Genomic DNA, 144179 nt, shown 5'->3' with positions numbered 1-144179 from the left:
AGCAGTTATAAGTCCAGACGAACCAAGCAAACAACAAACACCAAGTGCGTTTGTGTTAACGACTGAACGATGCGGACCCGAGAATGCAAACTTGTTGCGAAATTTGAGCAAAGAGAGAAAGAAAGATAAATGAGGTGCGAAAGGTAGGGAGGTTAACCGGAAGATAGATATCCAGTTTGAAAAAAAAGGCAGTGGTGAGCGAGAAATGTGATTTTAATATTCGTGAATTTAAAAAGCAAGTCACTGTGTACCGTGTACATTTACTAGCGAACAACGGGACGGGCGATTTTTATTATTTTTTTTGCGTCTTACCATTAGGTGAATCACCCTGAATAATAACGAAACAAAGATGGCGGTGTGGCCCAACATGTGAAGCAACGACAGCGATATCTATACAGCCAGTATTGCCAGCTGTAAAACACGTGCTGCTTCGAGCGCTATCACTGGCAGTAAAAAAATTCGAGCCGGAGGCGAAGCAACCTTCGCTTCCCTGTCCATCTCAAACCGCGCACAGCTCGAGCAGGAAATCGCTTCACGACTAGTTCGGGTCATATTCATGGGCAAAAATTGAATTCTGGTAGTTTTTTTTTTTTTTGTGCCGAAATAACACTCTTATTATGAGGTACGCCGTAGTTGGGGACTCCGGAATAATTAGGACCACCCGGGGTTCTTTAACGTGCACCCACTGCATGGCACCCGGGCGTTCTTGCATTTCGCCTACATCGAAATGCGGCCGTCGCGGCCGGGATTCGATCCCGCGACCTCGTGCTTAGCAGCGCAACGCCGAAGCGAATATATATATATATATATATATATATATATATATATAAGAAGCCACGATGCATTTGTATGGGGCAAGCTTCGCTCGTGTAGCTTAGAGTACGTGCCGGTAGAAGGTGTCCTCGTTGGAGAAGTGTTGAAAGTTAAAATTGCGCTGTTGATGGGGGTTCGTTTCTGGTCTAATGGCACCGCATGATGTTAACGAAGACGTGCGTTAAAGTGTGGCAAAAGAAAGAATAGAGGAAAGAAGTAGACATAGAGGAAAATGGAGTAATATGTTTAAATAATGGGTCTAGGCTTATTAGGGAAGGGGGGAAGGTAAGGACGCCAAGTATGACTCACTAAGCAGGCTTCGCAAGCGAAGCTCCATATTGAGTTGAGTGTCTCTTACGTAAGCCCGTGGTCGGACCCACTCCTCAAACGGTGTCACCTCCTGTGGGAATGGGAAGGACTCTCAATACATTCCGGGATGTGTACCGGCCCAAAGAGACGACATCGTTTGAGGACACATTGGACGCAAGCTTTTGCCATTAGACCAGAAATGTCCCCCTAGCAAGCACCTGCTTGATGTTATACCAGTTTTGGAGGCTGTCCGATCACCGAGCCAACGAACGCGGATAATTTTGGACGTTTCGTGGTCAGACAAGTTAGATGGTGGCTCAGAATGTTTCCGAATTGAAAGCCAAGTGGCCTGCATATCAGTTCGGCCATCGGTTGTCTGGAGTTTATCAGTTATACCGCACCAACGTGAAGCCACAGTCATTAAACCTGGTATACCAATACAACTTTTTACCTTTACTGATCCGTCTTTACTATACTAGAGTGTAAACGGAAACGATTTTTTGTACCTTGTTCTTTTCGTGTTGTAATGCCAGTACGTTTTCTTGCCTACGATTACTCTCTTCGTGTGCGTTGATAATAGTTATCTGGTCAAGGTTCAAAGGTGCCGAGATAATGTTAAATATGTTCGATGAAGACCGAATACTGTCTAAAGAACGTCGTTCGCAAACCTAAGTGCTGTCGGTTGGTAAATATGATGTGGTATCTTCAAAAACATTCGCCATATAGTTTTTATCTATAGTGCTTTCTCTTGTGTATAATCATACAGTGCCAGTATATTTTGCTGTATTGCGCCACGTTGTATGTTTTCCTTGTTACAAACTTCAAACGCTGAATACGTTTCGCACAGGTGAGATTGCTTGCACGGTCTGTATATATCTGTATATAGAACACAAACTTGTTTTGTATAGTGTGGAATGCGTGCTTTATTGATTACGCGGCTGCCTAAGTTCGCGCCTGGACCTTGTTTCGAAGTATCGGCAGTGATTGAAACGAGCGGGTTCTTATTGATTTAAATGACCGGAAATCCTTGGAAGGTGTGGAAGATTGAACTGGTCGAACTGAACATGCGTGGTTTGTTTGTTACAATAAAAGCGTATTTGTGTTTCGAACGTGTTTGTTTCTTCTGCCTATACTTAGCCAAACTGAGTTCATGGAACTCGTAAACAATTGAGAAATAAATGCTCTTGAAGTTGGTCCCTATCTCCGATTGGTATGTCACGAAAGTGAAAACACAGTTTTTGATTGGAGAGACGCTAAAAAGAAGCGCTGCATTTGTTTAGACTGGATAAAGTATACTTTGAAAACTCTATTTCTGGTAATTTGGCGGTAATGGGCAGATTAATAAAAGAGAAAATAAAGGTAAAAGCTCAATTTTTCGAAATTCGCGCTAAAATCACAGTGCCGGTTCGTCAGGGCGACGGCACGGATTTTAAGGGTTTTCTTTTTTTCAGGCGAAAGCATTATATATGTCTCATTTTGAGGTGACCTTGAAAAGTGGGGCCAAAACTCGGACATAAAATTGGTAAAAAGTATGTCAAAAAATCGATAACTCCATGAGATCCTTACGAACCCCATAACATTATATATCAATCGATAGGTAATTACATGAGATATGTAAATATCGATAAATGAACGTGATAGTCAATGAATTAGTTATCATAATTACCACGAGAAAGCGGAAAAATCGGACGAAAACCCCGAAAAGTTGCCACATACCGAGAATAAATTATAGTAGTGGGTAATGAAGGTAATGATAGTTATAATAATTGGTATACAGAGGTGAATATGGTGAATTAAGAGTGAATTGATGGTGAATTAAAGGGGTTTAGTTGGGTAATAGGAGTCAAACGAAAGGTAAGGATGACATAGAGTGAGGTAAGATAATGAAGAGTAATTGAGAGTGAATTAAGAGTGAATGAAGGTGAATCGAGTGGTGATAGGGTGAATCAAGAGTGATGAAAATTGGAAATTTGCAGTGATAGAGCAAACCAAGTGTGATGGAAGTAAAACCGAGATAGAGTGAACGAAGCTGAACCAAACAGTGATAGGGTGAAACAAGCGTGAATTAAGAGCGACTCAAGGGGTTCTGCAGTGGGGGAGTGACTTGCCAAAAAGTGTATGTGAGATTTGAGGGTCCAAGTGAGAGTGACACAGCAAAAAAATATGCTGAGTCACGGTTCGAGTTTGTGAATCATAGGAAGGGTGAATTGTAAAAAAAAAAAAAAACGTGATGACTTGCGAATATGACTGTAAATTGTAGTTTCAGAGTGATTATGACTCAGCAAAAAGTGCTGAGTCACGGACCGAATTTTGTGAATAAAGGATGACTTGCAAAAATTACTGCGTAATGCGGGTTCAGAGTGACGATGACTCAGCAAAAATAGGTGCCGAGTCACGGCCCGAGTGTGGTGAAATAAAGATGACTTGCACAATTGACTTTTCAAAATATGGGTTCGGAGTGAAGACGCCTCAGCAAAAAAGTGGTCACCATGTCATTGAGTTAGCGGTGCTCGGGCTTTCACCTTCAAGTTCGGAAGTTCAAGTTTCGCCTTTCACCCGGGGTGAAGGCCTCGTTAGGAGCCATAGAGTCTCCCTTTGCCTTACCCCGTGGACATATTTAACATTGTGTATTTACGTCCGAAATAAATTTAAATTGAAATATATTAAAATTGAAATTGAAGTCGTCTTAGTTGTAGCATAAGAAACCCCTAGTAATCTTTTTTTTTTTTTTTTTGTAAGGGCTGGTCGAATATACGAAGTTTAGAATATAAGTACCAAATACTACACACTAAATATTCGTATTCCAACGGAAACTAATAATATTTTTTGAGTATTCGAAACGAACCAAGTATTACGCAACAACCAACCGTTGAAGTATGAATACTGTCATCTGTCGGTTAAAGAAGCGTCCCAAACTACCAGCAGTGAACCACGACGAATGTTTTTGCAACAATGCAGAAACAAAACTAGTAATCTAAGTATTGTTTTTGGTTTCGCAGCGGAAGCTTACATGACAACACGTGACTTTTGCTTGTATAGTGTGCCATTTAGTGTTTTTGGCAGTCTAGGTATGTGGTAGTTTTATCTATTACGCTACAATCTGTGATGTTTTCCTTGAAACCTTCCCTTTCATCCGATTATTAAATTTTGATATTTTTCTCGCCTACAAAAGCTCTAGGTGTTCTCGCTATGGATAACGAATTTGTTATTACGAATTTGTCAATCTGGTTCGAGTGAATAACTTTCTTTGAGTGCCCCTTTACATATCGCAGTTGGATACTGAACGCGTCATCTCAACGTTCATGGAGAAAGTAAACGAATTCTCGTGTTTGTTGTCGTAAAGGCCGCCTTTAGTTGCCTAAACACCGAGATGAAGACGTTCCATCGTGCAGTGGGTTGGCATGCTGATGCTACATTCGGGAATTTCATGTGATACCGGTATTCGAAACACACTTCACGGGCGCTTTTCGTAGCCTAGCTACGATGTGTTTCACGTAACTAGAACCAAAGTTTAAAAATAAACTGGCACACCTTAAACGAACGAGGCGGAAGGTGTATCGCTCGCAATCACCTTGAGTTACTCAGACTACTTCTCGAAGTGCATTTAGTTTGCTAATTAGCCTAGTTTAATTATAAAAATTTTTCAAACGTTCGTTTTAGGCCATAGATCACCCGCCGCAATGGTTGTTTAGTGGCTATGGTGTGGCGCTGGCAAAGCACGAGGCAGCGGGATCAAATCCAGACCACGGCGGCCGCATCCCGGTGGGGCCGAAATGCAAGAACACCCGTGTACTTACATTCAGGTGCACGTCAAAGAACCCCAGGTGGTCCACATTATTCCGGAGTTCCTCATTACGGCGTGCCCCGTAATCAGATCGTGGTTTTCAAATGAAATCAATTTATTCTCCCGTTTACATGCTGGACGGTCATTTTGGGCTAAAAGCTACATACGTATAGCTTGACGTGACCCAAACACTCTGGCACGTAAAACCCCATAATTAAATTCTTAAGGCATAAATCGTATTTGAAATGTTTCAGCGCCTGCTCAGACAGAGAGAGGGATAAAAGGAAGGCAGGGATGTTAACCAGTCAAGAGGCCGGTTGGCTACTCTACGCTGGGGAAGGGAGAAGAGGAATACAAAGAGAGAGAGGGGGTAGAGAGACGTGCACAGACAGAACTACAGAGTCAAAGGCGCTTGCACAAGCCAGACGTTCTCAGAAAGCGCAAGAGTGACCTCACTGCCTTCTGGGCCAATGATCGGTGGGGACGGTGTTCTAGTATATATAACCTATTCACTCAGAGGACGATCATCCAGTTTCCTGAATGCGTTGAACCTAGATTGTGCTTCAAATTGAGGACAGCGGCACAATAAGTAGTCAATGTTCTCCTCGCATCCGCAGACATCAGAAGCAAGACTGTAAGCCATTTCAATTAATGCTGAATAAGCTTTCGTAAAGGCCACTCCCAACCACAACCGACACAGAAGAGACGCTTCGCGTCAGCGTGGTACTGCCGGAGGTCCGAGTTGCAGCAAAGGGTTTTAGTCTGTGCAGTCTGGTGCGCCTTGTATGTGCAGTATTCCACTCAGCTAACGAGAGTTGGCGTGCTAGAATACCAAGCTGTCTCGCAGCGTCGGTCCTTGAGAGAGGAAGCATGAAATGAAGTTACTTCCTTGACGTTATCTTTTACGAGGTCCTCTTACTTTTCGGGCTCTGCAGAAAAGCCCGAGAACTATAAAAAGATGACTGCAACTGCTCTTGCACACTCTCAATCGTGTTTCGAAAGAACAAAGCCCGCATGCGAATCGTAAAAAGAAAAAAAAAAGGGGGGGGGGCCGCCAAGTTCGTTTGCATTCGTCTTCAGCGACCGCCTTTCTCGTATCCTCTAGGACCGTGGCGGATGTTAAAATTCAAAACGAAGGTGCTTATGTAAGCTGAACGTCGAGACCGCTTTCGCGTTTTCTTTCTTTTGCAATCTGCATGCGCGCTTGGCTCTTTCGAAACACGATTGAAAGTGGTAGTAGCCAGACGTGCCAGAGCGCAGTTACGTCATTTTTAGAGCAAAGTTATTAGTGCGACTATATAGAAGCTGTCTACACTTTACATGTCTGTTTTCCCGGATTTCTTACTTTTAAAAAAGCCGGCAAATCCCACGCCCTGTGGGAATCGATGATGTGCGAAGCAGTGTTCGGGGAGCCTACCTGGTTAACGAAACGACCATGAGTGCTCCAAGACGTAGGCGGCTGTTTCATAACCTACATGGCACGCATGTCATGAGCCATGACATTCATGTCATTACCTATCATTTATGTTCGTCATACACTCTTGTCATACTATGCCAATTTTGGTACATACCAAGTTAACGAAACGACCATGAGAGCACCAAGACGTAGGTGGCTAGATAGATAGATAGATAGATAGATAGATAGATAGATAGATAGATAGATAGATAGATAGATAGATAGATAGATAGATAGATAGATAGATAGATAGATAGATAGATAGATAGATAGATAGATAGATAGATAGATAGATAGTCTCAGAGTGGCAAATGTTCGCTAAGAAATGCTTCAAATTTAAAAGAAGAAAAGCTTGATCATTCACGGAATTCACATTATGAGCAAATGCGGGAAATGTTAAGAGTTAAGATGTAGGCTGATTGTGAAGTGTGTGGGTTAATTAGGGGCGAAATGGAAAATGCCGAACCCTCGTTTCTGGCCTGTTAAGACGCGTTATATACGAAACTCTCACAAAGTTTCCGCGCTGCCCCTGAGAGTGGCTTCAAACACACCGATAACGCTCCGGAGAGCTCGCATGCGTAGTTTATTGCAAAAGCCGCTCTCAATTAATCCATACACTTCGAACTTTGGCTACACATAATCTAAAACGCTTCTCTTATTTGCGCCAAGTATGAAGTTGGTGTAAATTATATATAGAGAGTTCGCTCATTACTCTGGGAAGCGTAAAATTGGCACAGAGTCCGCTTTGGAGCGCCTGCTAAATGTTTTTTTTTCTTTTTTTACGAAATATGTACCTGATAGACACGCATTTCAAATGCTTCATTTCTGCCTTGTACAGATACAGACAGCGGACGCGCAGAAAAAGCTGTCAGAAACAGCTTGACAAAGCCGCAGCCCCCTTTCGCTTGGTAGCGGCTTCACAGCAAGGCTTTTAAAACAAAGGTAATTGCGGTGTAATAATAATGTGTTATACAATAATGAACATGTACAAAAGAAACCATAGCAAAATTATACAATATTTAGACAATATTCACCACAAAGGAAAACAGAACCTACATGGTAACATACATAGCACGCAAAGCACTGTTTGAAGCACTGAAGAGATCAAAATTATTATATACATAATCATTTAAGAGGGGAGGAAAAGTGAATTGCAGGCGTTCTCTGCCGGAATTAATTCGAGGGGTCCGCACTACCCAATTGTCCGCGTACCTTGTCTTGTAGGTTGCTTCTCGGGCACGCAAATCAGCAAGGTAACGTATATGTGATTTACGTTTCTCCGTGTTTCCAGTTTAAACCGGACATTCAAGCGGTATTTGTACAAGTTGTGGGTCTTCAGCACACTACTTTGCAGAAAGATATCCGCGTTCGGTGAGCCGCAGGGGACATTGTGAACATGACGAAGGTACTTCTTCTGCAAAATGTAGATGCGCTGAAGACAGCTAATTGTGGCTGTGCCCCACACTAAATGACAATAGTTTGAATAGGAGTAAAAAGGGGAATTATAAAGGAGTAATTTTACTGGCCTTGAAAGAACGTATCTGAGCCAACCTACGTACCCAGTTATTTATTACGACCCAGTTATTTGAGCCAGTTTCGTTGTGATATTGTCCACGTGATATTCTCAAGACATACAGGAGGAAAAAAACTACCACGAGACATTTAAATTGGTCAATCACATCTATACGTCGTGAATTTAGCTTAATCTCGAGGGAGGAGGGAACGGGCTTATTTTTAGGGCGGAATATGACAGCTTGTGTCTTCTTTTCATTTATACGCATGCACTTGGGTTCGGACCATTTTTGTAACTCGTTCATAGTGTCAGTGCATTCCCGAACAAGGAGATCAAAATCATTTCCAGCAAAAAAGATGCTGGTATCATCAGCGTAGATAATAGATTTAGCAGTGGAGTTAATGTTGGAGATCTCAATAAGGTACATATTGAATAGTAATGGTCCCAATATACTGCCCTGTGGAATGCCAGAAATAACATATTTTAGTTCAGATTTCATATTGCCTATGGAGACAGCCTGTTTTCTATGCGATAGATATGATTTAAGAAGCATTCGAGCCTGTAACCGAAAACCATAACACTCTAAGTTATTTAGGAGTATAGTGTGGTTCACTAAGTCGAATGCCTTCGAGAAGTCCACGAAGACACCAATAACGAAGGCTTTCTTTTCAAATTGTGTTAGCATGTATTCCTTTTGTTCGAGTAGTGCTAATTCGGCAGATTTATTTTTACAAAACCCAAATTGATTCGGTGGCAGAAGATCATGCTTATTAATAAAATTAGACAGCCTAGTATACAGAACTTTCTCAAAAGCTTTTGACAAGATTGGGAGTATAGATACTGGTCTATAATTTCCTAAATCATTGCGGTCTCCTTTCTTATACAGAACAGTTTACTTTGGCTATTTGCATTTTATTAGGAAATGTGCTGGTAGCTGAGCATAAGTTAAATATATCTGCAATAACAGGCGCAATGACTCCTATAACATTCTTCACAGGCCTTACTTGAATGCCTTCAATGTCGTGGCTACGGCTGTTATTAAGGTTTTGTATTACTGATATAACTTCTTCTGTTGTAGCCAGGTTCAGAAATATCGTGTCATTATTGTAGGAATTAATGTATTTATTAGAATCATGTGGCGGGTTGTTATGAACTAGGTTTGTAAAAAAGTTGTTAAAGGCATCTGCTAGCTCTTCACCAGATATATCTTTATTATCTAGCTTTAGCGTACTTGGAGCAGCTTGTCGTTGTTCACTTCTCAGTAGGAAAGTTATTCTTGACCACGGCAAATCGTGTCGACCATGTTTAACTTCAAGTAGTGTAGAGTAGTATTCCACACGTGCCTGGCGTAGTGTTTATGGTAACCTATTCCTGTATTTCCTAAACATCCGCAGGTAATCTGCTGAACGTGAATTTAAAAGATTTTGTAAAGCTTGTTTTTCATTTTAATTTCTTGGAGTAACTCAGAAGTTACCCAAGGTTTGCGAGTTTTACGTTTTGATCCACGCACTTTTAATGGCAAGCAGGAATGGTAGCGCTGTTTGAATGCTTGGAGAAACTCACTGTAAGTCTCGTTTGCGTCACTAGCAATGCCAATGTTATCCCACTTAACTTCAACTTCGCATACTGATTTGCCATGGCTTAGTCCCCCAATTCCACTAAGCTTGATTTCGGTGGCGTTTGTATAGTTATGCCAGGTCAGCGGGCTAAATTTTTCGCCGCTTGTGAAACGCACTTGCAACGCTCTTGAGCACCTGCATGCGTAATTTATTGCAAATGCCGCAATAAACGCACAGTCCGGGACCTTAGCCTGACATCCATAACATGGGCCTTATTTTCAATGAAGTAAGAATTAAGAAAGTGTTACACGTTTTTAAAACGTGAAGGCGAGATCCTGCCAGCTGTGGAAGACGGCGACAAACGCGCGAGCAGTGGAACGAGCGCGAGGGGCAGTATGGGAACGCTGGCATGATCAGCGGCAGCTGTGGAAGAAGACGACGACGAACGTGCGGGCATTGGCACGAGCGCGTCTCTGTGACCACGTGACTTGTGCAATCAGGCACGCCATAGAGTTTCATGTTTTTTATTTAGAAACTCTATGAGGCACGCACTAGGCACGTCTTTAGTAAGCCACAGCCGTGCTCGTCTCGCACTGAGGAAGCCCTGCTTCGGCTCCCACCCAGACCGAAATTTACCAAATTTTATCGACTTTGTTTACAGGAACCACCCTGAGAAATGTGACGTCAATCCGAGCATTACCAGACATGTTATTACTATTTGCGTCGTCGGCCATTTTCTTCACGGCACAGTTTCGCCAAGGTAACCGCGAGGCCACCGCCAACATGGCCACCCAAGTCTTTCGCCTTAATATAAACAAGATGTCTTGTTTAGTTCACCAAGGAGACAGGGAAAATCAACTACGGCCCTTGTATAGCGATAGCAATTATAGGGACACTTCAAGCGAATTTTGCCATCAGCGTCGACATCGCCCTGAGGTTCCGTATATATATATATATATATATATATGCCATACGTGCCTCGCCATGCTATATTACATGTGGTATATGTCAGTTATATTGGCACACCATTCTATCACTAAAGTTGCTCATACCATGTCTTACATTCTTGATAACATTATTCCTCAGAATTTTGAGAATGGCAGCCCACAACAAATGACGTGAAGCAGAACACCGACAGCGCATGCATTTCCTTAAATCTTCCCAGACTTAAGTATGAAAAGTGCGAAACAATAACAGAGCTCGAATCTTAAAATGACGTAATTTTATTGGCGTGGCGGTGCACTACCTCCGGGATCAGCCCTGGAAAGAGGGTTGAAACGTACCCGATACGGAAAAGTGGTGGTGAGGTTGCTCAGAAAGACATTGACTTGAGTGAGTGAGTGAGTGAGTGAGTGAGTGAGTGAGTGAGTGAGTGAGTGAGTGAGTGAGTGAGTGAGTGAGTGAGTGAGTGAGTGAGTGAGTGAGTGAGTGAGTGAGTGAGTGAAATAACTTTATTTCGACCCAGAGAAGACTTGAAGGAGATGGCTTGAATTAATAAGCATAAATGAAATTGTCTGACGGCGCGATTGACACGCAGGACCCCTAGCACAACAGCTCGTTTTCATTGAGTCAGCTTACGTTTACTTCAATTCATACTGCCACTACAGCTACGAGTTTTACACTCGGTGCAATAATCTAACATTGTGCTATCACATTCATTGCTTCGCCCTATGTACGAAACTGGTATTTTTTTTCAGCGCACCAATTAGGTGAGAAAAATTAACGTTTCGCCACACGTTAAACTTAATATGTCCCTAATTTACATCGAAGTTGAACTCGATATCATGTACAGTTATTTTAATACTCTGGGAAACATTGAGGTTAATGGCGTCATGACACTATGCAACGCTTGAATTACTATACAGAGTAAACAACGCAGACTAAACATTTATCCCACATCACCAACACCATGCTTCTTCCTTCAACGAAACACACACAACGTGCCTTGCATAGCTCCCCTGAGAGACCGGGAAAACTAACTATACATGCCTCGTGTAACGCACAAAAATTGCGATTCAGTAATTATTTTAAAAGCACACATTTGGCCTACACGTTTGAAACGTTCGGTACATGTCACCCGTGTCATGGCCCTCATTTTCTATAGACATGAAATTGCTGCCGCGTTTGGTCCTCCCAGCACAGCGGGACAAGCGACGTGTATATGTGTCCATGTGCCTTCTTGCATCCTCGTCCGTATGCGCTACCATACCAACAAGCCCTCATTGCAACACAAGTGTTTTCCATAGCACCTCTAAAGGGCCGAAGACCAGCTAGGGCTTAGCAATTTAGTATAACCTCTAATTAAAACACACACACTTCAAAGTTAGCCTGTATCAGCCCCTAACTTTCCCCACATTTCCTCAAAACAGAAAACTCCAGAGTGATCTAGTTTTTTTTTTGTTTCTTATTCCAGGAAATCCTAAAAGCAGGCATATAACGTTTTTGACCGCTTCTAGTCAGACTAACAGCTTCGCTGTAAATATAGTTTGTGTAAGTCGAGACGACTGCGAACTATATATATACCGTTGGTCTCGTTGGTCTAAGTTGTAACACTCTGTTTTTAACAGTTTCGTTCTAGTTATGTGAGACACCCGTTATAACGACGTACAATAGTCTAGATCAAATTAGCCTCAAATTTTCGGGTAACGCTGACGGCGTGAGTACGATGCAGCCCCTGTCATGCACAGTTCCCCACATGCCCCCGGATTCATACCCTGAACGAATGTTCGACATAGTCATTTTCTAGTTCCTTTTGAAATGTAAAATTTGAAAGCAGTGTACAATATTATGTACAAGGGGTCTCAGGAGCATAAGCTATTGAGACCCCTGAGTTAATCCTGAGATATTCCTGAGATAATCATTGACGGAACGCTGAAGGGAGATGTTATCCCGAAGTTTAACGCCAAATAAAGAAACAGCTAGGTAATAGATAAAAAATAATATTCTGCAGTTCCCATTCTAAATTGGATTCAAATAGTTGGCCGATGAACTGTCAATGAGCAAGAAGCTTCGCTGTGACAGTCCTGAATATGATGACGTTCAGACGAGCTGCGTTTATACTCGACCGGCTGATAATACGCTATCAGTGACCTCTGCTTATCGCCCTGCGCACGTTCTGTACACTCTGCGGAAAACTAAATCCCCGTCCCTCGGACGATAGCTCGGGAATTGATGCGCGCGCAGATCGCCTTACTAACGCAATACCCCTGGAGCAGCGGTACCAAGCTTTTTTGCACTTGGTACCAAGCGGTACTTTTTCGGCCCATATGAATTGGAAAATGAAACAAGTTCCTAGATTGAGTAAGAAGTCTTTGATCTATCAGTAAGTGTTCGATCCATTATTTCAATCTGATAGCGCAGCAAATAAATCGCGATATTCTGGTTCTTTTTCTTCTTCTGCAGTTACCTGTACTTGGTGAAATGATCAGCGCGCACTATCGTGTCTGCTGCGATGAGAAAACGGGTGTGACGTATGAGGACTATGAGGCTAACATGTTTTGTACTTGCAATCCCGTAATGGTCCTTTCGGAGGCTCAAGCCTAGCACACAATGAAATAAAGAAAAAGTTAGTTGGGGTACATTTCAATGTCGAATAAAATGCAGTTCCGCAAATTTTAATGCATTTTCCAACATAACTCACTGGTCTGATGATGATGACGACGACGATGACCGCAATGGCGACCCCCTTTAATCGGGGTAGTGGCAATAGTCACCAAACCTGCACGAACTATTTATGTGTTACTACATCTGTTGTAATTTGCCATTCTCTCATCTATCAGCTTTATCCTGTAAACTTACCAATGCCTCGGACGATCCCGTTCTCACCTCCGACTTATAATGCGTTAGCAGTCTTCGGCTACTTCCCGCACTTTACGGGGGCTATCTATGTATTTAGCTTTGCATCTATGTACATATCTATGTATGTTTGTATCTAACCGTTTTCCCGCTTTCCTGAGTACTGTGTAGCCCGTGGGCGAACGGGTAGCGCATAGGGCTGCTGGGCTGAGGGAACAGGGTTCGGAACCAACCGTTGGACCTACTTGAGTCAGTGAGTATGTAGCGCCCACCAACGCCGCAGCGCGAAGCGCTTTGGTCGGCGCTCTCAGCCGGTGCCTTGGCGCCGGCTGTCGAAGTGAAAAATAAAGAAGCGCAGCGAGTGCTCGGGACGCAAGCTCGGCACGCGCAAGGTCGTTCCAAAAGCCAGCCACGCTGGTCGTCGCAGCCCCGTCGCTCGGCTCGCCGCCTTCGCCCTTCTGATCAGGGACGACGGCACGGCTCGTACACCCGCCGTCACGTCCCTCCTACAAGTATGTGGCAACGTGTACATAGGTGGCACTGCTCTACGAACCTCTTTCACGCCGACATGGGTCACTGTACATGGGGGTCTGGGTAGGTACCGCTGTTCGAAGGAACTCTTTGATGCCAACTTGGAGCACTGGGTATGGGCCAGTAGGGCTTTGCTGGTCTTCAATGAGCATCTCTGATGCCAACTTTGGCCACTGGGTATAGGCCAGTAGGTGTGCGACGTTCTTCAATGAACGTCTTTGACGCCAACTTGGGTAACTAGGTATGTCCCACTGGGAATGCGCCGCTGTACAATGACGGAAGAGATCCCTTAAATTTCTCCGATGCTGAGCGGAATCGAGGCCACGTCAAAAGGGTTCCTCAAGGACAGCAACCCGACGCTTCTTTTAGCGGGCTGCGCCGCAAATGCATCGGGTAAATATGTGCCGCTTTTGGTGAACGCCTTTCACGCCAACGCTTTAGCGAGCTGCGCCATGATTGCACTGGGTATGTGCCGCTATTCGGTGAACTTGGTTCAATGAGCATGTGCCACTGGATGTGCGGCAGGCGAGGGAACAATTCTCAGCGTTCGCAGGCACCGGCGCGCCACGCTTCTGGTCTCGGAGGCCACGGGCGGACTTCTGGGCCGCGCCACTAGATGGCGCTGGCATCGCGCCACCATCTTGCGTGGGCGCCAGATGGACCACGAAGGATGAGAGAGCGAACGCGGAGCGCAGCGGGGAGTGACAGAGGTGATAGCAAGGAAAGCGCGAGGAGTGAAGCGGAGAAGGAGGGCGCCGCGGAACCGTGAGGCGGTAAGCGGTAGAGGAGGGTATGGCGAAAGCGTGAGAAGAGAAGCGTAGTGCCGTGACGATGGCTACGTGATGGCGCCAGAGTAGCGCGCGTCGTCTGTTCACTGATGACGCCACCAATACCATATGTGGAAACAAAGCGCTGCATGAGCCGAGGTCTGTCTGCAGCGGCTGCTGTGAATCGCGCCCACAACCACGCGCTGCCTGCCTCTCGCGATCCCCCGATTAGCGAGGCAGTCGCACCACACTTAGCTCCATTTGCAACGTGCCGCGCGAGGCAGATTGTCCGCACCAACCAATATATCCCGAAATGAAAACACGTATAGAGCCGCGCTCTCATTTCGCTTTAGGGAGTATCGTAATCGTCGGTGCAAATTTTCCTATCCATATTGCATCCAATCATATCTTGCTGATTTCCACCGCCGCCAGTTAATGTTCTCATCAGCTTTAATCGCGTTGCTTTAGTAAGGTGGACGTTCCCTAAAGTTCTGGTTGGTTGAATGCCCTTTTCACAATCGTAAAGCTAGCTTTCTTGCGAAGCAGATTGCACAAGCAATTTTTGCCAACAGAATGTACAAGCACTGCTAGCTTCTGTTATGACACGAGAAATGTAGACGTGGCTCTCGCGATGAAACCATGCGCAAGGAACAAGTTCCAGCAAGTCCAGACAGCACCTTGCTTTCCTTTTTACGATGACCAATGCCGCCACTAGTGCGCAAATGTGTAGTGCAGACGCGCGCACTTGCGAACAATGAAAGGGTCTATCACAATGTACTGAGTCGTCTCCGGTTTTTTTGTTTCCAGTATGACACAGGTCTCAACGTGTTGCGAATATTTGCTACTGTAAGTTGACATCCTCGGGCGGCCAGCTCGGACCTCAAAAAGCAACACATTATCGTGTGCGTTGTATTTTAAATTTCCTTCTTCGATTTTTTGTTTGACATCCTCGTAAACCTTCATGGATTTTTTTTTTCATCTTTTACATCCAATTCACCGTCCCTCTTGCACTCAATTTCTTTTTTATGACTCGGGCTTCTCTATAGTAAGTTATAAAACTTTATTCTCGGTACTGCGAGTGATGGGCTCTGCGACTCCACCAGATGGTCCTCAGTATGTGCTGAAGGTGGCCTATTGGGCTCGCGCTGTGACCCGGACTTGTACTTCCGGATCAGAGCTATCTATACTTGTATACTTCCGTGTATTTGGTCGCCATCTTTCTAGATTTCTTTCTACATTCCTTGTCCACGCCTCTGAGGTATACGGAAGATTTGGTGCTGTGGGGCAGCTCTATCAGCTGTGGCGCCCTCTCGGTGTGGACCTATGGCTCAAAGCGGGCCCCGGCAATGCATAGCCTCTGAAACTGCCTGAGCAACTGCGGATATCTGTACGTACGCATCGTTGCTTTGTGTGGCCTCTTCTGTCCGATATCTTCTGCAACTTAAAACTCTCAAACAGATAAGGTTGCAAGGTTTCTGAATTGACAGTCAGTCTATTACATTATATGTAATGCATGTCGTTTTAAAGGCATATCTTTCTTCAACTTATTTATTTATTTATTTATTTATTTATTTATTTATTTATTTATTTATTTATTTATTTATTTATTTATTTATTTATTTATTTATTTATTTATTTATTTCAGTACTCTGAGGCATTACAGAAAGGAGGGGGCATACAAAATCGGTGGCAGTTTCCTTAAATTTGTTGACGTCGGTGATGGCAGCGATGAAGGCAGGGAGATGGTTCCAGTCATTTCCAGTTCGAGGAATGAATGAATTTGTGCAAAGCCTAGTTCGGCGTTCCGGTATTCCTACCTTGAAGTGGTGGTCAGTGCGTGAAGATATATAAGATGGAGAGAGGAGTAACTTATCTATGAGATATAATAAATTCTTTGAAAGGACATTTCAATCTTTTTTCCGCAACCTGGACCGAGCGCGCTGTTTGTAGACTATCTTTGCGGAATGCCATTACGTTTAAGTTATACAGTAAAAATAGGCTGTCAAATAAAACAGAGCTTGCCTTCTCTCTGTGTACTAATACAATCATCATAACGACTTTGTTTATTCGCCATGCCGACGAAACACGTTTTATTTCCCCACTTTTGTTATTGGTCGCTTACCGGGCAATAAATAAATTAATGACTTACCGGGAAACATTCAGAGCGAGTACAATTACTACTGTGGGAAACGCACGATCGAAGATCTCGAAAATTACATCCCCAAAAACAGTTGGCATTCACGTTAAACTTGAATGCCAAAGTCAAGGACCAATTGTGTTTAACGTCTCAGAGCAGCACAGCTGCAGCAGAAGGGACGCTGTAGTGGAAGGTATCGCACTATTTTTGACCGCCTTGGGTTCTTAAACGTGTACACAAAGATCAGTACACCCCTACAAGCGAATGCGGCCGCCGTAGCCGCGAGTCGAACCCGCTTCCTTGCGATGTTTTATGACTGCGTCACGAGTTTTATGTCTGTCCCGGCCGGCGAGGGCTGTGATTATATGAAAGAATTCTTTTTTCATAAAAAAACTAAACTCCGAGATTTTGGGTTGCGAAATCACCATTTCATTAATTGGCACGCCGTAGGGGAAGAGTGCGGATAATTTTGACCACCTGGGTTTCTTTAACGTGCACCTAAACCTCACTATACACGAGCATTCTAGCATTTCGCCCTCATTGAAATGCGGCTGGTGTAGAGTGAGTGAGTGACAACTTTATTATTCGAAGGGGTGAGTGGTAAGGGAGGCTAAGCTACGTAGGGCTGTGCTTCACGATGGCGTCTTGAGCTCATGCCAGGACCCGTGTCTGGAAGTATCAGTCGGTGCTGGAGAGAAGGGCCTCCCAATGTCCCTCGGTGGGGGGTGCAGAGACAAGGTCGGCGGGCGGGGCATCCTCCGGGCAGTCCCGGAGGATGTGGTTCAGCGAGGCAACGTCACCGCATTAGAATCAGTGACGTCGAACTTGGCAGCTCAACGAACCATTGAGCTAACACATCTGGTGTCTACATAAAAGATGCATTGAATATATAACGTTTGTTGTACTCATAATGCTAGCATTTATAAATCTAACACTAGCAAAAAAAATACAGATAGTATTTGGAGAGTGCCGTGAGCGAGCACGCAGTCAGAGCGCGAGCAAGCGTGTAAAAATGAAGCTATTTTAGCGGGAGCGTTGCAGACGACAAATGCGAGTCCCTAAACTGACGTCACCGGAGCGCCGTTCGAAGCGCCGCCATTGGACGCTCACGAGGCTAATAGCCACTGAGCCACCACGACAGTACTCATTTCGCAAGTATGCGCATAGGATTGCAATAATTATTGTGCAGGTTCTTCTGAAACAAAAAAACAGCTCACACGTCACCGTGCTAAGCCAAAGCCAATATTGTGCGAAAGCGTTATCGGGATCGGACCAAACATCTTTGATTATACTTTGCCACACGGATGCCTATCCCGCTTTATTTTGCTTCAACATCAAGAAGTTAAAAAAAAAATCACCTACGATTACGACACTCCCTAATGCGAAATTTGAGCGCAGCTCTATACGTGTTCTCGTTTGGCGATATATGGGCTGGCGCGGACAATCTGTCTCGTGCGCCACGTTGCAAACAGAGAGAAGTGTGGCGCGACTGCCTCACTAATCTGGAGATCACAAAAGCCAGCGCGTGGGTGCCGCGTGGGCGCGATTCACAGCAGCCGCCGCCGACAGACCTCCCAGACGACACGCGCTACTCTGACGCCATCTCGTAGCCACCGTCGCCGCACTGCGCTTGTCTTCTCACGCTGTCGCCATAACCTCCTCCGCTTTCCACCCGCTGCACCCTCCTCTCCGCTTTCCTCCTCGCGTCTTTCATCTAGCTACCGCGGCCCCCCGCCTTCGCTCTCACCTTTCGCTGCGCTCGTTCGCTTGCCATGGTTACGCCGATGCTGGTCTTTTACGTGCCAAAAGGGTTTGGGTGCGAGCTAGTTGATACGGTTCATTCATATTTAAAACAGCGCCAAAAGCACGGACAAGGGAGAACACGCGGCAGTGCTCGTCCCGTGTTCTCTCTTGTCCGTGTTTTTTGGCGCTGGTTTAAATATGAGAGAGAGAGAGAATTAACTTTATTAAAGGTCCTGAAGGGGCCTGGGCACCCCTTACGGGGGCCGGCCCGCAGGCTCCGCCCATGTGGGGACTGGGAGTCGGAGCTCGCCAGCCACCTGTTGGGCCTTCTGGACGGCCTGGTGTTGAAGGGCCCTGTCGGGGCTCCTGAGGTGGTTGATCCAGTAGTACTCGGTGGCAGGAGACCCGAAGCAAGCGTTTAGCGCGGGACACTGCCACAGCATGTGATCTAAGTCGCACTTTGGATTTTGGCATTTAGGGCATTCTGGCCTTATATCTGGGAGGTATTTGCTGCATATATAGAGTTTGGGGTAACTGTGCGTTTGCAGCAATCTAAGCGTTAATTGTTGTGCTTTATTTAGTGCTGGGTGAGGTGAGCGGAATTCCTTTCTCGATAACTTATAGTGCGAGCAAATCTCGTGATAGGAGAGGAGTGGCTCCGGGTGCGTGTTGGGGCTCCCGGTCGGTGAGCCGGCCCGCGTCCCCGCGCGGCACGTAAGATCTCGCGCGAGGTTATGGGCCAGCTCATTACCGTTGGGGACCCCTGGTTGAACGTTGAGGCCTTCATGCCCCGGGAACCAGTGGATGTGCTTGTCTTCGTTTATTTGAGCGGATGCTAGAATGCTTAAGGCCGCCTGGCATAGTGTACCGTGGCGGTATGCCAGTGCAGCGGGTTTGGAGTCGGTAAATATTGCGTCGCGCTGAGGGAGGGCTAGAGCAAGGGCAATGGCCACTTGTTCGGCCTCGCAGGCTTTCTTTGTTTGTATGGTAAGAGCATTGAGGGCTGTCCCGTCTGGGGCGACCGCCGCAGCCGCAAAGTAGGGTTTGTCTGCGTATTTAGCGGCATCTACGAAAGCCATGACTCGCGTGTAGGGTGGCCGCCTTTGGTAAGGGTTGAGCGCGTGCCCTTCTTGGAGTCTGATTATGCACCGGGTGCATATTCCTGGGGAAGGGTAGTACTGTGATTTTAGCACGAAGGTGTTGCGTTAATGGTGTTGGATCATTGACTTGAGTTGGGATAGGAAGACTTATGTGTGAGAGGAGTTCCCGGCCCGCAGCTGTCGAGGACAGGCGTATGAGCTGGGACATTCTTTGTGCTTCTGTGATTTCTTTGAACGTATTGTGTACCCCAAGGCCTAGTAGGCGCTGCGTGCTTGCCGTCATGGGTAGACCAAGTATTCGTTTCGTGCATTTTCGGATGAGGTTGTCCACTTTAGTTTCATCACCTTTGCTCCACGGGCGAGCGCAGGCAACGTAGTGAACGTGGCACATTAAGAACGCGTGAAAGATGCGTATAGTAAGCTCTCTCCTGGGAGTCCCGCGTGTCTATTAGCGACGCGTCGGGCGAGGTGAATGACTTTTGGTGAGATGTGTGACTGTTAAGTCGTTTTTGCCATTCTACTGCAGGGTAACGCCTAGAATTCGAACGGACGACACTATCGGGATATCCGAGCCGTCCGTTGTGGAGAGGTGTATAGTTGGTTCGCCGTTGTTGCGGCCGTGTTGCGGTGGCAGAAGCAGCAACTCGGACTTAGCTGCCGAGAGTCTGAGGCCCGTGGGCTTTAAAAAGTTTTGTACTGTATTAATTGCTTCCTGAAGGCTTGCTTCGATTTGTCCGTCACTGCCTGCATTGCGCCAAATAGTAATATCGTCGGCGTAGAACGCGATGCTCTACGCCTTCGATATGTTTCAGCTTTTGCGAAAGTTGTCTGAGGGCTAAATTGAAAAGAAACGGTGAGAGCACCGACCCTTGCGGGGTGCCGCGCGGGCCTAGGTTGTAGGTGTGTGAGTTGAGATCTCCAACTTTAAGTGTAGCCGTTCTGGCTCTTAGGAAAGAGCGGACGTATTCGTAGAAGCGGCGACCTAAGCCTGCCTCCTGAATCTCGTGTATATAGTATATGAGCTTGGCTTACGGTATCGAAAGCTTTCTCCAAGTCGAGAGCTAGAATTGCTTTGAGGTCTTTGCTCCTTACTCTAAGTAACGTCTCCTGCAGCATGAGGAGTACGTCCTGCGTGGCCATAGCCGGCCTGAACCCGACTTGATTGAATGGGAAGAGGTGCTCTTGCTCTGCATGTTTTGTGACTCGGCGGAGAATGACGTGCTCCATGACCGTTTACCCACACAAGATGTGAGGGAAATGGGTCGTAGAGAGTCAAGCGACAGGGGTTTGTTCGGTTTGGGAATGAGAATGACGGTCGCGGCCCTCCATTCTGGCGGGACGCTCCCTTGCTTCCAAACCTCATTCATGTGGGTTTAATATGAACGTGCCAAAACCCCGATCGGACTATAAGGCAGGCCTACTGGGAACAGGGGGGAGGGGGGTGGGACCCCGAATAATCTTGACCACCCGGGGTTCTGTATGTGCACCTAAATATAAGTACACGAGCATTTCTGCTGGTCGTCCCACCCAAATGCGGTCGCCGTGGATAGGATCGAACCCAGGGTCTCGAGCTCGCCAGCGTAAATCCATACTAACTGTCCTACGGAGGCGGGTACCAAGAAAAGAAGGGTGGCGACTATCATATACGTATATAATGCTATTGCAATAATAGATGGCTCAGAGTAATAACGTGAACAGTTGTACTCGCTCGCAAGAGCTGCTAGCGCGCCCACTGGCGGTGACCGCTGCTGGAGTTCTGGCCTGAGGAGTCTACTCGCCATCGGGTATATATAGAAGCAACACCAAGTTTCTTCACTCGATCCCTTACCCCTTAAGGTAAAACCTTAAGAGAGAGAGAGAGATAAATCGTAAGGGAAATAGGTTAACCAGGCCGAGCCTTGTTGGCTACCCTGCAAAGGGGGAAAGGGAACTGACTGAAAATTGAGAAGGAGAGGAGAAGTTCACACTTTGCACTGACACACACACACACGTGCACACACAATGAAGCGTTCAGAGGCCACGATATAATATTTCAGTTACTACCGGGGCACTGCAACGTCGTTGGCAATGGCGACAAAGCTGCGTTCGTGAAGCACGTATGAGAAAGTGAAAGCACCTCGATTATGCACTGTCGAGCATGGATGCAGCACGGCACCTCAGCGGTTTTGCGCATACCACCACTTCAAGAAAATGCAATGCATGTGCACCAGAGTTCACCAACTGGCGCCTCTATGCCATGGACCTAGATATGAAGTTACAACTTTTATACCAGGTTTTAATCGAAGGGCAGAAACGTTATGATCGCCTATACGACAATAGAGTTTCCAAGGTCGACCTTGGAGTTTCTTTTACAAACGCCTACTCATTCTTAATTAGAATGGCGCACAATGCCAATTACAACACTTGGGGGGTAAAAGAAATTGTTGAACATCTCTCGCAGGACTAACCAGCATACGAAGATTAGAAGCTTGCCCTTTCGGACAGCTTTAGGGCACTTAGATGATAGGCCTTTTACAGAAGGAAATATCTTGGCACCGTGGCCCCGTGCGTGTGCAAAGCCACAAAAGGGCCTGCTGAGCTCTAAATGCAAAAGCCTGCATGACAGCATGGAGTTAACATTCTAATAAAGTCACAACTAGGTGCAACTTGGTAACCTCAATGCGTTTACTTTTCTTTCTGTTTCTGTCTTTATACTACTTCTACTACTACTACTACTACTACTACTACTACTACTACTACTACTACTACTACTACTACTACTACTACTTACTACTACTACTACTACTTCTACTACTACTACTACTACTACTACTACTACTTCTGCTGCAGCTGCTATACTACTACTACTACTTCTGCTGCAGCTGCTATACTACTACTACTACTTCTGCTGCTGCTATACTACTACTACTACTGCTGCTGTTGCTGCTATACTACTACTACTGCTGCTGCTACTATACTACTACTAGTGCTGCTGCTGCTATACTACTACTACTACTGCTGTTGCTACTATACTACTGCTACTACTGCTGTTGCTACTATACTACTGCTACTACTGCTGTTGCTACTATACTACTGCTACTACTGCTGTTGCTACTATGCTACTGCTACTACTGCTGTTGCTACTATGCTGCTGCGCGGCCGAAGTAACTATGGCACGCATGGTGAGCAAAGTGAGCAGTTTCACAGCCTTGAAAACAGGAACTGTCCTTCACAAAATGGAAAAATTGAAGTGCTATATAGCACGAGGCAGCGTAAACACCCCACAGCATGTGCTCATTATTTTCACTTTGAAAATGGGTCATGGCCTTCACAGCGGGACGACGCGGTGCGCACGACTTTAGCACCCAGCAGTGCTCCCTAGAAATGCAGCTGTGGGACAACTATACTGCGAGTAAATAAAGAGTTTTAGATTAGGGGACGCTAGGCGGCTTGCGTACGCAAGAACATGGGGGCCACGGTACTGCGCTAATCTAAAGCTCTCTATTGAGTCTATAGAGAGTGTTGCAGCAACGATCGACTGTCTGCATTATCGAAAACGGGGAAATTTGCGACAAAATGACGATTTTTTGCCGGCTGAGGTTGCCAGTATAGTGGTTGGGAGACACGCGCGCAATCGGTGCGATAATTACCGTGGTGTAAGAGCATTAATTAACGAACATTCAATAATTAAATTATCGAGTATAATAACGAATATCGCATACTGAAAGCGTGCGATTCTTGCTCAGTATTTCTTCTTAAATTATACTTAGAAGCTAAGTCATGGTGTATAGAGATGTTGCATGGAATACGCGTGAACAAATGTTCGTCTGTTAATCTTAAATATATAAAGAAATTGATAAATATATCCTGTTTGTGCTCGTATCCACTGGGTAGATTTAGCACAACTTTCGGCCTGTATTTCCTCAAACATGCGAGCGAACCGCATTGGCGCGGTAGATATTTTAATGCGATTTGCCTTCTTTCGGAACTTACGGCTCGTTTAGTGAACACATAGGGCGCGTTTCGGCGGTGTCAATACAGTGTGTCGCTACATCTCTTCAACGCTAATTGTATTAACGTCCACATTCATCGTCAGATGGGTTCTGTATCCCCACCACGGCGGTCGCATTTCGATGGGGGCGAAATGCAAAAACGCCCGCACATTGGGTGCACGTTAAAGAACCTCAAGGGGCCGAAGACTATAGTTCGGAGATTAGTCCAGTACACTGCACGCCTCATAATCATGTTGTGGTTCTGGCACGTAAAACCCTAGAATATAATTCAGCTTCATGACATATATATATATATATATATATATATATATATATATATATATATATATATATATATATATATATATACAGCAATTCTGGGAGGCAAAAGTGGAGCTGAATTCACGAAGCTTTTCATTCATGTCCAAAGTCAGGGTTGGCTGATATCTTGCACGAGCGTCACAGGTTTTTTTGCTGAATATGGGCCCTGGTTCATGGAAAGCTATTGTAGTAAGTAACCTAACAAGTGCACTCTGAGACTTGCCAATATTATACAGCGAAGCCATTTGCGACTATAGGATGCGCCCGAAAACCTTATATGGGTGTTTTCACGATGTCCGGGGAAAACTAGGCAATTCACGTAGCTTATATTTACAGATTACCTAGAACCTGTTAGGATTGATGTCGACGAAATATTTGAAGTGCGTTGGTTAATTAGGGGCTAAATTATAACTGCCACCATCCCGTTTTTTTCTTTCTTTTTGCCTGTTTAGAGGCGTACTATGAAACGCTTACAGCAGTCAAGAGGAAAGTTTCCCCAGGCTGCCCTGAAGAACCAAAAACAAGAAATTCAATATTTGCGTAAAAGTGGGGAAATGTTATCGTTTATGAGTAAAAAGTAAAAAAGAAGATTTTTTAAAATTAATTTAGAGTGTCGCAAATAATAACTGAGCCCACGTTTTTTTTTTTTTTTTTCTCCATATTTAATGGGTAACACGAGGTTCGTATAGTAGCTTCTGCAGGTGCCATCGGTGAACTAAACCAGGCACCGTGTTTATACATGGGGAAAATAAGGGACATGTTATGCGTTAAGGTTATATGTTATGTGCAGGCAAAGTACAAAGTGCGTGGGTCCATTGCGGCCTTTGGAGTAAATTAGGTATGCAGCTGCTTCGGAACGTTATATGTGTGTTTTACGTACGGCGTCGGATTGAGCCCGCCGTTGTCAAATTTGCTGAAAATGGCGAGAGCATTATAGCCAGTGCACATGCGCAGTTAAATGTTAGCGCATGAATCACAGCCTTTATAGAGAATGCCTTTATCAAGCTTTCGAAAGCGTTATACGGCCGTTATCCGCTGTATGTTTCCTAATGTCCCAAGGAAACTCTATACGTCACACAAAGTTTTTGCTTGTTGAAAATAGGGAGCATGTTATGTGTGGAAATAAATTAACATTTCCCGATAAATCAGAAATTGCAAATGTTTACTGAACCATCGATTTTTCCCTATTCTCATGCGCTGTACACAGCGTCCGCTTGTCCTCTGTGAACTAAACGAGTCACGTTATTCATATTTCGTACATGTAGGGGGCAGGTAATGGGTGATGTGTAGACAAAGTTTAAATGAGCGGGTTATTTACGGCCTTTGCAGTAAATCACTTCTAAGAACGGCATATAATTTACCCAACTGTACTCAGTGTACTGGAAGAGGTATAACAGCCACCGAGATCAAATTTGGCGAAAATGGGTGGAACGTTATAAGTCCTTCAGTTTCGTTTTTTTTTTGCGCTATATGAAGGTCCTAGGTGCCTAAACATTAAAAAAATTATTGGCAAGCCTCAGAAGGCCCTAAACAATTTAATATAATAGCTCTTCAACAGCCACTATCGGTATCGCTTCCCACGAGGCGACTGTGTCGTGAAGTCATGACGCAGAAGGTTATCGCCTTTGAACAAAAAAATATCATCGTCAGCATTGGCTCGAGCATCGTCGTCGTCTTCCGCAGCTGGCTCGTTGGCGCTCATATTTCGAGCGTAGAATAGAAGCAACCGCAGCGGGTAACTCTTCTGTTGTCGTAATGGGGAGGCCGTGTTTGCGAGGTTATGAGCCTAAGCTTAAGGGGGTGTGAGCCATTAATTGTCCTACGTGACGGACAGATTTAATTTTGAAGCAGTTTAATTTCCAAGAATCGCAAGCGGCAATGGTGGGCGAATGTAGGGTGCCTCGATGCGTGCGCCCCCCTCCGCCGCCGTGGAGGGTGGAGTCATTCTGTGAAGGGGTGAATGCTGCCTTTCGAGTGGCGGCCGCCATTGCGCTCCCCACGCATCGTCGCGGCTGGTTGAGTGAGACACGTGTGCGGCGTCTTCTAGCGCAAAATGCTCGGGTGTTGCGTGCCACAGTGCACAAACCATTCGTGAAATGGCTGGAAGATGTTCCGAAAGATCCGAAGAGGCGACTCCTGTGGCTGTTAAAGATCAGGCGCGACAAGTGGCAACCCACGGACCGTTCCTGTTTGTGCAGCGTATGCGTTATTGCCTTTCTGTGTTTGGGGAGTTAAAGCTGTGTGACACTGGCACTTTTGATCGCGATCGAGCCTTATCCGGATCGAATTTCTCGATCGTGATCAGTTCCCTTGCGCAAGCTGCAGAAGGAACCCAATCATTGTTGAGAAATCAGATCCCGATCGGGCTTAATCGTAATCACCAGTGCACCGTGTGCAATAGTTCATTTGCACGCTATTTCCCGTAGCGTTTGTCCGTCTTGTAGTTTTGATATCTGGCATGTAAACGTGCGTGTTTAACTCGTTCGTTTCTGGATAGCACAAAATGCGTTGTTCTTAAACGCTTGTTGTGCATGAGCTGCAAGTGCGTAAAGTTCTGCGCCTACGTTGTGCGCTTTTAAATGCGAAGCATTTCTTAGCGCACTTCGGCGACTTTGAGCATATATCTATCTATCTATCTATCTATCTATCTATCTATCTATCTATCTATCTATCTATCTATCTATCTATCTATCTATCTATCTATCTATCTATCTATCTATCTATCTATCTATCTATCTATCTATCTATCTATCTATCTATCTATCTATCTATCTATCTATCTATCTAGCCGCCTATGACTTTGTGCTCTCCTGGCCGTTTGGTTAATGGGATGAATACGAAAATTGGTAGGCCACAACATGACTGCATGACGAACATAAATGACAGGTCATAAGATAAAATCAAAGCATGAATGTCATGAGCGGCATGATTTACGTGCCACGGTCTTGGTACTCTTGCGGACGTTTCGCTAACTTGATATATACCAAAATTGGTATGGCGAGACAACAATGTCTGACGACCATGGGTGACATGTTCTAAGAACATGAAAATCGTGACATGCATTTCGCGCCAGCTCGAAGCCGCGAGAATCAGTGGGAGTGGAAGCAAGACATGCGCTGCAGTTAATTTGCAGTGAGTTGTAGCGCTTGTTCTTGAAAAAGTTCTCAACCAAATAAACAATCTACGGCATGAGAAATCGCTATGTATTGAATGCATTTTGTTTCCTCTACGTTGAGAAGCCGTGTGGCCGCTTTATTTTAAAGATATCGATGACCGGCCGCTTTATAACAATCACCGGTTTACGCAATATTGCTGCGGAAAACATGTTCAAGAAGGTTTCATAGTCAATGTCTGCATGAGAGTCATGATTTAGTGCCACAAAAGCCATATGTAGAGCACCAAATCATCTGACATGTATTCAACAATTTTTACCCATCTGCACATTTACAGGACGGTAAACGAAATAAAAAAATTCAGAATACCCTGCGTTGCAGTATGCAGACCGTAAATGGGGTAGCTGATGACTGATTCGAAAACACGAATGTTTTTTTACAATTTTGTTGAAGGCAGAAAACACAGACACAACGAAATGCGATGGGACTCGTGTGTGTGTGTGTGTGTGTGTGTGTGTGCGTGCGTGCGTGTGTGTGTGTGTGTGTGTGTGTTTCGCACGTTTAACCAATATATAGCCCAACAAGACGCTATCTTAAGGTGTTTATGCAGCTGGCTTGGATGGTAGCCTTCCGCTGCCAGCGAGACCGGCTGCACATTCCGCTCTAAAAATAAAGATTACAAAACGTAAATCGGGGACCTTCACGCTGCCGATGCGAAAACTTTGTGTTCTCGTCATATCGTTAAGGTACCACACGTTTTACATAACGAACTCTACGTGCAGCTGCACAAAGTACCGCTTTCTGCCTATTCTGGCTATAGGCTGCCTGCGGAGAGGGCATCGTAATGGCGGACGCCGTAGCAGACGACGCGGTTGTCTCCACCCTCCACGGCGGCGCAGGGGGCGCACGCATCGAGGAACCCTAGGCGAATGCTGCTAACCACGCCACCGAGCAAACTCGAGACATCGAACGCAAGCGACAACGGCGGACTGCGGGCATACCATCAGTGACGTCGTTCTCTTCGTCGCAGCCGAACGCGTGTGTAACCTCATATTTGAGAAATACTTTAATGAACTCTTGGGATTAACCCAGTGATAAACACCGGGGCCACACGTTTCAGCTTCGCTGGTTAACCATCTTCACGGAGTGGAAAGGCCGATGAATTTTTTACGGTCGCTCGGTCGTCTGCTACGCAGCTACACGGGGCACCGTGATCGGGCTTCACTAATATTAGCAGCATTGGAGGCAATCGGGCAAGCCGGAGCGAGCTCCAAACATCATGCTCCTACGTAATAAAACCTTTTGCGCCATGACAGCATCCTCCTGAAAAGCGAAACCGCTTTTCTAGAACCAGTTTCGGTTTCGTTTTTTACATCAATTCTCACCCCCACTAGCAGCATCCTCCTGGAAAACAAAAACGTAACTGCCTTTGGAAAATCTACTGTAATAAATTATTTACAGCGCCCTGAGGCTTGTTGCTATTTTTTCTAGGGCGTAGAGTTCTAAGATATTCATTTAACACAAAAAGTGAATAGTCGAAAATCGACGAAAATATCCTGTTAGTGTTCCTTCGGGGTTTCTCAACGTTTACCGAATCCTCGGCAGAGACGCTTATTGAGCGATCCTACTCCGTCGGATTGCGGCTGCCGTGGCTAAATAATGAACCCACGATGAACGTTTGAAAGAGCACCTACACGTTCCCTTCCTCCGTGAACTTCCAACAATTAAATCTACTCATCTGTCCAGTTTAACGGCTTTTGTATTCATTTCTCCACATGTTTCCTAGCAACACTTCGGCCCCCTGGCGGCGCGTCTTGGAAACGCTACTCCATCCATCCGCATCAAATCCAAGATGTCGCTGTCGTGAAGGCTTGGTTCGCGAAGGAATCTCACTGATTATTCACCATGAAGAACGTTCTCATGGTCGCGGAGAAGCCAGCGCTGGCTCAGTCGCTGGCTGCCATCCTATCCAACGGCAACATGAAACCGAGAAAAGGCATAAGCAGCGCCTGCACCGTCTACGAGTACGTCGGCAAGTTCTACAGCGAGCCGGCACGTTTCAAGATGACATCGGTCTGCGGTCATGTAATGACTACGGACTTCCACAGCAAGTACAACAGTTGGGATCGAGTGGACCCTGTGAGTCGATTTTATTATTATTCCCTTGCTCTTCCTATACCAGGGGAGGATATGAGACCGCTACTAACTTGTCACACGTTGCCAGGTAATGAATGAGTCGTACCTGTTGCGATTTAACGATGTGATGCCTGGTTTGAACGAAGTCGAGAATGAATGAATGAATTAATTAATTAACATATAAATATGAGAGGCGTTTGGAGGCACGTTTGTTTGACTTCGTCCTTGTAAGCAGCATATCACCGAAAATTGTGAACACACTACCCAGAGGTGAAAATAAGATGCCGCGCTGTCACAGGGGCACTTTCGATCGCGATCGTGCCCGATCGGGATCGAATTTTTCGATCGTGATTGTATCCTATGCTCAAGCTCGCAGAAGGAAGCCAGTGGGTCTCGTAGATTTCAATTGTTTTCGCTTTGAGCGCTCTTTTACAGCGTGCGGGTCACAGGAGTATTATTATGTGTTGTCTGAGGAAGATCGGCAGCCAGAAGTTGACTTTGTGAACCCGTTTAATCTTCGTGCAAATGGGAATGCGCCGTCAACCCTGTAATGCGCAAAAACAGTTCCACGTCAGGGAAAATTTAAACATATTGTTAAAATTTGTAGAAAACAACAACAAAGAAATATTTTTCTCAGTTCTAACTCACTTACTGTTCTAATTAAGTAATTAGTGATTGATTTGTTATACTATCCACAGCTGAAACTTCATTCTAGCTTATCAGAAACGCAACTATGGTCTTTGTATCAAGTTTCAGCATTTTTAGCATCAAACTCAGCATGGCACGTATGATACATTGGACATTAAAGGGATAATGTAGTTATGATTACTGACCACATTTGAAAAAAAAAAAAGTTGACGTGGGCTTATGTCTTCCGCTTTGTGCGATCATGAGATAAAAATGGGGATAAGTGAAGTTACTAGTTAGAAACATTCACTTCGACGTAGGTAGCTCTTAATCAAAGGAACTGTCACTGCAAGTCATGAGCGATTGCTGTGGTCGGCAACATTTAAATACAGAGAAATGTGGCTAGTGATGTTGGTGCGTCCTTTTTGTTCTATACGACAGACTGCAGTTTTACTTGGTTCATTGCATACCTTACTTGCGTGCTGTGTTCCTTTGTAGGCCGAACTCTTCAGCGCGCCCACAGAGAAAAAAGAAGCGAACCCAAAACTGCAGCTGCCGAGATTTCTTGAAAAAGAAGTAAGTTGGAAATCAATTCCTCTAAGAGGGCCCCGCCGTTAGCTTGCTGAAGAGGAGGATGATTCAGGTGCTTGTTGCTTTAATTCGTGTTTTAGGCTCAGGGCTGCGACTATTTGGTGCTGTGGCTCGATTGTGACAAGGAAGGCGAGAACATCTGCTTCGAAGTCATCAACATCGTCAAGCCATTTCTGAGAAAGCCGGCATCATACAATCAACAGGTACGCCTCAGTTCTGTAAAACGGCGCGATGGATCGTCAGGGATTTGTATAGGAATCTTAATATGCAGGCACTTATTAATGTTTAAGAAAGAGGAAGGGGCGCGTGAAAATTTTCTTTTTTCTTTTTACAGTAGCATGAAAAGATCTCTGAAAGATATTTTTGGCTATGAACAGCTGGAGCTAGCCTTTGCTGAACATGCAAGAAAGATATTTTTTTTGTTTTTTGTTGTTTGAACAACTGCATTCTTTCGACAATGAAGGTAACCAAGAACTGTTGTACATAATCAGGTCTGGCTTTTGAAAACCTTGAAGTTGGGTTGTTTGTGCCGTTAACGGAGTTTATTGAATTAGTGATTGTTGGGCACGTTGCAGAAAATTGTTGGCAGCATTTTGAACAGAGTCATGCAAAGTTGCCCATGTTCTCAACTGCCTGGCATCTGAGTTAATCTTCCATAAGGAAAAACTCAAGTCTTCGCTTGTGCTTAGTTTCTGAAAAGAACATTTGTGGTTGAGGTGTCACTCAATGCTGCGGAGGCTGTTGGGTGTGTAAAACGCTTTAATTTTTGGTACTGCTGATATAAAACAAAATACCAGCATCTGATTGGGTCAAACTGAAATGAGGGTCACCAAGGTTGGGTTAACTAAGTGTTCCACTGAGTGGAATCTCGGATGGGTGTTGAATAGATCTTCAATCGCACAGGATGGCTCGAGGCCTTAGTTGGGTGAAGGGTAGGAAGGGAAGGGTACATGAATAATAATATTGGCCACGCATGCTAGTTTCTTCGACAAAGTTCCACAGCATGATTGGAGCACCGCGTGTGTTGCCTGCAGGGTATAGCCATTCGTTGAGGATCTGCACCGTCTTGGGCTTGCATTGAATCTGAATTATGTCGAGGCCTGAACACCCTCAGAGCAAGGGTCCAATATCCGGGCGGCTGTCCGTAGAACAGTACCCACACACAGTGCGAGCATTACCGTCTGTACGAACACTGTCGGAGGAGCCCATCCGAAAGTGCTTCCATTTTTCGAGTGCGTCTGCATTGTAGGCCGTATAAAGCTTGTGCCCGGTGAACGAGGATTTGCGCTTGCCGTGGGAGTATAATCTGTGTGTGCGCTCGCTTTGCAGTATATTTTCCGAGCTCGGTTCAGTGCCATTACCGAGAAGGACATCAAAGCAGCCATGAACCAGCTGGTGGAACCCAATGAGAATGAAGCCAGGTCCGTGGATGCTCGACAGGAGCTGGATCTTCGCATTGGCTGTGCATTCACTCGTTTCCAAACCAAATACTTCCAGGTAAGCGCCATACTATACTCATTGTGTGAAAGGACTGCAGAAAATTATTTTAGTGTTAGTGCTTCATGTGCATATTATGTGCGGTAACATCTATTCTTCATTCTGTCAGATGGATTATTAACTAAGCTTGATCCAGGAACTATGAATTGTAATAACTATGTTTATTGTTTTTATATTTGTGTTAAGGTGCATACAGTGGTTGTCAGTGCCACATACTAATGCTGCAGCACTTTATTGTTATTACTATTATTTTATAGCCAAAGATTTCCATCTTGTGTCAGATGTCAAGGAATTTATTATAATGCACCCTATTAGATTGGGCTTAACATTATAAACACACAAATAGGAACAAGTGCCTCTGTCATCTACTATGGCATCAAAGCACCAACTCATCCAACAAAATTTTGCTGTTATAATATATAGTCTATTGCAGTCCAGTGTAAAATTTAGATTTCGAACTCCTAAGCACTTTTGGAAATTTCCATTTTTGTAGCTGGCAGTTGTCAAGAGAACAGCTGACCGCTTCATTTATTCGGTGTGGTACAGGATACCTCTTGGTGTTGGTTCGCCTTGTTGGCACTTTGGAGCTCCCACAAATTTTAGGTAGCCTGTTTCGGTTCCACATGATTTCTTGTCAATTTCATGATTGCTGTTAGACAATCTTAGAGTTAAGGTACACCAAAGGCATATGTTAAGTTGAGCTGAAATGATTGATTAGTGCTGTGGAGCTGTTCAAAGCCATAGGTTTAGCGAGCGGAGAGCTTTCTTGTAAACTTGGGTCAGGACTGATGCTGCTGCTGTGGAAATACAGCACCGGCTACCCCGACGTAATGTGCCCAGTATGTAATTGGTACATTTAGTCAGCCACGGACAATGACAAACATTAGTTACATTGAATTGTTTCATGAAAGAGAATGCTGTTTGATCGATTTTATTGGATATTTGTATTGATTCTCAGGTGCTATCTGTTCCACCACTCTACTAGTCCTACTTATGGGATTGTGGCACCATCTCTGTTCAGGCTTCTGAATTAAACAGGCTGTAGTACCTGGCAATGCAGGACATCCAGGATTGCTGTCAGTTGCATTTGCTGCGAACAAAAAAAGAAAATGCACGCAAAGCAATAATTGTAAACATACTTGTGCTGCCCCCTTGTGGCAGCTCAAGAAAGCGTGTATCAGTGAGGTGCTTGCTTTGAGCATGTTTATTGAGACAAGCTCCTGAAGCTGGAGAAATAGGCAACAGATAAGTCACTGGAAAGTCACTGTTATCTAAAAACAATGTGCTGCTTGTCGGTCTCTACTGTACTAAGTTTTCTGCTGCTTGTGGGCGGCATCTAAAGGTAAATCATCATACATAAAGTGCTTACGTATCCCACAAAAGGAGCTCGCTCAAATCTTCGCAATTTTATCAATTTTTATGTTCACAGGTTGGCAGGCATAAATCTAACTGCGCAGAGCGATTCATAGTTTGCCTTTTACGTTCATTCAATATACAGTCGAGCGGCTGTACAACGAAGTGTTTGGGGCCTCTGAAGTCATTTGTTATACATGCTGCTTCATTGTAAAGGTTGTGCACCGTGAAGCTCACAGTAGAACCGGGACATAATTATTCCTTCATTATGCAGGTCATTTCATTGTACAGCCGTTCGTTGTAGAGACACTTGACTGTACTATTATTCCTAATTGCAGGGGAAGTATGGAAACCTGGACAGCGCCTGTGTGTCCTTTGGCCCGTGCCAGACACCGACACTGGGCTTTTGTGTGGACCGGCACGACAAGATACAGTCGTTCAAGCCCGAGCCCTACTGGTTTCTCAATGTGCAGGTGAGCAGTGCTTGCTCACTTTTCCCAACAGCTCATGCAGCTCTTTAAAGAAAAAAGCTTCAGAAACATAGAGAATCCTTCACAGAAGTACGCCAATCTGAGCAAGTGACACATCAAAGCGAAGCTGTTTGATCAAGTTATCATACCGTTTGTCGGAAGTATTGGGGGCCTGTTTGCTGGCTGTTGTTAGCGTGGCTGTTGTTAGTGACGGTTCATCAATGACGACACCTGCTCGTTCTCACCGAAGCCCTGGTTCATGGCTGCTCCCACGGAGACTGCGTTGGTGGCTGCTCTTTACCGGCATAGTCGTACAAGCTGCTAGCTAACACCCAATGTGGAGTCACTAAAGCAAGATGTGAGAAAGAAAGATTACGGGTTACTGGCTGAAGAAAACCACACAAATGAGGTGTTGTCATTCATGGGAGGTGTATGCAAGGTAACTTTTACATTGTAATCATTCATAATTGTGTCTTACTGCGAAAGTTTGGGACTCTGAGGCAGGTTGCGTTGCTGATTGATACCGAGCGCGCCGCTGCATGCTGGCCTTAGGCGCTGCACTAAGGTGGTGGTGAAACTCCCCTTGAAAGCTTCACTGCGATATTTTGAAGTGAGACTGAGACAGCAGAAAATTGTGAATTCAAATAATAGGTTATCCATACCTTCCAAGTTTCCCGGATTACCCGGGAGACTCCCGCATTTGGACCATTTCTTCCGGATGTACGGTTGACAGGAAAATCTCCTGGAAATTGCTGTTGTGTCCTGTTCCCTCATCTAGTGCTTTGTCAGGCCGCATTGACAAAAAAAAAAAAAAATCCAGCCCAATCTAATCCAGTTAGAGGTTCATCGCACAAAATTAAGAAAGTAGTAGGGAAACCCTATACAGTGTAGACCCCTTATCACATAAGGCGCCGGAGTCGTGAATCTGCACTATAAGCGGTGCCACACTATAACCAAAACAACGATTTTCAAGCCCTACACTTATGCAAAATATGTAGACCAAGCAGCCGCGCGTATCCGAGAATCGAAGACTGGGAGTTTTGCATCCGTTTAAATTGACGAATGTTGAAAGGTTAATGTCTAAGTACCCACGATCTTCGCATGAAGCAGACAAAGTAATAATTTAAAAAAAAAATTTCGCAGTTTTGCCCGAAAGGCGAAGCATCAGTTGTGATAGCAAATTAGTAGAGAGCTATAAGGAGTAGGGATAGTAGTTTTATCGGCTGCTTAAACTTGACACATTCGCTTACTAACTGAATTAACAAATGTGGTGTCAACACGCACAAGCAAACATGAATAGACTCGATGACTGCAAACAACCACTGTCAAATCGCGGGCATGGGGAAGCGCGGCCGCCGCAGCGAGCGAAGGGTCGTGCGGTCTATCGCTTCAACGGAAACTGAGCAGCGTTAGCACAGCGCATACAAAGGTCAGAGCCGTGTGGAGATCGCTTTCAAGATGCGGTGCGCGCGACAACACTGACAGCTGGCACAGGCGCAAAGTACAAGAACGCATTTGTTGGCAGAGTAGAAGCCGCAATCAATCATTATCTGAATAATTTTTGAACACCTGCCGTGGTTGCTTAGTGGCTTTGGCATTGCGCTGCTAAGCACGAGCTTGCGGGATCAAATCTCGGCCGCAGCGGCCGCATTTCGTTGGCGGTGAAATGCAAAAGCACCCGTGTGCCGTCCATTGGGTGCACGTTAAAGAACCCCAGGTGGTCCAAATTAATCTGGAATCCCCGACTACGGCGTGCCTCATAATCAGATGGTGGTTGCGGGAGGTAAGACCTGAGAATTGAAATTTTAAAGAATTTTTGCAGGCAAAATTAGGGCAACGACGAAATGCTTGCAAAAGTGAGACCTTGATGTTCATGTGGTCATTTGTATATCTGTAAATAAAATTGTACCGAAGTTAATCTGGGAGTGCTTGAACATATCAACATTGGGGATGGGTGTTACCGCCTGAACGCCCCCCCCCCCCTCAGTCGGACGACCTCCTAGATTTAGTTTCTCTGAACTTGGAAGGTATGGTTATCTTGCTATGGCATTCCTGTGGTGACGTGTTTTCCGTAATACCGTATTTATTCGAATCTAGGCCGATAGTTTTTTTCAAATAATCACATACGAAACTCTAGGGTCGGCTTCGATTCGAGGATTTTAAAAAACGCGCCAGTTTTTAACTGAAACTGATAAATATGGTGCATAGTTAGCGCCATCTAGAAAAGTCAGTACCGCAGCCGCTACTAGCCGCGCCAGTAGCCAGCTGAAGTACATGAGCGACGTCGCCATTTTGACCTGCATTGTATCGGTAGTATGGTATGGTGCAGCATCGGCGCGCGGTGTGGCGTTATCGTAATGGCACCAAATGGGCGATGCCACTATAGTGCCGCTTTCTAAACGAATACTGTATTTACTCGAATCTAACGCGCACTTTCAACACGACCCTAATTCTGCGTCGGCATTTCAAAATGGCCGCCTCGCACGCGCGTCGTGCCTAGCTACCGTAGCATGCGGAAGCTTCCTCCGTGTGCTGCAGTACAAGTGCTTAGGCAACAGTCTACCGTCTGTCTTCACGTTCTCAGCGTCTGCTCTATCTATCAGCATGAAGTACCGAGTTCATCATGATGCCGCATTTAAAAGGAAAGTGATCATCTGTGCGGAGACGGACGGAAATCGGGCCGCATCACGGGCGTTCGGGGAATCCGAAACTTGCGAGCGGGACTGGCGCAAACAGAAGGAGAGGATTTTCGCCAGCAAAGCAATGCGGAACGGTTTCAGGGGACCGAAACAGGACATAATCTGCGACGATCCACTCCGGCGATACGATCAGGCTTGGCCCTATCTTGAAAGCAATCTGCGACTGGTAAAGTCCTCCACGCGCCGTGTTTTCGCCGCGTCGAAGCGAGAGGCATGCTAGCACGAAGGCGCGCTTCGTCTCCAGCATTTTGACAGTTCGTTTCCGCGGTCAACGAGCGAGGTGTGTTCATGTTTGCTTGAGCGCGCGTGACACCGTGCTTGTTAATAGCGGTCTACTAATTTGCTACCGCATTCGATGCATCGCCTTTCGGGCGAAACTGCGACTTTTTTTATTCATCGCAACATCAGTGCATCGGGAGGAAATCTATTTTTCCAAATTTTTCTTCACGGAAAACGGGTGCGCGTTACAATCGAGGAAGCGTGAGAATCGAGTAAATACGGTAGTTGAGCTAGCCGTAGAGGCATCGTCAAACGTTCAAACCGGGCGGAACTTCGGCATCGGTCTGTCGTTGGAGGGATGGTTTTTGCGTGCGCCGCAACGTGCGCTCCTTCCAAAAATGCAGCATCTCTAATGCGCTGGATGGTACTGAATATAGCGCACTGTTTGAAGATGTCAGCAGTAAGGAAGATAGCGACGAGGCTAGCAGCGATGGTGACATAGAATGAGCTCGGCATGTTCAAATTTAATAAACGCTGTTTCATTTTGCGAATGCTGTCCTCGCTTTTTCGTTCGGCCTACATTCGAGGTAAGTTTTTTTTTTTTTTTTTTCGGACTTCGAACTTTTGGGGGGTCGGCTTAGAATCGGAGTCGGCCTAGATTCGAGTAAATACGGTATTTTGACACACTAAAGTCTGGAACATACCTAAAACATGGTGCCGTGTTATGCTGATACATTCTCATCAAAGCAAGATGACAAGCCAAAAACCGTTCTTTGCATTCTGTGCATGTGCAGTATGATTGTGCTGCTTTTTCCACATACGGTCAAATTGTGTTACTGTAAAGCCTCGTTAATTCAACCCTCGTTAATTCGGAAAATCGGTTAATTCGGACACATCCTTTAGTCCCGGCAGGCGTATGCATTATGTAATGCAATGAAACTCTCGTTAATTCGGACGTATTTGGCCACACATCGGGTCATTCGGACAACTCTCGGAGCTCGGCGAGCACGGAGCGCCGCAAATGTGCGACGCAAACGAGCCATAACGGAGTTAGCGTCCACCGAAACGAAGCGACGGAGTTCGCATTGCCATAGCGATCAGCAGCAACGCCATAACGTTCCGTGCCTATTTGAGCCTTTAATGCTTTTATTCATAGAGTTAGTATACTGACTCTTTTATTCTTGCGTTTGCCAGTGCGCATAGCACCGCATTGGCTGCGTGCCCTCATGACTGCGTAGTCGCCGTCCTTGATCGCGTCGATAGCGGTTGCGGTTGCGGCAAAAAGTAGTTTCGTTTTGACTGAGCATGCATGCGTCGGCTGCGCACCTTCAGAACCGCAAGGTCGCCGTGCATGATCGCGTTGACAGCAGCCGCGGTTGCGGCAAACAAGGGTTTCGTTTTTACTCAGTGCAGAACTGTCGAGGATGAAGAGCACCGTCGACATCGTAATCGGCGGCGACCCGGCGACATTGCCAAAAAATAATCGGGATGTGCGCGCGCTAGTGAAAATCATGTCTCAGATGAAGATGCGCGCTGTGGCCGCGCTGTGAAGGAAGTCGCGAGACCTTCGCTGCTGCGAGTGCTAATCAGTCACGAGATGACGAGAATTGCAGCTTCTGCATTGCGTTTGTGCAAAATAGAAACAGAGTTTGCTTATTCATTCAGTAAATAAGAGCGTGTTGACGTAGTGAGCATTTGTTTATTGTTTTCTTGATACCCTCGATAATTCGACATTCGGTTAATTCGGATATTTTTTTCGGTCCCATGAAATCTGAATTAACGAGGTTTTACTCTATAATGGAATGGGATATAACAAAGTAAGTGAAATTCCTGAATTCCCTATAAAGATTCATGGTGTAGTAAGTGCAATAATGGATATAACGAAGTAATTCTGGCTCCCGCTTGAGCTTCGTTACAAGGTTTTGCTGTATTCCAGAGTTTCCCAATTTATTTGTGCAAGACTGCCAGCCTTTGGCTTACCCAGACTCAAGAGATGATATATTGTTAAATGAAAGCGGTATGCCTTGATAATGAAGTTTCTAAGAAAGTCACTTGTGCAGAATTTCTGAAGGAGTGCTGCCAAAAAAAATTCAAACTTGAAATAACTCGTAGATTGAATTGCTAAAAGCTCACAGGTATCATCCGCAAAGTGTCAATAACAAATGCAGCTGAGAATTAATTTTAATTTAATTTTGAAGTTCAGGCAAGTGACGAATTTGAAAGTGCAGCAGCTATCGATGCAGTCATCAGCATATGTTCTATTTGTAAACAGTTTTACGTCGCAAGTATCAGTCATTGATTTCGGTCACTTGCCACGCCATTGGCTTGTCTTGCCATTTGGAAGAGGTTTCAGCACTGTTCATTGGGTGCCTTGCACTGACCGTACACCACGTATACGTAAAAACTTCTTACCATTTACGTATTACCAGGTTACCGGTGCCATGGCTGGCAATAACATGTGACGATTTGTCCCTGCACAATGCATTCAAAATTTTTTTACTTACGTAGTCAGAATTATTATTCGAGGGCATTATGGTAGGTTAGCGATTATTTCACCATGAATGATTTACACTAGCAGTTAAGTAGAATATGTAAGTTGCAGTATTAGTTTTGCGTGCGGTCTGGTTAGACACTACGCCACAAGATGCTGTTACCAGCGTTGTTCTTGTCATACACCTCTTCAGTTACCCAGTAAACCGCAAATGATGCGAAGTTTGTGGATGCACTAAAACCCTCAAATGGGGCCGGGATCGCACTGCATAGTGGACTTCTGCCCAACGAAGCATTACAATGGTGTAGCAATTGGCACAGGTTTCCCACCAAACTAGCACCAATATAGTAGACGAAATAGGAGCACAGATGGCATGGTAGATGGGGCATCAGCGAGTGCCACAGGCCTGCGCACTCACGTGATCGTCGCTGTTTCTAAGCATGCCTCTTACGTCATGGGGCATGAAGTGGTTTTCGAAAGTGAAACCGTGACTGGTCGTAATATACGAGCATATAACTAAGCAATCGTCGCATGCTGGAGCCAACAAGTATTTTTACCATAATAATTGGGTCAATAGCTACTGATTAAGCACAAAAACAGAGCCCAAAAGATTTTGTGTCAGTACTCCTCTAAAGGATCAATTCAACACCCTTTTGCTGTGGCACCTTTACCACAACTATATGTTACACTGAAGCTATCGTAGACTAAGTGCGGGCATCAATATGCATTTACGCATTTATTTTCATTGAAATGAAAGTAAAAGAAAGAGTCCCCTATATCGGTGACAGCAACTTCTTTTTGTGTTATAAGAACAAAAATATTGTAAAATAAGAAGTGTCATCACAGGTCAAACAAGTAGAGTGGAGTTAAATAGGAGAGTAAATCAGGTCCTCATATACTAGCGCTAGGCCCACTGGAACATACATAGACAAAAGGGGATGACAAGTTGCGCTGCACACTATAGAGAGTGATGACCCAAAGGCTTATAATGAGTTCCGAACATACACACAAGACCATGTTGTGGTCCAAGATGAGCCAGTGCACAGAGAAAGAAAATACACAGATGACATAATATACGCTGAGAGACACAGTGGCCAAAATCGGGCTTCATCACACAAGTGCACAAAGACGATCATTGCACACATATTGGACTGCAAGTGTAAATGAATACAAATGGAGTTATTGCATGCCATATTAACATTATTGAAAGCCTACTGAAAGTGATCATCTGTGCCTAATCTTGCCTGCAGGTCAAACTGACTAACGAGCAAACCATGACCCTGGACTGGGAACGGGGCAGGATATTTGACCGAGAGGTGGCCATGGTGTTCCTGTCCCAGACGTCCAACATCAAGGAAGCGGAGTAAGGCATGCACTTGTTCCTAGCTTTGACAACGTGCACCAGGATGACGGCGGTGTAGATTAGAGAGTGAATAGGGGTAGCTGATAATCTAGGTGAGATAAAGAGGAAGAGATGAAATTGGGCAGGGCATGTGATAGGTAGGTGGTCTATTATAGACCAGATACCCATCACTAGGGGTCTATTAACTATTACAACTGGTGGTCTATTAACTATTATTACTGGTGGTCTATTATAGTTAACAGAATGGGGTTCCGAGGAAAGGGAAATGCACTTGAGGATGGCGGAAAACTAGTTAGTGTGATAAAATTAGGAAATTTGCAGGCTTAAGTTGGAGTCGGATATTGTCCAATGTTTGAAGAAAACTCGTCAGATGGGAGTGGTGAGTGGTCAAAATAAAACAAAAAAAACAACAACACATTATTGACGTTTCGGGACCACTATGGGTTCCTTTTACACACTGAAGAGGAGCATGACAGCGTCTGATTATTTACTAACGCTAAAGCTTTCACGTGACCCAATGCACAGTTATGCAGGAGAGACTCTGTACGTTAGAAGTAAAGACATCTCTGGACGTTTTCACTGTAACTTCAGTTTAGTCGTGGATGTCCTATAAACGTGGTCTTTCTTACACATCCTTGTCGGTTTGCTTGAAGCGTGACATACGCACAAGTGCCAATTGCAAGTCGAAAAGGTAGAATCGGCTTTATACCACGATATGCACACAAGGAAAGACATTCTAATAAAAATTAATAAAACTAGTTTGCTAATTTTTATCCCGAATGCCACATTGTTACATATAAGGCAGCTCTGAGCCGGTATTTTGTAGCGATGCGTTACGCTTTATTCTATACTAGTCTTATCATCCACCGCTCACGGCCGGCTGATCCCGTTGATAACGTGAGCGGACCGTCGCTCTGACCACTGACCAAGCGCGAAAAGGCATCGGAAAGGCATCGCTATGAAATACCGGCCCTGGTATACTTGCTGACTATTGCACTTAAAATCGAGACCGTATCGTGTATACATTTCCATTTGACATGATGCCAAAAGTACTTATCGCTGCACCAAATCAGCCTTTTGCCTGCATCGAGATTTGCACCGGAGGGTCGAATGGCTGTTCCACCACTGAACTTAGTTTCCAATGAACATTTTGCTTTTATCGTTTGAGGCCAGAATTGGACAAAAAAGTGTCCGAATAAAAAATTGTTTTAAGGCTTGCTCAGACAGCATGAAAAGTAAGGAATGAAGCTTTGCAAGCATTCTTTTTCATTTGACTGTTAATAGCTGTCTTACATCCCATTAAATATAAGCCTTCAAATTGTGGCAACCATGTGGCAGAAAATGTAGTGAGATAAATAATTTATGAAATGAAAAGAAAAAACCTGATTGCAATACATCATAGAGTATGCAATAAGCCTCTTGCTGCACTCCATGAGCGCTTGTGCTGTGCAGTTTTGTCCCAGTCTTTTTTGCACTCTTTTAAGATTATGTGAAAAAGTTGTGTTTAGAGAAAAGTGCAAGAAACGAACAGTGCTAAATTTAATAGACATTAAAAATGTTATGCACGTATTTACAAAGTTATATTTTTAAAACTACCAGGAATATAGTCCAACTGCCTGCTGGTGTTCAATTGCTAGTTTAGTGAATCGAGTTGATGAGCGTGAAGCAGGTCTTGTCAAGCGGGCATCAAAGCAATTTGGGCCGCGATTTTGCAGCGATGCCTTTTCCGATCCTATTCCTCCTCACACATAGCCAGTGGTCAGAGTGATACCAACGCCGATCCGTATAGGTCGTGAAGCTTCAGGTGAAAAGCGGTTCGGACAGTTGTCACCGACATCAGTAAGGATGGTTATGAAAGCGATGATTGTAGAGCGACTGTGAAGAGTGAACAAACGTTGAGAAAGAAAACGGGTTTTTAAATTTAAACGAAAAACAGTTTGATTCATTCAACAAAAATAACATTCCTAAACAACTTTGTACACATGTGGTGAGGAAAGAAGAGACAACCCAGCACAGGGGGGCATACTTAACAGGTGAACTTTACGAGCATGCCTTTCTGCACACTTCAAGAGCTGCATTACATTGTAAGTGATAGCGGCGTCAATGTCCCATGTGCTGAAAAAGAGGTACAATAAGTACCTATTTTCAGCACATGAAAGACAAAAGAAGTACACGCCCCATGTACTGAAAAAGAGATACATTAAGTACCTCTCTTTCAGCACATGGGGCGTTGACCCCGCTATCACTTACAATGTAATGCAGCTCTTAAAGTGTGCAGAAAGATGTGCTCGTAAAGTTCACCTGTTATAGTACACCCCGCTTACAAGTTGCGTTGTTTTGCTTGTCAATGATTGTCTGAATTCTGGTGGCACGGGTGGTTTCATCGTTACTTGGTGAGCGTGCGGTAACTTTGATGAAGCTTGCACTAAAAGTACAGTAACGTGACCAAGTGCACGCTAAAAATGGGGAGGGAGGGGACATTGGTGAGCGCACGGGCATACGCGCGGTAACATGATCAAGTGTGCGCTGAAAGCGCAGTAACATGCTTGAGCGCACACAAGCAGTGGGTTGGCGAGCGTACAGTAGTGTGATCAAGCTCATGCTAGGGGCCTCTTTCCTGCTCCTTTTAATTCAGATGGGAAAGGAGGGTGCATGCCGCTCTGCTTGCTTCGGTTCGGTCCTGGCTCGCCACTCATCCTTCCTAGTCATTTTCACGGCACGCGACATTCCGGTAGCTAGCGACGCATCATTGAACTTTCGTCTGTGGCTCAGGTTTCTCTCAAGAGAGGTCCATGGGAGCGATAACTGTTTTGCCAATTTTGGAGTTCAAATTTGCAACAGTTTTTCTCAATTCAAGTACATAGGACTTCGTGGGGCCAACAGAGCAGTTCGAGTTATCCGTCAATTCTAATTAAGAGATTTCAAATTATCGAGATTTCACTGTAGCTTTAGATTTCGTAAATAGCACTTCCAAAGAAAAATTTTTTTTCATGATTTTACGGTCACTGAGACCCGTGTCCCTTTATGAATTTAGACCTCTGGGGGAAGCTAGATTCACTTCTTCATTTCTGCATATGTCACAGTGTCTAGGAATTCACTGGATTATGGCAGTGTGGCCAGCAATAGTTATACATCACAGCACTCACACGCTTCATAGCGTTAACCAAAAGTGTTAACCAATAAACAACCCCGCAGCATATCTCAGCAGGTCTACAGGGAAGCTATTGTTCGACTTTGACAATCATTCTCCAATGGTTTCTGCTCGATGTTTTTTTTTTTATTTTCCTGCAGGTTAACAGATGTCACCCAAAAAGAGAAGAGCAAACCTCGCCCTGTGGCCCTCAACACGGTGGAGCTGATGCGTATCGCGAGTTCCGGTCTGGGCATGGGACCGCACCATGCCATGCAGATTGCGGAGCGTCTCTACACCCAAGGTTACATCAGCTATCCGCGAACGGAGACCACCTCATACCCGGAAAACTTCGACCTGAGGTAGGCTCCTGTTGAAGTTGTCTTGGGATATCCTAAAGACCAGGGGATTGCAGACTTTTGGCCTCAAGAAGACTGAAAATTTCTAATGATACATTTGACTGGTTACTTTCAAGCTCTTTATGTTCTCATAAGGCAGTTTACATTCGGCTGATTGAAATTGAGCATTTCGAACATATTCGCTTGGTTCATTCAGAACGTCACGCTCCAGCTCAGAGTACTTAGAAATGCTCTCACCTTCGAGCTAGGAGCACGACTGAGATCCGACAGAATTCCGATCACGCGGCACCTCAAATTCTTCTTGGAGCAGCTGTACGTACGGCTCGGGCATGGTTTCTTTGGCTGCAGTGCCGAGAGTCGTAGCGTGGCAAGAACAAGCGTAATGTACCATAGAAAATAAAAATGATTGATTCATTAATTGATTGATTGACTGACTTATTGATCGCCGCAGGCTTAACGTCTCAAAGCATAACACAGGCTATACAAGATGACGTACTGGGGTGCTCCGGATTAAGTTTATACAGCTGGTAACTTGGTACACAATTCTCGGTACCCAGTAAAACTTTGTGAGTCAGTTTCTGTGTTGTACCACATGTTGTTTCTAGAAGTCAAGCCTTCTCAGTGCCCTTCAGGGTAACACAAGTAAGCAAATAATTGAATAAATAATATGTTATAGATAAATAAAAAGTCCTGTAGAGGCCTCGCAATCCTGTTCATTTTCCAGTTTACTGCAGCACAGGCTGTGGAACAAAGCAAGAAAGTTGGCGCCAGAAGTTAGTGATTTTTAGCTATATTGTCTGACTCTTTCTTTGCGCCAGGGGCACACTGCAACAGCTCCAGAGGGTGCCAGATCTCAGCGCAGATGTGCAGGACCTTCTCTCCAAGGGGATTAACAAACCAAAGTGAGAACTTGTATGTTGTGTGTATGTGTGCTTCTGTGTGTGTTGGCAGATTGGTTGTCTCCTAGTCCTTGCTGTGGCTCCTGATTCGTCATACTTGTGACTCCCTAGGGATCCCAGTGACTTTTCAGAATAGGCCAAGGGACCCTGTGCTCTTCATTTAGAAATATGTACTAATATGTAATATGCAGTACAGTAGAACCCCGCTGTGACGTTCCTGGCTGCTGCGTTTTCCTGGCTGTTGCATCGTTTTCGGCCGGTCCCGGCATAGCTCCCATAGGACCCAATGCATTGGTAACCCCGCTGTTACGTCCTAACTGTGGGACCGTTCCCGCATCATGTGTTGTGAACTGTCACCCCGCGCTGGCCCGAGCGGCCATGTTGACTTTTCATGTCACTTGGCTTGGTAGCTTGACGATGGTTGGCCGCCCAAAGTGCCGAAGGTGACACCTATGACTTGTTTTCGGTTTCCGCCTGCAAAAGCATGGCCTTTGAGATCTGTATTCGCTATCTGAAGGTGGTGTCTACGATGCGTTGGGGCCTTAAAATTGGTTTTGGCGTATAGATGTTTCATATAAAGTCCAAGGGTGATAACGCCGTCACCGCGCGCCTTATGCTGTATATGCGAGTGAAACCGGGCAAGGGGAGTCGATGACCACGGCTAAATCTTGCGTTTGCAAGAAAGGAAAGCGGGGAGGAAGCGCGCCTTCTGTCACGCTCGAGGCACCGGGGGTGGGGGAGAGGGATAGGGGGCGGCGTTGTACTCTGGCATCAACTGTGTAATGCGCGGTCGTGCGGGTCGTATCTTTAAAGGTGTTCTGCGTTGGGGGCTGAGTCTAGTCAGTGTAGGTGTGTTGGCGACTTGTAGCTTTGTGTGTGCTGTGTGTTCTCGGCGCTCAGTTTGTGTTGAAGCGATAGACAACAGCACGAAGGTCACTTCGCTCGCTTCTGCAGCAGTGCTTAAATTCCTCACGCCAGCGTTTGACAGCGCGTGTCCGCGCTCATCGAGTGTGATGTGTTCATTTTTGCTTGTGGGCGTTGACACAATGCTTGTTAATATAGTTAATAAGCGAATCTTTAAAAGTTTATACAGACGAAAAACTACTATCCTTACTTTGTATAGCTGTCTACTTATTTGCTATCGCAATAGATGCTTCGGCTTTTGGGTGAAACTACGACTTTTTTTCACACTTAAGGATTAAACTAATATTGTATGCAGTTCAACACTACTCTAATTTCTAAATTTTTCCTGTTTCTCGGCTCTTGCGTTTCCCGGCTCTTACGTTTTTTTTTACGGTCTCGTGAAAAACGTATCAGCGGGGTTCTATTTCTCATTCTTTAATAGTTCAAATAACCAATTACGCCATCACATCTTAATAGTCATAATTGGAAATACATAATTCCCACCATAGTACAGCTTCGCTGGTCTTCCATCTCCAGCCCAGTGGAAGGGCTGGCAGTTTTTTTTTTACGGTCCCATGAAAAACATATTTATTTATTTATTTATTTATACATACTGTCAATCCCAATAGGGATTATAACAGGAGGGCAAAAGGAGACAGGGATTTAGTACAAGGCAAAAAGAAAAAAAAAAGAACAACAAGCAAACATGGTGCAACTAGACGTCGTCCAGTCTACAGGTGCAAGTTATACCGCAAGTTCTACAAAGGTAAATTGTACAGACAAAATGACAAAAAGACACTGGCACTTGAGGTAAATGAGAACAAAGGCAAAACTATAAAACTGTTTTAAAATTGTGACGCTAGCAAATCGCTTTCGATTAGTTTAGAAAAATGGGCTAAGGATGTGCTACTGGTAATGGAGGGGGTCAGGTTATTCCATTCTCTGATCGCCAGGGGAAAAAACGAGAATTTGAGGGCATCTGTGTGGAATCTGTAAGGAGCAAGTGTATGAAAGTGTTTCTGGCGGGTAGCTCTTGCTTCGGATTGCTTAATATAACGGGACTTGTCTATATTTAGGTGGTTGTGTAAGAGTTGGTACATTACCTTTAAGCGGGCCAATTTCGCCCGGTTTTTTATGGTTAGCAATCCGGCCTTCTTAAAAGTAGTTCTGTAGGCGAATCTGTTCGGTTAAATTTGTTAAAGATGACCCTAAGTGCTTTTCTTTGAACTCCTTCGAGCTTGTTGGTTAGTTTTTTTGTGTACGGAAACCAAGCAGTGTTTGCGTATTCCAGGATGGGTCTGATAAGTGTATTGTAGGCCAGTAACTTTGTGTCGGGTGGTGCTAGCTGCAATCGTCTTTTTAGAAAAAGCAGTCTTTTTAGAGCAGATGATGTGATGTATTGAATATGAGAATCCCATCGTAGGTCTTGTGACAATATGACACCTAGGTATCAGTGGGGTTCTACTGTATTTAGTTTTATTTTACAGCGCAGAACTTGTTATAACGCGGCCTCTTTTGAATCCCGTTTACCCGTCCATGGAAGTCCATGTATACGCATACCTCTGACAGTGGAGCCGCACAAGACAAAGTAGTGGTAATACAGTAAAACCTCGTTAATTCGGATTTCACGGGACTGAAGAAAATGTCTGAATTAAATTAATGTCGAATTATCCAGGGGTATCCAGAAAACAATAAGCAAACACTTACTACGTCAACATGCGTTAATTTAGCGAAGGAATGAGCAAATCCTGCTGCTATTTTGCACAAGAGCAGTGCGGAAACTGAAATTCTCATTGTCTCGTGACTCATTGGCTCTTGCAGTGGCAATCAAGGCCTCGCAACTTCCTTCACAGCATGGCCACGGCGTGCGCCTTCATTTGCGACACTCTTTGCACTATTGCGCACACATCCCAATTATTTTTTCGCCAGTTAGCTGATCACCAACAGATTGTGCGTTCATCGCGATGTCGCCAGTGCTCTTCATTCTCGACAGCTTTGCACTGAGTCAGAACGATACAAGTTTTTGCCGCAGCCGCTGCTGAGGAAACCGCGGCCACCATCGACGCGAATATAAACAAGGACTTTGTGGTGCTAAAGGCACGCGGCCGACGCATGCACCGACTCAGAACGAAACTACCGTTCGCTGCAACAACTGCAGATGAAACCGCAGTCACTATCGATGCGATCATCGATGGCGACTACGCAGTTTTTCAGGCATGCGACCAGCACACGTGCCATGTGAAAACGAAACTACTGTTTGCCGCAACTGCTGCAGAAGAAACCTCGGTCGCTGTCGACGTGATCATGGATGGCGACTACTCAATTATGAAAGCATGCGGCTAGCGCGGTGTTATGTGCAGTGGTAAACACAAGCAAAGGCTTAAAGGCACAAATAGGCACGAATCGTTCTGGCATTGCTGTCATTCACGTATGATTTCTGCTGATAACTATGGTGATGTGGACTCCGCCGCTTTCAGTTAGACGCTAGTGTCGTTTTTGCTCTTTTGCGTTGCACATCTGCGGCGCTCCTCGTTCACCGAACTCTGAAAGTTGTCCGAATTAACCGATGTGCGGCCAAATATGTCCAAATTAACGAGAGTTTGGTTGTACTGAATAATGCATACGCCTGCCGGGACCAGAGGATGAGTCTGAATTATCCGATTTTCTGAATTAACGAGGTTTTACTGTAATGCGGTTTCTAAGGGAAAGTCCCGCAGACAAGCGCAGTAACGAGCTTGCTGCTCAGTAAGGTGCGCCCGCCGATGGGAGACGAGCAACAAGAATGATGCGGAGGAGGATGAACAGGAGATTCTAAAAAAATTGATACAAAGAAACAAGGAAAGTGGCGGCAGCGTGTTGAAGACGAGCAGTAATTGCCTAGGCGACAGAGACGCCTTTGATTGGCTGCAGAATGACGAGATTCTTTGGTCGTCATAAATTTTTGCTCTGTTTTTAAAGTCTCAGACTTATCCTGAATCCCGAGTGTAACGTGTCCTCCAATCAAACGTGCACGCACTTTCTATGCATCCAAAGCGCAAAACGAATGTAGATATGACATCAAAGCTCTTTAAGTAGAAATCTAATGCACACCCAATATTATAACAAAAAAAGGGGGGGGGGGGGCAAGGGTCTAATAGGTGTTTCGTGATGGTGGCTGGTTTCCCTAAACTGAGCTTTGCTGCATGGTTTATTTTAATGTCAGCTTCACCGCAGTACACTTATGTTATCTGATAAAGCATACAAATGCCACGAAGGTGGTTTTGGTTTTGTATCCGATTAAACTGCATAATTGTCGGAGTCATGAGGGAGGTAGTGGCCGAATACTGCACCAGGGAGGCCAATTCCTGTTCTGGTGAGGGAGTGACTTTAATGAAGCTTAGTGGGCCTTCCTAGTTTGGTTGCACCTGAACTAGTGTAGCCCCACTAACTCTCGGCAATATATTTTTTTTCTTGCCGGTGTCAGGCACCACTCCATGCCTGAAAAATGTGGTGGACTGGAGTAGGATTCGAACTTACGACCTTCAGATTTGAAGCCGGGTATTCTACCTCTGCTCCACGCCAGCACCGACTGGGAGAGGCCTTCGTCCTGCAGTGGACATAAAATAGAGGCTGATGATGATGATGAAACCGTGTAAAAATCTCGTCCTAATTTTTTTGAAGAAAAAAAAAGGTGCATTTTAGAATCGGGCAAATATCGTAATCAGACATTGCAAGCTTCGATTATTCCTTGAAAACCTTCCTTGGGGAGGCCAAAAATAGGCATTTTCGATGGGAGATTGACATGAGCTGAACGCATTCACTATCCGCTAAGCTCTGCCGAGACAGACGTTGCCACTAAAGAGATCACTATTGGGGTCATCACAGGGGCAGATGCGTGCATACTAACTAGTCAAGTTTGGATTATCCGCTGAAGGCCAATTTTACAATCGACATGATGAAAGTTTGGACCCATAGAATTGCATGGGCGCCCATCGGGACCGGAAGTCTAGCGTACAGTCGAGCCCGACTATATCGAACCCGTTTATATCAAATTATCCCATATATTGAACAATTTCTAAACACGGTAAATTTACATTGAGAATACAGTAAAAGCTCGATGATACGATCACGGCTAATACGAATTTCCGGATGATACGAATTTTTCTGTGGTCCCGGCCGAGCCCCATTACTTTGCAACGTGCTAGAGAACGGTTGTTACGAATCGATTTTCAGCCTGCGTCGGTTGATACGAATAAACGCCGCCCCACCGATGGCCGGGAAAGAGAACAGCGCGCAGTCACGCGCTTTCTCTCCTCTTTTGGTGCGTAGGCGTGGCGCCGGACAGCGCGGACTCTGCGACTGGGCGCGAAGAGTTTGAAGCGGTGGCGCTTCAAGAAATAAATGCTTTTTACGTACATGTGTCTGAGTGAGTTCACCTCTGACTCTTTAATTTAGCTACAGTCGATAAGTGGTTCTTGAGGGAAAGGGAAAGGTTTGGCGCTATCTTCTGCAGCCCTTGAGGGAGCACGGCTCAGCGCCAATAGCTACAGTCGAATCTCGTTAATTCGAACACGCTTATTTCGAACATACCGCGCACCGACAATGCTATTAGCAGCGCGCCAAATAACGCGGCGGCGCCTCTGACCGGCATTGCTCCGACACCGCCGTAGAGCAAAAGCTCAGGAGAGACCCCTCAATGCCGCGTGCGAAGGAACGGGAAAAAAAAAAGAACCCGCGGCGGAAATTTCCCCCTCTCTCAAATTGCAAGGTCGCCGTTTCTGCATCGCGCCGGAACAAGCGTGTACGTGCCGACTAGAGTGATGGCAGTGAACCCTTCTCCTCTATTTTCTAGTCACATGTTGACCTTGCACGCTGCGGCAGCAGCGCAGAGGGAAGCAGCGGTGGAGGCACAGTCGGGCCAACGAAACTGCCACGCCCACAAACGCCCGCTTCCCGATAACGGCAGAAAACGAAACTTCAGGGAGCGGCTAAAATAAGCTGGCGCCAGCACGGCGGCGGGCGCGCACGGAGATGTGCGCACGGAGTCGAAGGTGAGAGAGCTACGAGGGAGTTGAGAGGGAGGGCGAGGGGAGCCACCGAAGCGGCGGAGTTGACGCGGCCAAATCCGCTTCCCAGCCGCCCTCCTCCCTCACCTTCGACGGTCTCCGCGTGCACCCGCGTGCCGGCGCCGCCCGCTCTCTCCCTGAAGCTTCGTTTTCTGTCGTTATCGGGAAGCGACCTTTAGCCGGCGTGGGCAGTTTCGTGGCCCGCGCTTGCTATGCGCTTGCGCGCCACGATATTTCACGACTCGCACCGTTCGTGCATCGTGCTATGGTGCACGAATACTTCAAAAATACGTCCTTTTAATTCGAACAAATTTTCGGGCCCCTTCGAGTTCGAATTATCGAGATTCGACAGTAGTTTTAATTGTGTTTCGATGATACAAATTTCGGCTAATACGAATATTTTTCGTGACCCCGTGAGATTCGTATCATCGAGCTTTTACTGTATATAGCAAAAGTTACTGTTACATCGAACGAAAGTAGCAACGACAACCAATATATCAAACTCCAAGTGCCTCAAAAGTGCCCCAGCAAGTTAGCTTTTCCTCGCGGTGGCGGGGAAAACTGTCGGTGCCACCCTAGAAAAAGTGGTTTAGACCCGGCTGTGCACGGGCGAACACCCCCCCTGCAAAAAATGATCCTGGCCTGCTCGCAGCGCTTACAGCCAATCAGAGGCCGCCGTACTTTCTCCGAGGCGCGGAGGCGGTACAAGTGAGCGCCATTTTTTCTTTCTTTATGCTTGTGTGCCTGCTGCTGCCTCTTTTCCTCGAGTCCTCATTGAGCGTGGTCCGTGCTGGTGGTGTTGCCTGTTGGCGCTCTGTGAACTTTCTTGGCGCGCTGTCGTCATGGCTTGTGCAAAGAGGCAGAATTTGCCGTTTGCCCGATGACAGCACTGAAGACACCGCAGGTGTTTCCGCCGAAGTTTGGAGCGAGCTGGCAGAGTTCCCGGGTGCTATCGACGGATCGACATTCGACGAGTTCGTCAGTGCAGACAATGATGTCGCCATCATGGGCCAGCTACAAGATGAAGACTACGTTGCAGACGTCGTGCCACCCACGAGCCAAAGCGACAGCAATAAGGAAATTGACGATGGCCCGTTGCCTACATCTTCCGAAGTGATTAGTGCACTTGCGTTGGTCCGGCGCTATTGCGTGAATATAGAAGGTTGCGGCCTCAGCTGCTCCGACTCGTTGGACAACGTGGAGGTGTGCGTGCTGTCGCAGGCAGCGAAGTTGTTGAAACAGAAGAAAATCCAGGACTATTTTGTTCCAAAGTAGGGCACACATGTAAGCCACCATATTAATAAAGTACTTTTCTTATTGGTATGTGCCTTTGTGTCATCAAATCCTATAGCGGGCCTATATCGAATTATGCCATATATCAAACTAATAAACGTTTTTTGGCGAGTTCGATATACCCGGGTTCAACTGTATAACGAATGACATGTGTAATAACGAAAGTTCTGATATCATGCCAGTTGGTACAAAATTTCTAAGTGCTAACTGTGTGAAAGCTGTGCGAAAAGACGAACACAGAGCAATAGCAGACTCACTGGCACTGTGTCTTTAATTTGTATCTCATGCTTGGTCCTTGTCCCTTCACATAGTGAACTTCTTGAAGTCACTTTTTTTTTTCTTTTGCAAGTTTTATCCGGGTGTGTGATGGTACTTAAATTCTCTTTCTGTGTCACGTGTGCTACAGAAAGGGCCACGACGCCGGCGACCACCCTCCGATTACGCCAACCAGGGATGCGTCGCGGAGTGAATTGGACGGAGATGCGTGGAAGCTGTACGACTACATCGCGAGGCACTTTGTAGCTACGGTCAGTACCGTTGCTTCCTTTGTTGAGTGCGTGCTGAAAACTACACTTGAGGTAGTAAAAAAGTTCATCTGATTTCGGTGCTGTGCCATTTTCAAACCCTTTTTAGTGCACCATGGCATATGAATGACAATACTTGGCTGCTTTGTGTGTCTGCTGTGATAATTGTGCGTTCCATGTGCAGCGCAAATCAAACGTAACGAGCATAGAGAGGGCACAAATTAGCTACTAAACATTTTGGGGGGTGGGTTAGTGTGTACAAGAAGAAGAAAAAAGATAATCATAAGAAATAACCACATAAATCTTTACAGCTAGCAGTGCGTATGGCTGTGCTAGTTAGTATTGCATTGCTGAACTTATGGCACACGCAAAAAAAAAAAAAAATAAATAAATAAACAACCAAGGTATTACATGCAGACTGCAGAAAATTAGCTGCATCATTTTTTATGCAGTTGTCATGGTCTGTTTGTTCTGTCTCTTGTGTTGTTTATCAATATGGTATCTATGCTTTAATATCAGATATTGATTGTCGACACAGCACAAAACTGTATCTATCGTTGCTGGCTCTCAAATTCGACAAAATATATTTCTTTGTAATTCAAATTTGCTTTTTCCTTGCTTGATGATTCTGAAAGTATTGCTGCCGCTACCATGCAAGAAAAGTCTATCGGCAGCTGTACCTATTTCATAAAAGGTCTAATTTCAATAGAACGAAATTGAAGATTTTAGCGACTTCATTACGTTGACATTTAACTGTATAAATTTATATTTATCTTTTAATGGCCGACACTCCTTCTGCCCGTGGAGCAATCCGTTGCTCTTTGTTTTGTGTCGTGTTACGCTGAGCCAGTGTTTGAACACGGGGTGCATAGCAACCTGAAAAAAAAAAAAAAGGAAATTCTGAGCACCTGGAATAGTCATGGAATTGTCAGGGAATTTTTTATATTAGTGAGTAAAGTCATGGATAATGACTGATTAAACTGCCCAGGTTGCAAATTCGTGCAGGTTAATTCCTTGCGGAGTTATTAACCTCTTTGCAGCGCTGCAAGTTGGCTTTCCTGCACAGTAATTTCGTTTTCGATCATCGTAATGAAAGAATTTATTCATAAATTGCATGCAGCACTGGCTTCTGGCTCAACACAAGTGCATGCTTAGCCTCTGCATGCGCTTGCACGACAGCACAATCTTCAACTGCAGCACAGTTGTTTATATGCATGGCTTGCCGTCCCAGAAGCATATCATATGTTGCGGGGAAGAATGTTACCATATTTTTGTGTGTATAACCTGCACCAAAACTTTTTTTGCCTAACAGTAAAGTCGGGGGTCTGGGTTATATGGGAATTTCGCCTGGAAGTGTGGCATCACGGCAGCGCAGCGCAGGCTGCCGTGAAGCCACACCTCGAGGCAATGTTTTCCGCCATTCAAAGTTTTGTTATCATCTAGGGAACCCCCACCCTTTCCCCACCCCTGTGTGTTTGAGCTCCTTTCTACCCTCCATGGTTGCCCATTCTCCTCCTCTTTACGGCTCGTCATTTTGTGTCTAGTAGTTAGTGAATAGTGCATGCGGTGCCAGCAAACTTACGTCACCCATTCTCATGGCGCTCACTTGGTCCGCATGAAGTACACAATGCGGCAGAAAGCCAAATCGCCGTTGGGATTTTCGGCTCGGTTGCATGTGATCGGTCACTGTTGCTCATGTGAGTGCTCCTCTGTCGTGTGAATGCTAGCTTCGATGTGATCCAATTCATGTCACATGTCACGTGACTGATTAGTCTGCGATCACATCCTTCGTGTGACTCCAGCTTTATTATTGCGATAACAATTATATGGACACTCCAAGCGCATTCCTGCAGTCGTCGTTGCCGTGAGGTTCCGTATAAAGTCCAACAGCAATAAACTCGTTGCTGCGCGCCGTATGCTGTATATGCGAGTAAAAGCGCGCGAGGGACGCATGCTTTCACGGAGAGCGAACGCATAGCGGATAGCAAACACAATGTCTCTGGTCGTACAAAAGGCCGGGTGGGGATGGGAGGGAGGGAGGCGAGGCGACGTTTAGCTGCGGCGCTAAATGCGTATCTTGCGACCGGGCGCAAGGGGTACTGGCGACTCAATCTCCCATGCGAAAGGAGGAAAGCTCAAAGGCAGCGTGGGAGGGAGGGTGCGGCTTCTACTCTGCCAGGAACTGCATACCTTGCGTGGCTGAGGGCTGTCGCGCGCACCGTATCTTGAAAGCGATCTACACACAGCTCTGACCTTTGTATGCGCTGTGCATTCACCGCTCAGTTTCCGTTGAAGCGACAGACCACACGAACATTCGCTCACTGCTCTTGCCGTGCTTGCTCATGCCAACGTTTTGACGGTGATTGTCGGCGGTCCTCGAGTGTGATCTATTAATGTTTGCTTGAGCGCGCTGATACCATGCGTTAATTCAGTTAGTAAGCGAATGTGTCCAAGTTTATGCAGCCCATAAAACTACTATCCTTACTCCGTATACTCTACTAATCAATTTGCTATCGCAATTGATGCTTTGCCTTTCGGGCGAAACTGCGACTTTTTAGCATCGCTAAAGAGGGGGGGAGGGGGGAAGAGCCACTGACCGTAGATACGACATGGATGCAATGTGCATCCGCGAATGGAGGCTGCTTTTGCAAAGATTTGAGCATTCTTCTGAAGTTCGTAGTAGTGAAATATTTGTGCATTGAAGCTATAGGCATTCAGCAGGGAATTTCTGAAAAGTTTGCTAATGTGGTGTTCGTAGTAGCGAGGCTTCACTGCATTTGGAAGCTATGTGGTGGAAACCAAATCTGCAGCAATGAAGTAGGCTTCTGCCACCCAGCTGAAAAAGGTCTATTCTCTTGAAGAAATGCCCGTATACAGTATAAGCTTCTACTCCAAGTGTGCAGCGCTTAGTTGAAAAATGCAATAGAAAGAACTACAAGGTAGTGCAGTGAAAGCCACATGTGTAGCACTCCTCCAGCGCTTTCGTATAGGGAAAAAAACTGCTTTCCATACTAAGGCGTGCATTTCAGTGAGGATGCTCTGCGGATCGATGACTGCTAGAGGGGAAAGCAGTGACCCAACTCCAATCACTGAACTCCCTTAAACAAGGTGTCTTTCTATTTATCATTGTTGGGCTGTCTTGTCATTGTTTTTTAAGGTGTCTGTCTTTTATCATCAATATTTTTAAGTGGCCCACAGCAATGTGCCACAGCAGAACACATGGCAAAAGTCCCGGTTTCTCAACTTCAGGACCATTTTTTTTCCTTCTTATTGTTTGTTGCATAACAGCTTTTTTTACAGAATTATCTATGTTGAAGACTGCTAATATCAGATAATGAAATGCAGTGAACAAAGATAAAGATCCTACTAACTTCATGCCTGTCCCAAGTTGTGCTTCTTGATTCAATAATAAATACAGCAGAAATAAAATTATGGCCAATATCCCCACAAATCAAAGTGCAATTTCTCTAAATTAGCCACAATTTGTTTCTGACTCATGACATAAGGCATAATATAAAAACATTTTCTTTTACTCCATCTCTCGCCTTTCATTGTGAAGTTTTAATGGTACTGAGGTAGACAAACGCTTCATTTCTTTCTATCAGAAATATTCTCAGAATGCACTTCATTAACTGTAGCAGTTAGCCACAATATTTTAAGTATAAATTGGAGGGGGTTGACTTCATGGCTGGTGCATATGGTTTTAAATAACCCTTTTGCACTGATATTCACAAATAACTAGCAGGGTGTCTACCAACCGGGAAAACCGGGAAAACAGGGAATTCTCAGGGATTTTGAATATTCTGGAAAAACTCAGGGAAAACTCAGGGAATTTGTGCCTCTATCAGGGAAAATTACTGTAGGGATGGGCGAATATACCGTATTGTCGAATATTCGATCGAATAATTCTATATTCGTTATTCGCTTCGATTCTAATTCAGGTATTCGATATTTTCGAATTATTCGGCGCTCCCGAATAGGCAGCCAGAAGCCACGAACGGCCGGTACACATCTTGGAGGCTATGCTTTACGTCACGGCTGCCATACATCAACCATAAATCTTGAAGGCTATTCGTTTTTGCATTAAAGAGCCTGAAATGTGCGTGCGGCGCAGAAGAGCACAAACGGCGCTAGTGCACAGCCGAAACGAAGCGACGGAGTCTGCATGGCCATAGTCAGCAGCGGAAATCGTACGTGAATAACAGCAACGACGGAACGCTTCGTGCCTATTTGTGCATAGAGTTTCACACTATAAAGTGTTATAGTGAGAAACTCTATGTATTTGTGCCTTTATTGCGTTTACCGCCGCACATAACAACGTGTTGGCCGCGGGATTTCATAGTCGCCACCCATCATCGCGTTGATAGCTGTTTAGTTTCGTTTTGACTCAATACGCACGTAGGCCGTGTGCCTAAAGAGCTACGTAGTGGTCATCCATGATCGCATAGAGAGCGACTGTGATTTCATCTGAAGTTGTTGCAGCGAACGGTAGTTTAGTTCAGACTCGGTGCGTGTGTCGGCTGGGTACGGCCACGCTAGCGGCAAGTTACCGCGCGTCAGCGCCTTGCCGCGAAGTCCACCGGGGCAGTCGCGTCTCGCCGCGCGGCAGCGCGATATGATCTCGCGCGCTCTCGGAACGCGGAATCACCGTGAGCGAAAAGGGTGCAATCGGACAGCGTCCAGAAATCCCTCTATAGAACCGCGAGAGATAACCGCAACGAGAGACGACGATTATATCTTTATATAATCGTCGAATGATAACCCGGCGCGGAGCGGCGGAGGTCCGGTTGCCATTGGCTCCGTGACGTCACCCTCGTCGCTCTCGGCACCCTCGGCAAGCCGTAAAACCCCCCGATTCTTGCCGCTTTTGCCGCGCGCGTCATGATGCGTGGCCGCTCACGGCATGACGCGGGCGTTCTTGCTGCTAGCGTGGCCGTACCCTTAAGCACTGCAAAGTTGCCGTTTATAATCGCGTCGATAGCGGCCGCGGTTGCGACAAACAGTTGTTTCGGTTTGACTCGGTGCAAAGCTGTCAAGGATGAAGCGCACCGGCTGCATCGCGATGGACGTGTGATCCATTGGCGTTCAGCTTACTGGCGAAAAAATAATCGGGATGTGCGCGCGGTAGTGCAAAGCGTGTCAAAAATGATGGCGCGCACCGCGGCCGGGCTGTGAAGGAAGTCGCGAAGCCTCGATCGCCGCTGCGAGAGCCAATCAGTCACGAGATAACGAGAATTGCAGCTTCCGCACTGCCTTTGTGCTAAATAGCGAAAGGATTTGCTCATCCATTACACTAATAAAATCGTGCTGACGTAGTATGCATTTGCTTATTGTTTTCTGGACACCCTGATAATTCGGACATTCTTTTTTTCAATCCCGTGAAATTCGAAATTATTTGACCAAATCACTGTTCGCTTAAATTTGAATTCACTTCGAACCTCAAATCCACTATTCGCCCATCCCTAAAAATTAGCTGTAATTTTATTGAAAGGGAACGAAAGTTGCGGTAATAGAGGGAGGGAGGGAGGGAGGGAGGGGAGGCGACATTTAGCTGCGGCACCAAATGCGTATTTATATAAAAATGTGGTGAGGCGAGAAGGTGGTAAAGACTTCGGACGGGCGCTGCTCGACAAGTGTCCCGTTCTGATCTCGTCGAAAACTTCCGAGCCGCCCCCAGAGGCACAGGCAACAGTCACCAACGCCGTGTGCGTTCGGTGTGAATGCGGGCAAAACGCCGACGGCGTCGACAACAGTCGGGTGCATTGCTGGGGCTGCTGCATGTCCAAGTTTATACAGCTGATAAAACTACTATCCTTACTCCGTATAGCTCACTACTAATTTGCTCTCGCAATTGATGCTTCGCCTTTCGGGTGAAACTGCGACATTTTTTTTAACATGCTTACTAAAGAGTGAAACCATCAGGCAACATGGTGTCAGCCCATCTTGATGTAAAAGAAAGTTCCGTTTCACTCAGGGAATTTAGCAAAATCACTCAGGGAAAACTTGGAAAACTCAGGGAATCTGAAAATGTCAGCTTGGTAGACACCCTGACTAGGAATATTCAGTCTGGGGCCGACAGTCGTGTTCTTATCGGTTAGTGCTATGGTTACTGGTTGCTGACTTTTTTTTGAAGCCCTTTTTCACAATTGCAATGATATTACTGCTTGATGAGTGGTGTTTGTTTACAGTCGTACAAATATATGAATGTTATCACGGTATGATTACGCGCCCCGTAGAGCCTGACCATAACAGTGGTCGAAATTTCGGATACCCTTCGAGGTTTCACTTGAATCTCGCTGGATTCCATCTGTTCCTATGGCATGTGATAATCTAGCCACATAATATTAAGCGCATTAGCCCAGAGAAGTTTCAGAATTTTGAAAAGAAACTCGTGTTTCGTGGTCTTGGTGCCTGGCACAGGTACACGGGTCGAAAATAAGAGTTTTCAGCGGGAGTTGGCGGTCTGTTTGACGAATTTACTGTATCCTGAATGCCACCAAGACAGATGCTGCTGCTAGACAGATACTTGACAGATGCGCAGTCAGGTGCATGCGTGCTTACAAGCTAAGTTGGAATTATCCGTCAAAAGCCAATTTTAGGATCGAAGGAACAAATGTTTTGGCCAATAAAAAATGTATGGGCGCCGGCCAGGACCTTCACTTGTGATCAAATTAACCAAAAAAATTGAATTAACCAGAGTCAAATTACTGGAAGTCTACTGTACTCAGATTTTCTCTGCTGCCAGTGTAAGCTGAGACATTTCGCCCAAGTTTTGTTTCTTCTGGATTGCCCGATTTTTCGGACGATGTGAGAAAAATTGTGTTGAGGAACTGGTCACTGCCTTCTTATGTTTTTCTTTAGGCATCAAATTTTTACTGCAAAAGTAATGGAAAACCTGGAAAAGTCGGGGAATTTCGAAAAAGAAATTTGCTAGACACCCTGAAACATGTCGGGCACTCTTCGCCACATGCTGGTTGAGTACGTCCTGCTTCAAGAGCAAGAAACAAAACATTACAAACTACTTTGAGCATTTAAAAAATTTTTGGAACTTGTTAATTTCGCTGCCGTTTGTTATTTCGACCTTTCAGATAATTTGACCTAATCTTGCGGTCATGCAAGGGCTGAATTAATGAGAGTCGACTGTACACCGAAATTTGCAATTTGGTTCTCTCTTGTTTTGACTTCAGGTGAGCGAGGACATGAAGTACCTGCAGACCACAGCGTCGTTCACGGTTGGCGAGGAACGCTTCAGCCTGACGGGCAAAAGTGTCATCAACCCGGGCTTTACCAAGTTCATGTTGTGGCAGGCGGTTGCTCCCGAGGAGGCCCTGCCGCAGTTGAGGGCCGGCACCACTGTCCCCATTGTACAGGTAACGCACAGAATGAACGCAAACGCGGCTACATTTACTTAAATTTCTGGAAATAGAGACTAACTACAGTTAAGCTTGACATAACGAAGTCACATCCCCAATGAGAATACCTCTGCTGTATCTGATTTTCGTTAAAGTATACGAGTAGAACCTCGTTCATACGTTCTGGAAAGAAACGTTAGAAAAGATAAGACACGAGAAACCAAAATGAAATTGAGCTGGTGGGCATGCCTTGATACACAATTCAGGGATGGGAGTGCAGTGCCAATTCTGCCATCTTGCACCAAACCATCAAGAGTCTCCAACCTCTGCCAACCTGCGTCAAAATGCTAATTTTGAATGAAATGCATTTCATAGCACATTCAAGATGGATATCTCGAAAGTGGTGCTACTCTTCTCATTTCCATTAGGCAAACACGTAGTGTCTTGTCATTTGTGCTTAGCCAATGCACATGGGGTAGCGTGTGCCACAGTTGACTAAACCACCTGCTGCACTGATCGCCAGGGGGCGCCGAAACCCTTTACAGAATCTCAGCCCGAGAACCAGTGTGTCGGAACGGAACGAAAACAAAAAACGAAATAAGACGATATTTTTGACCGGAACGAAAACATAACCGAAGCGTTATTTATTATTTTGTTTCGGAGTGAAACCGAAATATTTTTGATCGGTTTTCTGTTTTCGGGAAAGTCAGCAATCCGAAGCAACCGACGTCAGGCAACATCATAATTAGCGCGTATCTCAGGGGTCTACATAAGTGCATATCTCAGGCAGGCATAGTGCGAGCGATAGCCGGTCGAGCGCTCCACTAATCTAAGCCTGGCGCTCAGTGCACTAGCAGGTCGGCATCGTAGCAAAGCCTAGGGCTTGCATGCTAAGTGCTTATAGTTTCATTTTCTACGGGTACAACACTTTATAACTAAAGCTGTATCCTTCGTTTGTGTTCATTTAATTAAGGGGGGACGCGGCCCTTGAAAACCGAAAAATCGCGAGAAAGTAGATTTTTGAAAAACTATATTTTTGGGTTGTATGTCTCATAAACTACCTGTTGTATAATTATCGGCACCGAATTCAACCGCAAAGTAAAAAAGAAAAACACTATTTTTGAGGCCGCCGCGGCTCGCGAAACACACGCAAATGCCGAAATCAAACCAACGAGCATCGAACGTCCGATCTTCTGCTGCCAGTGCCGACTACAGTCGCCGACCGTTTATTCGGACGCTGAAAATTCGGACATGCTTGTTTATTCGGACACCTTCGCGGCACCGCCACTCGTCCCATTGAAGTAATGTATAACCACGACCGATAGTTCGGACGCTCTACAGCGCGCCGTTCGATTTTTCGGACTCCGGCGGCCTGGTCAGATGCGACGTCGAACGCCACGATACAGTCACGACAAGCTGGCCGCGATGTTTACATTTTGCTAGGTTGCCAGCACTGAAAAGGCGCGCTTGCTATGGTTGGATTGCTGGTGTCTAAATCCACGCAGCACCTACAAGTGTCACTTGCCGATCTCGAAGGCTATACTTTTAGCTGCACCTATTGGTTGTCGTGTTTCGGATTTAGCCAGTCCAGTATCCATTGACTGTATACCGCGGCCAAACAGCAGGCCAGGCCAAGCCAAGCCAGTGTGCTTGAAAGTCGGTGCTCGGCCTTTGCGATGTCAGTTGTTACGTGACCTAGGCCTTGTCAACAGCTACCTTTCAAGTCTCGCTCTTTTGCTTAGTGCAGGGGTTCTCAAGTACGTTCATCCCAGGGAACCCTGCTAAGCTCCTCCCCCCCCCTGAATTAACCGAATGTCGAATTATCGAGGGTATCAAGAAAACAAACAAATGCTTCACTACGTCAACACGATTTTATTTACTCAATGAATCGTCAAATCTTGTTTCTATTTAGCACAAGACCAGTGCGGAAGCTGAAATTCTCTTCGTCTCATGACTGATTAGCGCTAGCAGCGGCGAAGGCTTCGCGACATCCTTCGCGGCGCGCGTTTTCATCTGAGACGCGCTTTGCAACAACGGGCGCACATCCCGATTATTTTTCGCCACTCAGCTGCTCGCCAACAAATTGTCCGTCCATCGCGATGTAGCCGGTGCTTTTTATCTTCGACAGCTTTGCACTGAGTCAAAGCGAAACTACTGCTTGCCGCAACCGTTGCGGACGAAACCGCGGGCGCTATCGACGCGATCATGGACGGCGGCCTTGCGGTTCAGAAGGCAGGCGGCTGACGCACGCACCAGTCAAAACGAAACTACCTTTCGCTGCAAGAAGTGCGGACGAAACTGCGGTCGCTATCGACGCTGCCATGGGAGGCGACTACGCAGTTGTGAAGGCACGCAGCCGATGCACGCATCGAGTGAAAACGAAACTACTATTTGCCGCAACCGCTGCGGACGAAACAGCGGTGGTTATCGACGCGATCAGAGATAGCGACTACGCACTTACAGAGGCACGCGGCTAGCCGCCAACGCGGTGTTACTCGCGGCGATAAACGCAAGAATAAAGGCTTTAAAGGCACAATTAGGCACGAAGCGCTTCGGCGTTGCTGTCAGTCACGTGCCGCGTACGATTGCCGCTGAGGACCACGGCGATGCGGACTGCGCCGCTTCGTTTCGGTTGGACGCTATGCCGTTCTTGCTCTTCTGCGGCGCGCATTTGCGGTGCTCCGCGGGTTTTTTTTTTTTTTTTCCTCCAACGTATAGGTCAGTGCGCACGCTATCGGCACCTACCCTATCTACAAATACGTGAAAGGCGCATGGTGGTAAGCTACGGCCTCCGAGATTCAAGTGCGAAAGCTTAGGCGCGCTGCCCGTTCTGCGAGGTTGGGTGGCTACAAGCTGCTTGCGTATTTATTGCGCAGTTCGCGCGTTGCTGTTACGCACTGTGATGTGCTTTTTGACACTCGGGCATGGGTAATGGAGGTTCTTTGGATCAAGCGCACCTCGTGTTTGCCGTTTTAGACACTTGTCGAGAGCGGGACCAGGGAAAATTTATCAGTGGCTCGCTAAACCCCGAGCAGGGGCCTGCGGAACCCGTACCCGCAGAACCCACTTTGAGAACCCATGGCTTAGTGTGTTAGGCCTGATTTGCTTGTTCGATCTCATCCAGTCGTCGCGTAGTGCGAAATGGCTCCAACGCCTCCCGCGCCATCTGCGCCGACGAGACGCGACACAAGACTCTGTCTATAGCGATAGCCATACACTGTAGGAAATAAAGCTGACCTGATCGCGTGTAAGCGTGCATCTGTACAGTCGCACATTGACAATTTTTTCCGTCCACTGGGACCATAAAGGTACTTTTTTCTGGCGAATCCTTTTTTTCGGACTCTCGATTATTCGGATTTTTTCACGGTTCCCGTCGAGTCCGAATAAACGGTCGGCGACTGTACGTAGAAGCGACGGAACTGTGCTGTCGGCTGTCGCCAGTTGAGAATCCGACTCATTGAGTGTGCCTGGTACGGCAAGCACACCGAGTGTTTCAGAGATCGCCGGACCTAGCTCGTGTTCTGAACCGGTGCCATCGAGCATGAGTGGATCGTCGACCATTCATCTGCGGACGCGTTTTCTGAATAAGAGATTGACGCGAATGCGAAAGTCGTGATGCCGTTCGCGCTGAACTCGGCTCTATGCCAGCGACTCGGAGGAAGTTTGAACTAATGGAGCCGGCTCTTACAACTGCAGTTACACCTACAAGTGAGGGCGCACATTTTTCTCTCGTTCAGATGGATGTTTTTAGCAGCTTGCTCGGCTGCACAGTGTCCTCTCTGTCCTCTGGTCCTTGATGCCAAAAGATCAGCACGCATCCTCGATTGCCATAGGAACAGCACTGCATGACGCGGTGCTGCGCTACAATGCCGGCTGCTGCAAAGCGACTTAAGTGATTTCAGTCTCGTTGGACTCCAGCCAGGACACCTAGCCATCCAGCGAGCACTTGAAAAAGATGCTCAACGCCTTAAAAAAAACACCAAACGACACCAAGAGACGATGGAAGCAAGGCGGAACAGGAAAAGAGTGCACAAGGACACTTCAAGCTACTCTGCAGGAGCTTTCTAATAAAAACACATGTGTTCAACTTTCAAAGCCTGTTTTCTCAGAATAGATTTTTTCGCTAGTAGTGGTGCTGAGGAAGGCGATATCTCATGAACCGCTCTTCAGATTTGTCTGCCGTCTTCTTTATTCTGTTCCTGAATGACTTTGCCAGGGGGTAACAAGCTTCTTTTTTTGAAAGCTGGTGCAGTTAATTTATAATAAGCCATTAATTTTTGATGAATGTGGTCATTACTGGCTTCCATCAAATTCACAGTTGTGTTAAAATTTTTTGGAGAGGAAATTAAGAGAAAGGGCTTTGTAGCCCCCTAGGATATCTATCAAGGGATCATCACAGTGAATTTCAGCTTCCTACTATGTCCTGGGATTTCTCCAGGCTCTTCCTCAGGCATACACATGAACCACCTAGTTAGACCTCAATAACTCTGGAACTAATCAACACAGCTTCATGAAACTTTGCAGTTCTTATTAGTTTGGTGTTGTGAACATACCCGGAAAGTTTCATCCAGATATCTTAAAAAATAAAAAAGTTCGGTCTCCAGGGTAGCCTCCCCCCTTAAGTTCGTTTTATAGGAACAGTGGTCTCAAATTACGGCGAGTACACTTGATGACGTGCTGCTTCTGAGATCATGCTCAGTGCCTTGACTCAAGGCAATGAGCATGATCTCAGAATTTCTTATTGGGAAAAATTAATACTACTATGTTTTTATCGTTACATTGCTTCGGAAGTTTTTGCATGTGAATCAAAACTGTTATGAATTGTTACGGATAATTTCTTTTTTTGTTTCGGAGCAGAACCGGGACAGAACTTTTTTTAGTGGAACGAAACTAAAGCCAGAACAATTAACATTTTGTTTCAACACCCTGCCGAAAACGCTCGAGAAGTTGGCAAAGAAATGCTGTCATATTTGAAAGCGTTTCATGATTTATCTCTAACCGCTTCTTCTTGTGCTTTTGCCCTATTTTTCTTATAATTCAGACAAAGTTGGCCGAGCTGAAGACAAACCCCCCGGATTATCTGACCGAATCTGAGCTCATTTCGTTGATGGACAAGCACGGCATTGGAACCGATGCGTCCATTCCGGTTCACATCAACAACATCTGCCAGAGGAACTATGTGACTGTCGGCTCGGGCCGGCGCCTCATACCCACCAACTTGGGCATCGTGCTTGTGCACGGATACCAAAAGGTTTGTTTGTGCCAATAATAAGCCATAGATTCCGCAGAGTGAGTGCATCTGTGCTACAAGCGCAACTGTGCTTTGACTTACACAAAATAGTTTCACATATGCTGAACTGAATGTTGCATCACGTAGAAGATGACTTTATGGGAAATGCTTCCTCATTAACTGCATAAAATGTCATTGTTTACTTTGGTATCTTTGTGCATTCAAAAGCCATTTCTTTCATTGCTCCTCTGACATGCTAGTTCGAAGCAAAGCACTAACAGGTGTGTTCATTCCTGGTGTGTGTCATTAACCTAACTTACGAGAAGAATTGAGGGGCCCGGTTTTTGTTAATCACAACCATATGAAGCCAACATATGGTGAAGCCAAGGAAAGCATAGGGGAAGTTATGTGTCGTTTTTAATTGAAGTGTAGAAATGATAAGCTAAAGGGAAATGAAAGTGGGCGACAAAATGGCTTGCCGTAACGTCTTCATGGTGACATTGACTAATACTCCGAGGGTTGTCTAGTACACATACATAAGTACCCAAAGAGGTGGACGGGAGAACGACGCCGCAGTAGCGAAATTGGTGAGAACATGGCACAGGGTACAATGCAAGGACAGGGACTTGGATCCTACTTGCGGCTTGTCGGTTTTCTGTTCACTTTCATTTCCCTTTAATATTTCTATATTTCAATTAAATGAAAAAGAAGTAATTCACCTTATGCTTTCCTTGGTGTTCATTGTCTGCAGGCTTCATATGATTCTAATGTATCAAACAATTTTTTTTAACTGGGCTTAAATGTACAGAGACCTATGCTCTGCCGCTGATTTCATACGTGATATGTTGAAGTCTCTTGGGTCATGCGCATCCTTTCCAGATTGACCAAGATCTGATCCTGCCGACAATGCGAGCAGCCGTGGAGCAGCAACTCAACCTGATTGCCGCGGGCAAGGCTGACTACGATGCCATCCTGAGCCACACCCTGACGGTGTTCCAGCTCAAGTTCTGCTACTTTGTCACCAGCATTATGCAGATGGACGAGCTGTTCGAGGTCACCTTCACTCCACTCTCGGACAGTGGGAAGCCCCTGTCAAGGTTAGCTTCACTGCGCAATTTCCAGCATGGTCAGGGCGGTCAGTGCACGCTATTTTTGTGCATGTATAGCCCACACCATCAATTGCAACCCGGAAGAGAGAAATAGAGAACTGAAGGAATGTGTGCATATACAGTAAAACCTCGATAATTCGAACTCGGTTAATTCGAAATTTCGGTTAATTCGAAGAATTTGAGCGGTCCCGTCATTCTCAATGCAAATTCTACCGGATAATTTGAATGGCCCGCGCGGCTCTATTCGGATAATTCGAAGTTGCCGGCTAGTAGCAACGTGCGGCGGTTAGGTTAGGGCGCTCCGTACAGTCGCCAACCGATTTTCCGAGCTCGTGGGGACTGAAAAATAGTCCGGAAAACTCGTTCGGCCGAAAAAAAAAAAGTCATTAGTGCGGCTTTAAAAAAAAATCTTTAATAATGCCCTGCCTCATACTACGCTTGGAGAGGATCGACTTGCTTGGATTTGCGCAGCAATGACGTCGTCTCCGTGTACAGTCGACACGAACGCCACCGCGTTGGCGATCTCCGCCAACGGAGTTCGCCATGGAGATCCAAGAAACGAGCTTCGCACCGCTTAGCTCTCGCGAAGGTACAGGAGGTAGCGCCGATCACTGAGACATGGGTCTCCGAGACACCTGCTCGGTGTACACGCCACGTTCAAAATAGCAACCGAAACTTGAGAGAAAAAAACAAAAAACTCACTGAAATAACACGCGTGGTGTCAGCGCGCACGAGCGAGCGCGGCCGCCGCAGCCCACAGTGAGCGAAGGTTCGTGCGGTCTATCGCTGCGAGCGGCGAGAGCACAGCCCATACGAAAGGTCAGAGCCGTCTGGAGATCGCTTTCAAGATACGCTGCGCGCGAGAAACCGCTCCGGCGCTAAGTACGCAGTTGTTAGAAAAGTAGAAGTCGCCTCCCCCCCCCCCCCCCCCCCACGGCCTTTCGCACGACCGTGCGTTCGCTCTCCATGAAAGCGCGCGTCCCCCGCGCGCTGTCACTCGCACATACGGCGGGCGCGCGGCGATGATTTTATCGCCCTTGGACTTTGTATGGATCCTCAGGGTGGCGACGCCGACGGCGAAAATCCGCTTGAAGTGTCCATATAATTGCTGTCGCAATAAAAAAAAAAAAAAAATCCCACAATAAATGGTTACAACGATGGCATGGCCTCCGAGACTGGAGGATTGCGCGAGCTCTCTATTGATAGCGCGCGTTCTAATCTTGGAGGCTATACAGCGAGTCACTGGAATTCAAGCCAGTGCAAAATCCAACATGGCGGCCTCCAAGATTGGGTAGCGCGGCTAGGAAAGAGCGATTTAGTCCGCAAAATCGAACTTTCGGGTCTCAATTCGTCCGAAAAATTGGGTGCGAAAATGCATGAACTCAATGGGAACCCTGATGGCGCATTTTTGAAGTCCGGAATATCCAGCAAGTCCAAATTTTTGGAGTCAAGCACCACCACGCCCGCTTTCGCGGCAGTTATCGATTCCGTGAACATCGTCCGCAACTTTGTTGAGTGCAGTGCGGGTGATATTTGTATGCTACGTTTTTTGAGCCAGCTGGAGAGCATGGCACTAGGGGCGGCGAACCAGCGCGCCAAGTAATCCCGCATCGGTGATTACTTTGAGTAATTTTTTGACATGGAAAATAAAGGTGATTTCTTTTTGCGGCAAGTTCTTGCTTGTTTTCTTTTTTTTTTATTCATTTCGGTTAATTCGAAAATCCGCTTAATTCGAAGAATTTTCGCGGTCCGGCGACCTTCGAATTATCGAGGTTTTACTGTAGCCTAACCTGCACAAATGACTACGGTCAAACCTCGTTATAACAAAAGGGGGTATAATGAAATTATGGATATAACAAAGTAAGTTAAATTTCCCTCAAAATCTCCTCGGGGATTTAGCGTGCAGTAAATGCAATAACAGATATAACAAAATAATAGATATGACGAAGTAATTATGGCTCACCCTTCAAATTCGTTATAACGAGGTTTTACTGTACATCCAGCAATGTTCAGATCTCCGTAAACGCAACTTAAGCGCGGAAGTGTGCATGAATGAAACACTGTGTGCATACTCTTTGCAAAACCAAAAAACCAAGCCAAACAGACCTTTCGCTCCTGATAACTAGGTTTATAAGAGTTAAACCTCAGCCAATTTTTTCGCATGTGGAGTCGTCATCGCATTTTTTGCTCCGTCTGTCAAAGTGGGGCACCACTTTGTCACGGCAGTGCATAGTGCAGTTTATGAGTGAATGTTTTCCCCGACTATGGCTTTATGGCAATGTGCAGGATGTTACAGCTTTTAAAATCTTGCACAATGTTACAGTGAGGTATCAAGCTTCTTTTGTATTCCTAGAACTTGATATCGGAGAAACACGGAAATTTTTTTGTGGTGCTCTTAAATTGCGAGACGAAAGTATGAGATTTTGTACAAAGCACAGCAGACAGCCTATTGTAAACCTGTTGTCACTTCCCCTCACTTAGGCAGCATTTGTATATCTATCACAGCTAGTTGGTGAAAGACTCGTGTCTCAGGTTACCATTTTTTTTTCTTGAACAAGGACACGAGCCTTGTGCTTCCATGCACTGTATGAATGAACCATCTGCCACTAACTTCGCCAAATGCATGCGGAAATCCTGATGTTGGTTATTGAGCGCAAAATTTTACTGTTGTTCTAGGTTTTTACCAAGCGTAGCAACTGGCAGTTTAGCTATTTCTGGAGAAAATATAGTTTGGCTATTTTTTCGACAGTGATAACCATTTTCCTCCTTCCCTTAGTTACATAACTAGGGTATCTTGTTAGCCTGATAGTTGCTGGCTTTAACTGCACTGTGTTTCTCTATCATTTTGTGCCTGCACTGCATGTCTCGAACAAGTTCTGCGATCACAAGTGAGCACTATGCATGAGTGACTCCGCCAAACTAGAATTTCGTAGTGCAAAAAAAAAAAAAAAGTGAATGCAGGAAAGAAGCTTAGAGGACAACCAGGCATTGATTTCAGTCCATTTCCTGTATGCATTTCTTTTTGTGCTGTGAAATGTCACTGCACTACCTTTTCACTGCACTACCCAACTTGTCATGCTTTTCCACCCGCATTTCCTTTGCCTCTCTGCAGCTTCTGCTTCCTCTGCTGTGAATCTGTAAGTTCTGTGTTTGTGTTCAACTGGCTTGTGCAACTTTAAAAACTCTCAGGTTCTCGTGTTGCGCCTGCGTGACCGTAATATGATAGCATTGCGGCGTCATTTCATTCAATGATTATCCATTAACCTACGCATGAACTTCCTTTTCCTCCCATGGTCATATGGCTAGTTTTGCAGCATTATGATCTACATATGCTGCCTACCTGTGTGTTAGGGCCTTGATCTACTGATCCCGCCTATCTGCTCCTCACTACCTTATTGACACGCGTGCATTGTTCATCTTTTTCCAGTGATTGTATTTCGATGGCTAGCCGCTGTTAAAAGTTATCACTTGGCGCAAGGCACAAAGTGATACATGTATCGGAACTTTCTTGAATGTTGTCGCTGATTTTATTGCGAAAGAATCCTGCTTACTCTGATTGCGGTCACGATGCGAATAGTGGTGTACATTTTGGCACAAGTGATTACACTGTAATGTACGATGAGTTATGTATAAGTAGCCGATCCACTAGACCTGTAGATGAAATTTGGATGACCGACTGTGCTCGCTTCTATCGATCACACCAGTTTTTCTGGGCAGAAGTTTGCCTGATTGAGAGTTAGATTCGTGACTGACAGCTGTGGCAATGGCCTTGTTCTTCACTGTCACCACAACATCACAACATGATCTACTGTTTCTGTCTACCTATGATGTGTCATCTAGATATGTCAACACCATGTTCGTTATTATTCACTACTGTCAGTAGACCACCAGTAAGACAACATTTTAACAACTGAAGTTCATTGCACAAAGCATGTGATTGAATGCCACGTGACTTACTTTCTCATTCTTATCGTCACTATCACATTGCAACCATTGGACATGTATTGCGCAGGATCCCCCCTTTGATTACACGCCTCTTACTACCTACGCCTTTGATTACATTGCCTCTGGGATCAGCCCACTGGGCGTTTTGTGTTGACATCACAAGCAAAGGGCCAGTGACTGCCCTGCACAACACCATTACATTAAAAGAACTACAGATCTGTGCATGTGTTAGTGCTTACAGAGGCATACACAGTAGGTAGTTAACGTACAATACAGTTAATGTCCGATTTTTCAAACTCTCTAGGGACCGCTAAAATGTTTGAAAAATTGGGCAGTCCAAAAAAAATGCATGCGCAGGGGTGGAACAGCTGTGCCATTTGTGCCAAATTGCGCCAAAAGCAGTCCTCTACGCCATCCTGTTCCAAAACGACATTTTAGCGTAAAATTGCAGCGAGCCTGTGCCAAAGAAAGCATAAGAAAGAAGGCCTCGTTCCGTTGATGCTACCTGACTGGTAAAACTGAAACTAAAACCTAAAGTGCGCTACCTGGAATGGCCATAGTTGAAGGATATAGCCGATATTGTCCTTATTCCATTCGCGGTTTTCGCCAGTTTTCGCTATTTTGTTGCATTTCACTTAAGCGTAGGTTGCAATATACTGCTGCTGTGTAGTTACAGTCAACAACCGGTTTTCTGGACGGCCGATTTTTCGGACATGCCAATAATTCGGACGCCTTCGTGGCACCGCGTGTGTACCCCATAGAGTCAATGTAAAAGAACGTCTGAAATTTTGGACGCAAAAATCTTTTGCCGTCCGATTATCTAAACTTTTTGCCATGACTGCAAGTCCGAGACAGCTTTATCGAAGCCACCGCCGCCGCCATTTTGAATATCCCGCCGCCTTGAACAGGCGCTTGCGCACGCAAATCCGCTGGCAGCCGTAGCTACCACCGTGACCACGCTAGGCCTACTTGCTTCGACGTTCACTACCAAGCTTCTTGCTGTTCGGTGCCATGTTTTTCATTTAAAGAATTCGCCACAGTCAGCAATGGCACTGACTCCGCCTTTGTGATCCTTGTCAATGGCTTCGAAGCTCGGAAAGCACGATGCGTTGCCTAATGCCGGTTCCAAAAAGTCAGCTTCGCCTCAATACAGCAGTATTACGCGGTGAAGCATAGGCAAAGTATTGCAGTGAAGCATACCATGAGTAAGAAGGGGCAATTGTCACGAGACACTGTCTGTATTCCTTAATTAAACACGCATGCACCCGCCAACTCCTGTCACAGTACGAGCACCGATATGCCTAATAAGTGTACTGTCAGGCCTTCAGAGCTATTTCAGACGTGCCTGTGGCGATTTGAGCCCTTGGGGGCAGGTAAAGGCATGCAATCATTTTTTCGCACTGCCCGAATTTTCGGACATTCTCGCGCGGCCCCTAGGTAGTCCAGAAAAATCTGACGTTGACTGTATTTATGCTGTTTGTGCTGCATTTGGGTGCTCATCGTACTAATGTGGCACGGACCTCATGGATATCCGTTTGTGCATTGTTTAGCATTGTTACAGTGTCACTTTATAAATACCTCCTAATACGCGCACTGCACTGCTGACAAATAATTTGCATATTAGGGGAAGTTTTCTTGCAACCATGCACAATCGGAAAAGCAGATGACACGGTTGTAACTTAAACAGTTTTCACGTGATCCAAGTCGCACTTATGCAGGGGAGATTTTGCATGTTAGCTTTAAAGAAAACCGTCTTGACTGTAACTTAGGTTTAGTAGTGCACATCCGAGGGCGTCACCTTCTTTACCTGCCCTCATTCTATAATCCTTTTTTCTTTCGTTTTTTTCTATTGCCCACTTGAAGCACCGTGAATGCGCAAACGCTTGCTGCAAGTTGAAATTGTAGAAGCAGCTTTCTAGCGCAGTATGCACACAGGGTATGCCATTCAATTACATATTATGGAAACTAAGACGCAAATTTTTATTTCAAATGCCTCATTCATGTGCATAACGCCGGCTCCGGTAGATTTATTGACTATTTCAGTTAAAATTGAGACCATCTCGTGCATAGAGGTACGTTTGTCGCTGCACCAAAAATGCTTTTCTCCTCCAAATCAGTGTCTTGCCTGTGCCAGGATGTGCGCCAAAAGGTAAAATGATTGGTCCATGGCTGCATGCGTTTAACTGCCCTCAAGGGCTCAAATTGCCACAGCTAGGGCCGGAGTCACTTTAAAGGCTGGCCAGTACACTTATTAGGCATCTCGGTCCTCTTACTGTGACAAGAGATGGCAGGTGCGCACATGTATAATTAAATAGCACATTTTATCTCATGTGACAGTAGCCCTTTTGCACTCTCGGTATGCTTCACTGCAATACATTGCACATCCTTGACAGCGTAACATAGCCTAATTGCAGCAAAGCTGACTTTTGGGTACCACCATTATGCGTTGCTTTAGACCCTTACCGTGCTTTTCATGCTTTGACGCCATCGGTGAGGGTGACGATGACAGACTTGATGCCATTGCTGATAGCATTGAATCCTTTAAATGAAAAACATGGCACTGAACAGTAGGAAGTCTGATAGCGAACGTCGAAGTAACTAAGCCTAATGACAACACAGAACTACTACTTTGGCTGCCGGCGGATCGGCGCGGGTGAGTGCTGGTTCGAGGCTGCAAGATTATCAAAATGGCGGTGGTGGTGACTTCACTTAATGCCGTTTCAGACTTGCGGTCTCGTCGAAAATTTCGAAAAATCGGACGGCGGAGGGTTTCAGCATCCAAAATTTCCAATTTTGGATGCTGAAAGGTGGGTGCGGAGGGTTTCAGCATCCAATTTTACGGCAGTGCCGTAAAGGCGTCCGAGTTATCAGTCATGTCCTAAAGAGTGGTTGTTAACTGTAGTGCTGAAAATGAATGTAATGCAAAGTCGAATACATTTCAAATTGTTTTGGAATGAGGAACAGCTGTTTTCACCATTAATATAAAACGATGTTCATGTCAAGGTATTCCCAATGTCAAAAAGTTCATGTCATACTATGGGATTTATGGTGTCGACCAGAGATGCACATGTGTAATTTTTTTGTTTGCTGACTCAGGATTTTTCAGTGAGTGTGAATGATCGCAGTTTAGAACAAAAAGACTGGTGCCCCGAGTGATGTAGCTTGCTCCACTACATAGCTTCTCACGTAGTATGATGTCTACTATGGCCACCGGGATGAAATTGATAGCATTTATGTTCTCATGTTATGTTTTACCGTGTGCACTTGAGGATTGTAAATACAGTAGAACCTCGTTCATAAGTTTGAGGAAAGAGAACACCAGGAAAAAAAGTTTACAGAGGATTATGATACTCCATAATGCGACTTTTGAGTGCAGCTGTTTAGTGTTTTGAATTCGCGATATATTGCGGCAAAGAAATTCATTCTGGATGACAGGGTCCTCTGGGCGGCGGCAAAGAGCCTCTGCACGGGCAGCTCGTTTAGCAGCACCGGCAGACAAACCATTTCTACCGGTTACGTCGCTCATTGTTCAGAAAGACAGTGTGAACGCGTGGCTCACGCGGAGCGCATTCTCTAGTGGCGGCGGCGCAGGTGAAGTAGTGCATGCGCAGTGGGTCCGACGCCCACGCCAGCGCTTTGTTTTCATAGCGCTCGCCACATGCCTGGTTGCCATCTTTTAGCGTGTCTTGCGTGGCACTTCATTTTCCTCCTGACCTTTTTGCCATACTCTCCTCCTCCACTTTCCTCCTCATGCTTCCGCTGCCTGTCCTCCGCTTCTTTCCTCCTCGCGCTCTCGTCGTCTTTCATCTCCTGCTGCGCTCCACATTAGCTCTTACATCCTTCACTGTGCGCTCTGTTATGAGGGACGCCGAGGCACGCCAAGGGACGCCGACGATCAACGCAGGAACAGGCTCCTAAGAGCTGCATTCTAAAACTTGCTAACCAGGAGAATGTACGACTAGAACTGACTAAAAAAATGTGGTTGATCCCTCTTATATAGGAATCGGTATAGAACACGAAAGTGAAACGTGTCTTCACAGAAGTAGTGTAATGTTTATTGCACATTGATATATAATGTCTATTGGTGTTTTGTGGCTAAAGCGCCCTTAGGCGTTGATGCACCCACGCTGACGCCTGGTGGCACGTCTCCTCCATCACGACTACCAACGTCGATGACCATGAGCAACCGTCGTGCATATGGAAGCTGCACTACGCTGCACACGCTAGCACAACGCGAAAGACGAAGCACATAACTGACACACTAATACAACGCGCAAGACAAAGCACGTAACTGAATCGTCACCGAGTCAAATCAGCGCGTACAGCGCGTCGTAATTGCAGCCTCCGCGATCAACTTCAGAAACATTTTCAGAGCTAATTGCGGAGGCCACGCTCCGCTGTGCTGAGTACGGTGAACGCCACCTAGTAGTGCTTCTGCGAGAACGCGTTGGTAGTGCTTCTTGATGCCAGCGTCCCTTCGAATGCTGGCATCGAGGCGTCGTAGTGCTGAGACCACCGAAGCGTTCACTGTCGGTGCGCGTTAGTGTCATAATGCAGTACTTCTCTTTTCTGCTCGTAGGCGGCGGCACCGCCCCGAGCAAGAGCGCGGGTACACGGAGGAGTGTTAGATATATAAGGCGCGTCTGTGTAGCTCTCTGCAAATGCGTTTGTGGCGCAATGGGTTAAACACTCGGCGATCTATCGTCGCGGACCGAGAGGTCGTGGGTTCGATTTCCAAATTTTGCATGTTTGTGGAACTTTTTCTTCTGGTTTCTTTCTTTGTATTATGTTCGTGTATGTTCGTGTGACGTATTTCCGTGACGGAAATACGTCAGTGAAGTCTTGGTGGACCCCGGCATAAAACACTTTCGTGTTAAAAATCTGGCAGACTCGACTGTAGTTGACATCTACGTTATGTGAAGCATTGCAGCACGAGACATCGACACGCGTCTGGCGACGCGAGCTGGTGGCGCTGGAGAGGTGCATTGTCCTTTTTGTGGTTTCGGCCAGCTTAAATTTGTGCTCCTCAAGTTTGACCTGGCTTCTTCAGGCAGAGCATTTTAGTGGGAAGTTTTGACGTGCCCACTCAGCGAAAATTGTTTCGGAATAAGAGGCCAACACGTCAACCTGGTGGGGCCCGAGTGACCTGAGACGAGCATTGTCATTTTCTTATTGCGTAATGTTTTTAAGGCCAACTACAATGACATTCTGGACCGCATAAAAAGCCCCGTTTCAGATGATTTTCAGCAGCATGCGAGCCTATATACAGTTCGGGTTCATTGATGCAAGCGTGTTAAGTTTGCGCCTTGGACAAACAACAGAGCGCTCGCTCGCCGCACACTTGTGTGCTTGCACTGCGGCAAAAACTGATTGTCACGCTGCTGCGGATCACTGTTAAAGTACCAGGTAAAATGTTAGCAACTCCAGGATGAAGGGTAAAATGTTAGCGTTTCCAGGATGATGTATCCGACTTCACCGGCTGCTGCCTGGCACACTGTAAACACTGGACTCATCGACCGATCGGACAACTGCTGTCATCTGTAGCAAAAGATGACAAGTAGCTGAGGCTCGGCACGGCGGGGCCCCTCTAGCCCGGCCCGGTCTACTCGTGGGCTTGGTGGAAAGTGCATGTAAACTTATGGCCAGACAGACCGGACTCCCGCCGTGGTAAACTTTCTCCCATTTTGTTCTGGAAGCATTGCATTCCTGCATAGCTTGCTGCCACATCGCGTTCTCCTTCGGGACAAATGCAGAATGCAATTCCTGCTGACAGTTTCTGGCACTGTGTCAGGAAGGCTTTCGTTCGTCTACTTCGCACGTCGATGTAGAGATGCATGAAATATCTTGAGGATAATGCACTACCGGAAATGATCGCTCGAGAATATCGCCCCTGAATACAACCTACCTATGCTTTTCATATGCCATCGTGGCTTATAGTATGACGCTCACAGTCATCCCGAGAAAGCACATCCCAAGCAGATGTTGTATGATTAAGTGACTGTGCTCGTGAAATGTAGCTTGTGCAGCTTTACGAAGTGCAGTTTACACGCTTTGAGCACGTTGGCTGTTCCGCATATCAATTTCCTGCTGTGGCGTATGGCACGCTTGGGCTCTCAAAGCTGGAACAGAAAAAATGTGTTGGGGCTTCCACTACACAGTGTTATGTACTGCAGAGCCATCTCTGGTGTTCGAGTACGTGGGTTCAAGCACCCGACAGACACTGGGCATTCTTGCAACAGCTCAAACCACGTGCACATTGAGAAAGCACGCCAAGAGAGATACCTATCAACTTGCAAATGTTGAGCGAGTGATGAACCTGGGTGCCTAGACACAACTGAGAGATCAGCAGTCATGTATGGTTCTGAAACTTTTGCCACATCTGCATCGCTACTGCGCACCGTCAGGTGCACGCGTCATCTGCTGAGGCGCTATTTAGAGGCTGCTAATAAGAAAATTGGACAATTACCAGCCCTGCGACTTTGCCAAGATTACATTGATAGTATTTGCTAAGCATTTACAGGCAATTTACCCGAAGTGAAATTTCATTGTAGTTGGTCTTTAAGGCAGCAACGGGAAACTGAAATGAAATCGAGCTGTTGGGCGATGCCAGCATACGATGCCACCAGAGCAAAACATACGACGCTCACGTTGCGCTGCCTGCAGTGGGGAATAGCGGGGCTCTTGGGTTATCGTATATTAAAAGCGTGCAGTACACTTCCAACAGCGCTACGCCACACACGCTATGAGAGACAGGTGAAGATGCTTATTGCAGTATGGTTCGTAGTGGTAGCTGCGAATGCCGCATGTGACGACCCGCTAAAGGATTTTATTGCTACAGGAAGAGGAAACTGAGTGCGTGCCGCCACTTTCACGTGACATGGCCGAGCAATCACTGCAGGAAAGCTACGCTGCCGGGCTCCTATACTGCTCTCGATCGCATGTGCCTGGCACCTTTTCTTGTTCACATGAGATCTAGCAGCCATAAAACGTATCACACAATCGCGGTTTGGCCATGTACTGAATGTACCTCGTACTACTGTTAAGTGGTAGCAACTGGTGCTGGCTGACAGGCAGGGAGGTAAACAACAAACTTGGAATGAAACATTATTTGGATGATCTGGCGGCCAGAAAGGCAAGCAGCACTCCAATTTCAATGATAGCGGCGAACACAGTCGTTGGTTGTATCTAAATTTATGGCTCAAGTCGATCTGGCATTTATACACGTGTTGCTGAACACTCCAGAGCAATCACTTGTGCTGACGTAGATTCGAGAATGGTATAGACCATTCATATGTGCAATCTGACTGAACACGCCTTCTTTTAGTCGAATTCATGACGTTCAAAAAGTTTTGGATACAGAAACCTCATCTTGTGTGAGAGCGATCAGCCCATAACAAGTTTAGTAAAATCAGTTGCCGACAACAAGTAAAACCATGATATGTGGTAATAAAAGCCCTGCACTGCTTAGCTCATCGGTTATTAAACCCGACTTTTAACAGCCCATTGCTGCAGTGTAATGACTTCGATTTCCAGTGGTGGTGGTGGTGGTGGTAGCACCCCCACGTGGCAGCCAGGTGAAGCTCTATCGTGTCGCGGTCACCCTACCTTTCTGAACGCTCGTTCTGAAGTCTCTATAGCTGGTTGTCACTAGTAAACAAACATTTGCTTCCCTTGCGTTGTTTCACCATAGATGCGGCAAGTGCCGGCGGTACCTAAAGCTGGTGGCCAGTAAGCCAAGCCGGCTGCACTGTGTGCAGTGCAATGACACTCACAGCATACCGCAGAACGGCAGTGTGCGCACGTTCCGCGAGCTCAAGTGCCCCCTCGATGACTTTGAGCTGCTGCAGTGGTACGGGGGCACGAAAGGAAAGGTTGGTGGGATTCATTGCCATTGGTGCACGCTATTTCCAAATTATTTCTCACTTTCCATGTACCTGTATTTTATTTAGTGCAGCGGTTAATGAAGTAAACTTGCTTTAATAAAAGACCAGCGTGTAAGGACTTTGGATATGTGTTGGGCAAGTGAAAAGTTCAGCTTGGAAGACGTGTACAAGATATCGAGCTCAGACAAAAGGCTAGAAAACTAAATTAAAGGGACACTAAAAAAAAGCATATATCGCATGTAACAAAGGTATTTTGTGTCGTGTGCTTTTCTGTAACGAGGTTCAACTGTACATATGCGGACAAGTTAAACCTCTCTTCTTTGCACGAATGTAGCAGCACATTACTTTGCAAAATCATCACGCATTTGCTTCCTTGGCTGCTCCTGCTTTCACTATCTCCCCCTGCAGAGCTTCATCTTCTGCCCCTACTGCTACAACCACCCACCATTCCGAGACACTGGCCGCCAGATCGGCTGCAACTCCTGCACGCACCCCACCTGCCCGCACTCCATGATGGCTAACGGCATCTCAGTATGTCCCGAATGCACGTCTGGCGTGTTGGTGCTTGACCCAGCGTCGGCTCCCAAGTGGAAGATTGGCTGCAACAGGTGGGTCGTCTGCTGCTGCGGTACCTCTTTGGCTGTGTGTGTATGCAAACTCACCATTAACTTTGCGGAATATGCTTTTGTTAAAGCAGACAAAGAGGGTAATGTCATCAGCGCTATGGCATAGAGAAATGAGAGAGAGAATAAACAGTGAGGGGGATAGACGAGGAGGTAGCGAGTGTAATGTCCAGCTGGTGACCCTGTACAAGAGTAAAGGAACTGCTAGATCTGCGTGCCATCTGCTGACTGTGCTTTTAGTGAAAGTGCATGAAGCAATTATGATATAGTTTCCATAAACTTATTGTGTGGGAAAGAGACGTGGAATGGGAAAGCAAAGAGTATCGAAAGAATATAAGGACAGCCATTTTATGAAGCACTAATCGCTTACAGCAGTCTTTAACAGTGATGTATCAGCTCTAGTGGCAGTAGGTGCTAGCAGTGGCTCTTATTACCTTTCATATACTGTATTCCTGCTGGCTGCAGATCTAGATAAACTCATTGGTTCTTTTGTTAGTTTAGCTAATAATCGACGACGTGCAATATCCACAGATGTACTTCCCCAAACATCGCGTCTGACTTAACAAAGATGGTGGACTTCAGGGTATTGAATTTGTTATATTAAGTAGGGGTGTGCAAATATTCAAAAAGCTCTAAATATTTATCGAATATTATATTTTCAATATTCATATTCGATTCGAAAAATAGATATTTGAAGATGGGGGGGGGTTGAATATTTGGTTTGATACGATACGAATGTTTGAATGAAATCGAATGTGTTGCTGGATGTGTGGGAGCAAACGCAGTTCTTAGCATTTCTTTCTAACTAATCTAAAAATATTGGGCGATCTTGTGCTGAACTGTGACGATTTCTTGCTGCTAGCGAAATTCTGCCTGTAAAGCACACTTAGCCACTGAATGTCAGAATTTTGCAGGACAGACAGCCTCTCAGTAGGAAGGGGCACGGGTTTGCAGACAGCGAGAGAGCAATTTTTTTCACAGTGGAGCTGTTTAAGCTGGCTGTAATGTGTGCCGCCTGCCACTGTGTTGCCTAGCAACCACCTCGCGAAGCGTCGTGCACTATGCTCGGGAGAGAGAAAGCGAAAATGAGAGCGAGAGAGAGTGCGCAGGTCATGCGCTATGCTCGGGAGAGAGAAAGAGAAAATGAGAGAGAGAGAAACAAATTGGAGCAGCGCCAATGAGGCAATGTGCAGAGGTTCTGCCAACGCCACCCGCACTTCTCCGCTTCCTCGCATTAGTGCTGAATGCTCGCGGTGTCCGTGACTGCAGCAGGCACCTCTGGCGGCGGCTCGGCCGAGCTCCCACCAGCGCGCTACTGCGCATGTGTCATGACGTCATCCCGGCATGTCGTATGCTGCAGGCCGCCCGTACACTGTGCATAGCTTTCACCCCACTTCTCGTGCGTGTGCTCGGACAGCGAGTGCTTCGCGCGGCGTTCCCTGATGCCACAGACCACGAGGAAATGCTTATACACTTCGTATAACTTAGCATCACTTGGCATTACTTCGTATAACTTAGCATCACTTCGTATAGCCAGGACCAGCTAGGAACCGATTATCTCAGCTGTGTCTTTAGCCTTGAGTCACTAGTGCAAGCTACTGTGTTTTTTTTTGCTTTTCTTTTTTTGCAGCGCCACCCCCTATTCTGAGCTTATTGCTTGATAGCAAGTGAGATGAGTGACGACTGGCACAGTGTCAAACGCTTCCGAGTTTACAGGCATTTGATGCGGTTTAATAAGGCACAGGCTGGCGAGGACAGCTAGTGGGAATTACTAAATTTTCCAAGTTATCTTGCGCCAAATGCACAATGTTTTAGTACAACAGCTTACTAGTCTAGTTTTTAACATTAACTATGTAATTGCAATGTTCCAACTATACAAAGTAACCAAACTTGCTAATAAATGCATATGTAAATTATTATTTGATATATTTATTTATTTATTTAGAAAACACCTTACAGGCCCTGTCGGGCATTGAGTAAGGGGGGCAATGTAACAATGAGCTGTTGAGTACAATGGAAACAACTCAAAAATAAATCTAACACAACTGTACAGTGGCTGAACTAAAAAACAAAAAGCACAGAATGCCCAAGCATAACAGAAAATAAGAGGAAGGAGATTAAGCAAAAAGCATGCACAGATGTTCACGGAATATTTTACGATCGGTTATCGAGACGATTTCATCGGGAAGACCATTCCAGTAAGATATGGCATGAGGTACAGCAGATAAATTGAAAGCAGCAGTTTTACCAAAAATGCGCTTGAAGGTAAGATGATTATGTAATCTTGAGGACGTACGGGCGTGGGTTTCGAGGGGTAATATGCATGGCTTATCAGAATGAACCTATTTGTGAAGTAGACAGTGGTCTATTCTATTCGATATTTGAATCTAAGTATTCCTATTCGATTCATATTCGAAAATTTTTATATTTGCACACCCCTAATATTAAGGTGTCAGAGTGTGGACTGGTGCCACCATGCCTGCTGCCCTCTGTTCCTCACACTATTAAATCTTACAGAATGCATCTCTCAACTGCTACGTTACTAATAGAAGCTCAGCCATCTTGTTTGGGGCAAGTCTGATGTGTGGTAAAGCCTGCCTATAGAATTCCTCATATCTTTTGTAGCTTGGTTTTGGGGTTCTGTCTCTTCTTTCCAATCGTATCATAACTGTCTGATATAGAATTGAAAAGTATGTGCCAGACAAAGCTGGGTAAAAAATTTACATTCTATTCTAATTTAGGTTACATTTGGGATGGCACTGTGCTGCCGCTCAGCACTGCGATTTTAAGACCTTCGTTACAGACCATCTTTGCATTTCTCTGTCTACCTTGACCTTGTGAAAGGGTAGACACCCTGTACCTTGACACCATATATCTGGACCTTGACACATGATTTCTTTTTTTTTTCACTGCCCAGGTGTGATGTGATTGTCCAGCTTTGTGAAGATGCCCGGAAAGTGTGCGTGGAAGACGAGCAGTGTGATGAATGTGGCAGCCAGTTGGTCAGCGTAGAGTACAAGCTTGTAAGTAAAAAACTCTGGTGGGAAGAATGAGTGTTTGCTGCACCTTAACCAGGGCCGCTTTAATGTATTAATTCAAGTTACGTGGTATATCACAGCTGTTAATTGTTAATCAGATCAAAGTATTACCGACATCTGATCACAATAACAAACTTATGTTGCATGACCCTTTTGAGGCGGGAAAAGTGATAGTTCTTGCACCTCTCGTCAGCCTAACAATCTTAGAACGCTGTGCCAAGACCCACAAAATTTTCAGTTGCGTGTTTTTGGCACTAAAGTTTGCCAAACACAAATTATTTTGTTCAATAGTCAACTACTGGTACATGTTTTCAATGCGTTGATATAGAAGAAATACACCACATCTATGAACTTGTGTACATAGCTTTCTTGTGCATTTTGGAGTAAATTTTAGTTATCAAACACCGTTTTAACTGCGTAACAAAATCAGTGCCATCTGGAGGGCCCTATATATATATATACACACACACACACAGTCAACAACCGATTTTTTTGAATGCGCCTACTATTTCAGACGCTTTCGTGGCACCACCCGTACCCCATAGAGTCAATGTATAAGGATGTATGAAATTGCAGATGCTGAAAGCCTTCGCCGTCCTATTTTTATGACTTTTTGCAGTGACTGCAGGTCTGAAACGGCATTAATTGAAGCCGCCGTCATCATTTTAATTATCTCACAACCTTGAAACAGCGCTCTCACATGCCGAACTGCTGGCAGCCATAGTAGTCATTTTGCGTTATCCTTAGGCCTAGCTGCTTTCACATTTGTTATCAAGCTTCCTGCTGTTCGGTGCCGTGTTTTTCATTTAAATAATTTGCTGCTGTGTGCAATGGTGCCGACTCCGTCCTCGTGATCGTTGCCAATTTCGTTGAAGCACGGAAAGCACAGCAAGGGTATAAGGCGTTGCATAAGCCGGTTCCTGGAAGCCACTTTGCCACAATACAGTGGGGTTATGTGGTCAAGCATACGTAATGTATTGCAGTGAAGCATACCAAGAGTGCAAAGGGGCTACTGTCATGGCACATAGCACTCACCTGCCTTCTCCTGCCATAGTACGAGCACAGAGATGCCCAAAGCATTGCATAATACTAGTCCCTGAATGCCAGCTTTGCCGCAGTACAGTTGTGTTCGCTGTCAAGCATATGCAATGTATTGCGGTGACGCATACCAAGAGTGCAATGGAGCCACTTTCACTGGGCATAGAATGCGTTCTTTAATTTGACATGGGTGCACCCCCCGTTTTATGTCCAGTATGAGCACCGAGATGCCCAATAAATTTACTGGAAAGCCTTCAAGCTATTTAAATTGTGGCTGTGGCGATTAGTGCCCTTGAGGGCAGTTAAAGACGCATTCGTTTTTTCAGACTGCCTGATTTTTCGGATGTTGTCGCTGTGCCTGGCGAGTCTGAAAAACTGGTCGTTGACTGCATAACAGGTCGTTAGAACTCATACTCTCCTAGTTACCCACTAAATTTAGCGGCTGACCCCAGCGAGTGAAAACACAAGTTTATTTGGGCCTTGGTGTGCAAACATTAAAAATTTATATGTTGCAATAACTTGATTTGTGCTGGACAAAGGAATCCATTTTCGCTGTTAGTGTAGTTTTCATTGCATTGCTTCCCTCGCTTGCAGGAGAAGACGAAGCTCCCGGGTGCGCAGACGGAGGCGGTAGGCTGTATCTTCTGCGATGTGACCTTGTCTGGCCTCGTGGAGCGACACCAAGCACTCAAGCCAAGGAACAACTACCGCCGGGCAGCGGGTGCCGCTGCCGGTGGTGGTAGAGGCAGAGGCCGCGGTCGGCGTAGAGGCAAGCCTAAGGACAAGATGGCACAGCTGGCTGCATACTTCGTCTGATCGCTGGAACTGTCTGCTCAAAGGAAAAGTGTTTGTTATTTAGAAGAGAGCTGATGTAGTTATCTATGGGCCTTTCCCAATAAACATGCGCTTTTTGTACATACAGACAAATATGTGAAAGAATGAAATTTTTTTTATTTAAGGAACCTTTCAAGACCCGGTCAAACTGTAGTGGTATAGTTGTATTGGAATGGGGGAGGCGTCGGTACAGACCTAAATATTTCTTTTATTTATTCACAGTATGCTTAAAGGCCTTCAGTTGAGGCTACAGTTGACTAATAATAATTAGACCCTCATGGGACCGACAAAATTGTTGCAATTATCCGGTGGTTCGAATTGGACAAGATTAAGAAAAATGCCAAAACACACTGCTGATTCATTTGGCAGTATTTACCCAATTCTAACACGCCTCCGAATTAAATGTGCGCCCGCTTTGTATGTGTCCAAAATCGTAAACTAATGGAGAAAGCTCCTAAACAGAGTAGAAATTTAATGTGCACCCTATTATTTAGCAAGAGAAATTGTTGCCCAATTGCAGCCGCTTTCTCAGTCAGCTTCGCGACACGGTATTTTAAAGTCAGCTTTGCCGCAATGCATTGGCGTGATGTGGTAAAGCCTACAAACTTTGCAAAGGCGATTTTGGTTTTGTGTCGGATTGAGCCGTGCAGGCAGTTTTCAGCCCAATTCTTATGAAGAAGAAAAATAAGGCACGTGTTAGAATTGGGTAAATGCCATAATGCAACATTGGGAGCTTCGGTTAGGCTTGAAAGTCTTCCTGGTGTTGGCCGAAAATAGATATTTTCGGCAAGAAATGACGTCTGTTCAGCACGTTCACTGACCCCTAAGCTCCACCAAGACAGACACTGCTACTAAAGGGGTCGCTATCGCGGTTGCCAGAGATATCAGGTGCATGTGTGCAGACTCGTCAAGTTCGAATTATTCGGCGAAGGCAAGTTTTGGGAACGAAATAATGAAAGATTGGGCCTATAGACATGCATGGGCACTGGCCAGCACCTTTGACTGGGATCAAATTAACCAAAAAATCAACATAAAAAGAGCCAAATTAATCGGAAGTTGCTGTAATACATAGGGGGGCCAGCAGAAACATATGCGCTCACAAACTATGAGTCGCAACAACAATAAGGTCAAATACAGAACAAAAGTATGTTGAGAGAGTTTAGCTAGTAAGAAAAAATAATTGTAAAAACAAAAAAAGCATAATGCACAGAACACAATTGTAGAATTAAAAAATTGTGGCAGAATTCATCTCACAGTGACTCATTGGTAGTGTGAGTAGCATCTAAGCACCATATTGGAGAAGTCATGTTTATTTAAAATCTGTAGTGGTCATTTTAGCACTTTCACTGCTTCAGCTATATGCAACATACACAGACTCCGGTGTCGGCCAACTTTGGTATGGCACTTGCTTGCCAAGGGGGCTCACGAGCATGATGGCTTGACCATGACGCAGTGAGAATGATAGAATGAAGGAATAGTGTCGATGGAATGACAAAGGTGGTATAACGACGTTTGAGATGATGATTCTGAAATGATGATGGTATAACGAAAACAGTGTGACAACGAAAGGCACGAAAGCAGTGGGAGGGCAACAATTGTGTAACAACAACCAGATGACGAAGCTGGAATGAAGGAGCCATTACAATGGCGGCATAATCACGATTGAGTGACGAGAGCATGATTATGCTAGAACGATAGAAGGAATGATCTCAGTGGGACGATGAAGGCAGTATGACGACGGCATGACGAGAGTAGTATGACAAAGATAGAATGATGAGGATGGAACGACCACAATGGCATGCCATCGACGCTATGACAACAAATGCATAATGACAACTCAATAATGAAGATGGCATGACACGTTGGCACGCATGCTTCTCTTGTGCCAAAATTGCTCTTTGAAACGTCTAGCGCGCGTGTCACGTGCCAGTTTCCCACATTCTTCTCCCGTGACAGCTGGCGCTTTGAGACACTGTGCTAGAGTGCACTGCCTTCGAGATTGGCCCATATTTTTCTTCGTACGGATGCCTACAAAGTGGGTGCAGTCTGCATACAATGCTATCGCATTAACGCACAACCACAAACAGGTGCATTGGCAAGATGAGCGCAAGTTGCCAATAGAGCTTAATGCCTGCTTGGTGTCAGAATACATCCATCCACTTCACAGTATGCTCGTGAAGACGGAAGGCGAAAGAACACAATATTAAACAGCAGCGCTATCCAGGAAGGATACCTCGGAGTTATACAGCGATATCGAGCCGTCAGTTTGCAGCGCTATTTCTCGTCACACCTGCATACTGCAACACAGACTTCAACCATCACAAGTGTGCTACGCAAGGAGGCCGAAGGCCACGAGATGCGAGAGCCGTGCGCTGAAGACTTATGTCAGTAGACGCGAGAAACATGAGCGCCCCTACAGCTCATTTTTATGTAGCACTCGACTTCCACTCTAGTATAAACAGGGTGAAATGCTAAAGGTGCTTGGTACAATTTGGTTATTATTGCAATTCAATTTGCATTATTTTCCAGGTCTGTAATTCTCTGTCATCTGATCGCCATTTTAAGCATCCCAGGCTTCATGAAAAGCAGGCACAACACAAAGGGAACAATGCATTGTCCAAAAAACAATGTGCAAGTGCATACACTTTTTGTTTTGTTCTTGATGTCTAACTGAGCTACTCAAGAAAGCAATAACCTATTCTATAAGTAATTTGTTTGTGGAATGAGAGACCGTGCAGAAGAACTAAAATTGTTTCTTCAAACGCAGGTCTTGTTTTCGGCTGGTCTGTATTTTGCTACCTGTACATGTGTTCTCTTGGAATGCCACACAGCCTACACAAAAACACGAGAACAGCAGTGCGGGAAGGTTTAAACGCTATCGTCGAGGCCATTAAGCTGAAAAAAAATTGTTGGGGTAGAGATCCATCTTGCTAGTGTTCGATATGCGTGTGTGTGTATGTATGTGTATACAGTAAAAGCTCGTTTATCCGGACCTCGTTAACTCGGAAATTCGGTTAACTCGGACTCGCGGCGCGGTCCCGGCAAAACTGTGTATATTTCAATGGGGTCAAATGCTCATTAATTCGGAGGGATTTAGCGGCGCACCGGTTATCTCGGACAACTCCGCGCGACTCCAGAGTCGCGCGATCTCGGCGGCTTGGAGGCTCAATCACCGCTTGCCGTAACCGACGGCGGAAGCGGAGTTTTGGAGAAACCGAAACCGAACGAACTGCAGCAGAATATGATCATGATGATAGTGAATGAGGGGGAAGTGGCTAGGTGGCGCTAGTCACCACCCGGCGGAAGCGCTTGGGCCACCGGCACATCCAGTGTCTACTAACAGCTGCTCGCTATGCCTACTGGTGTACTTCGTGACTTCGTTGACGTAGTTCTTTGTGTTGTGACTTCGCGTGTTGCGGCTGTGTGTGTGCGCGTTGCCGCCGCCGTCGCGCTTCATACCGATGGCGACCGTCACAGGAGTTAAGCGGCCACAGCAGCCAGCAAATGATCTTGAAAGAAAGGTGATGATATTGAAAGACGTGAACGCAGGTGTTTCTCGACAAGAGATAATGAAAAAGTACGATGTTAAGAGAAGCACCTTAAGCGACTATGTGAAGAACCAAGCAAAAATTTTCGAGGCGTTTGACAGCGGCAAATTCACCGGAAAATGAAAACGACTAAGGACGGCAGCACACCCGAAGCTGGAAGACGCACTGCTGCGGTGGATAACAGACATGCGGAACAGCCAGCTTCCCTTGAGTGGACCTTTGATCTGTCAGCAAGCTGAAAGGTACGCACTGAGAATGAACATCGAATCTTTCAGTGCGTCTGAAGGCTGGTTTGCCCGCTTTAGAGAAAGGCACGGGTTGGTCTTTCGAAACGTGTGCGGGGAAAAAGCAGCAGTGGATGAACGGCGTATTGCTGACTGGAAGACAACTGAGCTTCCCCAGTACCTGGCTCGTTATGAACCTGCCAACGTCTTCAATGCCGATGAAACGGCTCTCTTTTTTAAAGCCTTGCCGGAAAAAACGATCACGTTCAAGGGCGACCCGTGCGTTGGAGGGAAGAGGAGCAAAGAAAGGGTCACTGTGCTTCTCGCTTCAAATATGTCGGGCACCGAGCGCCTGCCACTGCTAGTCATCGGGAAGGCGCGTAACCCGAGGTGTTTTAAGAACATTCACCACTTTCCTGTGCAATATCACGCCAATAGAAAGGCCTGGATGACCTCGGATATTTTCCAAGCTTGGCTGCGCCAGCTCGACCGCCGCTTCTCTGCTAACAAGCGCAAGGTTTTACTTCTAGTTGACAACTGCAGCGCTCATACCAGAGTGACAGGGCTGGAGTGCATCGAACTTGTATTTCTACCTGCAAACACGACGGCTGCTCTGCAACCGCTGGATCAAGGGATAATTCAGCACGTAAAAAGCAGGTACAGAAAGCATGTGCTGGAACGGCTCCTGCTGTGCAAGGAAGCAGGGCGAGAATATGACCTGACTCTCCTAACCGCAATTCACATTTTAGCGCATGTCTGGAGCGAAACGCCGCCCGCGGTCATTGCAAATTCTTTCCGGCACAGCGGCTTTGTCCACCCTGACGACTCGGATATTCCTCCAGAGGCCACTCCAGAGGACACCCGCGAGCCCACTGGAAATGTGGACGACGAGGTGAATGACACGCGTTTTGACTCTGTCCTTCCTAGTGGCGTCCAGATTTTAGACTACGTCGCTATAGACTATCATGTTGCCGTTGCTGGTCCGCTGACTGACGATGATATATTATCGGAAGTGCTTGAAGAGGACCAAAATCACTGTTCCGATGATGACGGTCAAGATGAGCCGCCAACGCGACGTCGCCGCACCGTGCAGGAGGCCGCCGAAGCCCTCGCTGTCCTCGAGGAGTTCTGCGTTTGTTCTCGCGACAGTGAACGTGCACACCACCACCTGATGGGATTAAATAAGATCGTTCTGTCAGAAATTCCGACGGCGAGGCAGACGAAAATAACGCACTTTTTCAAGAAATAAAGGTTTGTCTGTGCCGTGTACGTTTTCCTTTTGTTTTCATGGTCCATTCGATAATTCGGAATTCGGTTAACTCGGACATTTTCTCCGGTCCCGTGAGATCCGAGTTAACGAGCTTTTACTGTATATATATATATATATATATATATCGCAAGGAATAAGAACATCAGGAACATTTTCCCAGTTTGGTTTCTGATATTCTAAACAACACCACGTATGGCACCCCCAAGCGGGGCCAATATTATGCAGAAGTGCGTGGGATTGGGAGTGTTGCGACACAATTCAAGGCTTAACTTAACGTAAAAGAACACAGAAATAGTAATAATAAAAATGACAATGTGTTAACTGACCGCTTACCGAAAAAAAACCGAAATAGATATTTTTAGAGTGGCGTGTATGATCATTGTGTACACGCTGGCGTGTCTGATGGCGCGACAAATTATCACACTGTTATATTTTTAGTTGCACTCATTTTTCTGTTAACGGATAGCATGCATGTTGGATTGTGATATAAAAAGGCGGTTCGAAGTCGACAGTCATATGAGTCGATTTTTCGTGTTCTTTTGCTACATTCGTTTGCGTGCCGATAAGCCTTGAATTCTTAAAATATTGTTATACAACGACGTCCTAGTTGGTTCAGCTGTTCCAGTCCATTCGCTTACGCCAGGCACTGCTGGGTGACGAAGTCCTTCCTTGAAGTGCAATTGAAGACGTCGCCGAACTCCGGCATATTGTGCAGCGGCAGAAGGCAGTGGGTTCTTCGCGACAGTAGTGGGCTCGGGTTCTCTTCGGCGTCGCAGGATAGCAGGCAAAAGCGGGCAAAGAACGCCGCCTGTGCCTGGGGCCACAGGTTGAGGAACTTCCTGTTGGTTGTCGCAATGCCGAAGCTTGCCACCAGGGCGTCGTATGCGAGCCGCAACCCTTGAGCGCGGAAGAGCATGTCGCGACGCTGCCACTCTCCGCCGCTACTCGCTTTATGCTGCAGGCCGAGCCGTTCGTGAAGCCGCTCTAGGCAGATGGCGCTGATGTTGAACTGGAGCAAGAGCACTTCCTCCCACGAGACGACGTTGTGGTCGCTAGTGTCGCGTACCTGCGAGCGTCGACATCATATTACCGCTATTATTACCATCATAAGCTTATATAAGTGGTGTCTAAAGTGTACTAAGTCGAACCCTGGATATATTGAATCTGAAGGGGATCACAAAAAAGTTCGATATATAGGTAATTTGATATATAAAATAAAAATCTGTTACAAAAATTTTCAAGGGGATTTTATGGCTGTTCGTTATACACAATAATTCATTATACATGGGTTCGATATATCGGGGTTTGACTAGTGTTGTCAAAATCCATGCCCTAGCGGCGACTCCCTCCGAGTAGCCTGTGATTGTTAGTTTTTGTGCCGTTCATTGCTATTGGTATGGCTGTGGAATAATACCGTCGTTATGTGAGACAATGGATTTGAGGTAGCTATTTAGAGCGCTTGCAACAGCAAGGTTTTGGTCCATCTTCCACTGCTGTCTTCGAATATAGATTTACGAAGATTTTCTTTTACACTCCCATGCAGGGATAGATCCAGGGCAGCCTCCACGGGGGCCCTTATCAAAATATGCAGAAAAAGAGGCGTTGTGGCTCGCTGCATGCGTAGTACTGTGAACACTAAAGTGCTGGCAATTTAAGGGGGGGAGGAGGGCCCAGGCCCACAGCCCCACCTCCTCTGGATCCGCCAGTGCTCCCATGAAATTACAATGTGTGAATGGCGCTATTTGCCATAGCAGACATTTAATCAATCTATTGCTGTTTAAGGAATCAAGTATCTCGTATGCGAGACGACGAGTTAAAGGCCAAATGCAACTAAATTTTGGCGGCGTAACAAGCCTAGCTTCAGATGATGTAGAAATAGAGGAACCTCCGCGCAAAATATTACGCTTAATGGGTGGGATAAAAAAATGAATTTCAAAGATTGGTTGCGTGTTCCCGACTTACGCCCATGAATGTATGACTTTTAACTGGCCACGCTGTGCTTGGGACGTCAGAGACTACACCGCCACTAGAGTGTACTAGAATATTCTGAGTGGCGCAACCGGCGACTGTGGAGAGGGTCTTTTCATGTGGAAAAGTAGCGGCGGCGCTGTAGTCGGACCACTCTTGAAAGCGTCCTCCAGCCTCGCAGGCGGCTGCTTGCCGGTGCGTTTGCAGAAACGGAGAGTTTCCACAAAAGGAACGTAGAAATTAATGTTTCATCGCAACTGAACTACATTACTGTCCCGGCTACAATTAATCCGCGCCGGGCGAGCACCTGGCATGATCGGAGAGTTTTTTTCAGGACGCGCAAAATGATTGCAAGATGATTGGTGAAGCGCGACAATAACCTTATTTTAGAAAACGTATTATTAACCTGCTGCTTGGAAATTGGATGAAACGTCGCTATTGAAGCGATCAATGCCCGTCATTCATTTGATATTGCCTGCTTAATTATAAAATTTCCTGTACAAGGCGCATTCTAATGAGCACAGCGGAGTGTGTGAGCAGTATTGCAATAACTGTATTGTCAAGTGGTAGTGACAGTCGAGAACACAGCAGCAAAACCGTGAATGGCAAAACTAACTCTTCAGTGGGCGAACCTGTGCCCAAGAAAACCGGCTACACTCAAAGTACAATGATAGCAGCGAACACAGTTAAAAATCTGATCAGCGGGTCGAGCGCGTCGACTTTTATACGTGACTCTTTCTCAATGTATGAGTCATCGAAGGTTCCAGATAATCGCTGGTGCCAGCGTTTCTTCCAGAAATTACTACACAATTCGCATCGTGCATACATGCAATCAGATTACGCAAGGTTCGGTGACAACAGACAACAGATAGAACCATAGATAACATTCGAGAAACTTCCGATACATGCGTCCTGCACGGAGCGATAACATTTGTTAGACAGTGAAACGTATATTCGCCTGAGAAAAATAAACGAGTACACGTTTTAGTATAAAAATTTTTCATTTAGTCGCAATTCTGCCGAAGGTTATTTGTATAGATATTGTCTGTAATCAGAATCCTTATTCGAACTGCAAGAAGCTTACACCGGTCCTACCTCCTATACCTAAATGCATGCAAAAAAAAAATATCAATTTGCTCAGCATCCACTGTACCGTTCTTGATGGGGTTTGTTGCCTTTTGAAAGAAATCTTTCAAATGATGAAGAGAATATTTATTAAAGCTGTCAATCTTTTTCATACAAATATTGTTAAACTAAAACAAAAGGCAAGCATCAAATTTAACTAAGTACTAAACAAAAATGTCACAAATTTTTATACTGCAATCATCTACTTGGATATCTGCAGTGCGCGAAATTGACGTATTATACACTGCTCTGAAAGACACCCATACTTTCTTAGCAGGAATTTTCCAAAATGTTCGTAAACATTGTAAACATTTCTTCCAAGCTGTACATTGATGTATATAACATTTTCCGCTCGAGATGCTCTAACAGATGCAGTTCACACAACTGCAATATCTGTTTTAAAGCAGATTTACAGATTTCGAAGCTTTGTTCCGTTTTTTTCTTCAACGCGCGCTCCTTCGTGGGTTTCCATAAAGAGTACACTGTCTGAAATCATAATTCTGCTGCACACAGTTGCTTTAAATCAGCATTCTCTCTTCAATGCAACAAATTTCGCCATCATTATCAGACGCGAACTGATGCCGTTGCGTCAGCGACCGTGGTGCCGGTGTTTTATTGGTTAGATATCAAGGCACATTCGGCAAAATATTCGGCACCGCGTCAGTTCGAAGAATTGGTTTCATCCTTGGCACTCGAACTTCTGTTCCGTTATGTGCCCGTAGTCTCTCACGATGAAATGAGGCTCAAAGTGAAGCTCTGAGACTGTGCAATCAGTGCCGACAAGCTTATTAAGTCTGCACCCATTTCTCTCCCATGCAAGTCGTCGCTCTTCATGTCTGGGAGCTTTAAAAAGCGATACCTTGCGGTCTTGACCCGTGCGAGCGTACCCAGCCTTGCACCCAGGTGCATAACAGTGATTTCAACACTGCTTCCCCCCCCCCCTTTTTTTTGAGTCACAAATGTGCGGCAGAGCTCGCATGCGCGCACGCACACGCCCATTACAGGCCGGAGTGCACCAACTTGCTTCAAGAGTGGGCGATGCCAGTGCCACCGCTACTTTCTCCAAAAAAGGGGACGCGGTATGCAAGGCGTGCCGGCTTCGGTTGGGCCACTCAATAGTTCTAGTACACTCTACCGCCACTTCGCCCAGAAACGACTAAGCTGGCCCCTTTTTCTACGAGCCAACGGCCGCCAATCATCGTTTTGATAGACGTGATTACCGGTGCTTCTCTTCGTCTTGCCGCAGCACAATGTGTTGAACTTGGGCACGTCAGCTGGCCTCGTGCGGTGGCGGTGAGTCAAAAGCAAACGGCGATCCTTCAGCGCTCATATCATCGCTAAAATCGTTTCTGAAATCACCGCTGTCTTGTTCGAAAGAGCTGGAAAAGCTCCCCGTGTCGTAAGGACATCAACAGCTTTGCTTTTTTGACGTTAGCTCCACCTGTACTGCGTGTTTACATTATGGTAGTGTAGAATATGACGTCATCGACTCATCGTGACCTCACACGAAGCAACTACCCGTTTCGGTTTCGGTACCTAGTTTATTATTTAAATTATTGGTAAGCTTGTAGTGGTACCTTCGGCTGATGACACTCGTGGCATTTTCAGTGCACTCGCGTGGTGCCGCATGTTCAGTTGGGGCGAGATGATGATGATGATTTATTGGCACACCCTTTGAAACGGGGCGGTGACAAATAGTCACCTAGCCTGCTTGAGTTACTCAGGTATGCTATACAAGCTTTCCATTCTAGCATTTTTGTAGACATCTCTTTAATCTTTTCTCTTCCTAAAAACATCTTTATGTACCTAGCTTAATTGTACCGCTACCTATGCCTGTAACGGATCCGGTATCAATCTCTTCCCTGCCTTTTTTTCCCACCAATACTCTCAACGTATCTTGCTTATCTCGACTGGTGACCGGTTGATGCTTCCGTCCACTTTAAATCCAGGCGCTTCTGGAAGGTGTACGTTACCTACGGGGCGCACTGGGTGAATCCTTTCGAAATTCATTAGGATGTGCTGAGTAGTTTCCGGACTTTTGGTGCAACATACACATGCCTCACCTAGTTCCGAATATTCCCTCCGGTATGTTTTTGTCCTTAGGCAACCAGCTCCAGCCTCAGATAGCATGAATTCAATTGAATTTTTGGGTTTTACGTGCCAAATTAAACCAGTTCTGATTATGAGGCACGCCGTAGTGGAGGGCTCCGGAGTAATTTTGACCACCTGGGGTTCTTTAACGTGCACTACAACGCAAGCACATGGGCGTTCTTGCATTTCGCCTCCATCGAAATGCGCCCGCCACCGCTGGCATTCGATTCCGCAATCTCGTGCTCAGCAGCATATACCGCTGAGCCACCGCGGTGGGTAAATTGCAAGGCACTTCCCTTCGTGTTAATGTACAGATTTTCCCTTCTTATTTCTTCTCATTCTTGTAAATCTCCATGGCCTTTTTTGTTTCCATTCCTTGCATCCAATTCACTGTCTTTGTTTCTGTCACTTTCTTGCTGATGATTCCTGGTTGTCCATTTACACTTCCAATTACGTACCCTGTACTTGGTCGCCAACTTTCTTGACCTCTTCCTCCACTCTGTGTTCACCCTTTTCAGGTACAGATACTTGTGCACATTAGCCGCCCATTTATTTGTATCCATGTTCCTGAGTTACGCTTTCTTCAAAACTAATTTTGCTCTGCGCTTCTCTGGCTTCAAAAGAGGCCCAACCCGTCATCCCGCCCTGCCTCATTTGTGGTTTTGCCGTGGGCTGCCAAAGCCAACCGCTCTACCAATCTGGTTAACTTCCAGCCCCGACAACATATCCGATTTTAAGCACAGAAATGCATTTGCGAACGTTAGTGCTGGCACCATTACTGCTTTCCAGATTGCACGCACTACAGCCCATATTGTGGCCCCGAAGTGTTCCATGTTTCATGGAGCGCGCACTAGAGCACGGCACGAGTGTGCGCCACCGTGGCACCTTGGAGATCGGCGGTGGAGCGCGGTGCAATCCCATCGTGCAGCGCACACCAGCAGATGACGAGAGCGGGTCGTTCAGTTTAGGCGCTATTGTGTAGCGGTTGGTTACGAGGAAGCCGTGTCTCTGTGTGTCTCGCACAAAGCAGCTTAGGCTGCTAAAATCCAGCTCATCGGTCAGTGAACACGATGCAAGTGGTACCTACCGCTATCCAGGAACACTGACGAGAGCAGCGGTCCAAAGGTGGACAATTTGGTGCCTAATGTAGTAGCGTCCTACGATGATATACTGTACGAGGTATGAAGCTGCAGCATCAGGTTCCGCGTTTGACACTGCGAACCGCGTCTGTCGTCCCTTTTCTGTTACGAAAGCACTTCAGGCTAATTGCAGTACACGCAAAATGCTGACAACGCAGTTCGGAGCCGCATCCCAGTACCCCAGGAATAATTGCAATTATTTTCACTAGCAGGAATTATTCGTTACTTCGCATTCCAAACATTTGTCATCAATAAAAAAGCTCCACCTTCACGTTGCTGCATATCACAGCGAATGCAAGTGACAACTGGCCTCTGTAATGAAATGTTGGCTGATTCTAGGGACCATAGTGGGACGTCCCTCGCAGAGGGCGCTACAGTCGCAAACTCGCTAAAACTCGCGTTTGGTGGCTCACGTGTTCGTCTGGCACGTAGCGTAGTGTGAAACTGTGGCGGTGTTTGATGTTATTTCCACTGCCCTGCCACGGTGCCAGATAGGGTGGCTCAGCCGAAGGTACCATAAGCAAACTGAACCACCCTACTGGTGACAGGACTGTCAATGCTATTTGAAAATGACAATATCCTAATATGGTTAAAAAAATTGGCTCCAATCCACGTTGGAAGGTCGTTAGCCAGCGAAGCTGTGGTATCACCTGATTCGATAGACCAATGGGACGTAGCCTTGAACTGGGTCCTGTCGTGCCTGAGCACGACGCCGTTGTGTATATTGATGTTGCTGTTCCTTGCGTCGCTCATCGTATTCGCACTGCTCTTCAGGATCCCGAACTATGCGTGGCCTTTCTATAGTGCTTTCAGAACACAAATGAAATAAGTTGCTAGGCGGGTTCTTTATATATGAAAGTGTAGTTATGTTACTGCCTGCTTCGTATGCTAGAGTTGCCGCTTCCTGGCAACTGCAGTTTATGCAACCGTTATCTTTACTGGGAAAGGCTTGCATCGAACGCTATGCGCGAAGGCGAGCTTTCTTGTTCTTTTTTATATTGACCCCCGCATGGCCGGCGCTTCCGCTGCCGCGGTTGCGCGGAGGCGAACGTCTTCTGGTGGTGCTACAAGGAACCCATGGGTGGCGCATTTAGCGTGCACCTCCCGCTGTGATTGGTTGATTTTTTGGCTGCGGAGACGATGAAATCCAAAGATCCTATTCACATACAGCTTCGCTGTAAACGAACGCCAGAGATGTCCTTTAACACTCCGCGGATGTAACGTATGACCGTTGAGAGCCAGCGTGGTTCTCAATGATTTGGGTCATGCGTTTGGGTCAGGCCACGCACTTGGATTTGTGTCATATCCGCCAAACACCAGGAGGGCACGTCATCGGTTTAAAAAATATTTAGTGACTGCTAATGAGCAATAAGATAATTACCAGACTTGTACCTTTGCCAAGATTGGTTCAGCAGTATACGCTACTGATTTATAATCAATTTAGCCAAAATAAAATATAGTTGCAGTTGACCATTAACTAGCAATGACAGAAAGTGAGAGAGGCATAAAGGAGAGGTGCCTCGACCTGCACCACTACTGTATCGCAGGTAACTAGCAATTATAGTAAAGATTGCTAGAACTGACGGCATCCTAGCCGCTACTATACTGAAGCACTAGCACGCTGAGAAGCAGCGTTCATTGGCGTCTCCCGCTGTGATTGTGGCACAAACGCCAGAAGTGTTCCGACCAGGTCTCTATGGCACTGGAGCAGGTTACCCGCGGCCGTGAATACGCTACATTGATGTTGGAGGACCAGCTCGGTGAGAAGCTGCGTCGGTGTCACCCACCATTTCCTTCACAGACGGCGGATTCGGCCCGATGGCTTCTGCGACTCGCGTCGCCAGCAGCGCGCCGACGGTAGCGTAGTTGAAGTACGTCGGAACGCCCACCGGGTAAAGATAGGGAACGTGCTGGTAGAGCGTCGGGACCACCAAGGACGACGCCAGCCTCGAGTGCACCATCTCGTTGCGCAGCTCCGACTGTGAGACGACAAGCTGCGCCAACGTAGGTGGGCTGCGAACGCGCACTTCGTGAACGAACGCCATGACGTTGACGAAGAGCTGGACGAAGCTCGCGTTCCTCTTGGTTATTTGGATGACGAGCGGAGCGTACGGATCTGCGCCACCGCCGATCCCCGCAGCCATTGACTGCAGTGACATATTTAAGTCAAGGTCAGTACCATATGTATTCAACTCCCGTTAATTCGTCTTCAGTTAATTCAAGTTATCGCTTAATTTGAACACACTGAGATATCCCGGCCAGAAACCATGCATTGCTATGCAAAAACTCGTTTAGTTTGAACTCTAAAGCATGCTACAATTACTACTGTCTTGCATCTGCTGAATGCGTCCTATGCCTGCATTTTTTATAGTATTTCTACGCACCACCTAATCTTCTGCAGCCCTCAACTGCGCTTTCCTTTCCTCCGTAACCATTCTGTTAGTACAACAGATCAGAAGTTATCTGCTTTACGCATATTGGTTTGCTCAACACCGCTTCCGCCCAACTTATCTGAATATTTAGCCGTTTCTAGGGAGAAAAATGACCTCGTGCAAAAAACTATGGGCTATAAAAGAAGGATGACCTATACCGCCTACTATGGGCTAATTGGCCAAATTTCTGATTGAATTTGTTTTTATTCATATTGCCCACATACATACACAAATACATACATACATACATACATACATATATACATACATACATGCAGCAAGCTTCTCAATGTGCACCTGCAGTTTTGAACTAATACTCTTTCGACCACGTTCAATCCAAATGCTTCACACCTGTAGACTGAGGGACGGACAACTGGCGGCAAAGTATCATTTCATCTTATATTTACTATATGGTAAACTTGCAAGTGCCGTGCTGTTCCATGCTCGTTGGTGTGAATAAGGCGCGACTTTCACTTTCTCGCTCGACAAAGGAGGCATCCAAAGCTCACCGAGCACGTAGTGCGAGCATTTCTTGCAATAGAAACTAGGCTAGGAAATTGACGCATAAGAACTATCCATGGCAGCGAATTGAATGTTGCACAAATTAGCGATAAGCAAGGCAGGAGTTTGGGACAGTTGGTCTGTGCAAACTGTTGCGCTGCAGATTTTTCGATGAGAGACATGGTTAGTACCCCGAGGTGATCAGAAAGGGTTTGTCTTTAGACCTTCCAGATACCTTGTAAAGTAACACTGTTGTGCTCTAGTGTAACTTACAACAGTGTACACAACATTGTTGCACAACTTACAAATATTTTGGTTTGAACTCGTTCGTCAGTATACAGAGAAAAAGTTATTTGTGTACTCACAGACAAGCCGGAAGAAACGACCATGAGCTTCACCTTCTCGATCTTATTCTTAGCGGCTTGGCGCATCACTTTGGCCAGCCACGTGGTTGCGATCGTCGCGTGGGACGTCTCGCTTAACTGGTTGAACATGGACTCGATAACTTTCCCGCTCCCAGGGACTTCCAAGATCCTCGCCGCAAGCCGCGGCCAGGAATAGACAACGGGCCTTTGCGCCAGCGCGAGGCAACATCGCGCGGTCTCGTAGGGGTCTGACGACACCCGGTCTCTCGACAGTTCCAGGGTCAGTATCTCGGCGTCCAGGTGCGAGGCCAGATACAACGCGGCCTCTTCGACGCCACGCCTCGACGTCACGTGTCGGAACGCCTGCCGGAAGCCGTCCGCTCCAGAAGTCAGGGAGACGTTGGACAACGGCAAGCTGTCCTTGCCGAAACGTCCGAGGACGTCTTCGACCATCGCCACCCACGCGTTCGTGTTGACGTCAGGAACGAGGTCTTCTAGAAACTCTTCTATCGGGCCTCTCACGTCCTCTTCCGCGCTTACGGCGGACTCGGAGCGTTGAAGAGCGTCTGCCACCGACGCGTCCATCTCGAGAATTCTGGGGAGGTCATTGGCCTCGTCATCGACGACGCGTCGCAAAGCGACTTCTAACTCTCGCAGGTCGCCAGTGGTCGTGAGCTTGCGGAGGAGCGGCAGCCCGCGCGAAAGTCGAAGGACGGCGTCGGTTTCCTCGCTGAGCAGTTCGATGATCACGAACGTGTGGAAGCCGATGAGCAACGAAGTCCGTATCAGGAGTGCGACGAGGTCTTGGTAGTTGCGGGAACCGCGGAGCTGGACCCAGTTCAGCTGCTTCCGCGCCGAGTCGAGGGTTGCCTTGAACGTCGACGAGGTATAGGTCGAGGTGGAATAGCGGTGACACTCCTGATAGATGTGGCGTACTAGACGGAGTTTCGTCGAGTCATCTGCGTGGTTTTAGGGCGCGATAAAGATTTATAGCTACTGCATTAGTCGATGAATAAATGGTTCGAAAAAAAGGCATTGTAATTTCGGCTATATAGCTCTTCCGTACTCAAACCGCGAGCTTTAGAATACGTCTAACGGAGGTACTGATTTAGCAGCAGAGGAAGCAGTTCAGTTAGAAAATCAATGCGGCTGGAGGAATGCCTCTGCGAATAAAAATGTAATTTGCCCGAAACTTCACGAAACTGTGTGTGCCAAGAACATGCCGCGTAAGACGTTACATGCAAGCGAAAATGTTTTTCCGCATAACTTAATTATTACCGTCTTGTACGTTAGTGCCACGCCTTGACTGCTTGTATTATTATAAGTTAATTCATGGGCGACGGAGTGGTCACGGATCTTCGGCGCATCAATCCCTAGTCATTTCTTTAGAAGCATCAAGCCTCAAGTTCAGCACTAAGACGTCATTGCATTACCGAAACGTTTGAATCGCGCTGAGCTGCCAGTATCAGAAAGTGTCCGGTTGCTTTTCTGGCGGGCTTGGTTAATGATTTGAAGACATGCGCACAACGTGAATGTTTAGGATTTCATGGTTGCGGCTTCATGGTTGAGATATGCTGCCACATAGTGGCGATGGCATCACGCATGCAGGCTTAAAATATCATCCGCTGTTAACGAGAACACCTATGTTTAAGATGGCGTATGGTTCACTGGCAAGAAGCGAGGCTCAACGCACCAGGAACGATGCTTTTTTTAATGTATTTATTTCTGCATGTAATAGCCGCTCTGGTAGACTCTGGCTGCGCGTGCTCATCAGCACGAGCTCTCTCTTGGAAGGAGGGGCTTCTTCTTCGATCCGAGACAGTGCCGAGCTTAATTCAACACCGAATTTGCCATTACGACAATGCGATCGCACTATTTCTTTCCCAGAAAGATATGTCTGATATTGGATTTGTTAAGCAGGCGCACACGCTGGAAAAAATAATCATCTGCTACCTCTTTCGCGCCATATCTCGAATGTTAGCGATGGCGGTATACAATTCAGGTATTTCCTTTAAGAGTATATATATATATATATATATATATATATATATATATATATATATTACGGTGAGGCGAAGAAGAAGAGAATGATGACGATCCCAAAGACGACGAAAAGTCGACACAGACTAGCCGGGCTCTTCCGTCAGCGCGCATGTTCTGTATTAGTAAATACATCTTGTAAATCGTTTTAGACACGTAACAATATCTATGACTGATGACCATGTGTGTTCGCCTGATAAACGCAATTCACTGAACAACTATTTTTATAGCTGTCGTCGATGATGTGAAAAGTGGCAAATGTACAGTGTTCAGTGATTGAAGCGCGATATTCGGACAACGTGGCGGCCGACACTTTTTTGCGCCATCGGTGAGCACTAGTGACACTGAGATGATGCATTTTAGTGTCACATGAAAGCGAGAATCTTTTTGATGCATCTTAACTGCGTGCGGCCCCCTCAGCGATCACCCAGCGATCATCGTTGGCGCAAAAAGCGCCGCCCGTCACGCTGTCTGAGTATCTCGTTTCAATCGCTGAGCACTGTACATACCCGCCGTGATTGCTTAGTGGCTATGGTGTTGGGCTGCTAAGCACGAGGTCGCGGGATCGAATCGTGGCCACAGCGGCCGCATTTCTCTGAGGGCGACATGCGAAAACACCCGTGTACTTAGATATAGGTGCACGTTAAAGAACCCCGGGTGATGATTCCGGAGTCCCCCACTGCGGCGTGCCTCATAATCATATCAAGGTTTTGGCACGTAAAACCCCATATTAAAAAAAAAAAACATTGCATAAACTTCAATAAAACAGTGGTTATGTCCTTTGGAAAAATCTAACTTCCTTCTCTATTTAACTACTTCCATGCAACCATTCGTAAAAAGGAACTTCGGGCTTCATTTTCCTACCAACATGTAGAGGTGTGAACGCATACAACATACCTAGCTGTAGCGAGGCCTTCAAGAAACTAGGTTACTTACGACGCAGCTTTCGTGCACCTCCACAACACACAAAACTCTCAACGTAAAAAATCCTCATCAGACCATTATTATAGTATGGCTCCATAGTATGGAAACCACGCAGAAAGTCCCTGATTAGTAAAGTGGAATCAGTTCAAGAAAAGCTGTTCGTATTATTTGTCACCGTTATGTCTGGAACTTCTCGCATTCTTCCTACCTAGCTTCATTAGGGCTAAACCTACTTTCCGAGCGGAGCTGAGTAGAAAGCTTAAAACATTTGTTCAACTTCTTTAACGCAAACCACTGTGCTTCCCTAAACTACCTATCCCCCGCAAGGATGTTATCAACAAGAAATAACCATAAACTTTATATTTCGCGCGTTCACTCTTTCCCTTATTCCAGTATAGTTTTCCCCCGAACTGTGGAACTATGGAACTGCTTGCGTGGTGAAACACGATCGCTCCCTCTAGGATTTCTTAAGCTCTTTCCAACCGAAAACACTGTAGTAACGAAATCAGTAACTGTTTCTGAAATTTTATTTAGCACTATTGCAAGAGCTCACAAAAAAAAACATGTATGACTTAATAAGCATTTTGAAGCCAAGAACTTCAGCGACGATTACGATACTCCATAATGCGAAATTTGAGAGCAGCTTTATACGTGTTTTCATGTCACGATATATTGGCCGGCGCCGACAGTTTGTCTCGTGCGGCAAGTTGCAAACGGAGCGAAGTGTAGCGAGACTGCCTTGCTAATCAGGAGATCGCGAGAGGCAGCGCGTGGGTGACGCGTGGGCGTGATTCACAGCAGCCGCCGCAGACAGACCTCCGCTCATGCAGCGCTTTGTTTCTATATGCGGCATCTTTGGTGAACAGACGATGCGCGCGCGCTACTCTGGCGCCATGTCGTGGCCATCGTTGCCACAGAGCCCGTCTTGCGTGACACTACGCTTTTCTTCTCACGCGTTCGCCATATCCTGCTCCTCCGCTTTCCGTCCCATGGTTCCGCTGCACCCTCCTCCTCCGCTTTCCTCTTAGCGCTGTCTTCCCTATCGCCGTCTTTCATCCTCCGCTGCGCTCCGCGTTCGCTCTTTCACTCGCTGTGCTCGTTCACTCGGTTACGAGGGACGCCGACGGCGACGTCAGTGCTCGCCACAGGAACAGGCGCCCAGGAGCTGCGCTCTAAAAGCCGTGCCCACAAATGTGGACACAAGATGCCTCGTGCCTCGTGAGCTTTTCCAGCCATTTTTTTATCGGCCACCTCAGCTAACGTAGCTCCTTTGGAAGCATGGTAAACCACGATGCAGGCTGATAAATCGCGCGAGTGGAATGCCTCGGAACGTTTTGCTGACATGTCGTTGGCTTTGGTTGACACTAAGAGGGAAAAAAATGGAGCTGGACAGGCCATGTAATGCGTAGGGTAGATAACCGGTGGACCATTAGAGTTACACAATGGCTACCAAGAGAAGGGAAGCGCAGTCGAGGACGGCAGAAAACTAGGGTGGGCGATGAAGTTAGGAAATTTGCAGGCGGAAGTTGGAATCAGCTAGCGCAAGACGGGGGTAAATGGAAATCGCAGGGAGAGGCCTTCGTCCTGCAGTGGACATAAATATAGGCTGATAATGATGATGATGATGACTTTGCTTTAGAAAAAGTGTAATTGTGGACACTGGTAGCGAACAGGAATGTTTGCTAAAGTGCTCGCACCCATGTTCTGTATATAAATATGTTACCTAATTTTTTAAATGATGCACCACAAAAATTTTCCGACTACTTCAATCCTAAAAAACGCAGACACAGAGTTAATTTATTTAATAATTACTTTAACCTAATTTTCACTACAGAAAACGACATCCCACCGCATTTTGAGATTCGTATACGTAGTGCCAACTACATAGAACCTCTTCACATAGACGAATCAGGTATTTTTAACCTTTTGCTAAGAATAAACGTCAAAAAGCAGCCAGGGCCTGATAATATACTGAATGAATTTCTCACCCGCTACACGGAATGAGTAACCAAATATCTGCATATAATCTTCAACATATCATTACAAACATATTCCTTGCCCTATGAGTGGAAGATGGCATAGGTGATACCAATTCACAAATCAGGCAGTGAAGCTGATGTTGCCGACTATCGCCCAATATCATTAACAAGCAACATATGCAAATTACTGGAGCACATTATTCCTAAACATATTACCATTTACCTTGAAAAAGAACGCATTTTGTCCCTATCTCAGCATGGGTTTCGTAAAATTCTTTCCACAGTTACACAATTAACCGAATTAATACACGATATCTCTTTAGCCATCGACCAACAAAAGCAGACATGCCTTATCTCACTTGACTTTTCTAAAGCATTTGCCTGGGTATGGCATCAAAAACTAATAAAGAAGTTGCAGGTGACAATAGGTAAAGGACTAATTACAGATACAGACTGTATTAGCCCGTACCTAACCAACCGGACATCGTTGGTAAAAATGAATCGGCAAAAATCCTAACGGAAGTTGCATCAGTAGCACCGCAGGACAGTGTCCTGGCTCCTATCTTATTTATAATTTTAATTAACGATCTACTCTCATTCATCAGAATTAACATGAAGGTTTTCGCCAATGATTGCATCGTTTAAAACAAAATTAGCTCTCCTTCCGATCACATTGTCCTCAACAATGCTTTCACGTGAGTGTCAGAATGGTGCGCGAATTAGTAGATGACCTTAAATGTAAGAAAACCCGCCTCGCTAAGAATTACACGTAAACAAAACATCAAATTATTTGAACATCACTGGTGACACACAACTAACTACAGCCAACAGCACAAGTACCTTGGATTAGTGATTTCAAATGACTTTAGATGGGAGGCACACGTAAGCTATGCTACGTCATCCGCCTTAAATATATTATTCATCCTTTAAAGGCGACTCCAATCTGCACCACCTAAAACAAAGCTTTTATCCTACAATACCTTTATTCGACCATACTAGAATATGCAAACGTAGTTTGATTTTCGGCCACAAATAATTTAGTTTGAAAACTGGAAGGTATGCAAAGAAAAGCCGTAAGGTTTGCCTACGACAAATATGGTTTATTTGATTCAGTCTCAGAATTGAAAGATCTGGACTCTTAACATTATGTAATCACGCTAAATTCGCACGCCAAAAGATGCTGTTCCAATTACTTCATAAGCAGCTTAAGATTGACAGTTCAAGGTTTATATCTAGGTCTGAAACTAGGCAATCAGGCCACAAGCATCAACTAACCTTACAAGAATACCGTTTCAAAACAAGTTGTTTCAAATATTCTTTCTTTCCACAAGCAATTAGAGAATATATTACCCGAATGTATAACTAGTCTTAACGACTTCAATAAAGTTTTAACATAACCCAAAAATCACTTGCGTACCACCCAAGTTAAAATATTGCGTGCTTTTCTTATGTACTAGTGTAATTCTTGGTACATTATAGAATATGATTATTATGTGCTGTATGTCTGTGCGTAATGTTTTAGGGTCATTCCACGCCAACTGTCCCAACCTTGGCGCTCGACCATCAGCGATTTCTTTGAAAAAAATTGAGGACTATCTATTTAAAGCAAGAAGTCATCCTGTAAATCATTTTTGCGTAAAAAAATTTTTCAGCACCGCTAGGAACATGTGAAGTTTTTTAGAAAGCTTGAAAGTATGTGTCGTAAAATGAATTGTCAAAAAATTTTCTCTTCTTAAATTAGGCGAGGACACAATTTTCCCTTGAGAATGAAGATAGGCCTTTCACTTAAAAAAAAGTTTTGTCGATCTTTACGTTCCCGTGAAATTTTTATACGGCACTAAATATGTAAAATTTGGTGCATATTGGGAATTTTTTCTCAGAAAGATAACTTTTACCGAAAGGTTATATTTCATAGTAACTAATTGCCAGCAAGTTGTACTGTAAGTGAAAAATAATTTGGGACGGATATAACGTGAAATGGCCTGTACAGCTGGCGACAAAGTTGCAAAAAAGTTAGTTTTAGCCGATGTTTAGTCGTAAATTTAGCATTGAGGTGGTCGGGGTAAAAATACGCTAAGTAGTGTATCTATTAGAAACATCCATTGTCTACAAACTGAGAAACTTTTATCAAATTACTTTTTGTTTTAAGCAAGCAAAAAATTTTTGAACTTGTGTTATACTGGTCTCTGCGCTTGCACGTGTTTCCCTTTCGTAGGAAAGCGTCCTAGCGGTAAGTAGAACTTGCGCGGACGCAAAATTTCCTGAGTTGATGAAGGAACATCTATACAAGATAATCAGCTCCTCAAGTGTTTATTTGAGTGCTTCATTAGAAACTATTAGCCTAGCCAATAAAAAACGCGATCCCCAATAGAGCGCATTTAAACGGATGTCGCCGTACGCCGACGGCCTGCATAGTGTCATCACGCAGCATCGGAAAGTTACGCCGGTGAGTACAGAGTGCCGTTACGTACACTAAGATTCAGAAATGGGCGAAAACTTTGTGATTAAGAAGAGAATCTGTTGCTTTATTACGGCAAATATGTAGCAAATATCAGCCAACACAATCGTGTTTTAGCGACCATGTTGGTAATGATGTTAGATGAGTGTTGTCGACTCGTCAATAAATGCTTTGGCATGCTGAAGTTCAAACTACTGCATTTAAAAAATTATGGAAAGAAATAAATACGCTTAGTTGCTCACCCTCTCTGTCTTTCTTGTTGTTAAATGTTAAATTCAGACCGAATGAGGCAGTCCACTGATCTTTGTGAAGCGCAGGATTTAACATCCAGTCTGCGATAATTGAAGAAAAAAATGTCTTGTTTCGAGCTATCGACAATAAAAAGGTTACGGCTATGGTCGTAAAACGCGCTTCTATGCTGCTAAGATGCATTATATTTTTTCACACAAAACCTAGTATGTTTAAATGCTTGCACTTCCCCTGGTGGTATTCTTGCAGCAATGTTCAGAATAAGATAAGAATAACGTTTCTTAGGCATTAACAGACTACAATAATTGCTTTAAATAAAGGGAGGGGTTTTCAAGTGCAAATATTTCTGGTACCTACAGCTACAATGTATTTCTGTAGTGGCTCTAGCAAGACATCAGGACATTTATTGGTGATATCTGCCAGAGAAGTCAGACTATATATGCTGAAGCATGAAAAGACTCATCCAGATCCGCCTAGAGGATTACAGTTCTGACTGTGCCACTTTTGCGTTATAGAATAACAAGGGCATCATATACTTTTCTTCGCGGTTGTGCTTAATAGTCTTTTTGTATATGCGTGTTTAGAGTGGTCGCACTCATTCTTTCATATGTCGGAAGGCAGGAATAAAATACGCATGCTATTGATTTCCCACACGTTTATTGTATCCGAGATCTTGCAATAGCAAATGCGCCTTCCAGGCCGACAACTTCTCTCATATGGAAGAGAGAGCACAGAAAAAAACAATAAACTGGTCTGCGGTGTGCAGCGCATTTAAGAGCAATACGTATGACAACGTACTCAGGCGATTGTGCACTGCTCCTTTTGCGAACACGCTTAACCCATCGTGTGTGGACGACGAACAATTCAAGCAGTTGGATTTTGCCTGGAGATAATGATTTCCTTCAGTTTTGAGCGTGAAGTCAGACCAACTTGAAGAGCATGCTTTGAGGTGGGCTTGAAGTGGTGGTACTTCCGAGTATTCTTGATGGAAATCGCATGCTTGTACCTTTCGGCGAGGAGCAGCTTTGTTGTATCGATATAGTTTTTTGGTACCCATATTGCCCTGATGCCGAGAATATTTGTGTCCACGTGAAGAGCTGGTGCGGTGTCAAAATCTGATCTTCATACGGTCTTTGTAGGCTTGCTTTCGCGGCTAAGCGCTTCACTGTTCCGCCTACGCCATCACAAGCACTCTTTCCATGTGACGTGGCGAAAAAGTTCCACTCGGCTGAAATTTCAAAATCTGTTTTGTGGTGGCAAAGATTGATGAAGTTCTTTCTGTTTTTGTATTGAGAAGCAGCCCCATCGGAAAAGTAGTGAATGTGTGTGATTGCAGGAAATTCTTGTCTGACTATTTTTAGTATTGCTTCTTGGAACGCAAAGACGGCAGTGGTGTCGTGATCGAGACAGTCAGAAATCACAATAAAGGACATGATGGAAACTGGATCGCAACTTCCTTCCGTGGCTCGGTAATAAATAACTACTGGATGCAACGATGCCTGCATATTGACCCAGTGAAACTGCTGTGGTGCATCCTGTACTACAAAATGATAATTTTCGGCAAAATCCATTAACACAACTGCTTCATTGTTGCTTAGGTATGCCTTCAAGTGTCTGAAGTAGTGTGCTTGTTGTTTGTTAACAAAATGGTGACCTTTGAGTTTCTTCAGCGTCTCCAAGAACCTGTCAAAGAACTCATCAAGTGAAAGCAGAAGTGACTCGAGACTGAACCGCGTGCCGCTCACCCACTGCTTAACCACTATGCTTTCGTTCTCTTCGGCGTCAAGATTCAAGCTGTTCCTGAGCATATTTTCGACGTGCTTTGTTCCCGGACAACTGCTGCAGTCGTCGAACATGCACGGCTCACTGTCCAGTTGGCACACTGTTGTTCCCAGTAGCTCCTCGCAGGTCTCTTTCAATCCAGAAGCGTGGAGCATAAGCTTAAAATTTTGATGCTGCATACAGACGCATACAGTGTGTGTGCCACATCCTCCTGCTAACACGCAATGTGCGGGTCGAAGGCTGGCAAACGTGGAAAAACCGCAAGTCATTGTTGAAGTTTCTTTCCAATTCTTGAACATTTCTTTTAAATTCATTAACAGCAAACGCTTTTGACGACCACGCAACACGTCTTTTTTTCCTGGAAGGCAGTGGGACACTGAGTCATCCTCATAAAATTGTTGGATCGAACACGTAACTTCTTTGCTTAAAGGCCGACCTTTCTTCGGTGGCGGCAGGCTCAGCACTCCAGAATTGGACTTGAGTTTCAACGCCTCACGTACCTGTCGCTCAGACGCGCCAAAGAAGCTCATAATTTTATTCCGCGACCAGGATTGCGGAGCCAGTGTTAGAATCTGGATTTTATTTTGGCGGGGGCCTTCTTGCATGAACTTGTTCTTTAGTTCATTCATTAATGACACGTAGTCATCGAGAAGAAGGTCTTGTTCCGTTTCCTTCACTGCTGTGGATGTCTCGCTCAGGCCAAGATAGGTACGCATTGTTTCCTTCAAATTCATCTGCAGTTTTTTTGCTTTGTTCTGTACATAAAATTCTCTGCGCCCCCGTGCCCGCTTTCTTCAAAGAGGGCTCGCACCTACGGCTACGAGAGCCTCGTTAACGGCATCTGGAATTGTCGCCGGTAGGTCATCCGCTGGAGACTCTGCTGTCTGATCTTGAACTTGCATATCAAGCCCCAACGATTGTTGCTCTGGAGTTTCTCTTGGTCTTGAATAGTAACAACGACGGAGACAGCGCTGACAGAGCCTCTCTCCTAGAATTAATCCCAATAATGGTTGCATGTTCACAAGAGACATTGTGATCACTGAAGTCCCCCGAAAATTCATTGTATGCTCAAGAAATGGATTTGAGCACCATTTTGATGCTATAAGCGACGTGTACTTCTTTAAGTACACCATGTAATGATGGCCACACACAGTGTCGATGCCTTGCTTCTGCTTTGCTCGAAGAGTAAGTAAGCGGCGTTGAGGCTCGGTGAGGTCCTGAATATTGACTAAGAACTTCTGCTTAGTCTGTGTTATTTTGTGGCATCCTTTAGGTCCCAGGGAACATGGTGGAAGCGAAAGACCTGTGAAAACAAACAGTGACGTGTATAATTTTTATGGTATATTTATCTACTCACTCTTGTTATTCAGCGAATACGAGACAAAGTTATGATCGCATTTGAATTCAGTAGCACGCGAAATCTTGTGACAGGACCTAACGAGTCATCTTTGTTCATTCTGCTGAAAACCTTGCTAAAAGGCATGGATTCATGCAGGAACAACGACTTGATTGTGGGGCGTGCGGTAGGGGTATTACTGAATAATTTTGACCAACTGCACGAGTGTTCTTGCATATGGCCTTCATTAAAATACGGCCTCTACAGCAGGGAGTCGAAACTAAAACCTTGATTGAGCTAAACTCGGCAATGTCATAGACACTAGGCTTCGTCCCTCTGCTATGGATACAAGTGCAATATAACTACTCAGTTCATGTCATTTACATATACATTGAATGCTACAATAATATTTAACACCTGGGTTCAGAAAGGTACTCTTAGACAAGAGCACGTCTTCAATGGCAGACATTTGGTCAGTCACCACTCGAGATAGCAGTTTAAGCGATAGTGAGGACACTGTTGCGGCGATGCTACTAATTACAGAGTCCAGCAATACATCTAATTGGACTAGTTGTGCATCCGTTCATACTAAGGGGTGGGCCATGCACAAAGACGGTATGCAAATGTGTGTAGTGTACTCCTTCTACTCTGCGTTTTCTGTTCGTGCACTGTACCCCTTCTCGTAATATGAACTAATTACAAATGGCTACGTGAGTAATTACATGTGCAATTACAAATAATTATGCGTATAGACTACTGTACAGAATGAAACAAAAGTTTCATGGGTTTCCGTAACAAAATAGGCGCGTGTGAATGCAGTACTTTGTGAAAAAATAAACCATACAATAAATGCCATAGTGGCCATAGTGCAGAAAATTTAGACGGAAATGCCAATAAGCCTGGTCATTAAAAGAAAACATGACTATTTCAAAATTAAATTTTGACTATATGTTTTCAGGCTTCTACTTTTTTCTCATTGCTCCATTGCTATGCCGGACATAGTTACTATTATTTAGCTTAACTATGTGATTAATACGCAACATACTTCACTAATTTCTGTTTAATGACTTCATTTTATGTCACTCCATTAACATGATGCTTTCATTTATTTAAAATGTCATTAGTGGACTCATAAAAACAAGAACAAGCAATCGGTTTAAAGTACGTATCTAGTGTCTCGTCGCTTTTGTCTTTTAGGCCATTCTGGATTTTATATGCTGGTTACATAAAGTAATACATACGCGAATGCTAAAAAAAATTATACCTCAACGCTCGACATAAACCATTTCAAACAATTAGCAATTGTTTAGGTGTTATTAAACGAAAGTCATCGCAACGCTATTAAAGTTCCCTCGAGGACCAGAGATTAAGCATAAATCCATGTGCTCAATAGTGGAGGGTTCACCGAAAGAAAAAACATACCTTCTTTAGCGCCCTCATGGCATGGTGTCGAAGGATGAGTAGACGCTTCCATGACAAAATACAAGGTATTTCACAAAAGTGTGACAAGTACAGGTAATGTCATGAATACAGCTTCTCCAATGGCACAACTGCTACATATCGCCGACTGGAGAGCCACCTTTCCTCAATGTGCAAGTCACACAGGGGATATCCAGCACTCATTTGCAAAATTTCACACCCTTGCTTTGGAATGATTCCAGCACGACTGCTAGGACGTCTGCTAACTAAGGCATCGGAATGTTTCGTCTGCTACTTGTTTTCTGCAGAAGAAACATGGTCGCTAAAACACGATTGTGTTGGCTGATATTTGCTACATATTTGCCTTAATAAAGCAACAGATTCTCTTCTTAATCACAAAGTTTTCGCCCATTTCTGAATCTTAGTGTACGTAACGGCACTCTGTACTCACCGGCGTAACTTTCCGATGCTGCGTGATGACGCTATGCAGGCCGTCGGCGTACGGCGACATCCGTTTAAATGCGCTCTATTGGGGATCGCGTTTTTTATTGGCTAGGCTAATAGTTTCTAATGAAGCACTCAAATAAACACTTGAGGAGCTGATTATCTTGTATAGATGTTCCTTCATCAACTCAGGAAATTTTGCGTCCGCGCAAGTTCTACTTACCGCTAGGACGCTTTCCTACGAAGGGGAAACACGTGCAAGCGCAGAGACCAGTATAACACAAGTTCAAAATTTTTTTTCTTGCTTAAAACAAAAAGTAATTTGATAAAAGTTTCTCAGTTTGCAGACAATGGATGTTTCTAATAGATACACTATTTAGCGTATTTTTACCCCGACCACCTCAATGCTAAATTTACGACTAAACATCGGCTAAAACTAACTTTTTTGCAACTTTGTCGCCAGCTGTACAGGCCATTTCACATTATATCCGTCCCACATTATTTTTCACTTACAGTACAACTTGCTGGCAATTAGTTACTATGAAATTTAATCTTTCGGTAAAAGTTATCTTTCTGAGAAAAAATTCCCAATATGCACCAAATTCTGCATATTTAGTGCCGTATAAAAATTTCACGGGAACGTAAAGATTCACAAAACTTTTTTTAAGTGAAAAGCCTATCTTCATTCTCAAGGGAAAATTGTGTCCTCGCCTAATTTAAGAAGAGAAATTTTTTTGACAATGCATTTTACGACACATACTTTCGAGCTTTCTAAAAAACTTCACATGTTCCTAGCGGTGCTGAAAAATTTTTTTACGCGAAAATGATTTACAGGAAGACTTCTTGCATTAAATAGATAGTCCTCAATTTTTTTCAAAGAAATCGCTGATGGTCGAGCGCCAAGGTTGGGACAGTTGGCGTGGAATGACCCTTTACCATATGACTTTTTCTCCCTTAAGCCCAAATAACATTGTATGGAATCCGTAACTGCGTATTTGACACTTTCTTTATCTGTAATTGTTTTTCTGCCTCGTTTTGTTGTGCCCTCCTCAAAGAGTCTTGGAATCGGTAATAAATAAATAAATAAATAAATAAATAAATAAATAAATAAATAAATAAATAAATAAAATCAGGTAAGTTTGCACTCGGTCGCGCAAAGCTTAGGCACAGCGAAGCTTACTGGCTGCTACTGCTAGGTATGAACTTGGTTGCTGCTATAGGTCTTAACTTGGTCTAACTTAACTACGCATGTAGGACGGTATTCTCGAGCGATTATTTTCGGAGGTGCCTTACCTTTCGCGACATTTCGCGTGACTAGTGCTGGACGCGTGGGCGCCTACGTGCGACAGCGTTCCTAGCATGCCACAAACGCAGGCAGGCTAACCAAGGTTGGCACAGTGCCAAGAACGCTGCTGCTTGCCGACGCCGAACGCGTTGGAGGCTAGCCGCTCGATATCAATCGGCCAGCTTCGCTGTGTCTTGAGCTTTGCGCAGCCTAGTGTAAGCTTTCGCTTTTTTTTCTCCTGCAGCTCAGCACGCCGCGGAAAGAAGAGAGGAGGAGGTGTTTATTATACATAAGGAAGAGACGCTTAATTCTGCAGCCCATAAGGGAGCACGGCGCAGCGTCGTAGGGGATAGGGGGAGTAGGAGGTAAAGAAAAAGAGAAGAGAGATAGTTCAGGGGGCTCGTCCGCACATGGGTAGGCAGCAGAGGCGGCAGGGACCGGCAAGGGCAGGTACGCTCAGCGGTATGCTGCTATCCCACTCGCCTCCACGAACTCCACGAGGCTGTGTAGTGCGGGGAGATGGTAGCGGGATGGGAACAGCAGGTTGGTCAGTGAGTCAGCAGGAAGTCCCTGCAGTCTATAGGCTCGGGTGACCTTCGAACGTTCCTGTGCTAGGGCTGGACAGGCGCAGTGGAGGTGTTCGAGTGTCTCGGGGTCACCGCATCGTTGGCACGAGGGGGAGGCGCTGCGGCCTTTGGCATGAAGCCTAGCTGCTGTCCATATGCAGCCAGTCCGGAGTCGCAGCAGGGTGGCTCTGTCTCGCCTGGTGAGGCCAGACTCGGGGAGCAGCTTGGGTCCCTTGCCATTTGCCACCCTCGGGTCGGGGTGGATCGCCAGTAGAAGCTGCTTCAGTCGTGACCTCGAGTAGTCTGAAGCCGCCACTGATCGAGTGAATGTGACTCCTGGGTGGTGGGCAGCTTTAGCGAGGGTGTCCGCCTCCTCGTTACCAGTTATGCCCACATGGGAGGGCAGCCAGTGAAAGGAGACGGACACTCCGGAGGAGGCGAGCGCCGAGAACTTCGCGGTCAAGAGGGACCCCGTCAGTCCAGCACGATGGCAGTTGGAAAGGGACTGCAGCGCCGGTTTGCTGTCGCATAGCACTACTGCCGGTGCCGCAACTACTGCCGCAACTACTGCCGGTGCCGCATTGCTGCCGAGCACAGCCACAGGCAGGGCAGGGTCCGCCGGCAGCGTAATGGTGGCTTGCTTACGCAGACACTCGTCGGCAATGTGCGCAGCACGGTACTCGAGCTCTTCTCTTGCACGGAACTCTTGAAGAGTCGTCGGCTCGAGTGTCAAGAACGACGTGCTGGCGTGACGACGGTGACCCGCGCGCGGCGGGCATCCTCCCGGTGTGCGGAAACTCATGAGGCACGGTAGAAACACAGAGCACCGAAAGAAGAGAGGCAGGGGTCGGGAAGGGAGGGCGCTGGCGAGGAGGAGACCGCGTGCGCAAGCACGCGGCACGTGGTCTCCTGCTCCTCTGGGTTGCCATGGCTACCACGGCTACGCACCACAAATTACGGCTGGCTTAAACAGCTTCGCTGTTAATAACACTGAGTTGATAGAATTGTCATCTCACCTTCGCGATCATCCTGGCGCCAGAGGGTCTCGTTGATCCTGGCCACGGACGCCGCAATGTTGTCCCGGCGAAAGCTTCGGCCATGCTTGCCGCGTCGTGCAATCCATGAGTCGCAGACGTAGCCGTAGAAGTCCCTGCACGCGTCCTTGCTGGTGTTGAGTAAAGTGGCCAAGTAGTCGCGCGCTGCGATGCACTCGGCTGTCACGCAGGCCAGCGGAGAATCGGGGGCATTGGCGTAGTACACGAGGATCGCGAAAGTGACCAGCACCGAGAACATTACGGCGCTCGCGGAGACCACGGCTCCTGTGAGGAGGAGTCGCTGCTTGTCTTCGAGTTCCGTCATGAAGTTCACGTGCAGTGCTGCGCGATAGGAAGGAACGCTAGCCCTCGAGTTGCGAACGCCGCGATACGGTCTACTGGTATACTGCTTAGCAAAGCTATGCAGATGCGTCGCTATCTCAGCAGTATCAGTGTTAGCAACAGCGGTGCCCTTTGGTAAGCTATCGAAGCACTCTGGTGATAGAGATGTTCGAGATGCATAGATTAGCTGTTCATTATATGTATGTATGTATGTATGTATGTATGTATGTATGTATGTATGTATGTATGTATGTATGTATGTATGTATGTATGTATGTATGTATGTATGTATGTATGTATGTATGTATGTATGTATGTATGTATGTATGTATGTATGTATGCATGCATGCATGCATGTATGTATGTATGCATGCATGCATGCATGCATGCATGTATGTATGTATGTATGTATGTATGTATGTATGTATGTATGTATGTATGTATGTATGTATTAAAATTAAATTATGGGGTTTTACATGCCAAAACCACGATCTGATTATGAGGCACGCCGTAGTGGGGGACTCCGCAAATTTGGACCACCTGGGGTTCCTTAACGTGCACCTAAATCTAAGTACACGGGTGTTTTCGCATTTCGCCCCCATCGAAATGCGGCCGCCGTAGCCGGGATTCGATCCCGCGACCTCGTGCTCAGCAGCCCAACACCATAGCATACATGTATGTATGTATGTATGTATGTATGTATGTATGTATGTATGTATGTATGTATGTATGTATGTATGTATGTATGTATGTATGTATGTATGTATGTATGTATGTATGTATGTATGTATGTATGTATGTATGTATGTATGTATGTATGTATGTATGTATGTATGTATGTATGTATGTATGTATGTATGTATGTATGTATGTATGTACGTATGTGGGCGAAAAGAACAAAAATAGCTTTAATGGAAACTATAGCTAATTAGCACATTGTTAGTACAGGTCATCTGTCTTGCATAGCCAATCGTTCTTTTGATGGGCCCGTTTTTCTTTCTGAAAACGGCTAAATTCTGCAGGTGCACCCTTGCCTCTGCCTTAAGCTCTGGTTAGGAGTAACAGTTCCATAGGGGTGAGTTTGCGTAACGAGTAATGGGTCGGAGAGCATGATGCAGGCACTTGCAAGACCTGATCGGCATACTACTGATATTCTTGAAAGCAAATGTATGCACTCAATGCATTTTCGCAGTATTATCTTTTAGGGCTGAAACATCATAAGAATTAGAATAAAGCAGTACCGCGCAATAAACGATGGAAAACAAATTATCAATCAATTATCAATCAATCAATTAGCAAGTGCCTTTCTTTCTTTCTTTTTTTCAAGTTGAACACTTAAGCGCTAGCTTTTATTTTTACACAGTTCTTATTAGTATGGTAGCAATTACTGTATGTCTGTACAGAACACGACAGTTTATGTGTCGCGTCCGTGTTTACACGGGTGTAGTAGGCTGCGTCTGTAAGGCGTCCAAATTGCTCATCAAATTAAAACTATTGATGCTGGGAAATCGGGGTTCCAAGTTTGTACTTGGAACCCCGATATAGCGTACAGGGCAGACGCGTGGAATTAGCATTTTAAAAAATGCGTTCGTGTATAATTATAACGAACCGCAATAATAACTAAAATTGACACGATTGCCTAGCCAGTCGCTCTGTAAGTCATCGTAATATGTTTGCGACTTGTGGGTGCTCTAATTGCATATCAAACACGTGGGTATCGTAATTTGCATACGCCCATTTTGGTGCGAGTCTTGAAAAGTGATTCGTGCAGTTAAGAGCAGGAATCGGAGTGAGTTACGTGGAGGCGAGCCTCGGCGTGAGGTTGCGGAGAGCGTGACGTCATCGGCTAAGAATAAGACGACGCACAAGTGTTGGAAGGATATGGTGTAGATGCAAGGGTGTGGTGACGTAAGTGGCTAACAAACAGCTCAACGCACGTGGCTCGGAGCGATGGCGTTATGCATCACCTCGTGGGAGGCTCATCGCGCTGTAGGCGCAGCAAGGAATGTGGTAATGCGGGCTTGTCAGTACGCCGTCTTGGAATACTAGTGATGCGCGAACAAGACGAAGACACGAGAAGAGTACATGAATGCCCATAACGCCGTGTCAGTGCCCTCGTCCTGTTTTCGCTACGCTCGTATTCCAACTTGGCAAAGTAGAAAGCCTGGGCGGCGCAAAGGCGAAATCTGGAGACCTCATGCACAATATTTGCTGCACCGGAGGCAGAGGTTACGTGAAGCATTTGCACTACATTAGACGACAATACTTCAGCAGTGTGTATTCGCGAGCTGAATATTAGACAGTTTTAGCTGAGCGCGATGCGTGATATGCTACCACGATTCGTTACCTCCATATGCACCGTCCGCATGTCCGCATGCACTGTGCCAGGGACTACTGGCAGTTAGCCATTGCGTGACATAACAGTACCGAGACCGCCGGTTTCGATCCGAATTTACCATGCTACTTTCTTGTTGTCGTAACAGCAAGACATGTATGTTAAATCAGTCATCGCTTAGTCTCATCTCATGCTGAGGCCAAAGTGCTGGCGCTGTTTTGTCGCCATTATTGACATCAGCGGTTTCTTTTGAACCTCTTAGGCCTAAGAATAGACACCACCGAGCCACGAAAGTGTTTAGATTTTTACATGCGAGATGGCGCCACAGCAGTATAGCGTTGGCGATGCGGAACGTTCGGAAAATCCAAATTCTTCAGTGCATCATAAGCAGGGGCGTAGCCAGAAATTTTTTTCGGGGGGGGTTCATCGGCCCGACCGGGGGGGGGGGGGGGCAAGCGTCTGCTTTCCACTACGTGACGTGATCGATAATAAGTATCGGTAGTTTAAGCACACTCTATGCATGTATATCAAACACATGCAAGTCGGTGGAATTTCACTGCTGGCATCAACCCTTTCGTGTGTACATTGCTGGTTTGGGATTCCACAACACAACAGCAACTACCAGCCTTTCGTAATTGCTGGTTTGGGATTCAGCAACACAACAGTAACTACCAGCCTTCCGTAGGGGCGCAATCGCAAACGAGAGACGTTTTGCGCTGCAGACTATGGCTACGTTCACATTTGGGAAGCGGCAAGTTGGTGGAGAGGCCAAAGCGGCCGGAAAATCTTTTCCGCGCATGTCCAAGTTCACATTTGTTTTGCTACCACCACGGCCGCGCTGCCGCTTTCGTCCACATCCATCTAGTCTGCGTACGTTTGTCGGCGTGGTGGCGCTCATTATCGCATTGATCCACCCGTCATCAAAAGTGATCATCTTGCGCAATTTCGCGTGTCATCTGCGACCTTCGGTAAGTTCCTCGTTGGCGTTCTGTAATTCTCCTCACACGGGCGCGGTAGCGCTGTGTCACAGGTTGCCGCCTATAGGCGTGATTATATTTCTTTAATAGCTTTTATTTACAAGTTGTAATAACATTTCATCATTTCGTATTATTTTCGGCGCCTCCAGGACACGAAAGCGGCAACGGGAACACCAAAGCTAAAACCCGGGCTGGCCCTTGTGTTGAGGCTCGCCGAAGCCTGCGCGTCCTACGTGAGACCTACGCTCCCAATCTATCGTCGCGACGAGAAAAGCACCCTGCGACTTCTGCAACATATACCGTGCACGTGCGAGGAGAATTATGGAGCGCCAACGAGGAATCTGCCTAACTAGTGTCTTCCATGGAAGTGGAAGAAGAAATGGCTTTTATACTTCTACCTACTTGTTTTCTAGAAATCGACAATGAATAAACGGAAGACAAGAAAACCTCGGAAACGGCAGTGGTGGGTTCGCCTGGCTTTGCAAAAGTGTAAGAAGTTGGGTCACGCCAAGGCTTCGTTGCCGCACCTCCTGTCGCGCGACGTTGAATACTATCGCGAGTATTGCTGACAGTACGTTTGAGTGCCACTCTTGTCGTAGAGGAAGGGGTGGTTCTTGATCGCGTCGATCAGCATTACAGCCTACACTTTTGGTGCCATGTTCAATGTTACCACCGAAAGTTTACATGCTAGTGTAGCTTCCGGTCGAGCAGAACGACTTTCCGCCGCGTTTCCGCTTCGCCATGGCGAAAAAATCGGTCCGAGACCAATTTGGCTCGCCGCCTGTTTTTCTGCCTGTTTTGCCGCCTAGGCGGGCGGATTTTTGCAAGATTTTGCCGCTTCCGACAGCTTCGAGACCAAGTTCCTACGCGAACGCGGCCTAACCGGCATCTGAAGGGAAGCGGCGGAAATGTATACCGGAAATTTCGACCACCTGGGGACTTTAACGTGCACCTAAATCTAAGTAAACGGGCCTCGAGCATTTTCGCCTTCATCTAAAATGCGGCTGCCGCATTTGTTGCTTCAATTGTTGCGCATTTGTTGCGCATTTGTTGTTTCAGAATGCGGACGCCACATTCGCGCCCAAAACCTCACAGAGTGTCAAGGCCTTGACAAACACCGTGACAGTTTTTTTCCATATGCAGACATGATTCGCTGTAAAATACCAACCCAAACGGTAGCGCCCAGGAATGAAAGTGTGAAAGTAGCACCGGTTTCTTGAAATATGTCAGCGCGAAGCGACGAGAGAAAAGCGTGGGTTAGTGGGGGGGGGGGGTTTGAACCCCCCCAACCCCCCCCTTGGCTACGCCACTGATCATAAGTATGCTTCTGGGCTCAAGCACGGTATACGCGATGATGGTGTGGTAAAGCGTTAATATCTCCTCATACCTACGACGTCTCCGTTGACAGAGGTCGCACGCGCCGTGGACCTGACGTTTGGCGGCAACACATGGCGCAAACCTGGAACACTATCCTATATTGTTGACGCAGCATTTACTGTGCGCTTCCTGAAGGGTTGTACACGTGCGTTGGCGAACTATTATTCTATCAAATATTAGTTTGGCGACCAAAAACAAAGTTATGGAAGGAAAGGACTCCAATGACGGTTCGTACACCGTGGAGAAATTATCAATTACTTCAACTTCGACTAACTACTTGCTTCTCCGTAACGCAAATCTCGCGTCCCGTATTGAATGTAAATGCTACATGTCCCTGTACTTAGGACACCACATGGCTAGTTTGTCAGAAAGACCATTTGGGACTTACGACAGAAGGACGATTGACCTGCAGAGTTGATACCGCTCATTCGTTCAGAGCCTTGGCGGATTGATACGCGCACGTCGCTGTCCAAGCTGTGCACGTTGTCGTCGGTAGATTTTTTCCCTCCGTGCCTCTTTTTCATTGTGTGGCGTCCGCGGTGTGGCTCATGTGGCAGAATTACCTCTGGTTGCGCGGTGGGCGCAGCTGGAGCCTGGGCTAGCTGTTGATCGGCCGTGGCCTTCGCCAGTTGTGCCTCCTGATCCTGGTTCACCATCTTGTCACCCTCGTTCTTGGACATTGCTGACGGGGAGATGCACTGCTCCTGCGCACGTCCCGGTGCACTGGCTGCTGCCTGTGTGATCTTATTGTCCTGCGGCGCAACTGGAGCGACTTGGTCCTTGCTTGCTGTAGAGCCGGAAGCAACGCCAACTGTTGTGGCCGACGAAGAGGCCGGTTGATCGAGAGAACCTGACAGGGAGGCAATTGCCAGGCCTACGGTGCCTCCATCTTGCGGTGCGGCTGAACCGATTTGGTCTTGACTTACTGCAACGGCGATTAGGGGACCATATGACGAGGAGGAATGGTGATTCTGTTTAGTGGACTCCGTGCCAACAGTCGCACTGGTTGTCTTTACAGTGTCCGGCGGCATCGCGGCGGTGGCTTTGTCGTCGGGCGCAGACACTGTGCTAGGGAGCGTCGACGTCACCGCCATAGACACCCGATGCGACTTCGTCGAAGCTGTGGTTGTCGCGGCCTTGGCCTCCCTCTGCTTCGTGTTAGAGCCGACGGCCTCCTGAGATGATTCCTTGCACCTGCCGTGAGATGGTGTGCGAAACATGTTATGAAGAAAATCTGGAAACAATTTTGCGTAATTTAGAGCGCTGACCGCATTCTGGTAATGCTTTTGCTAAATACTGTAAGCATTTGCATGGCTTGTGGACCCTTTTTTATGAATACTTTTTACAAGTAGTATGTATGCCTGGAGTTTCGCGTACGGGTTGATTATCATTTGTCTGGAGTCGCCAAAAGGCCGGTTTGGTTGCCATATTTGGCGCGAAAAAGTTCAAGCCGACGCAGCGATAAGTCCACGCAAGGCTGCACTGGATGAACACTCCATGAGTTCATAGCCTACAGGTCTTCCAACGCAGCCGCCACTCCAAGGTGACGCTGATGGCGTCCGCAGCTGGCCGCGCAACGACTCCAGAAAACGATGCTTAACAGCATACTAAATATATCCCACAACAATTGAGAGTCTCCGTAGTGGAGGATTCAAGATAACGTTGACCGCCGGAGTTTCCTTGATGTGCCAACAAATCTCTACGGAAGCTTTTACAATTTGGAATCATAGGTATAAATAAACCGCGGCCCGAAGAACAAGCACATGATTTCATGCGCAGCCACAGAACAGCATAGCCAATTATTCACTACGGTGGTATTGTCCTTTCCGGGGTGCGTAAACAGTCCACTAGGAAAGGTTTCGATTGCATTGCGACCTGAAGTTGATTTTGGTACACGCCTTCTACAGGATCCTCACCTAGGTGCACGGTGGCTCTGCTTCAGTTCTGGCTGGACACCTGTCGCTGTTTCTTTGTTTTCAGTAGGCCCCTCTTTCGACGTCTTGGTGGTCCTCGACGACGAGGATGATATCGACGACGACGTCTTCGCACCATGCTTGCGCCGGGACCTGTTGCGTACGAGTTCGCGACCAGAGCCTTCCTCTGCAGCAACGGTGGGCTTGACGCTGGCACCAGCAGGAGTAACCGCGTCGGCATCTCTACGGCTGCCACCCGTAATGACTGGCGTCTTCGAATGTGGCTTAAGGATGTACGCTTCCACCGTGGGTGCGATAGAGGCCCGCCTTGTATCGTTGGCGACTATGGATTGCGTCCGGCTCGTGGCGAGCGAGGACTTCCTGCTCTTGTTGCTGCCACCCACTCCAGGGTCCGCTTCGCCATCCATCGGAGTAAAGAGAATACGTCTTTACCGAAAGGTAGCAGCTGCCAATGACTTCTTCACGACAAGCAGTTTTTCGCCAAGGAATGCTAGAGAAGCCAGAATGCACGGCCCACCACTCGGCGTATTTCTCTTCTTCTTCCACTCACGCGCAGAATTGCGCGCGTAAGAACTGAGCGATCGTTTCCAGAAATCTTGAAGCAGTGGCACTGATAATTATGTTGCATAACAGCGATAGCTGCTTGGGCTATACATGAACTAAATTTTAAGGCGTCTGCCACAAATATTATCAAACAGCAAGCGGGGCAGGTTGGTAGTGTTAGCTATTTCACCAGCTGCTAGCTAGCGCCCCCGAGCTTGTACACCACGATCTGCGGTCCGAGACGATCCTAGTGGTGGGTAAGTGGTGAGAGAGCGTGTGTGCGATCGTGCGAGAACGAGGCTGTGCGAATGTGAGCGTGAGAGACCGTGTGCGTGTTCGACGGACGCCATGTGTGAGTTCCCGTGTGACAACGTGAGCCCTTGCGTTGCTTCCTGTGCGCATTCTTTTTTTCACTTATTAAAACCATTTTCATTTAACCAAGCACCCTGTGATCTGTGAGAACCGGGATTTTACCACACCTTGGAAGTGAGATAACTAGGCCTAACGAACTTAGGGCACCATGAATAGAAAGGAAGTTCGGAATGGAAGAGCCCCAGTCGACAGCGACAACAAGAGTGGTGTTACTGGTGAAACTGTGCGTGAGGCGGTTTCTCCCATGGGTGCCGGCGAAAGTGATTGTGTTACCGTGCGCGAACTTTTCAACGCCCTCATAGAAAAGGACCGCGTGCTAACGACTTTGCTGGAACGCTTCACTACGTCTGCGACGCCACAGCCCGTGTCCGCGGGGACGCCCGGTGGAATCGCTGCATTCCAGGTAATGTCCGACCTAAGCAACAATAGAACAAGCTTTGATGGTTGCGAGCACGCACCCTCAGTAAAGGATATTGATTGAAAATCTCCGTCCAACTGCAACGCTGCACAGCTGGCCTGAGTCTTTCATGCTTGAGACCGCAAAGCCCCGTTTGACCGGACCGGCGAGAGACTGGCGGCGTTCGAGGAAATCCGAAATCAAAACTTGGAAGGGATATTGAAGAGCGTTTTCGGCGAACCTTTGTGAGCCAGACACGTGCGGCGGAATGCTGGCGCAAAAGGCACGAGCTTGTGCAACAGCGCAACGAAAGCTCAGTGGCCTATTTTCACGCCAAGTGCGGTTTCACGCCAAAGGCGAACTTGGATTTCTGGGACACTCGTGAACAGGTAATTACAGGACTACGTTCGAAACAACTCAGCACGATGTTTCTTGGAAAAAAGTTTGGTGTGGTTTAGCTTTGGTTAACCCTGGTTGATAGCGGAAGCTTCACTGCCCAGGCGAGGCCCATTGTCGAGCTGTGGCCGAGGTGGGGTTTCGCAATGATATACAGACATCTTTGCAATGAATACAGTATTTATTCACCATTTTTATTCATTATGAAGACACTGCGGTTATCAGTAAAGTAGTGACACTTGGCTGCAACTCGCAGCCGGGTCCAACTCTACTCGGGCAACGGCGGCAATGTCTCCTTTCAGGGCTCCTTAAAGGCCTAAATATAGTCCGACGTACCGTGAACGCGCGCACCCGTTATGTTACGTTGGCGAGAACAGCGGCTATAGTTCGACCGATGGTTCGACGTACTGGCGCCGGCAACGTAACCGGACGCGCGGCCAATGCGCTCCGACGCGCCCGGCGTCTGATGACGCTCGCCCGCGTGCCGATAACGTCGGGCTATAAACACGCCTTAATGCTCTCTTGTGGTTTGACCTCTGGCTCTCAAAGTGAAGACTGTTGAGTCGCCGACGGTTGCCCGAGGTAGCGTAATGAAGCTTTCGCTTCAAAAAAGCGCCCCGCACAATTATGCGTAAGTTTCAAATGACCCATTGAGCGAAATGCAGCTCCACTAAGTGAAACCAGGGGAGGTGCAAAGCATGCAGTGATGTACCGCTAATGGGCTCATACTGCCTTAAGCAATGGCTCATAACACCGTAAACGCGGCCTCCCCATTACGACGGCAGAAGAGAAGTGAAATTATACGCTGGATTGATGAGCGGCAACGCAGCCAGTTGTGGAAGACGACGACGGCGAATGCGGGAGCAGTGGCACGAGCGCGTGCTGAGTGCGTGCACGAACCACTTGCTTCAACGCAGCCAGCTGTGGAAGACGACGACGACGACGACGAACACGGGAGCATTGGCACGAGCGCGTGCTGAGCGCGAGCACTAGCCACTTGCTTACCGTGACTACGACGACCACGAATACGACAGGAGACGCCGACAGCCCGGGCGTATAAGGTGCTTCGCACCTAAAGTCATGAAGACGACGACGACATCCTGCACGACATTCAAGGATTCGAGAAGATCGAGCGTGAAAGGCAAGATTTTTAGGGGCGACGCTCCTTAGGGTCGAGCGTTGTCCCTCGTCGCGCCGTCGTAGCCACGCTAGTACTCGCCGCTCCCGCTAGAGGCGCAGCTGTGCTCTCTTTCGCTTTCTCTCTCGTTCCCGACGCGCGCTCTCTCTCTCTCTCTCGTCCGGAGCTATGGGCGCTGCGGTGCACAAGGGCGTTCGTTCCCGACCGCGCGCGCTCTCTCTCTCTCGTCCGTTGCTCTGGTTTACCCGAATGATCCCTCGGTATTTCGCCCACTCATAATCATTCACGTCGTGGATATGGGGTGATTTTTTTTTCGGTTCAGCTCCGAACATAGAGCGGCGAGCGACGAAGCACGTGCTCAGAACGCGAGCGCGCGGCATGCAAGAAAACCAGTCGACGAGGAAAGTACCAGGGACAGGCGACCCCTTCTGTCTAAGGAAAAGGGAGAGGTAAACTGCTACAACTGTAGCCAGTATGGTCATATGGCAAGAGACTGTCCGCAACCAAAATGACCGATGAAATGAGGTCTCACTTTCCGGGATTCCAGCGCTGTCTCGACAACACCCCCAAGCGAGGAGCCCCTACAGACCGCTGACTAACTGAACACTTTTCAAGAAATTCTTAACCATTATAAGCTGGGGCGTAAGACTTACCCGAGAGCGGATAAGAACCTTACCAAAAGCGAGAAAGTTATGTGGAGGAAGCTGCAAACGGGGGTATTCCGTACCCACAACTGTTGAGCAAATGGCATCCCTCGGTGTATAGCCCTCGGTGTAGGCATTGTGATGGTATAGCGGACTTAGTTCCACATGGTTTGGACCTGTCCTAACTTTGATGAGCCAGATAGATGCAGAGAATCCTGGGAGTCCTTGCTACTCAACGAAACAGAAAATGCTCAAAGGCAAGTCATCGGTCTCGCCCTGACCGCCGCCGCGTCTCAAGGGATCCCGGTTGACGGTTAGGGAGGATGAGTGTGCGTTTAGGCTGAAGCCTCTACCCCGTCATCTATTTGACGGGTGCAAATAAAGTCACTTCTCTCTCTCTCTCCTCTGCAACGGAACAGACCACACTCAGCGTCATTGCAAGGATGTACTGCAGCGCAACGAAGTAAACACAGTAACTGAGCCGGTATGTGAAATCAAGAGCGCAAGCTTTTTGCTGAAGGAAGTTACTTTGAATGGAAGGTTCACTCTCGTTGGGCTCATTGACACAGGCAGTTCTGGCTGTCTCCTGCGTGCCTCCGCAGCAGCGCGATATGGCATAGAAATAGTTCCTGAGACGACAGCCCTGCATGGGTTTGAATATAGCACTGTGCCTGCGGCAAAAATCATTGGTAGGTGCAGGGCTGATTTATGCACTGACGGTGTTTTGCAAAGGACATACCCATACTCGTAGTCCCAGATGAAGCCCAATCTGTCGATTGATTGGTCGGAAGGACATTCAAAGAGTTGCCTTACATCGCGTATGCAAAAATGGGGGTTCTCTGCGGTTTTGGCATTGTAGTGACAGTTCGTTTGCTCATCTGGAGCCCTATAAAAGTCACCAAAGACTGCAGCTGAGAGCCAAGGAGGAATGCGTACTCCAGAGGGACACCGTAAACTGGATTACATTATCTACGGAGCAAAGGATCAGAACTCCCGTCATGTACAGACACTATGGTCAAGGTGTCCTGCTCGACATGACACTCGGCGAAGTCCCTGTTCCCATGCACCCAGTGGGTGACGGACAGACTTTCGTACAAAAGAGTCAACCGCTTGGACGAGCAACACCAGTAGAGGTACTACAGGTTTCTGCTCGAAGCTTCTATTTCGATGACACTGAGCAGGGAAAAAAAAACGATGAAAGAGGCGCCTGTGCAAACTAAACGACAACCGATACGGTGCTGTGAAGTGAACGTTGGACCCTCTGTGACAGAGTCGCAGCATTCAGAACTGGTGAATGGTTTGAACAAATTCTGAGAGTGTTTTGCAATGACTCTGGTAAAATTGGGTTGAACGACAGTGCTGGAGATGGACATTGTAGAGGTCCCGGGTAGCACCCCTGTTGCATTGCGTCCACATCGGACAAACGCGAAGGGCGAGAAACAATCCGAAGAATTGTCAAGGAATGAAAGGACCTCGGCATAGCGACCGAGATGAGTTCTGATTTTGCTAGCCCTGCGCTCGTAGTAGACAAGAAGAATGGTGAAAAGCGCCTTGTTATCGACTACCGCAGGGTTAACGCGCAAACCATGAAGGCGAAGCATCCGCTTCCAAACACAGAGGATCAGTTCGAAGGCCTCGCAGGAGCTACCTACTAGAGAATTCTGGATTTGGCTCAAGGCTATTTGCAAGTGTCCCTGACAAAAGAAGCCAAGAAGAAAACATCGTTCATCACTCCAGATGAAACTGGTCAATTCGAACGAATGATTTTTGGTCTTACAAATGCACCCGCACTGTTCCAACAGCTTATGAATCGAGTGCTCGCACCACTGAGGGGTGAAATCGTGAAGTGCTATCTAGACGACATCCTCATACCGGCAAAAATTGGAGTGAAATGGTCGTGCGATTACGTCAAGTCTTGCGAGCATTCAGGGACGCAGCTTTGACACTGAGGCTCAGCAAGTGTTTATTTGCAAATGACAGTGTGGACTACCTAGAGTTCCCTGTGATCGGGGACAGGTACAGCCAGGCGAGGTCAAAACAAAGGCAATATCCGCGTTCCCAACCTAAAGGAATGTGCTTGAGGTAAGGTGCTTCCTTGGATTGAGTGGATTCTTCAGGAAATTCATTCACAAGTACGCCTTGGTTGCTGAACCGCTCACGAGACTAACCAAGAAGGAAGCAGTATTTGAATGACGCAGTTCTAAAGGAATACCAGGAATGTTGTTGCGGAAAAAGGGCACCTTGTGTACGGCGTAAGCAAGAAGACAACTGAAACAGAAAGCGGATACCATTCCACGAGATTGGAACTGATGACCATTGTGTAGTGTGGACCGACTGTGGTTCCTACTCTTGGGCACACATTTCACGGTGGTTACAGAATGCCAAGCCCTCATCTATCTGAATGCACAGCATGCACAGAAACCACAAATTGTTCGCTGGTATGACCTCATCCGGAAAGTTGAATTAACAGTAAGGCATCGACCGGGTACACAGATGGAACATCTCGATTAGTTGAGTCGAGAACCAGTGGAGTGTCCGAATGATACCATGAATGGTATTTTGGAGAGACGCTTCGAAGTGTGCCCGACCTGCAATCTGGAAGTCCATATATATAGTCACTTATACGGATACTAGAACAGCCGGAACGTGACCGCTCGAGAGAACACAAGCACAGAACTAAGGACTATGCGCTCAAGGACGGTTGGCTTATGCAGATCATCGACTCGGACAAGGAGACAGTAATGAAGTTTATGCTACAAAAGTGCATGAGGAAGGTGGTCGGGGTGCGATGTCATGATCTGCTTGGTCATTTTTTGGTGGACTGAGCTGTGGCAAAGATCCGGGAGAATTTCTGGTTCTCTCGAATGCGTAACTACGCGCGAAAGCACATCTCACAGTGCTTTGAATGCATCTTTGACAAGGTCCCGGGTGGGAAGAAGGAAGGGCTCCTCAACCTCATTCCGCCTGGCAAATGCCCCTTCGAGACGGTGCACCGTCTCGAAGGGGCTGAGCTCTTGATACGTGGGTTCATTCGTTCATGGGTCCATTTGTTCCAAACAAGAAACGGAACCAACACCTTCTAGTAATCAATCGTCGACAATTCGACGAAGTTCGTGCGTCTCTTTCTTATTCGCGATACTTCGACAAAGCAGGTACTGCGCGCGAACGAAGAATTCATTCTCGAGAGAGGTCTTCCTCAGACCATCATTACGGATCGAAGCAGTTGCTTCGCTTCAAGAGCCTTCAATTGATTGAAAAACTTTGTTGAATAAATAGAAAAGGTAAGGGAGCGGGAAGGGTGGGTCCCTAGTCCAGTACTCCAGTGCCCGTTGCCGTACGTTCAGCTTGGTCTAAGAGACCCTTCTGGATCTCCAAGTCAGCTTGAGCGAGGACGGCCTCCCAAGGCACCGAGTGAGGTCAGTACCAGGGGAGAGTTTGTTTGGTGGCCTATATATACATTCCCAAATAATGTGGGGAAGAGACGGGCGCCCCCCGCATCAGGCACATTGGCCGGCACATACGGTTGGCCACATTGCGTGCCACAGTCCCAAGTGTGGAAAGGTGTGAGTCTGGATTTTTCTGTACTCCCAAGCGTCTCCTACTCCGAGCTGCGGATGCGGAAACGCGTAGATTTGTCATTCGCGACGCTGGTGCTCCAGGATGTCCTGCGGGGTGAGGTCCTCTGGTATTTTACTCGGGGCGTCGTCTGCTCGGTTCGCTAGTTCGCGAGCTAGTGCGTTCGCCCGTTTGTTTCCTGGGACTCCTGAGTGTCCCGGGCACCATGTACTGCTGTGTGATGCGCGGAGTGTTTCACCTAGAGCACTGCACGGGCTCGGGCTTACCCGAAAGCCCGGGCCCGGCCCGGCCCGTGGGCCGGGCCGGGCCGGGTAGAGCAGTTTTTTCACGGGCTCGGGCCGGGTTCGGGCACGGCATGTGCTTTTTGACCCGGGCCCGGGCCGGGCTCGGGTTTTTTGACGCGGGCCCGGGCCGGGCTCGGGCTTTTTGCGAGTTATTCTCGGGCTTCTCAACTCTGAAAAACATGTATTTTTCGGTCTCGGGCCGGGTTCGGGCCAGTTTCGAGTCGGGCTCGGGCCGGGCTCGGGCTTAAGGCAAAGGGGTGGCGTGCCGGGCCGGGCGGGTAACGTAGATTATTTCCGGGCCCGGGCCGGGCCCGGGTCTTGCCATAAATGTTTTGATCGGGCTCGGGCGGGCCGCCCAATGTAAAAACGGGCCCGGGCCGGGCCCGGGCCGCAGAAATCGGCCCGTGCAGTGCTCTAGTTTCACCTAGTAGCTTGATGGCTATGCGCGGTAGACGTCCGTTTATGAACACCCGGCACGCCGCTTGCGAGTCAGTCAGGACCGCTATCGAGTTCCCGCTTGCGTCTGCTTGTCTAATTGCTAGAGCTATAGCAGTTGCTTCAGCTGTGCTCGTGCTATTTTAGTCTGCGATACGCACTGAGGCCGGATTTTTATGTTTGAGTGTGTGGAGTAGTTTACTACCATTAGAACGCGACCATGGTTGGACCTTGCGACGCCCGTGTAAATAACGTTACGGTGACCGCCGAATTTTTTAGTGAATTGTCTCGCTCTAGCCGCGCGCCATGGTAGAGTAGATTCATGTTCCTAGGAATTGAGGAAACTATCAGCTGTTCTCGTGAAGTCTCGGGGAGAGAAACGAGGTCTTCCTTGCAGTAATGGGGTTGGATAGAAAAATTTAAATCCGCGAGGACCCGTCTCCCTGTCTTTGAACGTTCAAGGCCCAACATAGTCGCTGCCCTCCATTCCTCAAAAGTATTATGGAGTCCTAGCGCTTATCATTTCTTGTTGCACGTGCTGGTTGGGAGTCCCAGTGCCACTTTGCACGCCATAGGTATGATCACGTCCACTTTGGTTTCGCTAGGGCTGAGCTCTTGATACGGCAGGCTATACGTGACCTTACTTAATACAAACGCGTGCACTAGTCGGATGGCCTCCGCCTCCGGTTATACCTCTGCGTTTCTTCGTTACTCTGCTTATCATGCGAGCTATTTGTTTGGTGGTCGTTTTTAGCGTTTTGATAGTGAAGTCCGCACTGCGGTTTTATTGTAGCCGTAGGCCTAGGATTCGTATTTGAGGAGTTCTGTGCAATACGGGCAGTTCGACATGTTCTGAACTCGTCACACCACCGTCAAGCTAACGGACAAGTGGAACGAGTGAATCGCACTGTGTTGTCTGTCATCACCACGGCAATGAAAGACCCAGAGCACCGGGATTGGGATGCTAACCTCAAGTATATCGAGTGCAGCTTAAACAACGCTGTGAGCATGAAATGCTTCATGGTTACAAGCCCTTCTTTGATGGGTTAGCCCGGCAAGAGGAGAAAATGGACGGCGAAGACGCTTGGAGGACCCAAGGGAGCTCAGAGAAACTGCGCGGCAGCACTTACTGGAAGAACAAGTAAAAAGCAAGCAAGCACACAACAACCGGTATTACCCTACAAGGATGTATGATGTGGGCAAAGTGGTATTTTTTAAGGCAGCGCCCCAACACACCGGAAATCCAACTAAAACACAACCCAGGTACCGATACCCCCTGGTGATAACCGAAGTGTTGCCTGCCGACACGTACAGAGTGTCAGAGCGCAACAAGAACACTGCAAATAAGTACGCAATGGCAGCGCACGTTTCGGAATTGAAGGTGTGGTCGATGACAAGTAAAATGTCTCATCTAGACGACGACGAAGAGTCGGACGAAACCGAACACCAACTGGACCACGATCAGTGTGACGAGCCTTTGGCAGTAAGACGCTCACGCAAGCAACGAGTAGTAACTGCCAGACTACGTGACTGCATGCATTAAAACAGCTAGCGTTTTTAGTCTGCGATTATCTTAACGCGGGCGTTAAGATTTCAGGATGGCCGAGTTTTAGCTATTTCACCAGCTGCTAGCTAGCGCCCTCTACCTTGTACACCACGATGTAGGGTGTACAAGGTAGAGACGAGACGAGCCTAGTGGTGGGGTGGTGATGAGAGAGCGTACGTAAGATCGTGCTAGGACGAGGCTTAGCGAATGTGACGCGAGAGACCGTGTGCGTTTTAGACGGGTGCCATGTGTAAGTTCCCGTGCGACAAACTTGAACCCCTGCGTTGCTTCTTGTGCGCATTCTTTTTATTGCGATAGCAATTATATGGACACTTCAACCGGATTTCTGCCGTCGCCGTCGCCGTGAGGTTCCCTATAGATAAAATCTGCGCCGCGCGCCGTATGCCCGAGCGGAAGCGTGCGGGGACGCGCTATCACGGAGAGCGAACGCACTCAACCTCCCACGCGCAAGCAAGGAAGCGGGAAGCCAGCGCCGGAGGGAGCGGGGGGGGGGCGCAGTTCTACTCTGCCAACAACCGCGCTCGTCGCTCCGCCCGCACCGTCTCTTATCTCCCCACGGCTCTGACCTTTATGCGCCGTGCATTCGCCGCTCAGTTTCCGTTGAAGCGATAGACCGCACGTAACTTCGCCGCTGCGGCGTAGGCGCTTGCTGCCAGCGTTTTGACAGTCGTTGTCTGCAGTCATTCAGTGTGATCTATTCATGTTTGTTTGTGCGCGCTCACACCACGCTTGTTCATTCAGTTAGTAATAGTCGGGCCACATTTTCCAACGCACGCTACACATGCAATGCTGCCCGGATCGGCAGTGCAGCGCTACAGGTGTGTCCCTTCGCACGCGCTGCCCACGGGAAGCGCTTCTCATCAACACCACCACGAGAAGGCGCGTGTGAAATGGTGGTGTTGATGAGAAGCGCTTCCCGTGGGCAGCGCGTGCGAAGGGACACACCTGTAGCGCTGCACTGCCGATCCGGGCAGCATTGCATGTGTAGCGTGCGTTGGAAAATGTGGCCCGACTATTACTAACTGAATGAACAAGCGTGGTGTGAGCGCGCACAAACAAACATGAATAGATCACACTGAATGACTGCAGACAACGACTGTCAAAACGCTGGCAGCAAGCGCCTACGCCGCAGCGGCGAAGTTACGTGCGGTCTATCGCTTCAACGGAAACTGAGCGGCGAATGCACGGCGCATAAAGGTCAGAGCCGTGGGGAGATAAGAGACGGTGCGGGCGGAGCGACGAGCGCGGTTGTTGGCAGAGTAGAACTGCGCCCCCCCCCACCCGCTCCCTCCGGCGCTGGCTTCCCGCTTCATTGCTTGCGCGTGGGAGGTTGAGTGCGTTCGCTCTCCGTGATAGCGCGCGTCCCCGCACGCTTCCGCTCGGGCATACGGCGCGCGGCGCAGATTTTATCTATAGGGAACCTCACGGCGACGCCGACGGCAGAAATCCGGTTGAAGTGTCCATATAATTGCTATCGCAATAAAAAACGTCTGGGTCGTCGGCATGCATGCATGCAGAACTCTGAAGCGCATCGATTATGAATAACGGGAACAATACGGGACCCAGTCTAGAACCTTGACGAACACCACAGTTGAAAATTTAGCCGATGAAAGGTGACCATTAACATACACAACTTAAGAGCGATTAGTTAGGTGGTTGTGAAGAAGTTTTAAGGGAGGACCACTAATGCCGTAGGACTCTAGTTTATGAAGAATAGAACGGCTTCGAGTATCAAATGCTTTAGTTTATTCAATGAATACTGCTTCAACAATTAACCCATTATCTATAGCTTGTTTGATTTCATCAGTAAAGTGGGTCAGTGTGAATCCTACGGAGTAACTACGCCAATCGTGAAACCGCCGGGAACAAGACAACTTAAATTTGTTTACATAGTTCATTAGATGAGTGCAACATTTTTTTCTATAACTTTATAATTATGCTCAAATAAAAATCGGGTGGTAATTATTATTATCTTTACACGAACCCTTTTAAAGACAAGGGCTAGTTTACCGCATAAAGAGTTTTATTTATGAAGTTTCATTTGAATAAAGAAAGGTGGCTTCAGCAAGGACATGGTACATGGACATGGCTCTTCGTGGATGATTAGGAAAATGCTGAAGTGGTCTTCACCGTTGTTCATTTCTCTTATATACGTCGTCGTTAGCTTTCCTAACTACTTTGCGTCCTTTTTTTCTCTTTTTCTATAACAAGTAAACGGTTGGAATGCACTCAACCTGGATGATATCTTCATGTCGTTAAAGATATTGTTTATTGTGTTATGTTGTTTTGCATTGTGTTTATTGTGTTATGTATATTATTGTGTTATGTTGCCTAAGCAGGAGCAGCGCCGGAGCGCAGCTTACATAAGAAGCGTGAAGCCGAGCGATAGCGTGTCGCCATATATAGTAGCGAGGAGGCTACGCAGCGACTGCATCAGAAACGCGTGAAGCCGAGCACCAACATGTCGTCAATTTGAGTGACGATGCAGAGCAATGCAATATGCTATCGCATTAACATATATAGTAACCGCCAATAAATTTTGCATGAGATTTTTATTCTTTATTTCGCCTGTCGCAACGAAGAGTTCAGTCTGCTGCTGTCTGCGTTGTCTCCACTTGGAGAAGTCATCACTGGTCTTCCACTCTGCTGCCTCGCCGATCTACCGAGTCGCAGTGGTAACTGATACCACGGGCCTATTGCTGATATTAACGTGACATCCATAACCTCTCCGATAAGGCGTAATCCACCCGGAAAGATAGGATTTACTGCTACGCCTGCACTAGAAATAGTAGCGATAAGAGAAGCGATATGACTCTACAAACACACAGTCTCTACAGTACGCTCACACCAACGACTCTCATTTGAGAAGCCTGCTTTGAAAGGAAGGCCCTCCACGTCACATTCCTGCAGGACGTACCGACCGAAATATGAGAAGACATGGTGTCAAAAAAGTTGCAGTGGCTTAGCTCGGCTATGCCAGGATATACGTAGCGTTAGCAAAGGTTCAGCTGATTATTCTTAGCTTTCCTGGTTATCTAGATTGTCAAGGATTATCTTGATTGTCAAGGATTATCTTGATTGTCGGAAGTGTTTCTTCTGTGGAACGCATCTCGCCCGTCTCTGTGTTTTTCTGGACTTCTATCTGCAATTGTGGGGTCTACCGCCCCGCATATCGCGGTGATGGACGGACAAGTTCACGGGGCCCCGCCTGGTTCCGGTTCACCGGCGGGCATCGCTTCGAGGAAGCGAGGCAACACGTCTAGTGAGAGCGAAGACACCGAGCTGTACTCCGCCTCAGGTGACGAGTCCTCGGAAGACAACTTTCAACCTGTCTTGCACCGCAAGGCCAAACGAAGGATCATGAACGCGTCTTCGGCGTCAAGTTCGACCACCGTGAAAAATGCGCCTCAACGATGGCCTCATTCCATCCTGTTCGTGCCGCAGAACACAACTGACAATCTGCGCGTGCTCAACAGGCAAGCACTTTCCTTGTATCTAGAAAACACCGTGCCGAATGAGATTAAAGATGTCAGGCTGAATACAAGGAAAAACATTATGGCGATCGATGTGAAGAACTCGAGTGCGCTGAACACATTGCAGCATATAACGCAACTGGGCAACATAAAAGTCCGATCCATCGTGCCCGCTGATGGTGCCACTGTAACAGGAGTCATTTATGACATCGACAACGAAATTTCCAATGCAGACCTGCCAATTCTCATAAAACCGGCAAGCGAAAACAACGTCATTGTGTACGTGGGCCGCCTCGGCAACACACGTTGTGTCAGAATAACATTCAAAGGCGACTGTCTTCCCTCGTACGTGAAGGTAGGCCACATTCGCCACCCGGTTCGACCATATGTTCCGAGGCCTATGCAGTGTTTCAACTGCCAGAAGATGGGCCATGTGAAGGGCGTTTGCAGAAATTCCGCAATATGCGCCCGATGCGCCGAACCCCACCCAGAAGAAAAGTGCAGCGCAACTACTTTGAAGTGCCCAAACTGTCAGGGTGCTCACAGTGCTTCTTCCAAAGACTGTCCACAGATTAAGAAAGAGATTTCTATTCTTAGACAAATGGTGAGAGACAGCTCAACCCACAAAGAGGCCGCTGAAAAAGTCCGACGAAGACGACGCCACCGTCGAAGGTCCTCACGACGGACAACGTCAACTTTTAAAGATAGGTCGACCGTTCATAGAACACAGCCAGCTGCTGCTCTGAGCGCGACAAACGCCGAGGTTGGAAGAGAGAAAACTGGGAGATCTCTCTCTACAAAGGAATGGCCACCTCTTACGCCTACACGACCTGTAGCAGAGCCACAGCAGAAGCCACCTCCTCCAGTACAGCAAGGTGCTGCATCGGATGACTTGCAGAATACAGATAAGCAAGTGGTCGCTCTTCTGCGACCCCTAATGAGTGCCATTCGCGTGTTATTGAACAACATGCAGACACCGTCAGCCAGAAGTGCACTTCAAGTACTGGACGCTCTGAGTCCGGTGCTGGCAGCCCTTGAGTAGACCATGGCTCAACAGCTACTGCCTTTCAGGGATGAGGTCCGAAAAGCAACAATTTTTCAGTGGAATGCCCGGGGACTGAGATCGCGCATTGCTGATTTTCGTCGGTTCGTTTACGCCCATATGTTTCCGATCATTGTCATCTGCGAACCGAACTTATCCCGCACAATCAGGCTCTCTGGATATGAATCATTCATGTCATCTACTACTGGTGAAAACAGCAAGGTTATGGTGTTTATTCGTCGCAATCTCACTTACATTCACCAGCCTGTGGCTCCTCATGACGACAATCAATATATATGTCTAACAGTGAAAAAGAAGAAACTTACCATCACCGTTGTGGGCGCTTACCTGTCTCCATCAAGTCGATTTGATCAAACAAGACTACGCGACATCCTATCATCAACTCCTGATCCGTGGGTCATCATTGGGGATTTCAACGCTCATCACACACTGTGGGGCAGTACGAAGATCAACGCGAAAGGCAGACATTTGGTATCCGTCGCTCATGACAATGAACTTTTGTTGTTAAATGACGGCAGTCTACGTTCTTACGTGGCTCCACGTACAGCAGCTGTCTGGACTTGGCGTTTGTCTCACGAAGCCTCGTCAGACGTGCTGGGTGGTTTGCAGATATAGAAACAGATGGGAGTGACCACATTCCCACATACGTCAAAATAAGCGGATTATCTCCTTCCAAGATACGCGATACCATCCAAAGAGTGGACTGGACCAAATTTCAGTCTCTCATGGAAGAGCACTGTCAAGACAACATTTCACATCGTTTGGAAGAGACTATCAAGAGTGCAGTACAAGATACTATGTGCACTCTCACATGCTCTTCGAAGCTAACGGAATTTGATACAGAATTAGAACAACTTCGAGCAATTCGTCGACGTGCTGAACGAAGGTACCGCCGCACGCATGCAATGGATGATTTACGGACCGCCAGACGCATCCAAAAGAAGATCCAGCGCCGGTTAGCTAAGCTGGAATCACAACGCTGGGCTGCGTTCTGTGAGTCTCTAGACCCTCGCAAGCCTTTATCGCAATTGTGGAGGACGGTACGAGGTCTCCGGACACTGCCCGTGCAGCGGTTTCCATTCAAGGCCCTAGCCCTTTCACAACAGCGACCGGATATTGACGTGGCAGAAGAGTTCTGCGCCAGATTATCCGGCCAACTCACTTCTCCCAACAATTTTCCGCCTTTGAGTAGCTCTCCACCACCGCGAGATCAACGCATGGATCTACCTTTTTCAATCCATGAACTTAAGGCAGCACTAGCTTTGTGTGGACGCACATCGGCTCCAGGACCTGACGGCATTTCTTACAGAGCCCTACGTCATCTGGGTGAGCGCGCAAGCATTGTTCTCCTAGAGCTCTACAATGAATCTTGGCGAGATGGCACGCTCCCGATAAGCTGGAAAACCAGTCGCCTGGTTCCACTACTGAAGCCTGGCAAATCGCCTTTGGAGCTCTCATCGTATCGCCCGATCGCTTTGGCTAGTTGTGTGGGCAAAGTAATGGAGAGAATGATCCTAGGACGCCTGGAGTGGTACCTAGAGTACCACAACATTTACCCAGAGGCTATGACGGGCTTTCGCCGTGGTCGATCATCAATAGATAACGTCGTCGACCTAGTCACCTACGTTCAGCACGAAAAATGCCGAAAGCGTCTTTGCGCTTCCTTGTTTCTTGACGTGAAAGGGGCATATGACAACATTACACATGAAGCCATACTTACTGCTCTCGAAGAGGTAGGTGTGGGCGGCCGGATGTTTCAATGGATACGCGACTACCTCTCCATGCGATCCTTTTTCGTGAACACTGAGGACGGCCACACCTCTCTACATTACAGCTACCGCGGCGTCCCCCAGGGCGGTGTCCTCAGCCCTGTGCTGTTTAATCTGACTCTCCTTTCTCTCCTTGAGCACCTGCCAAGCACAGTTCAGCTATCAATGTATGCGGATGACATCTGCGTTTGGACGTCTGCAGTAACACGCCTACAACTGCGTGCGAGGATCCAGAAAGCCGCATCTCAGACTGCTATTTACCTCCGGAATCGAGGTCTGGAAATATCGTCTGAGAAATGCGCACTTGTGGCATTTACACGGAAGCCCATGGCAGACTACAGCGTATTGATAAATGGCCAAGGAATACCCTACATTCGATCTTACAAGTTTCTAGGCGTTATAATTGACAGAGACATGTTATGGAGCCATCATGTTTCATACATGAAGAAGCGGTTAACAGGCATCTGTCACCTGTTTAAGTTCTTCACTGGAAAGACATGGGGAATGTCCACAAGTGCTATGCTGCAACTATACAATGTGCTGTTTCTTGGCTTCCTGCGGTACAGCTTGCCAGCCTTAACTAACGTCAACAAAACGAGTCTGCGCACCATACAAAGTGTTCAAGCACAAGCGCTCCGCATTTGCCTAGGCCTGCCTCGGAGTGCATCCACAGTGGCGACTATAGCAATTGCTGGAGACCACCTCGCCAAGACTCACATTGAGGTTGAAGCATTAAGGACACATATACGACATCTTGCCCGGACTCCCCACCACCACCTGGCATCTCTGCCAGCGGACAGACAACGTACCTCTTTCTGCCAAACAATAGCCACGCATGGTGAATCATTACCCACTTGCTTCACTCCTGCCGCAAGACCTTCGATTCCTCCGTGGTGCCTTACACAGCCAAATACCAACCTGACAATACCTGGCATCCACAAAAAAGCAGAGCTGTCATCACCAGCCCTTAAACAGCTCGCCTTACTTCTGTTGTACGAGAAGTACCAAGACTCCGCCCATATATACACCGACGGCTCCGTCCTGCCGAACAGCTCTACCGCGGCAGTGGTGATACCAACGATGGGCACAACTATTAAATTCAAGATGTCTCACGTCACAACATCGACGGCAGCAGAGCTCGCAGCACTTTGTGCCGCGCTGCAATTCATTAGTGATCAAGTGACACACAAATGGACAATTTTCTCCGACTCAAAGGCGGCTCTGCAGTCTCTACTATCACCTTTACGCCGCGGTCCATACGAGCAGCTGGTCTTTGAGATTGCCGAGGCAATACACAATCTGACTGAGATAGGGCAAGAAATAACTTTTCAGTGGCTTCCAAGTCACTGTGGAATTATCGGCAATGAACGGGCCGATCAAGCTGCCCGCACAGCTCATAAAGAAGATCACAAACGGCCCATTCCACTTTCTAGGACTGACGCTGCACGGAAGCTCCGCGTGATCGCCCGCCAACGCACAAGGTCACAATGGAATGAATCGCACTTCATGCATGCTCGCTTATACTCTCTGGACCCAACCCTAAGCCTTCGAGTACCATCAAGGCTTCGCCGAGGAGACGCAACACTTTTGTGCAGATTATGGTTGGGCGTTGCGTTTACCAACGCCTATGCGTTCCGCATAGGAATGGCCGACAGCGCAGCCTGTGACCACTGCGGCAATGAAGAATCAATTGTACATATTTTGTGCGACTGCCCGCAGTACAGTGCGCAAAGACATTCTCTTACCAACGCGTTCAACCAATTGGACGACCGGCCTCTGTCGGAAGAAAAAATTCTCCACCACAGACTGGACCCAACGTCACAGAAGAAGGCCGTGCAGGCGCTTCTGCGCTTCTTACGAGCCACCGGCCTATCTGACCGACTGTGATTAGAACGCTCTTCCGGTGCAACGAAAATATCGTACACCTTCTTTGTGAGTGCCCTCGTTTTAACCCGCAGAGAGCAGCTCTCTCAGCCACGATAGGTCAACTGGACAAACGCTTAATAACGCAAATAAACATCCTTGTAAACTGGCCTACACGAAAAACAGCGCGAGCCACCTTGAAGGCACTGCTGCGTTATTTAAAAGACACCGAACTCAGTGACAAATTGTGACTGTACACTGTGTGACGTAGGATGGGACGTTGACACTATTCAACACTAGAACGCCTTCGCAGACTGACAATGCCCACAGAAACAGTTCAGTTGTGTGTGTGTGTGTGTGTGTGATTTTTTTTCTTTCCTTTTTTCCCCCTTTTTTGTACTTATTTTTTCTCTCTCTCTCCTGTCGAATCCCTTTACCCCTCCCCCGGTACAGGGTAGCCAACCGGAGATAATGTCTGGTTAACCTCCCTGTCTTTCCTTCACCTTTTTTTCTCTCTCTTTTGATTGTCATGCTTACTGCTGCTCCAATGACACACACGCGGTATACGTATTATGTGGCACATGTATATAGCCTTCTTCTGTTCATTCCTCCTACGCTCAACCGCTAATTGCCAGGCAACTACTTCGGGATCCGATGAGTCAAGCTTCTCCGTTCTTCTGCGCTGTTGAGCAGCATTTGCGCTCTCCTCCACACTGGCAAACGCCAGTCATAAGCGCAGCGGCTCCAGCGCAGTGTCAGACGGCGACTGCACAGCGAGCGTGCGCCGGCGCCAGTGCGTCTACCACGGCTACGACGTCACTCCTCTGGAATGCGCAGACCGGCGGCGGTGAGTCGCGCGCGGCGGCGGCGGAGTGCGCGAGAGGTGCCGGCTCCGGTGGCTCCGGTGCGCAAGCCGTGTGACATCACTCATCCTTGCGCATGCGCAGCACGGCTCTTGATGTGCCGCGCGGAACGGGCTTGGCTAGGCCAGTGTAGCTAACGCTACAAAACCGTGCAGTCACCGTAAAATGGGACGGAACAAAAAACGGAAAACGATGCAATGCTCGGCGTATGATAAAAATAGACACATTCCTTCTAATTACAGAAAGGAGAGAAAGATATCTATTGTGTGAGTGTTGATAAGCTTGAACGTAATATAACATCATTTACGAGGCTTCCACGACGTTTCTCTCGCTATAGCAACGGCGCATATAGAAAGACGAAATGCCACAGGAAGAGTCCTAACTTTCACGCAGCCAGTTCTGTACATGTGGTATTCAGCGCAAACAGCTGCATGCATTATGCTTGAGAGAGAAGAAGAGCGAAGGAGAGGCAGTAAATATAGACACGGTATTGCTGGCGCCGCTGGTTGTTGTTGAAACGTTTATTGAAAAAAAATAACAAAAATTTTCCACCTCCATGAAACGGATCCGTCGGTGTGGTGGGAGGGACAGTGGAGGACGCAGGATGAAACATTGTTGACTATTTTAGAGTCTCCTATAAAAAAAAAATTTGCGTAGATTGCACTGGAGGCGCAATGCTAAAGAGACAGCGGAGCTGATGGGCACCTAGCTAGTCTTGGCTTTTGGATTACGCTAAGCACGTCCAAGTCATCCCCAGCATTGTCTGGAATTTATTGATTACTGTTAGATTATCGATTAGCTATTGATTGGCTATCAATTGGCTATCGCAAGGCATTGACCACGTATTCGGGCTAGGCTAAGCACTACCAAGTCATCCCCAGCATTTCCGGAATTTATTGATTATTGTTCGATTATCGATTAGCTATTGATTGGCTATCAATTGACTATCGCAAGGTATTGGCCACGTATTTGGGCTAGGCTAAGCACTACCAAGTTATCCTTAGCATTTTCCGGAATTTATTGATTATTGATCGATTGTCGATTAGCTATGATTGGCTATCGATTGTCTATCGATGACTGACTAAGCCTAAGTAGTCCCAACCATGCTTAGCTACACTAATCCAGGCTCAGCTTGGCTATCAGCTTTCTCCGATGCTAAGAAACGGAGCAGGAGAGCTGATATATGTATGAACTCACAAGTAATTATATATAATAAAAGAATACGAAATGTGGCTTGTACACTTCTTTGCGCAGAACGCTTGACTCCGGTTACAGAAAAAAACCTGCGAAAGCACAATTCAGCCTTTTTAGGTGAATTACGTAACACACGGACGTTATACTTGCACGACAAATGTGAATGTTCAGCTTACTATTAACAAAGCTTCATTAATTATATTTTCGTTTGTCACTTCAGTGCATATGTGGCCATCACTGAATTGTAACTAGGCAGTAATCACGTTATATAGACTCACAGTAAGAATTCCGGATATGGCACCAATGTGAAAATTCTCTTTTCCTGAAACGGGCTACACAATTGGAAGTCGCTTAAGCTCCGCCTTGAAGAGTGAAACGCGATAGCATTCAAAGATCCCCGACTGCTTCTAATTTTTTTCGCCGCAACTGCAGCTCATGTAACCGCAATGTTTACCGCGGAAACGCAGGCGGCGAACGCTATGCACGAAGGCCAGCTTTCTGGCACAATCGCGGCCTCTTGAATGGGCCGGTCCCGGAGGTAGTGAATAGCCTCGCCAAAAAATTACATCACTGTCAGGTTTCTGTTATTCTTTCGCACTTTTACTATTTCAGTCTGAGAATAGTTAACATAAAAGACATGTGCTGTCGGTGTTCTGTTTCATGACATTTGTTTGTGGGCTGTCAATCTCAAACTAGCGAGGAATAACTTTGTCAAGAATGCAAGACAAGGTATGAGCAACTTTAGTGATAAAATGGTGTGACAATATAACCCGCATACACCGCTTGTCATATAGCAGGGCGTGGCATAAAGATACACCTAAATATGTAGGGAGATGTTTGCTCACGGGACGCCGACGCGGGACGCCGACACCGGATTTTCTGCGACACACTATGATACAGTTAACTGCATCTGTGTTCCAATTAACTTTGTAGCGTAGTGCTCGAGGGAGGCCTTTACGATAGGGGTCAAGCTGATCGCTAAAGAATTTCGTTTATGCTATCTTGCCCGGCAGGCGACACGCGTGAAAAGAGTCGTGCGTGGCAAGCCCACATGTGTACTGTGAATAATGATGTTTACGAACTCGCAGTAGGGAAAAAGCTCTGCTTCATCCTGTGCCCAGGTATGGCCTCATGCATAAGCCAGACACGTTTCGTCCTCGTGTGAAAGCACAGGCGGCGTACGCGAATTTCGAATAACATGTGTCGTGGGTGGTTGACGAATGGTTAGGAACGTTTGTTAAACAAGTATCCCACAAGTGCTACTAGCTTTAGGATTCCTTCAATATCATGTGACATCACGAATGCCTTTCTTTTTCACAATTGAAAGTCCGTAAACAGAGTGTTAGTTACCACAAATGTGCTATTTAGCCGTGCAAATTAGGACTCATCATTCATGTAACGTACACTTCGTCAATTAGCCGCCTGAAGAGGCCGAATCGAGCTACTGCCATAAACCCAAAAGAGGATCATCAAACACTTGCTTCTTCTTGTAACTTTTTGTTTGTAGTTTTGTATACATTTTCTGTCATGATGCAGGCTACGCAGAAATCGCCACAGAAGGGCCAGCTGGTCGCGGCGCGCATGAAAATGGCGTCATAATACTCGTATGGCAAAAACTTCAGTTGCCTTATATATTATCTTTCATTTATTGTAGTCATTATACAGTTTCATTCTATAGTCGTCGCTAGCTTGTAAACTCATTTCTTTCGGAAACTCATGTACGACGTGCAACCACGTTTACCAGTGGTTGTGGCAATCCACGACGTAGCCAACCCTCGCAGTAGAGAGCAGGCATTGTGAAACGGCATCATTCGTCAACCACCCACGACGCATGTTATTCGCAAGCGTGTACGCCACTTGTGCTTTCACACGAGGACAAAGCGTGCATGGCAGCACAGGATGAGGGAGAGCTTTTTCCCACTGCGAGATCGTAATCATCCTGATTTACAGTACACATGCGGGCGTACCATGCACGACCCTTTGGACACGTGTCGCTTACCGGGCAAAATAGTATATTTAAGGGACGACGAGTGTGGTTTCGACAGTAAACGTCGTTCTACATTTGAGACGCACACTTGCGTTCACTGCTACAGCCATGCGTACCCTGGTCGCTCTCGTAATCCTGGCTGCTTTTCTGGCAGTTGCGTTATCTTCGTCGGCCTCAGGTAAGTCCATTTTTTATATGGTTATGTGAAGTTGCAGAATTAAAACTGGAATCACCTGTACTGGTACCGATCGAGGGATACACAGGTGCTTGATACTTATAGTTCTCCCGGGACGCCACGGGGCGCGTCTTCTCACCGTGCAAGTATCCAAACATGGCGGCCACGATCATGTCAGTGTGCAATAGTATCACGCGTGTATCGTTTAGATTTTTGATCACGGTTAGCGATTTGTCGATTGGTGCAAGAGACGCCTATTGTGCTGTTACGTTTCTTGTTTGCGCAGTTTCTCGACGTGCTGGTACCCAAGGACGGTAACTACAGTGCCGTCAAAGCAAACCATCTATGTATTGATAATAGGTAGATCGCCTCTACTACCTTCCCGTCCCTTTATTCACATAATACTCTCTTTATTCATCTTTAGCAGCGATATTGGGAACGTACATTCAGTTGTTCTTGATGTGGCCCCAAATCATGGGTATACCAACGAGAAGGATTGGAACATTAGAGGTGAATCGAGAAAAAAAAAGAATAACGATCTGTCCCTATGGTGCTACCGGATAAAGTGCTTATCCGGTAGCTTTTTCCTGAGTAAGCATAACAGCAAGCAAGTAAACAAAGTACGTAAAAGGAAAGGCGCTAGATTGTTAGACTCGCAAGTGAGCACTTTTGATAGCAAATGACGAAATATATATACACACAGTCACCCTGACCTGAGCAAACAGACGCATTCGCAATCATTCAACAAGAGGAAATCAAACCAATAATCCATAGCTGTCTTCTTCCCGTTCTTTTTTAAGTGCTTTTTTATGTGAAATGTCTCTAAAATCGGTCGAAGGGGGTCAGCTTTTTTGCTAGAATCGCATGTAAGAAGAACATGTTAAGCATTATCGCTTATATATTTGCAACCGTACTACCTACGCGCCTTGGTATCGTTGTTTAGAGGAAAGACTTGACAATAGACGACCACGTATGTGTGGCGAGCACAAATGGCGCCGCTGTCGCGCCAAGCATGACGCAATCTGAGCTAAATTTAGCCTTTCGCTCGGCGTTCAGAGAAGCGTAGGTTGGCAGTACGTCTGTCGGGCCAAGCAGGAGTGATCGCCTTTGAGAGTGCTCCCTCAGCCATAGTAAGTACAATCCATCAAACCCAAACTGGTGCCCATCAGGAGTTCGCAATTTGTTGCATAAACTTCACGCTTGCTTCGGCTATGGCGCCTCTGCATTCGATGCGTAGGGTCATGAAATGCCATGAAGAGTCTCGGGCAGCAAGCCAGAGAGATATCCGATCCCTTTGAGTACGGCGGAACGTGTCCGTCTTCGCAGGGAGCGGGAGCGCTCGATGAGCCCCAACCATTCACTTGTAAGGAGGGCTCGAGAATCTCCTGCGCCACCAGTAGGGGGTCATTTTCCCGCACTAGTGCCCAAACACCCTTTGGAAAACAAGTGGGTCTGCTACGAATAGGGCGCGAACACGCTTGCAAAACTACCCCATAAGTTGGCATGGAGGCAGCGCTGTCCAGCTCCGACTTGACGGACCAGCTCAACCTGGTCAACCGAGCGAGAAGGGCAGCTAAGGCCGCTGGACTCCTGGACTGAGGGGACCACCCACTGCAGAGCGGAGGAGCTACCTACGCTCGCGTGCTCTTTTGCATAAAGTTTATTCTCTCTCTCTCTAACGCGTGAATAAACGTAGCTTCTTTATTTGGTTACGCCCACTTCTGTACCTTAGT

At 46.6% G+C, this 144179-nt stretch overlaps 3 protein-coding genes across 4 annotated transcripts in view; all 3 read left to right on the top strand.

The window, feature by feature from the left end:
- Positions 1-28712: 28712 nt before the first annotated feature.
- LOC119464595 (DNA topoisomerase 3-beta-1) lies at positions 28713-83656 on the top strand. 2 transcript variants are annotated; one of them, XM_037725622.2, is made up of 16 exons: positions 28715-29051; positions 30174-30251; positions 30347-30469; positions 31596-31763; positions 33455-33589; positions 40246-40358; positions 43650-43850; positions 44666-44749; positions 52394-52514; positions 59699-59881; positions 64905-65114; positions 65973-66190; positions 77838-78018; positions 78439-78638; positions 81571-81676; positions 83324-83656. In XM_037725622.2, exons 1-16 carry the CDS (start codon positions 28818-28820, stop codon positions 83543-83545), a joined length of 2577 nt encoding a protein of 858 aa, XP_037581550.1. In that variant the 5' UTR covers positions 28715-28817; the 3' UTR covers positions 83546-83656. The 2 variants fall into 2 exon arrangements, with proteins under 2 accessions (XP_037581551.1, XP_037581550.1); XM_037725623.2 differs by lacking the exons at positions 77838-78018; positions 78439-78638 and having other exon boundaries at positions 28713-29051.
- Positions 83657-87669: 4013 nt separating this feature from the next.
- On the top strand, positions 87670-88584 carry LOC119464031 (tigger transposable element-derived protein 6-like). The gene has a single exon (XM_037724849.2). The coding sequence runs from the start codon at positions 87670-87672 to the stop codon at positions 88582-88584; it is 915 nt and encodes a 304-aa protein (XP_037580777.1).
- Positions 88585-142162: 53578 nt separating this feature from the next.
- LOC119464594 (trypsin inhibitor-like) overlaps positions 142163-144179 on the top strand; it is a 7029-nt gene continuing 5012 nt past the window's right edge. Inside the window, exon 1 of the mRNA XM_037725621.2 lies at positions 142163-142449. Coding sequence (XP_037581549.1) covers positions 142380-142449 — 70 coding nt within the window. The 5' untranslated portion in view covers positions 142163-142379. The remainder of the gene's footprint in view (positions 142450-144179) is intronic.

Source organism: Dermacentor silvarum, chromosome 9 (assembly GCF_013339745.2).
Source record: "Dermacentor silvarum isolate Dsil-2018 chromosome 9, BIME_Dsil_1.4, whole genome shotgun sequence".
In the NCBI taxonomy this organism is placed as follows: domain Eukaryota; kingdom Metazoa; phylum Arthropoda; class Arachnida; order Ixodida; family Ixodidae; genus Dermacentor; species Dermacentor silvarum.
The sequence above is the reverse complement of the archived record's forward strand: the minus strand, read 5'-3'. Positions and strand labels throughout refer to the sequence as shown.

What these genes read in the sequence shown, in the direction of transcription:
- LOC119464595 (XM_037725622.2), top strand. Translation starts at nt 28,818, where the DNA reads ATGAAGAACGTTCTCATGGTCGCGGAGAAGCCAGCGCTGGCTCAGTCG. An exon ending in ACTGGTTTCTCAATGTGCAG is followed by an intron (nt 33,590 to 40,245) that starts GTGAGCAGTGCT and finishes TCTTGCCTGCAG; the next exon opens with GTCAAACTGACTAACGAGCA. An exon ending in TTGTGCACGGATACCAAAAG is followed by an intron (nt 65,115 to 65,972) that starts GTTTGTTTGTGC and finishes CATCCTTTCCAG; the next exon opens with ATTGACCAAGATCTGATCCT.
- LOC119464031 (XM_037724849.2), top strand. Translation starts at nt 87,670, where the DNA reads ATGTCGGGCACCGAGCGCCTGCCACTGCTAGTCATCGGGAAGGCGCGT.